The sequence below is a fragment of the Salmo trutta genome, chromosome 27 (genome assembly GCF_901001165.1).
Source record: "Salmo trutta chromosome 27, fSalTru1.1, whole genome shotgun sequence".
NCBI lineage: Eukaryota > Metazoa > Chordata > Actinopteri > Salmoniformes > Salmonidae > Salmo > Salmo trutta.
The window spans coordinates 12596875-12741053 of NC_042983.1; the positions used below are offsets into that span (position 1 = coordinate 12596875).

The 144179-nt window shown below is 41.7% G+C and overlaps 2 protein-coding genes across 4 annotated transcripts; one reads left to right on the forward strand and one right to left on the reverse strand.

Annotated features, from left to right (window-relative positions):
• Positions 1-28881: 28881 nt before the first annotated feature.
• LOC115164324 (polypeptide N-acetylgalactosaminyltransferase 9) lies at positions 28882-119199 on the forward strand. The gene is made up of 11 exons (XM_029716693.1): positions 28882-30080; positions 45172-45355; positions 52570-52736; positions 57174-57348; positions 67985-68182; positions 71855-71972; positions 97825-98010; positions 100384-100521; positions 106073-106168; positions 117114-117281; positions 117702-119199. The coding sequence occupies exons 1-11, from the start codon at positions 29840-29842 to the stop codon at positions 117846-117848; spliced, it is 1818 nt and encodes a 605-aa protein (XP_029572553.1). The 5' UTR covers positions 28882-29839; the 3' UTR covers positions 117849-119199.
• Positions 73052-79099, reverse strand: LOC115164325 (uncharacterized). 3 transcript variants are annotated; one of them, XM_029716695.1, is made up of 5 exons: positions 78911-79099; positions 77451-77726; positions 75503-77035; positions 75193-75396; positions 73052-75043 (listed from the first exon to the last, which is right to left on the reverse strand). In XM_029716695.1, the coding sequence occupies exons 3-5, from the start codon at positions 75672-75674 to the stop codon at positions 74601-74603; spliced, it is 819 nt and encodes a 272-aa protein (XP_029572555.1). In that variant the 5' UTR covers positions 75675-77035; positions 77451-77726; positions 78911-79099; the 3' UTR covers positions 73052-74600. The 3 variants fall into 3 exon arrangements, with proteins under 3 accessions (XP_029572555.1, XP_029572554.1, XP_029572556.1); XM_029716694.1 differs by having other exon boundaries at positions 78808-78933; XM_029716696.1 differs by lacking the exon at positions 78911-79099 and adding an exon at positions 78808-78902 and having other exon boundaries at positions 77451-77723.
• Positions 119200-144179: the final 24980 nt, after the last annotated feature.

Here is a 144179-nt window from a genome sequence, read left to right on the forward strand (position 1 = left end):
AGAAGAGAAAAGATGCTATGCAGTTGCTGGTGAAAATGAAACACTATAAAAATGGAACTATACAGTAGTGATGTACTGTACTAGCATGAACACTGGGTTTGCTGAATGCAAGCCAAACATATCCTACATGACCACTAGGAAGTAATACCATATATGTTACAGCAGGCCTATATCAATATGTCAGTATCCCATACCACACAGTGGTTGCTATAGGTCACATTATAATGTACTTACATTTATATTTGTCTTTCACCCAGAACCGCTGAATAGAATGCTATTTCACACCGGCACCTTGCAGTAAAGCACATTTATTGAAAAGCAAATGTTCCGTAGGACAGAACTGTGCTTCAAGACGAGAATCACTTTGGTGAAATGAGGCCTTGACTGACCTGTCACACTAGTTTTTTAAAAATGGGGCCTGTCTTGCCAAATAGTGTCCCCCGACCAAATAGAGTCCCCCTCTACGTCACAATGGGATTCGATGAGTTTTAGCTTCTGTTGCTAGGGCTGTTGCTAGAACTTGCAAAATTCTTACCGGATTACATAATGAACCAAAGCGTCTGTTGCTATGCTGGTTGCTTGGCTCTATTTCACCTCATAGCGGTGTCATAAGGAAGGAGGATGCGGGCAGTTCTAGTTCTATTTCACCGCATTAACACTTGCTCAGTCCGTGCAAAATTATTACCTCAGATTTGCTCTCCAAGGTCGGTGTTTTTGAAAGTGACAACCTGCTGACTGCCTGCTGCTTCAAAGGACCGAAATGACTGGAAAGAGAACACTCTTTCTTTACCATATATTTGTCTTTATATAAGTAAATATTGTTAAATAGGAATAAATCATTTAAGCTGTTTTTAGATTGACGTTGCTAGCTACTGTACTTATTTACGTCAGCCTGCCTAGCAGTGGTGTAAAGTAAGTAAAAATACTTAAGTACTACTTAAGTTGTTTTTTGGGGTATCTGTACTTTACTTTACTATTTATTTTTTGACTATTTTTACTTTGACTTCACTACATTCCTAAAAAAAATAGTGCATTTTCCCTGACAACCAAAAGTACTCGTTACACGTTGAATGCTTAGCAGGGCAGGAAAATGGTCAAATTCACACACTTATCAAGAGAACACGTGGGCATCCCTACTGCCTCTGGCCTGGCGGACTCTCTAAACACAAATTAATATTTTGAAAAGCCCTTGGCTATCCATATATTTTTAAATCAAGAAAATGGTGCCGTCTTTGCTTAATATAAGGAATTTTAAGGGATTCATATTTTAGCAGTTACATTTACTTTTGATACTTAAGAATATTTTAAACGAAATACTTTTAGACTTTTACTCAAGTAGTATTTTACTGGCTGATTTTCACTTTTACTTGACTAACTTTCTATTAAGGTATCAATACTTTTACTCAAGTATAACAGCTGGGTACTTTTTCCTCCACTACTGCCTAGTCAGCTAGCCTATCCAACTAGCTAGCCAGACAGTTTTATTTAGCTAACGTTAGCTAGCTAGCTACTGTAACTGTTATTGTAGCTTTCTGTTTGCACTTCAATGGTATCCCTCGAGGAGATTTTCTTTTATCTTTCCAACCAGGCGAAGTACTATGAAGACACCACTGATCTCGACAAGAGGTGCAACATTCAGAGAAATTCACAATTCAGGGTAACGTTGAGCAGTTAACTTCTATTAGATAACTGGACGGATTTGGCTATGTACAACCATTTTTCAACAACCATTTTCCATCTAGCTAGTTGCTAGCTATATATATAGTTCAGTGGAGGCTGCTGAGGGGAGGATGGCTCATAATAATTTCTGGAATGGAGTAAATGGAATGGTTTCCATGTGGTTGATACCATTCAATTGACTCCATTCCAAACATAATTATGAGCCGTCCTCCCCTCAGCAGCCTTCACTGATATAGTTATATGTCTGTCATATTGAGGTGTCTAACTATAAGTTAAACCTGATCAATCAAATGGATAGGTATAAGCAATTATGGCAATTCCAAATGCCCTTAACTAGGTGTATTCACTAGACAGACACGGGGGGTGAAAGGGAGAGAGAGGTGGGAAGACAGATGGAGAGAGGGACACAGAGAGAGAAAGACAGCAGTGCAAATGTATTTTGACTTGAATATTTCAACAACTCTTCTCTTCCAACTTGTTAGGCAATTATATCTACCTACGGGGGAAGGATGGCCAGCCACACAGTAGAGTGATTTTTAGAGGAGAAGGAGGCCGTGCTGACCGAGATGCATGCTGGCCATAAGTACATACAGTATCTCCCATTTCTAACACTGCACTAATACATGACATTTTGTTCCTGTTCTCCAGGAGCTAGGGGTTCTGCCCAACACCCAGACGTGTCCTCCATTAGCAACCGCCCTCCAACTTTTCATATCATCATCTACAGCTACTGTTGTTGTCAAGATCTGCTAAGAATGTTTTTTTTCTCTGTCATACTGGGCACATAATATGTGAGATACACAGATTAACTAAAAACACTAGCTCTGCAAACACCCTGGACTTTGCAGTCTCCCTCTTCAAGTACCCCTTCTGAGACTGGCTGCCTGTTAAGAACAAGTGATAGGCAGAACCTCCCACCCACAAAGCACCCACCTCCTCTATACTCCACACGCCAGAATTCAGTATTTTAGTCTATGATTGCCATGTGGGTGTACAAAAATCTGTCAAAATAAATGAATGACACAACTGTGCCAAAAACTATCAACGTTGATGTATTAAAATCTTAAATATTGGCAGGTTGGTTTTCGCAGCTGTTTCACAAGGTGTTCATTATTGTAAGTTGTACGGTATCCTTTGATGGTATTTATTTGATATATCCTAGGACCAACAATAGATGCATATATATATTCAACCACAAGGGTGTACCGATGAGCTATGCAAGATAGAAAAAAGAATCATAATAGAGGGGCAGGTTCAAATAAAAACATGACAGCCAGACAAGCCAGTGTATGAATCAAATGGATTTGCATATGAATGGAGTGGAAATTAGCTGACTTTGTGACCTGTAAGGTAAATAACTTTGATGTGTCAAGCAGATTAGACATTCTTTTACATTTCCCGAAACGCAAAGTTTAAGACATGGATATCATGTACTGTTAACAAGGTACCGAAAAGTAGTTTGAATTGATGTTTTCATTTTATTAGCTTAACAAAATTGGTTTAAATAGCGAAACTGTCGCAGAAATCATCCTTGTTTGCATAGAGATGATGAAAAGAACGTCATTTAGGCTGTAATGATGAAAATTTGAATCATTAGGTAATCACACCGTTGATATAGCAACGGTCACTAATAGTTGATCAAATCCCATTGAGACCCAGTGGGGGACATTATTTGTCATGACAGGCCCGATTGTATTTGTCAAGGATGTCTCTACATGTCAGGCCTGTTGTCTTTCATATGGAGGGGATGGAGAGAAGTGTGTGTGTGTGTACGTGTGTGTACGTGTGCGCTCATGCGAGCAGTCGTGTTACTGCATTCAAGTGTTTGCGTGCGTTCACTGCCAGACCCCTCCCTGTTGAGAATGAAATGATTGGTCATGTCCAAAGTGTCTCTGTCACCTTAGTCTCACAACAGATATGACTTACCAATTCACACCATCCATACGCCTCTGGTGTTAACATGGCCCTTACAATTATGGAGAATGTAGCATAATGTGTGAAATGCATGTCTGTCATTGTTATGAGAGAGTCTGTCAAAAATAACAAATTGTTTTCGAAAACAGACATACTGAACAACCGTATAGGGCTTTTATACCAGCAATGGGAAATTATAGATCATAATGTGTGGGGTGGTAATTGAGTGAAAGGTGAAGATACTATGAACCAACATGAATCGTTTGCTTCATAGGGAAATATTTGGAGAAAAATAATGTTCTAGTGTACGTATTGATTGGATATGCCTCGATATTCCATTTCCTGCACTCTCTATGATTACCTCTGTGATTTATGGTGATTTAGGTCAGTGCTACACTCCCCTAGTATTGCACTGGAGGGTCTGAGTATTTCATTCTGACAGGAATACAAAATAATTCCATTCAGATAAGGGAAACAAATATCATGAAATGACACACACAGCGAAAGCACTCAAGAGTAAAATAAGTGTCTGGCCTTGCTGGTGTTTCTCCCCCTCCATCTCTCTCAATTAAGTTCAATTCTAAGGACTTTATTGGCATAGGAAACATATGTTTACGTTGCCAAAGCAGGTGAAATAGGTTAAATAAACAATCATAGAAACAGTGAACATTACAATCACAAAAGTTTCAAAAGAATAGAGACATTTCAAATGTTATATTATTGGATACCAATAAATATAGATTGTATTTAAAATGGTGTTTGTACTTCACTGGTTGCCCTTTTCACGTGGCAACAGCTCACAAATCTTGCTGCTGTTTCACCTAATAGATATGAGAGTTTATCAAAATTGGATTGGTTTTCAAATTCGTTTTGGGTCGTTGTAATCTGAGGGAAATATGTGTCTCTAATATGGTCATACATTTGTCAGGAGGTCAAGAAGTGCAGCTCAGTTTCCACCTAATTTTGTGGGCAGTGTGCACATAGCATGTCTTCCCTTGAGAGCCAGGTCTACATATGGTTGCCTCTCTCAATTGCAAGGCTATGCTCACGGAGTGTATGCATAGTCAAAAGCTTTCCTTCAGTTTGGGTCAGTCACAGTGGTCAGGTATTCTGCCACTGTGTACTCTGTTTAGGGCCAAATAGCATTCCACTTTGTTCTGTTTTTTTGGTTAATTCTTTCAAATGTGTCAAGTAATTATATTTTTGTTTTCTCATGACTTGGTTGGGTCTAATTGTGTTGCTGTCCTGGGGCTCTGTGGGGTCTGTGTTTGTGAACAGAGCCCCAGGACCAGCTTGCTGAAGGGGCTCTTCTCTTGATTAATCTCTCTGTAGGTGATGGCTTTGTTATGGAAGGTTTGGGAATCACCTCATTTTAGGTGGTGGTAGAATTTAACAGCTCTTTTCTGGATTTGGATAATTAACGGTACTATCCTAATTCTGTTTTTGCAGAATTCTGAATGTAGAGTCCCGATTTGGTGTTTGTCCCAATTTGTGAATTCTTGTTTGGTGAGTGGACCCCAGGGCAATGGGTTCTATAACTGATTCAAAGTATTTTTAGCCAGATCCTAATAGGGATGTCAAATTTTGTGTTCCTTTTGAAGACGTAAAAGGCCCCTCTTGCCTCTCAGATTGGTCACAGCTTCGTGGAAGTTATCTGTAGTGCTGATGTTTAGGCCGAGGTAGGTATAGTTTTTTGTGTACTCTAGGGCAACAGTGTCTAGATGGAATATGTATTTGTGGTCCTGGCAACTGGCCTCTTTTGGAACGCCATTATTTTTGTCTTACTGAGATTCACTGTCAGGGCCCAGGTCTGACGGTATCTGTGCAAAAGATCTAGGTGCTTCTGTAGGCCCTCCCTGGTTGGAGACAGAAACACCAGATCATCAGCAAACAGTAGACATTTGACTTCTGTTTCTAGTAGGGTGAGGCCGGGTGCTGCAGACTGTTCTAGTGCCCTCGCCAATTCATTTCTATATACATCCCATACCCACCCCACGGCTCTGCGGAAATAAATATGTGTGTTTTTTGCTCATTTTAACTGCACAATTTAAGTTTGTGTACATGTATTTTATAATGGTGTATGCTCTCTCTCTCTCTCTCTCTCTCTCTGTTTCTCTTTCTCTCACTCATTCTCTCTTTCTCTCTCTTATTCCCTCCCTCCTTCTTTCTCCATCTCTCTCCCAGCGGGGTGAGACAGGGCAGTGGAGGGTCAGAGGGTGGTCTTGCTGTGCATGAGTTATGATCACACTGAGGTCCAAACAACTCCAGAAGCTACTGAGGCAGAAATAAAACTCACACGTGATGTCTGCTCACAGGGTCCCTCCCACCGCCCCCAGCCAAGCCACGTCAGGAAGTCTAGAACACTGCTCCTCACTCAATCTAATATCTCTGACTGGGAGAGGAGGGTGAGAGGGGGAAGAGACAAAAGAGATAGTGAAAAAGGGACAAGCGATAAAATAGGGGGAGAAAGATAGAGATACAGTGAGAGTGAGCAGAAGAGAGGGGACAGAGCAAAAGGAAGGACAGAGAATAGAGAAAGGGGGACTGAGAGAGATAAAGACAGACAGGAGGGGGCCACACAAAGAAAGAGGGATGTAAAAATGGTGAAAGAGAGAGAGAGCTCCAATAGAACTGTTGATGGGCTTAATATGCTTCATCTGTGACGCCTCCTACTGTGAACTAACTGTGATAGGAGGTGATACGTTAAATAAATGATGATGTTTCTGTCTTTGTAGTGGAGGAGAGGAACCACTGGACACTTCAGATCTCCGTTTACTGTCTGATGGAGAAGTCCAATGAATTACATAGTTGTAGTCATTGCGAGGGTGACACCTTGAAGAACACAATGGTCGTACTGTTTTGAAATGCTGTCGGGTGTTTATGCTGCTACCTCTTGGTCAGAGAACAGGATTGAAAAATAGATTCATATCTTAATGGAACTCAACTGGATAAAAAGGTGTTTAGTAGCATGCCACCATTGCATTATTGTGGAGGCTCAATGTCACCTTGAGGCCCAGAGACCAAATGGGCTCTCTTCCATAGCGACCATCCCTTTAAAGATCTGTGGGAACCTACAACCTCTGCTCTGTTGGAAAATCATCAAATATAATCCCTAATGCCACCGAACGATTGCATCTGTGGCAACGATTGTTGTTGTAGAAGGTATGCCTAACATGTACCTTGTAAGACCCATTATTTTAGAAAAGGTGATGAATCTTTTACGATTACTATAAATTAATGCAGTTAAACTGTGGTTATAGTCTGCTGTAATAGTGCTATAAATTGTGAGTGAGTTAGAGAGAGCGAGAGAGAGCCTCTGGCCTAGTGAGTGAGCCACTGACGAGAGATGAGATGAGAGAGGCTCCTGAGAAACACAGCTGTAAGGAAGCAGCACATCTGTTCTGCAGCAAAGGGTCTCATGTGCCAATGACTATAGTCATTATACATTGCATATTATCCCAGGGAAACAACCACAGTGGCGGCTGCTGTGAATGCCTGTGCCTTAGGGGACCACTCAGAGCCTAAGTTTATGTTGTTGTCGTTATTGTTGGAAATCAATAGGCTTCCATGGATGTTGAGCGCATCCCAAATGGCACCCTATTCCCTATATTGTGCTCTACTTTTGACCAGAGCCCTTTGGGCATTGTCACTATTTAGGGCATAGGGTGTCATTTGGGATGAAGTCGTTGTTGTTTTCCTGTACTGTAAAAAAATATATATACTGCTCAAAAAAATAAAGGGAACACCTAAACAACACATCCTAGATCTGAAAGAAAGAAATAATCTTATTAAATACTTTTTTCTTTACATAGTTGAATGTGCTGACAACAAAATCACACAAAAATAATCAATGGAAATCCAATTTATCAACCCATGATGGTGGTCTGGATTTGGAGTCACACTCAAAATTAAAGTGGAAAACCACACTACAGGCTGATCCAACTTTGATGTAATGTCCTTAAAACAAGTCAAAATGAGTCTCAGTAGTGTGTGTGGCCTCCACGTGCCTGTATGACCTCCCTACAACGCCTGGGCATGCTCCTGATGAGGTGGCGGATGGTCTCCTGAGGGATCTCCTCCCAGACCTGGACTAGAGCATCCGCCAACTCCTGGACAGTCTGTGGTGCAACGTGGTGTTGGTGGATGTAGCGAGACATGATGTCCCAGATGTGCTCAATTGGATTCAGGTCTGGGGAACGGGCGGGCCAGTCCATAGCATCAATGCCTTCCTCTTGCAGGAACTGCTGACACACTCCAGCCACATGAGGTCTAGCATTGTCTTGCATTAGGAGGAACCCAGGGCCAACCGCACCAGCATATGGTCTCATAAGGGGTCTGAGGATCTCATCTCGGTACCTAATGGCAGTCAGGCTACCTCTGGCGAGCACATGGAGGGCTGTGCGGCCCCCCAAAGAAATGCCACCCCACACCATGACTGACACACCGCCAAACCGGTCATGCTGGAGGATGTTGCAGGCATCAGAACGTTCGCCGCGGTGTCTCCAGACTCTGTCACGTCTGTCACGTGCTCAGTGTGAACCTGCTTTCATCTGTGAAGAGCACAGGGCGCCAGTGGCGAATTTGCCAATCTTGGTGTTCTCTGGCAAATGCCAAACGTCCTGCACGGTGTTGGGCTGTAAGCACAACCCCCACCTGTGGACGTCGGGCCCTCATACCACCCTCATGGAGTCTGTTTCTGACCGTTTGAGCAGACACATGCACATTTGTGGCCTGCTGGAGGTCATTTTGCAGGGCTCTGGCAGTGCTTCTCCTGCTCCTCCTTGCACAAAGGCGGAGGTAGCGGTCCTGCAGCTGGGTTGTTGCCCTCCTACGGCCTCCTCCACGTCTACTGATGTACTGGCCTGTCTCCTGGTAGCGCCTCCATGCTCTGGACACTACGCTGACAGACACAGGAAACCTTCTTGCCACAGCTCGCATTGATGTGCCATCCTGGATGAGCTGCACTACCTGAGCCACTTGTGTGGGTTGTAGACTCCGTCTCATGCTACCACTAGAGTTAAAGCACCGCCAGCATTCAAAAGTGACCAAAACATCAGCCAGGAAGCATAGGAACTGAGAAGTGGTCTGTGGTCCCCACCTGCAGAACCACTCCTTTATTGGGGGTGTCTTGCTAATTGCCTATAATTTCCACCTGTTGTTTATTCCATTTACACAACAGCATGTGAAATTTATTGTCAATCGGTGTTGCTTCCTAAGTGGACAGTTTGATTTCACAAAAGTGTGATTGACTTGGAGTTACATTGTGTTGTTTAAGTGTTCCCTTTATTTTTTTGAGCAGTGTATGATTCAGTGTACAATTATAAGGTAACCAGCTGCAATAGGATTCTGAGTTTGCAAAAAATTTGGCCATATACCTGAAAATCAAATTTCAAACATTTATTTATAAAGCCCTTCTTACATCAGCTAATGTCACAAAGTTGTGCAGAAACCCAGCCTAAAACCCCAAACAGCAAGCAATGCAGGTGTAGAAGCACGCTGGCTAGGAAAAACTCACTAGAAAGGCCGGAACCTAGGAAGAAACCTAGAGAGGAACCAGGCTATGAGGGGCGGCCAGTCCTCTTCTGGCTGTGCTGGGTGGAGATTATAACAGAACATGGCCAAGATGTTCAAATGTTCATAGATGACCAGCAGGGTCAAATAATAATAATCACAGTGGTTGTAGAGGGTGTAACAGGTCAGCACCTCAGGAGTAGATGTCAGTTGGCTTTTCATAGCCGATCATTCAGAGTATCCCTACCGCTCCTGTAGTCTCTAGAGAGTTGAAAACAGCAGGTCTGGGACAAGGTAGCACGTCCGGTGAACAGGTCAGGGTTCCATAGTCGACGGCAGAACAGTTGAAACTGGAGCAGCAGCACGACCAGGTGGACTGAGGACAGCAAGGAGTCATCAGGTCAGGTAGTCATACATTTTCAAGTTAAATTGTATGTTCACTCAACTTAGAATTTTAGGTTGAGTGAACGTATAGGTAACTGCCAAAATAAAGGAAACACCAACATTAAGTGTCTTAATAAGGGGTTGGGCCACCACGAGCCAGAACTGCTTCAGTGCAACTTGGCATAGATTCTACAAATGTCTGGAATTCTATTGGAGGGATGCGACACCATTCTTCAACGAGTAATTCCATAATTTGATATTTTGTTGATAGCGGTGGAACACACTGTCTCAGGCTCCGCTCCAGAATCTCCCATAAGTGTTCAATTGGGTTGAGCTCTGGTGACTGAGACTGCCATGGGATATGATTTACAATGTTTTCATGCTCATCAAACCATTCAGTGACCACTCGTGCCCTGTGGATGGGGGCATTGTTACCCTATGGGGGCATAGCCATGGTAGCCCCCCAAAAATGGCCTGCCCAGCATGTATACATGACCCTAAGCATGATGGGATGTTAATTGCTTAAATAACTGTGGAAGCACATGCTTTCAATATACTTTGTATCCCTCAATTACTCAAGCTCTTCCATTATTTTGGCAGTTACCTGTATAATTCAACTTAAGAATTGATTCTACCTTACTTGCATATTTCCCAGTGTGAAATGTAACAATTTATGACAAAACACTCTTTAGGGCCTAGTTACACCCACGTCAAGCCTGCACGTCACATTATTCTGGCTTACAAAGTGATGTGTCATTCCTAATGGATTTCAGCCAGAGTGAGGATATCCAACAATTGGAACTTAGACTCACCTACAACCTGCATTGAGAATAACTGCCAGGGTATAGAAGACTGATATTGCTGTCTACCTAAATCATATAAACTGGAACAGCCATTTCAGTAACAGGATACGGATGTCCAATAGTCTAATAGATTGGATTAGTTTAGAAAAATGTATGTTATTTATGTTTGTGTAGCATAACATTAATCAACTAATCTAATGTACATGCAAAAACACAGGTATTGAAACCAACAATTTTGAAAATCAACCTGTAATAGAGCATGCTGGGAAATATGATAATAATGGGCGTGGTTTTGAGTGGTTTTAAGCAAACGTACAGCTCTCTTCGAGCAGATTTTGTTGATTCAACATACAACTGTAAGGCAACCAGCTGCATAGGATTGTGAGAGTGCTCAACATTTCAATCAAATCAAATTTAATTTGTCAGATGCTTGGAAAACAACAGGTGTAGACTAACTGTGAAATGCTTACTTATGGGCCCTTCCCAACAATGCAGAGAGAAAAATAGAAACGCAATAGAAAGATAATAATTCAAGGAATAAATACACAGTGGGTAACGATAACTTGTCTTTATACACGGGGTACCAGTACTGAGTCAATGTGCAAGGGTACGAGGTAATTGAGGTAGATATGTACATAGGTAGGAATAAAGTGACTGATAGTCAAAGTAGGAATAAAGTTGGAATAAAGTGACTGATAGTTAATAAATCGTAGCAGCAGCGTATGTGACGAGTCAAAAGAGTTGGTGCAAGGGGGGTCAATGCAGATAGTCTGTGTAGCTATTTAGTTAACTATTTAGCAGTCTTATGGCTTGCGGGTAGAAACTGTTCAGGGTCTTGTTGGTTCCAGACTTGGTGCATCGGTTCCGCTTGCATGCAGTAGCAGTGAGAACAGTCTATGACTAGGATGGCTGGAGCAAAATGAATGATGGTGTTGGAGTCGTGCGTGGCCACACAGTCATGGGTGAACAGGGAGTACAGGAGGGGACTATGCACGCACCCCTGAGGGGCCCCTGTGTTGAGGGTCAGCATGGCGGATGTGTTGTTGTCTACCCTTACCACCTTGGGCATAGTATATAGCTGAACCAAAATATAGTGTTACCTTCCAAAGGCAAACATTAATTTATAATTTGACTGAACAAGTTTTTATACATTTAGCTCACTGTGAGCAAAGTTTGTTCAGTGAACATTAGATGCATTTCTTGTCCTTCTGAAGTCCATCCAACTCACAGGATAACGCTGCTTAAGCAATTGTTTAAGTTGGCTTTTTTACAGTGTGAGTGTTAGACTGTTGTGCCGTGGGGGGATCCATTACTAGCTTACAGTTCCAGAACCACCAGTTCCAAGACCATCATCTCATCGTTCTGAGTCTGTAACAACAGAGAAGTAGGGGCCATATACTAACAATAAAAACACTGTTGATTTGGATTGAACAGCTGCACTCTTAAGTAGTGTAAATCGCTAACTGATTAGCGGGCCCATGTGGGGCTTGCCAGGCCAGGCTTGAACATATGGAGAGCAGAACAGATCTTGCCAAGGTACCACTCACTCTCTGTTGTCTGAGAGTGTCTCTTTCCTGGAAAGGTATTCTCATTGCCAGGGGTGTACCCGTCACCTTGTTCTAGCTAATACAGTCTCTGTAACTACGGATCACCAGGCAACGGTGTGGACAGCAGATAAACACTGTCAGAATGTTTTCATGTGATAACAGCAAATTGGAATGGCAGGGAACATGTTGTTTTTTTCCTGGGCTCCACTGCGAATATCCATTTGCATGAAATGAATATGTGAATGGGGAAGAAAATGGCTGAGCACTCAAGTTAAACTAATTAGCAAGCCCAGCAGGGGCATTTGTTCCACAGCTATCAAGGAATTCTGCGCTGAGCTTTTCATAATGCATTCAATTCCAACACTCCCAGTCTCTATTTGGTTGGATAAAAAGCATTTAAGTACTAGAGATGGGGAGAAAAAGCAATGCTTGAAGTAATATGTTAAAAGTGGTTGTTACATTTTAGAGGAGCCTTGCTTGTTTGTTTTTTATTTTGTCTAAGAGGACACGTAATTCAGATGTCACTAACTGGGTGTTAATGGAGTTTTTCAAAACTGCCAAAATTGAATTACTGTACAGTACTTTGTTATGGTTGTTGCTTTAATTTTTGTCAATGGTGCTTTAATTCTCTGTAATTAATTTTTAAATAGTGGAATACTCAAACTAGGGCTGCACAACATGGCATGTTCTTAACTCCATTACACAGCCCTAACTTAAATTAAATTATTACTCAGTTATGACTTGCAAATATGAATGCTTTCCTTTATCATGTCTTTGTAGCATGTAAAAGGAGAACAACGTAAACTCCCTGAACCACCCAGGACCTTACTGTTTTAGCATAGTACTGTTTAGATGCAGAAGGGAAATTCCATGGTAACGGCATTAAGCTGAGACTCCGATTTTTCACTTTAAATGTGCACAGTAAATGAATAAATACATTTACTGGAAAAACTGCAGATGCAAAGATTTGGTAACAGAATTATGGTAAAATCTCTGTCAGTTTTATTCTGTTACCAAACATTGCATGTGCACAGTTATTCCTGTAAATGTGTTTTTGTAAAATGTTCAGTGGAAATTGTTAAAGGTTGTCCTTGTGCATAGAGTTCTATGGTTTGTAAAACTTTTAAATCAATTGTTTTTGTTTGGTATGCATTTTAAAGTAAATAATTGTCTCAACTAAATTACTCTATCACGGAATAATCCAGAACTACCATTAGCTGAGTCAGTCCTTCGATTGGTTTCTCTTTCTATTCTCTCTGTATCATTGAGACTTGTAAATGCACTTAAAATGGGAATTGTCTTCCCGAGCAATTCTCTAATGCGTAATTTCTAAGAACCCTTAGCTGTGTGTTATTCACAATATACCCATGGGCTCTCATGCCTTATTGCTTACTTAACTAACCACACTGTCACGTCCTGACCATAGTAAGTTGTTATTTTCTATGGTAGAGTAGGTCAGGGCGTGACCAGGGGGTGTTTGTCCATTTTTGTATTTCTATGTTTACTTTCTAGTTTTGTATTTCTAGGTTGGGTTTTGTTTGGCATGACCTCCAATTAGAGGCAGCCAGTTGTCATTGTCTCTATTTAAGTTGATGTTTGTCCCACTTGTGTTTTGTGGGTGATTATATTTTGTGAGTATGTTTGGTCCTCCTGTGTCACGGTTTGTTGTTTTGTTCCTTCAGTTTATTTTGTATCGCATTAAGTTTCACTGTCCAATAAATATGTTAAATACGTTTTACTTCAGTGACAAACAATGTCATAGTGAAATTATCCAAATTGTTAAAAGACCAGGAGATACACAAGTTAATCCAAAATTGATGAGCGGCTGACTCTCAACTTTCCAATACTATTGTCTTCCAGACAGTCGTAGCACAGGTTACAATATTCAGTATGATTGATCCCAGACTGAGCCTTTCTAATAGTAATGTCTCTCCTCTGCAGAAGTGTCAACAGCTCAGTATACTGTCCATGTCCCAAATGGCACCCTATTCCCTATGAAGTGCACTACTTTTTACAAGTTAAAAATGTTCACTCTACATGGGTGTCTGGTTACTTAAGTATTCCGGTAAGGTGAATGACTTTGGAGCAGCACATCCATTTTGTAGAAAATCTAGCAATGTTTATTGCACACAAAACATAAATCTAACCTGCCACTGGAAATACCATAGTGGAATTTTTATTTTATTTCTTTGTATTTAACTTTTATTTAACTAGGCAAGTCAGTTAAGAACAAATTCTTATTTACAATGACGGCCTAGGAAAAGGCTAAAAAGGCCTCCTGCGGGGACGGGGGCTGGGATAATAAAAAAAAAAGCAAATACAAATGTAGGACAAAACACACATTATGACAAGAGAGACAACACAACGCTACATAAAGAGAGACCTATGACAACAACATAGCAAGGCAGCAGCAAATAACAAAACGGCATGGTAGCAACACAACATGGTAGCAGCACAACGTGGTAGAAGCACAAAACATGGTACAAACATTATTGGGCACAGACAACAGCACAAAGGTCAAGAAGGTAGAGACAACAATACATCACGCGAAGCAGCCAGAACTGTCAGTAAGAGTGTCCGTGATTGAGTCTTTGAATGAAGAGATTGAGATAAAACTGTCCCGTTTGAGTGTTTGTTGCAGCTCGTTCCAGTCGCTAGCTGCAGCGAACTGAAAAGTGGAGCGACCCAGGGATGTGTGTGCTTTGGGGACCTTTAACAGAATGTGACTGGCAGAACTGGTGTTGTACGTGGAGGATGAGGGCTGCAGTAGATATCTCAGATAGGGGGCAGTGAGGCCTAAGAGGGTTTTATAAATAAGCATTAACCAGTGGGTCTTGCTACGGGTATACAGAGATGACCAGTTTACAGAGGGGTATAGAGTGCAGTGATGTGTTCTGTAAGGAGAATTAGTGGCAAAACGTATGGCCGAATGGGAAAGAAAATCTAGCCGCTCGAGAGCACCCCTACCTGCCGATCTATAAATTATGTCTCCCTAATCTAGCATGGGTAGGATAGTCATCTGAATCAGGGTTAGCTTGGCAGCTGGGGTGAAAGAGGAGCGATTACGATAGAGGAAACCGAGATTGAATTTTGTGATGATATACAATGCCCTTCATCCAATGAGAGAAAAGAAAACAACATTGCATGTACTATATTTGTGATAAGGTCTAATTCTCCCTATCATGCTTTTGTATTTACATTATGTAATCAGTTAATCAATGTTGCTCCAGCCACCAAGACATAACAGGTTCCATGAAAAAAAGTTAATCTGCTTAAAAGAGACTCTAGGTTGTCACAGTGATAAAAAGCTGGGTAAATGCAATTGGATGAAATGAGTTGAGACAGTTAATACGAGAGCGGCTTGGCTGATGAAATGGATTCATTGTGACGGCTGCAGATAATAAGCTTTACTCAATCAGCATGAGAGTGCATCCAACTGCCATTTCAGTTGCTGCTACCTTGCAATTCTGATTGAATAGAGCCCTTTGTGTCTATTGGGGACACATGCTGTCAGGGAGAACAGCACTGTATTGTAGTGTTATCAAAAGAGACCGCTATAGAGCTGGGTTAGAAAATCTCAATCTGTTACAATGAGAAAAATGAACAATTTAATGTGAAAGAAATCCTTCAACATAGGGGCTTCAAATACAAATGATTGTTATTATTGCGCAACACACATCCAATCCATTGAAAAGTACAATTGTAATTTTCAATGAAAATGAATGGCTTGATAAACATACGGTAAACATCCTTGACCATATATATAGTAAGCACGTCCTCATTTCCCCATGTGAGTCCTGGTCCATGGTCATCAATATCAACAATCCTTCAACAAATCACTTAACTGACCCAGGATCGTTATTTTGTCATGATGATCTTGATCGCCATTTAGCTGTGTTGGCACTGAAATGTTTTTTGGGATCGTCATAGGTCCTTTTAACAGGAGGATTTCAGATAACTGGCTTTTCTCACAAATTACAATTTGATGCTGCACTCTATGAAATCAGGATGTGCATATGGTAGCCTGCTTAATAGTAGTTATCTTTTATGTTGTACACAAGCCGCTACAGATAATTTTTTTATGACCACATATGGTAATTGATTGGTTGGCACTGTCACAATCTTATTACTTACCGTGCTAATTTTTTTTTTATCATGTTCATGTTACTAGAAAGGTTTTCTGCAATTCTCATTTCAATCCATATCCATTCACTTTATTGAAAAAAATCAGTCGAACTCTCTCCAATGACTGTCAATGCGAAATCTTTCTGCCCCAAGCTCTTGTCTAGTAGTCACTAAAAAGTAAATGAGGAATTCCTCAAACATAGCGTTGGAGGAAATGTTCATTTCAGAGACAGAGATTTCTTTTGGGGAAATATATAATGCGACTTCCACACAGCGAGGCATTTTGCTCACATGGCCAACCGAAAAAAGTCTGTACATCAAAGAATACATATCTGAACATCATGCTTTTAAAATGTTCTATTTGCTTCAGGCAGAAGGAATTTTTCCACAATCATCTTCCAAATGCTTTGGGAGTCATGAAAACATCCTTTTACACAGACAACAAATCCTTGACTGTGATGTCCTTCTGTTGTCTCATCTCAGGAGCTTTTAGGTTATTTAAGGATGTTATATGACAGCCTGAGTATGAAGTCTTATGAAGACTGGGATCCCTGTCATGTCATTCTTGATCATACAGCAATGAAAAAGCACATGGACAACTGCTGCAATATCTGCTGTCCATCCAAGAGCAGCCGACTATTCCACTGACAAACCAGCAGCCAAACTGTTACCATACAGAATTATTGTGAAATGTTACACCCAATGACATTGTGCAGTAAATGATTAAACGCCAAACATACAGTATTGGTATAGCCTATAGCTTCCATAGCGTCCACCATCAGTGCTGGTTGTTGTTAAAAAGCCTTGAATCAAGTCAAGTCGCAGCAGATGGGCGAAATGTGAAACACAAACATTTACTCTGGGAGAGTTCTCTGAATAATTACCTGTGTATGTATGTGTATGTGTGTGTGTGTGGTTTCAAATGAAACAGTTGAATAGTGGACAGATTAAAGGAATCCGTCCTCCAGCAACCATTAATCAAAGACATTCGAATTAACTTTCAATTGACTTTCTTACCCTTGGGGCTAAAATAGATGTCACACTGAAAAATGGTGTAAGCAAGCGATCTGTAATTCAAACTTGGTTAGTTTCTGTGCTCGGTCTGCTGGTAGGCCATTCAAAAATAACTTTGAAAAATGCATTATCTAAATGCCTGATGTTTATTAAATATGCCAAGTAGTTAGCATAATAGACCGTAAGCACAAGTTACTCTGTTTTTCTTGCCAATATTTGTATTTCTGCAGGCAATGGCAACACTTTACATCACATTTCTCCTATGTACCTGTATAGAAACACCATGCTTTACTTACTCTACTATAGTAATAGCATTATACATGTAAAGGGTTACTTATGTATTGACCATTGCTATCTACATCATATAGGCCCTTATATTGTATAGTATATTTTGCTACCACACTTTTTAATTCCATTACCACCTTTATATTACCATCTTCCAGACACGACAGTGTCCTCCCAGGGGGTGAGGTGGTAAAATGGGGAGCAGAGAGAGAGTTCCAGGGAGAGAGGAGTAGTATTGAGCCCCTGTAGTCCCCCCATGTGTCACCCATCCTCTCAGTCGTCCGCCCACCGGCGCCCTGCCTGTAGCCTTTTGCAACCACCAACCACCACCTGCATCAACTTCTCTCTATCTCTCTCTCTTTCTCCATCGCCACACAATTATTTTCTCTGGAATGACTGCCCACGTCTCTATCTTTAATTACAATCACACAGATGAGGGCTTTAGCAAGGGGAGAAAGAGAGACACATGCAGCTTTGATGTCGGCTGGCTCCTGTGCTGTACCTCCATTTTTTTAAATGGCTTTTAAATGGCATTAATGCTGTCTGACTAATTCCCACAGTATATGTTTGTTCTCTGTTAAGTAAAGAACACATTCTCGCTGTTGTTGAAAGTATGTTACAAAGGCTTTTGATAGGAGAAACGCGGATGTGATTTGGCCTGACACAGTGGCTCCCCAATGCAATGTTCCAAATGTGGATTTTAGTCTGGCCATCTGGGCTGCTCTGATTTGTGGTGCCAATTCTCACTTTTGGTGGATTGATCTGGATGCATGCACTAGGTTATGCATATATACACTCAGTAGCCTTGTTATTAGGTACACCCATCTAGTACCGGGTCGGCCCCCCTTTGCCTCCAGAACAGCCTGAATTCTTCAGGGAATGGAAACGTTGCTCAATTGGTATCAAGGGACCTAACCGCCACAAGGCTGTACCGTTGACACAAGGCAGGATGGGGCAATGGATTCATGCTGCTTACGCCAAATCCTGACTCTGCCATAAGCATGACACAACAGGAACTGGAATTTGTCGGACCAGGCAATGTTTCTCTACTCCTCAATTGTCGAGTGTTGGTGATTGCGTGCCCTCTGCAGCAGCTTCTTCTTGTTTTTAGCTGATAGGAGTGGAACCCGGTGTGGTCGTCTGCTGCAATAGTCCATCTGCGACAAGGACCGGCTAGTTGTGCGTTCCGAGATGCCGTTTTGCACACCACTGTTGTACTGCGCTGTTATTTGCCTGTTTGTGGCCCGCCTGTTAGCATGCACGATTCTTGCCGTTCTCCTTTGACCCCTTTTGTTTGTCACACCATTCTCTGGAAAACCCGAGACGATGTCATGCGTGAAAAGCCCAGGATGCCAGCCGTTTCTGAGATACTGGAACCGGCGCACCTGGCACCGATGATCATGCCACGCTCAAAGTTACTTAGGCCACTCGTTGTGCCCATTCTAATGTTCAATCAAACAGCAACTGAATGCCTCGATGCCTGTCTGCCTGCTTTATTTAGCAAGCCACGGCCATAGAGTACGACCTTTCTTCACACAGGAAGCAGCAAAGGTCCTAATCCGGGCACTTGCCCTCTCACGTCTGGACTACTGCAACTCTCTGTTGGCTGGGCTCCCCGCTTGTGCCATCAAACCCCTGCAACTTACCCAGATGCTGCAACCACACCTGGTGTTCAACCTTCCCAAGTTCTCCCATGTCACTCCGCTCCTCCACACAATCCACTGGCTTCCAGTCAAAAGCTCTCATCCACAACAAGGCCATGGTGCTTGCCTATGGAGCAGCAAGAGGGAAATGCCCCTCCCTACTTTCAGGCTATGCTCAAACCCTACTCCCCAACCCGGGCACTCCGTTCTACCACCGCTGATCTCTTGGCCGTCTCACCCCTACGGTGGGTAGGCTCCCGCTCAGCCCAGTCAAAGCTCTTCTGGGTCCCTGGACCCCAATGGTGGAACGAGCTTCTCCCTGACGCTAGGACAGCAGAGTCTCTGCCCATATTCCGAACATGTTTGTCTTTTCCTACGGGCACTGACTTTGCTGGAAAAATGTACTTACTACGACTGTGAAATGTGGTTGTCTCACCTATCCATCTTACCAAGCTAAATGACTCAAATGTAGAGACCTTAGCCACAAATACACACTCGCCCTCACACACACACACACACACACACACATGCACACACACACACACACACACACACACACACACTGTACAGTAGACCCACATGTGGAATGCACACAGTACATGTGGATGTTCATTCCAGCAGCCTGTCCAGGATGACTACAGTAAATTGTTAACCATAAGAAATAATGATCTTTCTATTTTCGCATTCAGCTAGTAAATCATAAACCATAAGCTTTGGGAACGTTCACTGTCTCCAGCGACAAACCTACAGAGACCCAATCAATCTGCATACATACAGGAACAGAGCTGGATCGTCAGTATAGAATAATGATTAGTGTGCACACAGGGATTTAAAACAACAATCTGTCTGGCATAATGATGAGGTAATATGGATAGTCCATTTATCTTTGATTAGATTTTTGATGCAGTGATTCATTCCCTTGGCCAGCTGTTTCATTATTATTTCTAATTACCTGGACCGATCTCCTATCAACGCTCGCTACACTGGCGAAACGTAATTGCTTCTGCCATAAATCAAGAAACATTTCAGGGGAGTCTGAAGTGTTCCCACCCTAGTCAAATGGAAAAAGTCAGGTTTATGCTTGTATTGAATTGTATTGATAAACCCCATAATTTCAGTTTGACATCATGTCCATACCCTTGAGCAGCTGCCCGTACAACCATCTCAGCTCAAGGCCAATGTGTTGTGTTGTTGTCAAACAGACAACCTCCCTCAAGAGTGTCTGTTTGGTCGAACTTAGAAAAAAACGATTTGCATCTGATACCAGAGTGGTTAAGAATGATGAATTATGGGTAGCAAGAGACTAGTGTATGAAGCTCAGGAAGCACATTGTCTCTTAATGAGGCTTGTTGCTAATAAACACTCCGTCCCGTCGGCCGGCTCAGCTGCCTCCTTTCAGTGAGACTGCATTAGTCTGGGAAAAACAAAAGCACCATCAATCCATTTCAAACTTAATAGTCCACTGGGTTATTAATATTGTAATTGACGTTAAAGCATTAGGCAAATCAACGGTCCCAGTTGTACTGCATGAGAAGTGGCTTGGGCGAATCAAAATGAGCCAAGTTAAGGCAGATAGATCTAGGTCTTAGTTGTTAGCCTGAGGTCAAAGTGATAATGTATGAACTTAGTACTGGCAGACTCTCAGGACAGGCACCACTGTACAGGAAGGTATGTTTAAAGGAGACACAGTTTGTGCCTGTATACGTGTACATCTGAGAAAAGCACAGTAATTAACTCTGCATCCACTACCAGTTATTGTAATCCCAGACACACATTGGTTGATTTTTTCTGGTTTGTGTTAGTTGCTTTCATATACTGTACTCTGAAATGTAAACCTGTTGTGTTGGCACTTTATTTAGCAGTTCAGAAATGATCATGTATTGACATGATGAAATGGTAATTACACAGTAATAACCCTTGAATTCTTTGGTTGCAAAAAACATTAACCATAAGCTAAAAGCAAAGTTAGCCACAACTTTGTCTAATAGGTAAGGAAAAGTTACATCAAAACCGTCATTACAAGTGGACAAAAGGCTGAACAGTGAAACCTCCTTTAACACCTCCTACCTGCTAAAGTAGTGCAATAAACTCTACATTTGGCCGTTGTCATCTGTTTCCTGGGAGTGGGTGTCTATTTGCACTCTGTCTGCTGTTTCCTTTGGTCTGGACATTTCTACAGTAGACTCACACCGTGGATGTCCATGATCGGTCTGACCTCTGGGTATTCTTGCATAATAGCATCTCTTCTGACTGCAGTACATCTCTAAAGGATTCAGCAGACTATGTTTGTGTCCCAAATGACACCATTTCCTCTATATAGTGTGCTACTTTTGATCAGGCCCCATGGGGCTCTAGTCAAAGGTAGTGCACTATGTAGGTAATAGGGTGCCATTTGGGATGCAGTCAATGGCTGACTCCTGTGAACCACATGCGGACGGAGAGAGGCTTCAGAGGATGAGAACATTCTGCGCACTCATCTTAAAGCATCCGTTCAAGGTTGGGGAAACAAGTTGTGCAGACTAAATGGCTCACAGGAGTTTTCCTGACTAGGTGACTGACTAGTTGCATGAAAAACTGCAGGCCCGTATTGGACATTTCTACTTACAAGTTCTTAACATTGTAGGATATTGTATATATGGGGTACATTTCTTTAGCATACTGATACATGGGACACATGCTCAATTACAGCGTATTAAAACATTTCAAATGTCAATTTGATTTGGGGCCCAACATGGACAATGAGGCTCAGTAGCCTCTCCTCTCCATCATGTCACTTTCATAGGTTTGATAGAGACGTGCAGAGACACTGTGAGGTGGATGAGTAAGGTGTGTCTGGCAGCCTCCAAGGCTAATACGGCTAAAAGGCCTCAGAGCTAGTTTATGTCTGGCTAAGCTGTCTTGGGCTGCGTGTTGAATACACAAAACAGGAACCGGTCACATAGAAAGTTTAGGAGAGGAGGGGAAAGAAGGGGGAAGAATGAAGGTAGCACAATAATATACTATATTTATGTAAATTAGGTATTTCTGGTTTTCTATTTTTAATACATTTGGTAAAATTTCTAAAAACCTGTTTTCGCTTTGTCATTATGGGGTATTGTGTGTAGATTGCAGCAGCAGCAGTGATATTGGTATCATAATCGTAGTCATAATAGTAGTAGTAGTAATACTAATATTAATAGTATGAACAGCAGTGGACCAGTGGGATCTTGAATGATTCCCCAAGCCTGTCTGTTTCAGCAGCAGACTTCTCTCTCCACAAACTAAATCAGCATATTTTGTAATGTGATTCATATTCAGCAGGAAACCTCATTAAGTTCTGCAGATAAAGCCAATTATTTCAAATCTACTTGTCATGCAGAGCACGATATCTAAAGGGATAGATACATGTGTATGAAGAACAACCGAGGAGCCAACATGTTACCTAATGTGTTACCTACTCGGAGCCTAGCAGGATAGACCATGGCCTATCATCATACAGTTGTGAAGTTCAATAGAGCAATGTATTGGATTCTTGTTCATTAACATTGAATGTTAAACAGTCCATATGTCTTGTTTTATCTCATAAATTGAAAATGCATTATTCAGAATGGTTTCAACTAGAAGGGCTTCAATTAAGTAAAACATCTGCTTGCTTTAGGGGGAAAGGCTGTATGTACAAAGGATGTTGTCATTCTTGATTTGGAGATTGAAGAAAGTAATGGTGGGACTAATGAGGACCCGTATCAGTTCGATGTGTTTTGGGGGTGTTACCAATGGGGGTAACAGCATTAAAATGCCATTACCAATGAGGGAAAGTTTGAGAAAGATCTCCCTGATAAGTCTAAAGCTGGAAACCAAGCTGTCCTGATAAAGCACTAGAACCACAGTGGTAAAATGAAGAATGTGTAACAACAGTTGTCATGGAGAGAAGACCAAGGCGCAGCAGGTATGTGAATATTCATATTTAATTTCAAATAAGGAGTAAAGCATCCACTTAACAAAAACAATAAAGGTGACAACAGCAACAGTTCTGCAGGCTATGAAACGCAGTGCAAAAACAACCACCCACAACCCCAAAGAAAAACACACACACCTATATAGGACTTCGAATCAAAGGCAACTCAACACACCTGCCTTCAATTGGAAGTCCCAAATCAACAATCAAACATTCACATACACAAAAACTGTCACGTCCTGACCCCACTACCCCCTCTACTGGTCAGGACGTGACAGAATGCTAGTTCTTGAAGGCCTTGGTGTCAGACTAGTTTCCTGAAGAAAAACATGGATTGGTCAAAAGAAAAGGTCTGCTGGGACTATCAACCTCTATCTGTAAAACGTTTATCTTAAAATGTCTCAAGAAATGTACTCTAGTGCGAGAAAATATTTATAAGCCTTGAGCTCTCCGTACCCCCTACCATTCAATAAACGTTTTACAGTTATAGCCCAATTCTAATTGTATTGGAAAGTCAAACAAATCAAAGAGCATAAATCTGCACTTGGCTCCTCTGAGGAGAAAGGCCAGGGATGAAAATGTTTTGGAAGGCCTTTTTCTGGGTTACTCTAATCAAGAGAAAGTACACAGGGACTGGCTCTGTTGACTGTAATTTACTAGAATCGTGATTTATTTGGAACCACTGATCAGGCAGCAGTTGGTCCCTGGCAGGCAGGGTACACAGTGGTGAGCATAGATAAGAGCTTCAACTGGCAATTGGGTAGATGGATCTTCCCTTCTGAGGACTGGGGGACTGATTTCTTGGAGGATTGTGATCTTGAAATAGGAAACATTTTAGCCATTGAAGTCAGAGGCTGGAAATCAAGGAATTTGTCTGGAAATATTATTTAAAAAATTATAAGAAAGGAAAGAAAATAGAACACTCTTTTATATGCTATTATCAAGGGTATTAAAACCTTACAGTATTTATAGTGCCTTATGAAAGTATGCATACCTCTTGACTTATTCCACATGTTGTTGTGTTACAGCCTGAATTCAGAATGGATTTTGTAACCCATCTACACACAATAGATACCCCATAATGAGACAAAGTAAAAAAAATGTTTTGAATTCATTGCAAATTTATTGAAAATCAAAAACAGAAATATCTCATTTACATAAGTATTCACAACTCTGAGTCATTACATGTTAGAATCACCTTTGGCAGCGATTACAGCTGTGAGTCTTTCTGGGTAAGTCTCTGAGAGCTTTGCACATCGGGATTGCACAACATTTACCCATTATATTTTTCAAAATTATTCAAGCTCGGTCAAATTGGTTGTTGATCATAGCTAGACAAACCTTTTCAAGTGTTGAGAAATATTTTCAAGCAGATTTAAGTCAAAACTGTAACTCAGCCACTCAGAAACGTACACTGTCTTCTTTGTAAGCAACTCCAGTGTAGATTTGGCCTTATGTTTTAGGTTATTATCCTGCTGGAAGGTGAATTCATCTCCCATTGTCTTGTGGAAAGAAAACTGAATCAGGTTTTCCTTTAGGATTTTGCCTGTTCTTAGCGCCATTCCTTTTATTTTTATCCCCCAAAACTTCAGTCCTTGCCAATGACAAGCATACCCATTACATGATGCAGCCACCACCATGCACTCTTAGAAAAAAATGGTTCCAAAAGGCTTATTTGGCTGTCCCCATAGGATAAACTCTTTTAGGTTTCATGTAGAACACTGTGTAAAAGGTTCTACATGGAACTCAAAAGACTTATACAGTTTAAGTCGGACGTTTACATACACTTAGTTTGGAGTCATTAAAACTTGTTTTTCAACCACTCCACAAATGTCTTGTTAACAAACTATAGTTTTGGCAAGTCGGTTTGGACATCTGCTTTGTGCATGACACAAGTAATAATTCCAAAAATGGTTTACTGACAGATTATTTAACTTATAATTCACTATATCACAATTCCAGTGGGTCAGAAGTTTACATACACTAAGTTGACTGTGCCTTTAAACAGTTGGAAAATTCCAGAAAATTATGTCATGGCTTTAGAAGCTTCTGATAGGCTAATTGACATAATTTGAGTCAATTGGAGGTGTACCTGTGGATATATTTCAAGGCCTACCTTCAAACTCAGTGCCTCTGCTTGACATCATGGGAAAATCCAAAGAAATCAGACAAGACCTCAGAAAATAAATTGTAGACCTCCACAAGTCTGTTTCATCCTTGGGAGCAATTTCCAAACGCCTGAAGGTACCACGTTCATCTATACAAACAATAGTACGCAATAGTACATATAAACACCATGGGACCACGCAGCCGTTATACCGCTCAGGAAGGAGACGCGTTCTGTCTCCTAGAGATTAGCGTACTTTGGTGCGAAAACTGCAAATCAATCCCAGAACAACAGCAAAGGACCTTGTGAAGATGCTGGAGATAACAGGTACAAAAGTATCTATATCCACAGTAAAATGAGTCCTATATCGACATAACCTGAAAGGCCGCTCAGCAAGGAAGAAGCTACTGCTCCAAAACCGCCATAAAAAAAACAGACTATGGTTTGCAACTGCACACGAGGACAAAGATTGTACTTTTTGTAGAAATGTCCTCTGGGCTGATGAAACAAAAATAGAACTGTTTGGCCATAATGACCATCGTTATGTTTGGAGGAAAAGGGGGGAGGCTTGCAAGCCGAAGAACACCATCCCAACCGTGAAGCACGGGAGGGCAGCATCATGTTGTGGGGCTGCTTTGCTTCAGGAGGGACTGGTGCACTTCACAAAATAGATGACATCATGAGAAGGATAGTTATGTGGATATATTGAAGCAACATCTCAAGACATCAGTCAGGAAGTTAAAGCTTGGTCGCAAATGGGTCTTCCAAATGGACAATGACCCCAAGCATACTTCCAAAGTTGTGGCAAAATGGCTTAAGGACAACAAATTCAAGGTATTGGAGTGGCCATCACAAAGCCCTGACCTTAATCCTATAGAAAATGTGGGCAGAACTGAAAAAGTGTGTGCAAGCAAGGAGGCCTACAAACCTGACTCAATTACACCAGCTCTGTCAGGAGGAATGGGCCAAAATTCACCCAACTTATTGTGGGGTGCTTGTGGAAGGCTACCCGAAATGTTTGACCCAAGTTAAACAATTAAATGGCAATGCTACCAAATACTAATTGAGTGTATGTAAACTTCTGACCCACTGGGAATGTGATGAAGGAAATAAAATCTGAAATAAATCATTCTCTGTACTATCTACTGCTTTTCTCTACATTTCACATTCTTACATTAAAGTGGTGATCGTAACTGTCCCAAGACAGGGAATTCTTACTTGGATTAAATGTCAGGAATTGTGAAAAACTGAGTTTAAATGTATTTGGCTAAGATGCATGTAAACTTCCGACTTCAACTGTACCTGGAACCAAAAGGGATTATTCAAAGGGTTCTCCTATGGGGACACCCAAAGAACCCTTTTTGGTTCTAGATGGCACCTTTTTTTCTAAGAGTGTGTTTGAAAATATGAAGAGGATTTGCCCCAAACATAACACTTTGTATTCAGGACTAATGTGACATAGGATAAGACCCAGATGCAGACACGGGAGGCAGACAGTTCAAATCTCAGAAAACAGGGGGCAGGTAAACGGCAGGTCCAGGGCAGGCAGAGGTCGGTTATCCAAGACAGCGTCAATAAGGGACAGAATGGCAGGCAGGTTCAGGGCAGGCAGAATGGTCAGAACCGGGAGGACTAGATAATAGAAACTAGAAATACTGGACAACAGGAGAACACGCTGGTAAGACTTGACAAGACAAACTGGCAACAGACCAACAGAAAATGCAGGTGTAAGTACAGGTGCAGGTGGGAGACACCTGGTGGGGGTGGAGACAAGCACAAGACAGGTGAAACAGATCAGGGTGTGACAAGGACAAAAAGTTTATTTATTTTCCAGATTTTTTTGCAGTATTACTTTAGTTCAATGGTCACCAACCTTTTCTGAGTCAAGATCACTTTCTGAGTCAAAATGCAAGCTGAGATCAACCACTCAGATTTTTTTTAAACATGACTTAAAAAACGTAGAATAAACGATTATGACAAAGACACTCTTCTCAGATTCATGCGCAGGCGCAAAAAATGAAGTGATGACGTGTCAACTTGTAAGCTTTCTAATTCGGTCTGTATTCATCACAGATGCTTCAAACAACTTTCTAAAGATCGTTGACATCTAGTGGAAGCAGTAGGAGTTGCGAACTGAATCCTTTCTCACTGTGGTATCTTTAAAACAATGACACTAAATAGTACAGGCACAAAATTCTCATTTTTTTTATCTATTTTTCACAGGTTTTTGCCTGCTATATGAGTTTTGTTATACTTACAGACACCATTCAAACTGTTTTAGAAAATTCAGAGTGTTTTCTATCCGAATGTGTTAATAATATGCATATCCTAGCTTCTGAGCTGGTGTAGGAGGCAGTTAAAAATGGGCACATATTTTTTCCAAAATTCTCAATACTGCCCCCGTGGCCCGTAGAGGTTAAACCTGTGTTTTCTGTTTGTCTGTGCCGGTTCGTCTTGTTTGTTCAAGTCAACCAGCGGTTTCTCAGCTCCTGTTTTTCCCCAGTTTCTCTCTTTTTCTCATCCTCCTGGTTTTGACCCTTGTCTGTCCTGACTCTTAGTCCGTCTGCATGACCACTCTGCCTCACCCCGAGCCTGCCTGCCGTCCTGTACCTTTGCCCCTACTCTGGATTATTGACCTCTGTCTGACCTAATCCTGGCCTGCCTACTTCAACACAGTCTGCACTTGGGCCTTACCTGAAACCTGATAGGTGAAGTTGATACACGTTTTTACGTCGTAGGCTACTTACACCTGTGATACCTGTTTGCATTTTGTGTAGCCTAACTACATTAAGATATCTCTAAAGAGGTTGACTTGAAATCAATCAGCAATCAATTAAGTCATATACCAACAATAATTGATAAACCATTTTCTGGCTGTTGTTCTGAAGGGGAGATGGAAAATGTATAGGTTATGGTATCTCAATCAACCTGACTATTTTGTGTGATTTATTCTGTTGGTATTAGGATAATACAATCAATCTTGCCAGGTCAAACGTGTTTTAATTCATTTGATATTAATTTGACCCTCTAGCATTGTCCTTACAGGGTTATTTTTTATAGCTTCCTGAGACCTAGCAAAAATAAGTTTGGGAATGATATATTTTTTATATCACAGAAGTCTTTGGGGTGAAAACAATATGTTTCAAAGACACTGTAGTGGCCATTAGGACTTGGTTGATATTAAATATGAAACATTTTACAATACAGTAAATGGTCACAGTAAGTAAAAAATATAGTTAAAATGTGTATGCAAAATGTATATGTAAAATGTATGCATATGTAGCAAAAAAGTAGTAATAAAAACTGAAAGATACTTGTCCTCCATGGGGGGGTTAATAATAGTGTATATATATATATATATATATATATATATATATATATATATATATATATATATAGTTAACGTATCCTAATGTACATTACAGATAACATGTATTAATAAGCTCTTATTTAGCTCTTATTTAATGTGAAACACACTATTACACTGCTCTGAAAACCCACCAAACTATTCCTGAGATATTTGCCTATTAGAAACAAGTGTGGTAATAGTTGTGATGCTAGCCGTTTTGAAGAACCAGGGAAAAAAATGTATCAAGGTGATAAAAGCCTCTCAAAGGTACAACACAGTGGCATGTAAAGGCCTTAGAGATATGGACCAAAAACTAATGTCCACTAGAAAGGACAAAAATTAGGAGCACATGTCCTCTGGAATGTGTTGGCTGACTGGACATAACTACAAATGCTGCAATGGGAAAAACAGTAGCTATGATACTTACAAGCTCATCAACTCGAGGTACAATAGTCAATACACATATTGGACATAGCCTAGGGTTGCAAAATATATTTTCTAATGACAGATTATTGTTATTAAGTGGCCGGATACAGTGCACCGTAAGAATTCCAAGAAAATAGATTTTTATATTCATGTTTATTTTATCCCTGAGACAGTTCGTGAATATTCATGACTGTGCCGCTAAACGTCACAACGCAGTAGCGCTTTCCCTGCGCTCTTCCTCTGAGAGACGTCTGAACGGAGAGAGGGTGGGATGCAAGACAGCATGCGAGAGCTGGCAACAGAGAATGGTTGGCTCGATCACCATGCAGAGAGGCAGTGCGAGCATCGGAACCGTTTGACAGCATTTGAGGACAAACCCGTTCTGAACTTTTGTCACCACCTCAACGTTCTATTGCGACCAATGATGGATTGATGGAAGAAACTCACTGCATAATTGAGGGAGGCATGTGCACATTTCGAGACACATCCGAATCTATTTCAGGATCAGGACGAATCCTGTGACCACAACGCCTTTGAGAGAGGAAATGTCAAAGCAGTGATATCGAATGCTGCTTCGCAAATACGGTATTATGCACTGTTATGGATGGACGAGCTGATGTTGTCCTTGTGACTGAGATTTGACGACTTTCCACATTACAGTGCACGTAGATATGTTTTTCTACAGTACATATGATCTCCTATTTAAGACTATGGTTTGTGTCTGACGTAATGTATTTATAGTGGACACCACAGAAGACATATTTCTCTCCACCAGCAGTGAGTCTGTAAAGGTATAGGGGTACTGCGTTGATCTAAAGAGAAAACATTGTTTTGTCCAGCATGCTTGTCAACCTTCAACTTCTTCAGTACAGCATCAGGATACACAGTCTGGGAGACCATAAGCTTGAACAGTAGTAGCCCCACACCAGCCCAAGACAAGCGTGCCGCCGGGATCTCAGTGGTGCTGAAAAGACAGCTCCTCGTTTCAGGACTCCCAAAGTTGACTTCCACTGAAAGCGTCTGCTTTTCACTGCTACAGAGCCGAGAGTTAGCTAAATACTCCAAATGGATTATTATTTGGCTTGACGGCGTAAGCCCGACTGTTCTCTTAGGTTACATGGCTGTGGCACGCAAAATAAAAACTTTGCTCACGGTTAACATTTTTGTTTTTGTGGGGATCATATTGTTCTCAGTGTACTGCAGAATACAAGACCGTTCTGAGGAACTCATTCAGATCGGCAGGATATCAGACCAGAGACTGAGAACCAGGAATGGAAAAGTGTCCAACTTAGTGGACAGGCAGTCTATACTTCAGAGGCTGGAGCGGCTCGAGGACGTTGTCTACAACCAATTAAACGGTATGGAGTATACTAAACAACATTCAGTATAGTCTTTACTCAATTATGAGATATTTTTTTAATTGTCAGTATTAATTGTGGAATCATATCTCTATAGTTATGTACATCCTGAGTTACTGTCATTTTACTACAGAGCAACTATAAACAGCCTATGTATGTTACATTGGACTTGATCAGACAATGGTCAATAAGATAATATGCAAATGGTATATCAGCCATTCAGATGGTGTCAGTCAGTATGGTACAGTTATTTTGTGCAGCGTGAGTCATCCTGTAATGGATGGTGGCTCTCCATGGTGTTGCCAACTAGTGAATATATTTTACTCAAGTAGAATCAATGCTACAGTTCGTAATATGTTCACTTAACTTGGCATGATCCCTATCAATAACTGAAATCAACGACCTCAGCCAATAGTTTTATATTATTCCCATAGGGGAAAACAACACTGCCTTTGGCTACTGAGTTCTGCTTTTCTCATTCCCTTGGCCCCAATACAATAATCTTGATAGGCTGTCTGAAATCTAAAATACATTCCAAAAAATGGTTCTTTATCAAATTAAAAAAACTGCTTTATTTCATTATGTTGGCATTAGTCATTGAAATGTATTGTAGGAGATTTGGTCTGCCTGGCGAAACAGCATCCTTTAAATCGTGTTCAAAACAACTCAGTGTGTTCCATGGTCCTACTCGCTCATGGAACATGAGAGCGCCATAGACTGAAAAGTCCGACATTTCATTTGAGATGTCCTTTTAACCCTTGTAGAGAATATTGAGTATGCATCACCATGTAGCATTTTATACAGTCAATTCCCCAAATGCAGTAAGAATCAGCCATATGTTATCAATAGTATATACAAATCCTATGATAAGCAGCCTGTGCCATTATTGATTTGTTTGAAGTAGCGAATCATTCCCTCAATCTCCCTATTCAGTCGACGTCAACAAAACTCAGCTTCAAGGTGAAAATGTTAACATAAAATAATTTCCATAGAGGCAGGCTCTTAAAAGACAAGTTGTGTACTCACTGTATCAAATCACCAGAGTGGTATTTGGCCTTGGTGCCCAGCAAAAGGCCTATTAATGCTGGAACTATAGTATTATGAACAGGATTTTGGTGAAAGTGTTTGTGAAGTCAGTTTATTCCCTTTCTCAAAAGTTGTCAAGGCCTTTGGAGCAAAGCCAGGAGGCACTGCCTCACCAAATATATGGTGCCTCCTCTCATTCAGGGGGCTTTATCTAGTGTAAGGGGCCGGGGAGCCACCATGTATTTAGGGCAGCAGGTAGCCTAGCAGATAAAGCACTGGGCCAGTAACCAAAAGGTTGCTGGTTCGAATACCTGAGCCGACAAAGTGAAAACTCTGCCGATGTGCCCTTGAGCAAGGCACTTAAGCTTAATTTGCTCCAGAGGCGCTGAACTACTATGGCTAACTGTAAAAATAACATTTCACTGCACCTATCTGGTGTGTGACAATAAAAACATTGTTATTCCCAAACATTTTTTTAACCTGCACCTATCTGGACATTTCACTGAACCTATCTGGTGTGTGACAATAAAAACATTGTTATTTAAAACATTTTTTTAATGTATTTTCCCTGAAGTGTACAGAGTCAGACACAGTCTGGTAGAATCCTTCCTTCCTGTCACCAACCCCTCCATGTTTAGCATCCAACTATTTATTGACACACTTAATCATACATTTATATCCCGATTTATTACCCGATATGTAAATGGAGCACAGACCACTAATTGTATTCTATTGCAATTGGGATTGGCTGTACAGAGTGAGAACCTTGCGTGCCAATAACTATTACCATGTCCAGCAGCGATTTGAAGTAATTGCCCATTTTTCAGTTGTTTATTGTCCAACAGTGACATGCCAATGGATTAAGACAAGGCCCAATTAGATTTAGAGGACATTTAAAATGCCCAATCTTCTTCTATTACATGGCTTTGCAAAGTGATGCAGCTCCTGTGCATTGTGCAAGAATTTGTTCCAGTACTGCTCAGTCAGTGATTTGGACAATGTGCCCTCATTTTGTATTTAACTCTGTGTGATATTGGTTAATGTGTGGGTTTAAATATTCCATAGATTTGTGAACCAGTCAGTTTGGTTGCAAAGGCCGCTTCACTGGCATCCCAATTGGCACTCTACTTCCTATAGTTGGCACCCTACTTCCTATACTTCCTATAGTGCACTACTTTTGACAAGGACCCATAGGGCAAGTAGTAGTGCACTATACAGGATAGGGCATAGGGTGACATTTGGGATGCAACCACTGTATCTAATATTATCTAATGTCATCTAACACTATCTAATATTTCAATGAGGTCATTCCTCACCAAAACAACAGTGAAGTGCGTTATCAGCAACTCTTTCAGTATGGAAATAACTGACAAGAGGGTTATCAGAATCTCTCCTCTGCTGAAGAGGCACTATCCTCTGCTGGATAAGCGTCTATCTGGGTTTAAGCTTCTGGTTAACAGGCTTATAGGACAGTGTTGTGACCTAAACAGTGCACACAAAATGCCAAATCTCTACTTACTATCAGTGCAACTTTAGATTAACAGATAGATCCTCTCTGATCGGTGTATTCATGTTTTGGGCCAGAAGTATATTTGTTTATCAATAATCATCAATAAATACAGTGCCTTTGGAAAGTATTCAGACCCTTTGACCTTTTCCACATTTTGTTATGTTACAGCCTTATTCTAAAATTGATTAAATAGTTTTTTTCCCTCATCAATCTACACCCAATACCCCAGAATGACAAAGCAAATAACAGGTTTTTATAAATGTTTGCAAAGGTATACAAAAAAAAAATATATCACATTTACATACTGCAAGGATTCAGACCCTTTATTCAGTACTTTGTTGAAGCACCTTTGGCAGCGATTATAGCCTCGAGTCTTCTTGGGTAGGACGCTACAAGCTTGGCACACCTGTATTTGGGGAGTTTCACCCATTGCTCTCTGCAGATCCTCTCAAGCTCTGTCAGGTTGGATGGTGAGTGTTGCTGCACAGCTATTTTAGTTTCAACATCAGTTGCATTCAGATGTCACAGCCTCCAACCCAATGCTGTCCTAAAACAGACAGGCTGAGCTGAGCAGGGCTGAATGTTTGTCATCAGTGATGCAGGTCACTCCTTGTTTCATCCTGTGTTAGTGGAGGTGATGAGATGGCATGGACGTTCTATCTGCAGCACTAGATATGACTCATATCTATAATGCCCAATTGAAGAGTTTCATTTCAAAACGCTATATATACATTTTCTGAAACATTGGTAACTTAGATTTAGGTTTTACACAGTCAAATGTATCAAATAACTATATTACTAATTAAGAAATTTACAAATGATACATTTATGACGTCAATATTAAAAAACTTCAATACAGTAAAATGAGATCTGTATGTAAAACATTTACATTTGACATTTTAGTCACTTAGCAGATGCTCTTATCCAGAGCGACTTACAATAAGTGCATTCATTTTAAGATAGCTAGGTGAGACAGTCAAATATACAGGATACGGACATTCCATTTCAACTGAACAATGCATATATACTGTTTTGCAAAAAAATCGATTAATAAAAAAATCGGAGAACTGTATTATTTTACACCCCCATGAAAGTACCAATATGCAATCATTTCTAATGAAAAATCACAAATGTGAAAAATTGGTGGATATAGCATTTGGGAAATAAACCCTTCGATTATGCTGCAGAGTGTCACGACTTCCGCCGAAGTCAGTTCCTCTCCTTGTTCGGGCGGCGCTCGGCGGTCGACATCGCCGGTCTTCTAGCCATCGCCGATCCACTTTTCATTTTCCATTTGTTTTGTTTCCCACACACCTAGTTTTCATTTCCCAATTACTGGTCATGTATTTAACCCTCTGTTTCCCCCATGTCTTTGTGTGTGATTGTTTATTGTTCAGGTCGGTATGTTTCCGGCTGTTTTTTTCGGGTGCTGTTTTCACCCGTGTTTTGTGGCAACTGTTATTGTTCGCACATTGGTATTGTTACTTGTGCTATTTCTTAAGTAAAGTGCATTGTTCACTCATCTCTGCTCTACTGCGCCTGACTTCATGCACCAACTACACCCACCGCCAGACAGAATCACACACCAAGAAACGTCATGGAGTCAGCAAGAGCAGGTACCCCTGTTATTGGGGTCGAGGAGCGCGTCCAGGAGCAAGCGGCGATGCTCCATCATCTCGGCGCCACCATGGACCGCGTCCTACAGACTATGGATCGCTGAGAGAAAGGGAGAGAAAGGGAGGTCCTCCACCGCCTCCGCCAGCTCAACCAAGGTCTCCACTACTCGCCCCTCTTTCACCCAGTCCCAGTGGGATTCATCTTGCCCTCCCTCGGGAGTATGATGGGACGGCTGCACAATGTCAGGGTTTCCTATTACAGCTGGAGCTCTACCTAGCAACCGTCCACCCGGCGCCTTCGGACCGAGAGAGGGTGTCCGCCCTCGCCTCAGGGAGAGCCCTGGAGTGGGCCAACGCCATGTGGGGAGAAGGATATGCGGCGCTGGACCACTTTGGAGATTTCACCCGCCGCTTCCGGGCAGTCTTCGACCACCCGCCTGAGCGGCGGATGAACGTCTCGTAAATCTAAGGAAGGGGACGAGGAGCGCCCAGGAGGTCGCTCTGGACTTCAGGACCCTGGCCGCTGGCGTGGGATGGGATGGAACGACAGGGCCCTGATCGACCACTATCGTTGCAGTTTGCGCGAGGACGTCCGTCGGGAGTTGGTTGCAGGGACACCACCCTCACTTTCGACCAGCTGGTGGACCTGTCCATTCGGTTGGATAACCTGCTGGCTACCCGCGGACATCCAGATCAGGGTCTGTCGGTTCCATCCCCGAGCACCACCTCTCCAACGCCCATGGAGCTGGGTGGTGCTGCGCTTAGGAAGACCGGAGGAGGTTCCGTTTCATGCACCATCTGTGGCCGCAGAGGGCACACTGCCGGTCGGTGCTGGGGAGGTTCCTCTGGGAGTCGAGGCAGCAGGCATGGCACTCTCGCGTCACCCCAGGTGAGCCAGCACCATGCTCACCCAGAGCTCTCTGTTGCCCACATGTTTTTGAACATTACTTTTCCTGAGTTTTCCCCGCATTTCCAGTATAAGGCACTCGTCGATTCAGGCGCAGCTGGGAATTTCATTGACAGATCATTTGCCCATAAATTAGGGATCCCCATTGTTCCAGTGGATATGCCCTTCCCAGTTCACGCCCTAGACAGTCGACCATTAGGGTCTGGGTTGATTAGGGAGGTCACCGCGCCCCTGGGCATGGTGACGCAGGAGGGTCATAAGGAGACAATCAGTCTCTTCCTTATTGATTCTCCTGCGTTTCCCATGGTGCTAGGGGGGTCCTGTACGTTTGCAGTGGTCGGCTAAGGCGGACAGGGCTTTTGGTCACCTAAGGGCTCTGTTTACCTCGGCTCCCGTGCTGGCCCATCCGGATCCTTCTTTGGCGTTCATAGTGGAGGTGGACGCGTCCGAGGCTGGGATAGGAGCCGTGCTCTCTCAGTGCTCGGGCACGCCACCGAAGCTCCGCCCCTGTACTTTCTTCTCGAAGAAGCTCAGCCCGGCGGAGCGGAACTATGATGTGGGGGACCGGGAGTTGTTGGCTGTGGTGAAAGCCTTGAAGGCGTGGAGACATTGGCTTGAGGGGGCTAAACACCCTTTTCTCATCTGGACTGACCACCGCAACCTGGAGTACATCCGGGCAGCGAGGAGACTGAATCCTCGTCAGGCAAGGTGGGCCATGTTTTTTACCCATTTTGTGTTTACCCTGTCCTACAGACCAGGTTCCCAAAATGTGAAGGCAGACGCACTGTTCCGGCTGTATGACACAGAGGAGCGGCTCATGGATCATACTCCCATACTCCCGGTCTCCTGCCTGGTAGTGCTGGTCGTGTGGGAGCTGGACGCGGACATTGAGCAGGCGTTACGTACAGAGCCCGCTCCCCTCCAGTGTCCAGCTGGGCGTCAGTATGTTCCGTCTGCTGTCCGCGACCGGCTGATCTATTGGGCCCACACGTCACCCTCCTCTGGTCATCCTGGTATCGGTCGGACGGTGCTCTGTCTTAGTGGGAAGTACTGGTGGCCCACTTTGGCTAAGGACGTGAGGGTTCAGTGCAAGGCTCTTAGGCACCTGCCCAGAGGTAAGTTACAACCCTTACCCATTCCACAACGGCTGTGGTCGCACCTGTCGGTGGATTTCCTGACCGATCTTCCTCCCTCACAGGGTAACACCACGATCCTGGTCGTTGTGGATTGTTTTTCTAGGTCCTGTCATCTCCTCCCTTTGTCCGGTCTCCCTACGGCCCTACAGACTGCGGAGGCCTTGTTTACACACGTCTTCCGGCACTACGGGGTGCCTGAGGATATAGTGTCTGATTGGGGTCCCAGTTCACGTCGAGGGTCTGCAGGGCGTTCATGAAACGTCTGGGGGTCTCGGTCAGCCTTACCTCGGGTTTTCACCCCGAGAGTAACGGGCAGGGGGAGAGAGTGAACCAGGATGTGGGTAGGTTTCTGAAGTCTCATTGCCAGGACCAGCTGGGGGAGTGGGCGGCGTTCGTGCACGGGGCAGAGATGGCCCAGAACTCGCTCCGCCACTCCTCTACTAACCTCTCCCCCTTCCAGTGCGTACTGGGGTACCAGCTGGTTCTGGCGCCTTGGCATCAGAGCCAGATCGAGGCTCCTGCGGTGGACGACTGGTTCAGGCGCGCAGAGGAGACATGGGACGCCGCTCATGTTCACCTTTAGCGGGCCGTGATGCGCCAGAAATCCAGCGCAAACCGTCACCGCAGTGAGGCCCCGGTGTTCGCACCTGGAACCTGCCCCTCCGCCTGCCCTGCCAGAAGCTGGGTCCACGGTTTGTGGGGCCATTTAAAGTCCTGAGGAGACTGAACGAGGTATGCTACAGGTTACAGCTTCCCCCCGATTACCGTATTAACCCCTCGTTCCATGTGTCTCTCCTCAGGCCGGTGGTGGCTGGTCCGCTCCAGGAGTCTGAGGTGCGGGAGGTTCCTCCGCCCCCTCTGGACATCGAGGGGGCCCCGGCGTATTCATTTCGATCTATACTGGACTCGTTCCGGTGGAGGACGTGTTGGACCCTTCAATGCTGTGGGAGTTCTACCGTCTCTGTCCGGATCGCCCTGCGCCTCGCCCGGGTCATCCCCGAGGCCGGCGTCAGCGCGCTGCTGGAGCCGCGCGTCAAGGGGGGGTACTGTCATGACTTCCGCCGAAGTCGGTTCCTCTCCTTGTTTGGGCGGCGCTCGGCGGTCGACGTCGCCGGTCTTCTAGCCATCGCCAATTCACTTTTCATTTTCCATTTGTTTTGTCTTTGTTTCCCACACACCTAGTTTTCATTTCCCAATTACTGGTCATGTATTTAACCCTCTGTTTCCCCCATGTCTTTGTGTGTGATTGTTTATTGTTCAGGTCGGTACGTTTCCGGCTGGTTTTTTCCGGGTGCTGTTTTCACCCGTGTTTTGTGGCAACCGTTATTGTTCGCACATTGGTATTGTTACTTGTGCTATTTCTTAAGTAAAGTGCATTGTTCACTCATCTCTGCTCTCCTGCGCCTGACTTCATGCACCAGCTACACCCACCGCCTGACAGAGAGCAATTTTGTTAATAAAGCCTGGAGAGTGAGAAATCCTGACAAGGAATTAGAAATGTAATTTTGTCTCATCTCCCATACCCCATACCTTAATAGTATTCATCAGTAATTCTACAGTATATTGGAGAGCCAACAGACAACTCCCCAGCAGATTGGAGTGGGGGAATGGAGCCTGTGAAGGAATTAAATATATTTTCCAGTAATGATATGTAGATATGGAATCATCTACCAAACATTTTCAGTAACAGATGATAATCATTTCATCAGTTCCAGTCTTTAGGAATCTGAATCTCTGTAATGAATTCACCGCCTCTTCTGACAATCTGCATTCTATCTACAGGATAATGACACTTTGGGAAGAGCGAGAGATTTCATATGGTGGTTATTTTGAAACTTTAATTTAATGATTCCCTACAGTCCTGATATGAATGTGTCCTTGCCCTCCTAAATGAGAGGTTAGATCCGTGTGAAAATATTTCCTTTTCATTAGGAAACTGGCGTATTACATGATTTATAGACAGATATACTGTACTAGATTATAAAGTATTTTTGCCTTATAATTGCTAAATGGTGCTATTGTGCACTTCTTCTTTTGAAACAGTTCTTTCCACTTTCAGACCTTTGCATGTGTTGCCATGCAAGCTTAAATTGTTGTGATGGCACATTGGGTCTCTAGATATCCTTCTGATCATTTCCAAATACGAGTCACTATGACCCATTGGTTTGCATTTTTTGAAAAGAGCAGAAAATCAAGACTTTATGCGTAATGCCTTTCCCGTGTTTTATGGATCGCCCACATTGTAGCTTTTAAAACCAACCACAGGGAGTTATTTTCCTCTTCTTGAACAACAGATCACTCGACCACATCCAAGACATCAATATTTATAACATCTCAGCTTCACTTTTGACATGCATAACTCCACTTTTCCTTTAAATCATTCACAAAATGGGGATGTCTTTTAGTTTGACATCTATCGAAAAAGCCGAAGTTAGACACTTTTTTAAGGTTATTGCATAATTTATCACTGTAATGACTTTAATGTATCATGTTGCGGGCGCCTCTGTAGAAATGGATTCTGAGGTGAGCGACTGAACATCAAGATAGATATGCACTTGGACATAGGGCACCTAGATTGATGTTTGATCGTAGTCAGTCTTTCTCGTCCTCATATCTGCACAGACACATCTGTCCATCTGAGTGCATAGGAACAGTACATCATCCTCCTCTGAGTCCCAAATGGCACCCTATTCCCTATATAGTGCATTACTTTTGAACAGGGCCCATAAAGCTCTGGTCAAAATTAGTGCACTATGTAGTGAACTAGGCTGTCATTTTGAATGCAAACCTTTATCTCCCAATAGCGTGCTGCAAACCTCGTAATACAGGGAATAGCACCTGTGTGTTTACGGTGGAACAACCAGATGTTTCCCTGTAATTACCTCATTGTGGGATAATTAAGGTGTTTTGCTAATGTGTAGTTTGAAGAATGAAACTAGAGGAAGTAGAGGATATTGGGTTGAGGATGTGTCAGTGATACAACATGAATCATCACAATAGGACAGGATTACACACGTCTGTAGATATGCTTGTGTTTACGCTAAAAAGCTTGAAGCTCTTTTTGGTGGCTTTGCCATAGTGAATAAGCAATGTACAGTTTTACCCCAGACACGAAAAGTCCTTTAAAAGTGCCCTATAAGTCAATCTAATAAACCTGTCGTAAGTGTCCTGGAAAAATCTTGTATACTTGATTCCCCTACCCTTCCTTCCCAGATTTATTCTACTTCATAGTCACAGAACTACATCATGGTAGGCATATTGTCTGCCTTGACTGAACAAATGAATGTTTCTGCACATTGTATACAGGTCCAACCCAATGGTACAAGCACAGTGCTGAAACACTGTGGTCAACAGTACAGTAACACGATTAGTCATAGAGGTGCACTGACATTCAGAGTTCTGGCCAAACACTGTGGTAGCTGGAGCATATGCCATTGTCGTTTTCCCCAGTAGTTTGCCCAACCTGAGTCACAATAATCTTTACTCTGAATGAGAGTCCAATATATTTCAGTGATGAATCGCACAAGCATATTACTGTTGTATTTTGTTGCCTTGTCTGGGACGTCTCTCATTGTTGTAGATAATGAGTCAACCTACTCATGGGTTTTAGTGAATGCAATCATTCGATGTTTGATTGTGTCTGGTATGTGAATTATATTGAATGGCTTGAGGCTAGTCTAATTCAATATCTCAAGTAGCTTTACACACTTAGCAATATCTACTGTACCAATTCAGAGTGGTTTGTAATAAAACCCAATTTAATTTATACATCCTTTTAGCGGACTTGTCGGTTTTCATCCAAAGCTTAACCCCTCTATTTGCACTAATACGTTGTGGCATTGTAAGGATTCCTTGCTTTGCTCCAATCAACAGAATATTCAGCCTCAAGAGAAAAAAACATGAAAAGATGAATCAGCAGCAGAGTGAGAAATTGTAGCTACAACAAATTGTTCTCTGAGGTATTATCAAAGCCCAATTGTTTTGGCAGCAGCACAACAAATGCAGCTCCAAACCAATCACCACCAAATCCCTGAGCTGGTTCTGTTTGCTGTTGCTGCTCAATAATGCGTAAAAACAACACAGGGTAAAACCAGTACTCTGGACCACACTCACATGATAAGCAGTGTTGTAGTGGTAAAAAAAATAGGAAGGTAAACTCTGATCCTCAGTCATGGTGAAAAAAGTAACGTTCCCTATACTTACAATGGATTTTTCTGCAAGGTGGGTAAACTGTCGCGCAAAATATAAAAAGGTGGGTAAACTGTATTTACCCTCCACTACATCACTGATGATGAGTAACATTGCTTTAGACGTAGAGTTGCATTGGCTTCCTGGACCACTGACTAAGCTTTAGCTTAGCGGGCTAATGTGCTCTTCTGACGTGTAAGAGACCAGGGTTCAAACCATGTCAGTCGCCCGTGGCCTATGTTAAAATACCTCTCTCCACTCTGTCAGGCAGCAGCAAATGGCAGACAGACTTCCTGGCTCAATGTGCATCCGCTCATCCTCTAATGGAATTTTCTTCAACCAGCAAGAAGAAGCGGCGAGTGACGGGAGCAAAATAACAAGGACTGCGGAAAACAAAACTGCGGGGATGTTAGGCTGTTTCCGAGTCTCACGCAGAGAGGCACTCCATATTTTACTTTCAGTTGCTTCTTAGATTGCCTCAGTGTTATGAGAGCAGCGATTGGGATTCAGACTGGGTTCATACCGCTACTGAACCCCACTCAGGGTGTCAGATGACACCACTGCGTTTCCACTGATGTGATCCCTCTCGTGAAAGGTGACAGCTTGCAACCGCCAACCGTTCAGCTCCAATGGCAAATCTCCCAGAACCTCAAAGCTCTCATCCCCAAAATGTTTTCTTTGCAATGGCTTGTGGAGAAGATCTTCATTAGTATGGCCTGTTTACTTGCTGTTTCTGTCCATCTGTTGAGAAGAGGCAACATGGTTTACCTGTGGAGATCACACTGGAAGTATGACACACAGATACAATTAAGCCCCTACAATGTCACTGTGCCGCAGGGTTTAGAATATCCAAACCAGAAACGCTATGAGACTTCATACCTACAGTCGTGGCCAAAAGTTTTGAGAATGACACAAATATTAATTTTCACAAAGTCTGCTGCCTCAGTGTCTTTAGATATTTTTGTCAGATGTTACTATGGAATACTGAAGTATAATTACAAGCATTTCATAAGTGTCAAAGGCTTTTATTGACAATTACATGAAGTTGATGCAAAGAGTCAATATTTGCAGTGTTGACCCTTCTTTTTCAAGACCTCTGCAATCCGCCCTGGCATGCTGTCAATTAACTTCTGGGCCACATCCTGACTGATGGCAGCCCATTCTTGCATAATCAATGCATGGAGTTTGTCAGAATTTGTGGGTTTTTGTTTGTCCACCCGCCTCTTGAGGATTGACCACAAATTCTCAATGGGATTAAGGTCTGGGGAGTTTCCTGGCCATGGACCCAAAATATCGACGTTTTGTTCCCCCGAGCCACTTAGTTATCACTTTTGCCTTATGGCAAGGTGCTCCATCATACTGGAAAAGGCATTGTTCGTCACCAAACTGTTCCTGGATGGTTGGGAGAAGTTGCTCTCGGAGGATGTGTTGCTACCATTCTTTATTCATGGCTATGTTCTTAGGCAAAATTGTGAGTGAGCCCACTCCCTTGGCTGAGAAGCAACCCCACACATGAATGGTCTCAGGATGCTTTACTGTTGGCATGACACAGGACTGATGGTAGCGCTCAACTTGTCTTCTCCAGACAAGCTTTTTTCCAGATGCCCCAAACAATCGGAAAGGGGATTCATCAGAGAAAATGACTTTACCCCAGTCCTCAGCAGTCCAATCCCTGTACCTTTTGCAGAATATCAGTCTATCCCTGATGTTTTTTCTGGAGAGAAGTGGCTTCTTTGCTGCCCTTCTTGACACCAGGCCACCCTCTAAAAGACTTCGCCTCACTGTGCGTGCAGATGCACTCACACCTGCCTGCTGCCATTCCTGAGCAAGCTCTGTACTGGTGGTGCCCCGATCCCGCAGCTGAATGAACTTTAGGAGACGGTCCTGGCGCTTGCTGGACTTTCTTGGGCGCCCTGAAGCCTTCTTCACAGCAATTGAACCGCTCTCCTTGAAGTTCTTGATGATCCGATAAATGGTTGATTTAGGTGCAATCTTACTGGCAGCAATATCCTTGCCTGTGAAGCCCTTTTTGTGCAAAGCAATAATGACGGCACGTGTTTCCTTGCAGATAACCATGGCTGACAGAGGAAGAACAATGATTCCAAGCACCACCCTCCCTTTGAAGCTTCCAGTTTGTTATTCGAATTCAATCAGCATGACAGAGTGATTTCCAGCCTTGTCCTCGTCAACACTCACACCTGTGTTAACGAGAGAATCACTGATATGATGTCAGCTGGTCCTTTTGTGGCAGGGCTGAAATGCAGTGGAAATGTTTTTGGGGGATTCAGTTCATTTGCATGGCAAAGAGGGACTTTGCAATTAATTCCAATTCATTTGATCACTCTTCATAACATTCTGGAGTATATGCAAATTGCCATCATACAAACTGAGGTAGCAGACTTTGTGAAAATTAATATTTGTGTCATTCTCAAAACTTTTGGCCACGACTGTATAGTAGACAAGGTGCATCAGAGTCTCCGTACTTAAACAGATAAGGTGAAAGGTAAAAAAAAGAAAGAGCCAGGAATATAAATACAAACCAAAACTATCATTAAGAGCCAGACTTTGAAGTCGGTCTGGAAAGTTTAACAGCAAAATATCACTGTCTGTGATTAAAGACTGAAAACTTCCAAGAGCATTCACTTGATGAGTTAAATAAAGGTTAAATAAAAATAAAATAAAAAATGAGACTGCTGAGATCTCGGAAAATCTAATTTCTGATAACCCATTGTACCCTTCATTTCTGATAACCCTTTCCCCTTTAAAAATGTCACAGACAGGGGAAATGTGTTATAGTCTGCTAAATGCATTGTACTATGTCATTCTATTTTTGACGACTTTACTTTTACTCCATTACATTCCTAAAGAAAATAGTGTACATTTTCCCTGACACTCAAAAATACTTACCAGGACAGGATAATGGTCCAATTCACTCACTTATCAAGAGAACATCCCTGGTCATCCCTACTGCCTCTGATCTGGAGTACTCACTAAACACACATGCTTTGTTTGTAAATGATGTCTGTGTGTTGTAGTGTGCCCCTGGCCATCTGTAAAAAAATCTGTCTGATGTGCTTATTATAAGCAATTTGAAATGCTTTATACTATTAAGGTATCTTTACTTTTACTCAAGTATGATAATTGGGTACTTTTTCCACCACTGGTTACAATAGTGGGAGACTTAACTGACAGATTTATTTCTGATGTGTGATCCACCACAGACGTCACAGATGTCATTAAAATGACATGGAAACGATGTTGATTCAACCTGTGTGCCCAGTGGGAAGACTTAAAATCCCTTAGTGAACGGCCATCAATGTGTAGTTGAAAAGCTATATTTGTTTGTTGATAGATTTTGTATTTACAGAGCTGACCCCTTCCTCTGCAGGGAATTATAACAGTCTAGAGAACTGCTATAGTGGCCAATAGTATCTGTAAACCTGTCAGTCCCAATCAGTTTCAGTCTAATTCTAATTAGGTTATAAGGAAAGTGTATCTAATGTGCTTCTCCAAATGAGGAGAATTCCAACAGTGATTTTAGACCTGATATCCTGTAAAATGATCAGTACCAGGGAAATGTAGACTGAGTGTACAAAACATTAAGAACACCTGCTCTTTCCATGACATAGACTGACCAGGTGAATGATATTATCCCTTAGTGATGTCACTTGTTAAATCCACTTCAATCAGTGTAGATCAAAGGGAAGAGACAGGTTAAAGATTTTGTTTAAGCCTTGAGACAATGCCCATTTACCCTCTGAGTGGCACACATACACAATCCATGTGTATGTGTGCCATGGATTGTGTATGTGTGCCATTCAGATGGTAAATGGGCAAGACAATGTATTTAAGTGCTTTTGAACAGGGTATGGTAGTAGGTGCCAGGTGCATCTGTTTGTGTCAAGATCTGCAACACTCCTGGGTTTTCACATTCAATATTTTACTAGCCAAGTCAGTTAAGAACAAATTCTTATTTTCAATGACATATTTTTACCTTGTCAGCTCGGGGATTCGATCTTGTAACCTTTCGGTTACTAGTCCAACGCTCTAACCACTAGGCTACCTGCCGCCTCAATAGTTTACTGTGTGTATCAAGAACGGTCCACCACCCAAAGGACATCCAGCCAACTTGAAACAACTGTGGGAAGCATTGGAGTCAACATGGGCCAGCATCCCTGTGGAATGCTTTCGCCCCCTTTTTGATTCCTTGCCCTGACGAATTGAGGGCAAAGGGTGGGGTGCAACTCAATATTAGGAAGGTGTTCTTAATGTTTTGTACACTCAGTGTACATATCTCCAATGCAATGCTTGTGCCATAGAAGTAGAATGCAGACGTTATACTGTATATGTCTCTCTATGTCTTGAACCACTGCCTTTTCTCTGCTGCTCGCTCTACTCTGTCATCTTGAGAAATCCACGTCCAGGCTGGTATTTTCAGCACCTTTAAAGACAGATAGTGTAATGATGCACTCCCCATGATTCTCACAGCCCATGAATGTCAATCTCCTGTCCCTCTGTATGGCCTCTCCTCTCACCTACCAATCTCTGTCTCTTTTTTTTTGTCTGTCCGTCTCACTCTCTGTGTCTGTGTGTGTGTGTGTGTGTGTGTGTGTGTGTGTGTGTGTGTGTGTGTGCGTGTCGGTGTGTGTGCATGTCTGTGTGTGTGTGCATGTCTGTGTGTTTGCATGTCTGTGTGTTTGTCCTCTAGGGCTGGCGAAGCCCATGGGGCTGGTGGAGGGGCCTGGGGGTCTGGGCCAGGGAGGAGCAGCTGCCACTCTGGGGGACGACAGCCATGTTGACGGGGAGGGGAAGTACGAGGAGTACGGCTACAACGCCCAGCTCAGTGACCGCATATCCCTAGACCGTAGCATCCCAGACTACAGACCCAAAAAGTAGGTTTGACTTTATTTATTTATTAATTTAGTATCTTTTATTATATTTATTTGTGCAAAAGAAAGTAACATTGTCTGTAGGTAATAGAAGAGCCAACTGAATTGAGGTAAACAGTGAGAACCCCAAAATGGGTTTTTAGATTTGTCTTGTCTCCGTACAGTAGCTAGGCCAGGGCAGCTGCATAAGACATGAGTATTCCTTACATGGAAAGACATTGTCCCAGACAGCCAGAGAAGATGTTGATAGCGGGGCGGCAGGCTAGTTAATAATGCAATAAAAGAGAGAGTCCAGCAGTATTTCTTATGAAAGAGACCGTGGAGACCCCAGTAGGAATATTAATGGCCTTTTAGAAAATGAATCTTATATTTAGAATGTGGGACTACATCTGTGATACAATGACTGTGAGCGAATAATAAGGCATGCCACTGGTGTTCAGATCAGCCCGTGTCAGAGAACAAAAACAGACAGACAGAGAGAGACATCCAGAGACTTCTTTGGGCTTTGCTGTGGATAACAATTCATTTCATCCACATCCGCTTTGTAATCCCCTTTCTTTCATGCTGGAAAATCAACGAGAGGAGAGAGCGAGCAAGGGAAAGAGTGAAAAGACGGGTTACTAATTAATAACCAGCTGAAAACTGCTTGGTGGAAAAGAGGATTTGAGGAAATGATTCTTTATGAGGAGGATAATGTCTACAGGAAGTCAGTGATGGCGGTTTGATAATGTCTACAGGAAGTCAGTGTTAACGGTTTGATAATTTCTACAGGAAGACAGTGTTGACGGTTTGATAATGTCTACAGGAAGTCAGTGTTGATGGTTTGATCATGTCTCACTGGAAGTCAGTGTTAACGGTTTGATCATGTCTAAAGGAAGTCAGTGTTGACGGTTTGATCATGTGTACAGGGAGTCCGTGTTAACGGTTTGATCATGTGTACAGGGAGTCCGTGTTGACGGTTTGATCATGTTTACAGGAAGTCAGTGTTGAGGGTTTGATCATATGTACAGGGAGTCCGTGTTGACGGTTTGATCACGTCTACAGGAAGTCAGTGTTAACGGTTTGATCATGTGTACAGGGAGTCCGTGTTAACGGTTTGATCATGTGTACAGGGAGTCCGTGTTGACGGTTTGATCATGTTTACAGGAAGTCAGTGTTGAGGGTTTGATCATATGTACAGGGAGTTCGTGTTGACGGTTTGATCACGTCTACAGGAAGTCAGTGTTAACGGTTTGATCATGTTTACAGGAAGTCAGTGCTGAGGGTTTCATCATGTGTACAGGAAGTCAGTGTTGACAGTTTGATCATGTCTACAGGAAGTCAGTGTTGACGGTTTGTCTAGACCGTTTACTTCCATGTATTGTTTACTCCCTCGTGATAGATAATCGTACCGCCAGTCCTGTGTTTGACACTAATGTAAGGGGCAGCTGTATGTTATGTATACCCTGTGGAAATAATAATGATTCATGCAGTTCTATGCTGTGTGTGTGTGTGTGTGTGTGTGTGTGTGTGTGTGTGTGTGTGTGTGTGTGTGTGTGTGTGTGTGTGTGTGTGTGAGAGAGAGACGTGTGTGCCTCTATTTCAACACAATTGTTCACGCCATTAACAAACGTGCAGCAAGATATGCCCTTTCTTTAGATGTAAACAGGTCATTCCAGAGGGTGAAAACCTTCCCCAAAGCAAAGCAGTTCATAGCAACCATAGACACACTATTTGATGAAGATACAGTGGGCTCCCTATGCATAAAGGAAATCAATATGTTTAAGCTTAACATATCCGTGTCTTACTTACTGCGTGTCTTACTTACTGCGTGTCTTACTTACTGCGTGTCTTACTTACTGCGTATTATTGCACCATGGCTGGAAGGAAATAAACATTGTCCCTGCACATTGTCCCTGCACTTGGAACGACCTTGTTTGGGTAATTCATTTGACATAGGTAGCAAGATGTCTACTGATTGGAACAAGACAAGGACTTTGATTGTAATCAAAACATGGGTCCTTGGTGCAGGAAAGGGATAGGGGTGCATTGCATGCACCATGTGGGTGCATTGCATTACATGTTGGACTGGTTTGGCTATGCAGAAACACACAAGACACACCTTCAATATACTGATACCATTTCCACACTACTGAGCTGAGCCAAGCCAATCTGTACCGAATTGGCCTGCTTATGCGTCCCCTTGGTTTCTGAAACATTTCCTGAAAGGACAATGTGAAAAGAAAATACCTTAGCCAGCAAAGTATAGGATTGGGGTCTGTAGGATAGTGTGGAAAGGGTAACACAAGACACCTCTGGTCAAATGCCATAATTGCACAGGAGTCATGGAGCGGGGGAGGGGGGGGCAGGATTATTGAATGATCTCTACATCCACACTCCTCATCACCTCTGTCTCTGTATTACACTGTCTTTCTCCTTTTGTAGGGTTTTAAGACCTACCGCCGATCTATTCATTCTAATTACAGCCCACTATCAGCTCATGGTCAAATCAGGACATGTCAAGACGGACCATTTCCCTAAACTCTTTTATCCCCATTCCCCATTCCCCAACCAGTGGTCTGAGCTTTATGTTGCCAATCCTTCCAGCGGTGACATTTTCCAACATTGATCCAGAGGAAGTTAACTTGAGGCTTTATTATCCCATCCAGGAACTGATGTCACACCACACCATGTTGCCCATCCTTGGGTTGCCTGTAGCACAATGCTGCAATACTATGTCTTAGATAAGGGATGGGCCAATAAGAATGATGCACTAGCTAGCACCTGAGGTTCACAGAGGGCAGAAGAGAATAGCATCTGAATGAGAAAGAAAATGAAAGACACTTCTAGCCTATACCTCACAGTCAATGTGAAAATGCAATTTCCATGCTGTTAGCTCTCTGTTGCTCTCTAGTTTCCCTAGTTTGGCTCTTTTAGCCCCTGATGAGAAGTTGTACAATATTTTCTATTTCAATTCATCTATATCATCTGTAATCACTTGTAGCAAGACATGTCACAATATTGCTCCTATATTCATTGAGATCAAGCAATGCAACAGATGTTGAGGTTGGTTCCCCATAGACTTCCCCATAGACGTATCTGGGACTTGGAGAACTAGACTATAAAGCAGGAAGGTCACGCGGCTGGGCGCTACCTAATTTCTTAAGCCTCTGATACCCTGGAATGGGATCGCAAGGTCACCGCAGCGGCCATTTGTAAGTAAAAGGCTTTCAGCTGGAATGTTTCTCCCACAAAAGCTGAGTTTATCTCCTCAACAGGGCAGCGAAATGACAAGGCAAACTAATGTCTTTTTGAGAACAATCTTTTCTATAGGGGTAGAGTTGCTTTCATTTCCTGTGCAGCACAGGTTATCTCAGGTTAATGTGAAATTTCAAAGCGAGTAACATGGCTGTGAAAAGCAGACGGGCCGGCCAGCCAGCGTCGCAGGCCGAGGAGGGAGTGTGATGGGAATAAGTCTTAATCTGGCGCTCTGTTTCTGTCACAGATCGTTCTAGGTTGAATTATGAGAGCTTGCCAGTGAGCTTAGTTCCATTACAAACAGATGAGTCGATCGCTCATACTGATATGGACCTACAAACCTCCTCGTTCTAGCAGACAGGCACAAATTTAAGGTTGAGCAATGTCCTAAATTCAATTCAGTAACTAGGGCATTGGAACTACAATATCACTTAACAACCTCGATACTGAATTTGCCCATAGACATAACTCAGCTGAAGTGATCTGGTGCCTTTCCCCGGCCCCTTCTGGCTTTTATTCTTATGGTAACCATATTCATACACATACTAGCCATGACAAATTAAACTAAGCCCAAATAAAACATACATCATTAGATTTGGCATGGTTGTCAGCTTGTGGCTGTCCCCCACTAAAGGAAAACTATTGCACAAAGATTCACTTGTATTCACTGCCAGATATGGCTTCGTGTTTACGTATAATGCATGTATGGCTGATTGAAAGAGGCAGTGGAACAGCTGTGAAAGAGAACAAACTTGCTGAGAGAAAGGAATCCTTTTGGAAGGATTTCAGGAATACACTGAAAAGCTTATCAATCAAAACAGTCCTATTTGCTATTATTGAGGGGAAACATGGAACTTTCTGTATAGAAGCAAAAACAAACCTAGGAAACGTATATAAACTGATATGTAAACCAATTCCGATTTTCAATCAAATCTTTTCCTGACAGAATAAAATAGAAATTTACTGTAACTGAAATAATTGTATAGAACTTCACTTTGAACTTGAATAGGGTAATATACTGCAAATAATACATTAACAGTATGACCCATTTAGACAAAATAATGTACAGTACAGCTTCAGTTCTTTTGTAGCTCGGTCTTGGAGCGTTGAAGGAGAGAAGGATTGTTTCCCCCTTTCAGTCCTGAGAGCGGAGGCTGTAGGATTGTGATTTTGTTGTTAGTGAGGAGCAAAGATATGAGTGATCTTGCATAAGTTATGAACCTAAGTGCTCCATGATACACTATGGCCAGCACCCAAAAGGTACTGGCGGAAGCTTGCATGTAAATAGTGTCACCATAGTCCAACACACAAAAAAATGTCCCTTGCACAAGTTCCTTTCTAACTGACATAGAAAAACCTGATTTGTTCCTAAAATAAAAACCTAATTTCAGATTCTTTGCCAAGTTTTTAAATGTGCTGTTTAAAATTGAGCTTTTCATTTAACCAGATGCCATTTAACCATTTAACAAGAGGCACAGGAGTAAACAATTGTGTCATCAGCATACAGGTGGAGTTTAAACATTTCTACCAACATCCTTTGTGTACAGTTTAAAAAGGACAGGCCCTAAAATGGACCATGTATAACACCCTTACAGTCTCTCCTCTCCATGTCATTGTACATTTCGCTCCTGTCATTTCCTATTGCTGTGAGGTGAGAAACAGTTAGTGCAGGCCAAACACACACGCACACACACATCATTGGTTTATGCAGAACTGACTGACTGCACTATTCTCAAGTTTAGGTAGGTAGAGAGGACAGGACGCAGAGCAACGCTGGGTTCCATCTGATGCGCAGGCACACACACACACACACACACACACACACACACACATACACACACACACACACACACACACACACACACACACACACACACACACACACACACACACACACACACACACACACTTACACTCACACACACACAGGGTCAACGATTCTACCCCCAAGACATGCTAACATCCCCTGTTGTTGGTATTGGTGAGAGGTTAGCATGTCTTAGGGGTATGATCTTTCACCCTCTGTAACTTTCTCACTCATCATTATCCACGGTTCATTCACAATTATTCTTAATCATGGTAGCATCCACATTAATGTAGAAGTGTTTAGAAACATATCCTATTCTTATTTACAATAAAAGTGACTCCAAATCACACAATACCTTATTTACCATTAATTTCTATAGGGCACAAAATAATATGAAACGCAACCGAAACTAACTGCAAATGCATCCAACAAGTTTGTCACAAGCTTGATGTGGTCATTGTGTAGTAGGAATATGGGACGAAATACTAAACTTTTGTGGGGGAAATTATGGAAACAATAGGGAAAACAGTGCCACTGTCTGCCCCACGGCCGTTGTTTTTGTTTTGTTCATGAAGCAGAGCTGGGGATCCTCGTGCATCGTGGTAAAAAACATTGCAGCACTTATGCTGCTGTTCTATTACGCATAATGTCTGAGGGAAAAAACTGTGGTCGTTTGTAGTAAAGTCTTTGTTGTTTGTAATATTGCAAATGGACTGTGGCAATTTCACCATTAAGGATTACAGCTTTAAATGACTCATCTTGTTTGTGCCCTCTGCTCTCATCTACTCAGAGCCAAGTCGATTTAAGTTTTGAATTAATTTGTTGTGTTGACGTTTTGCCACCACCGCCTCATAAAACATGCATTTCAACCATAAGTGAAAACATTGTTGAAAATATAAACACATCTTATTGTGACTAGTACTTAATTAACACCTAATTGTGGTGCAATATGATTACACCAAAACAACTGAAGATTAAATAACACCCCACGTCAATTGAACGCCTATTCCACGTCGGCTCAACGTAATTTCATAGAAATGATGTGGAAACAACGTTGATTCAACCAGTGTGTGCCCAGTGGGACAGCAGTTGAAATATAATTAGGATGCTGGTGGGGGATGGTTTACAAGATGTTCGTGTGTGCTGGTTGTTGCCATAGGAATTTGTTTCAGTATGACCAGCTTTACCTTTAGATGCCTGCAAAGCCTTATGCTACTGTGAAAGCCCTTGGGAAACGCAAAGGGAGGAGTCAAAAAGACTGTGATGAACTGCATATAAAAATATACAAAATCTAAATGCTACTGTATGGTGCCTGTTTACGTGCTTGTGTACTACTACTGTGGGCGTGTGCTATTCATTCCATTAACTGGGTCATTGAAAACGACAACATGAAATTGGATTGCAATCACAAGAATCACTGCTCCACAGCTCCAGTTACCATGCGTTGGTGTGAGAGGCCTAATCAGTGGCAGCAAGAGCGTTTTCTCCAGTTGAGATCCTGGGCTGTAGAGAGAGAGTTGTGGGAGATGGAGGGAGGAGGGATAGGGAGAGACACAGAGAGAGAGAGAGTGTTGGCTCTGGAGACTGGAGAGCGAGAGAGGGAAGCCAGAGAGAGAGAGATAGAGAGAGAGGGAGGAAAGCCCTAGCCCATCGGTGTTGGTGTCATTCCCAGCCCTGTTCTCTACACCTCATCTGCCTCTCACCTCCAGCTTATAGATCTAGCTAGCCAGGAAGGGGCTGCATCTTTCATTTACAGCCAGGCTGCAGCTTTCCCTTGCCACAAGCCTCACATTAAAGAGTGTTCCTATTTCCCCTTCTTTGCTTTGTCAGATAAAAAATTGGGACCGTGGTATGCTTTGAGGGGAATCGACTTAAAACACTATTAATTCACTGAGTATAGAAACATGTATGAAGACTTGTGTAGGTATGCTCAGTGAATGAATAGTGTTTTATGTTTGAATGTTCTGAACATTCATTGTAGAAGGCAGAAGATATTTAAATGCTAATATTTTTGCATTTCAATATCTTCTTCCTTTTACAATGAACGTTCAGAACTTTCAAACAAGACTTGGTTTATTCAAATGAAAGAGGGCAGCTCACTTTTACCGGTTCACTGGCCAAATCCTGAATTGTGTTCCATAATTATAAAACCGTATGATTTGTTTCAATACAGGTGCAAGCAGTTGACTTACCCAGAGGACCTCCCTCAGATCTCAGTGGTTTTCATCTTTGTGAACGAGGCCTTGTCAGTCATCTTGCGGTCCGTCCACAGCGTGGTCAACCACACCCCTGCACACCTTCTCAAGGAGATCATCCTGGTGGACGACAACAGCGACAGTGGTAAGACATCTAGTTCAGATGCTTTTTTAGTATAACCATCTAACTGTTCATTCCCTGTGACTGTACTCAATCAAATGATCAATCAAGTGAATTTATAAAGCCCTTGTTACATTTGTCACAGTGCTGCTACTGTTACCTGACCTAGTGTTTTGTTTCCCATATCTCATTCGAATAACCACAATCTCTGTATTACTTACTGCATTACTGAATTTTTTGTGTGGCTAATTGCTCCACAAACATTACCACTGCTATTCATTTTTGTCTCTTTAAAAGTGGAGGGTGGAGTCACAAACAAAGGATTGCATCTGTTTGTGTGTGGGAAAAGTGCCAAAGGAGTTAATTCCCTTATAAAAGAAATAAACAGCCGTGATTGAATAAGTCAAGTTACACAAAATACATTTCTAACTTAAGTGTGATTCTCTCTTTCTCTCTCTCTCCCTCTCTCTTTCTCTCTCTCTCCCTCTCTCTTTCTCTCTCTCTTTCTCTCTCTCTCTCCCTCTCTCTTTCGCTCTCTCTCCGTCTCTCTGTCTCTCTCTGTGTGTGTTGGTTGTGTGTGTGTGCAGAGAAGAGAATGAACGAGGGCAAAGTAGAGAGGAATGGAGAACCCTTGGGGGTGTGCTCTTAAACACTGTTAGTGAGTTTAAAAATATCCAGAAAAAAGAGAGGCCTCTACCCTCTGTTGAACTGATGTGCAGTGCACAGCCTTCATTGTGATTTGGTTGACATGGGGCTTTGGTTGCTTCTACACACCTGCATGGCCCGTGGCAGCTGGCCCCGCTCAGCCACGACTCCCAAAATCCTGCCTGTTTCAGAGAGGGACAATGAACTAGATTCCAACTGACACTTGGCCCTCCATCACTTGGCATGGAGCTGGATTTAAGACCCAGTTTCCCCCCGGCAGGCGTAGAGAGGAGGCACAAATAACATACTGAAAGAGGACCAAGTAAGAGTCAACATTGGCACCTGCCCACTCTCCATGTAGAGGCTCTTAAATAGGCATCCATTTAAACCAAACAAAGTAGGCACAAATGGCAGCCGTGGCAAAATACCAAACCAAGTACTCCCCCTATCCATCTACCCCAATATTTACTGGTTGTGATTGGTGATGATAATTTCTGCAGATGTTTAAGCTGTTCTCTCCAGTGACAGACTATTAATATGCAGGCTAGGCTACTTGACCTTTTCTTGCTGGCTATGCCTGTCACCTCTCATTTGACCACGGCTCTGAGAAATGACTAGAGGTAAGGCACAGAGGCTCACTTGGTGCATAATGAATCACATACAGGGAACATCCCACTGGGCACAAACTGGTTGAATCAACGTTGTTTCCACGTCATTTTAATGACATTGCGTTGAACCAACTTGGAATAGACGTTGAATTGTCTGTGCCCAGTGGGATGTTTGCCTTGTCTTTATGACATATCCTTTAGCTGGGACAGAGAGTGACATTTATTGGGCTGCTCCTTTGCCTTAGTGAGCGCCGAGTGTGCGGGGAACTAAATGCTTGTTCTACCTGATGAAGTTTAGCTTGCTGTGTATATCATACAGTAACAGTCCCAAACACTCATTCATTGTTGCAGCTTAAATATTATCAGAAGGACAATGTTTAATAGGCCTTCTGGAATTTAAACTCCAAATATAGCAAGTAAATTAATAACTTAATGGTTCATATAATGGAAATAGCATCCCAGCTGGCACATTTGGTTCCATGGAAGTTGTGGGAACGTACGTTTTTGGTTTCCCATTGGTTCTGGGAACGAAGCGTTAAGTTTCCTGAATGGTAAAACTTAATGGTTTGTTTAATGTACTGAGAACAGAAGGGCAAATTTCACCTGTTCTGGGAACGTTTATTTTTAGATTGCAGGGAGGTTATGAGAACGTTTTACTATGGTTCCCTGAAAGTTTTCCTGGGAGATTCTATTAATGTTCTTAGAACTGAAATGATTAATGTTCTGAGAACATGTTTCAATAAGACTTTTAATAACACTGTAAGCTTAGTTTGGGTTAATTGTTTTGAACTCCAAGCACAGATAGGACACATGGAAATTCATTTGCTTAGGCATTAATCATGCAACATTTCTTGGTGAGATTCTGTTCTCTATCCATGGAATTAGTCCACCCAGGATGGAGCTAGAATGCCATGTTTTTTTAAACTCCTATAAAGGTACTGATTTTAGTCTATTCAAACAGACCCCATTTTAAAGGAAACAAGCACTCATTATTAACATGAGTTGTGGCCAGTTAGTGCGCGCGGCCAACACACCTGAACCCACTTAACAAGATAGAAGATGGAGAAAGTTTGGTTGACGCTGCGAACAGAATGTGTATGTTTCTCAATAAAACGTTTTTGCTAGCTGGGCATCCTGCACCATTCCCAGAATCGAGTGTTTTGTTTGTATGCAAAATAAGCGTAGGACAATCACACTCTCACCAAGCTCTAGGAAACATATGGTTCTCAGAACGCTATGTGCTAGCTGGGATCTGTTGAACTGAAGCGAAATTGAGTACAGCTCATAACGTGACATGAGAGCTGAATCCAAATACAAGTGGATTGCAGTTGATCATCAAGACAAGAAATATGACCAATCTCACCTCTCTCTCTCTCTGTCAGTGGTATAGGCTATAAAAGTTATGTAATATATGACGTAACCCGCTGCCAATTAGCCTTAATCAACATGGCTACACACTGGCCTTTGATCTCTGGTGACCACACAGGAAGCATTTGGCAATAGGCATAGTCTAGAAGTAATACATGAAAATAAACCACTTGATATATGCAGATGAAAATGTGTAAGCCTTTAGACTGATCAAATAAAACCAATTCATGTGAGAAAAATCTATCAGACACAGCAGAAGGCCTCTCACAATCTGACCATTTCACCCTGAAATCCTTTGGCTCCCTGTATGGTGAAATATGTATTCATTCCATATTCACAGTATGATGGATAGTTATTTATTCTTTGCTGTTTTGCACCGTCGATCCCTTTAAAACATAGTCCATGGTCCATAATTCTCCAGTGCCACGGATGCAATCCACATTCTATTTGTTTGCTGGGCACCAGAGGGGATCCTGTAACGTTTCTCCCCCCAGCAGAACAGCCATGCAATTATTGCACTTTTTGTTGGGTTTCATAATCTTTTAGCTGCATCAGTGGTGCCGCAGTTTTCACACAGCTCACAAGCCATTCTAGCAAACTTAAATATAGACAAACAGAAAACAAAAGCCCAGGAAAAAACTTCAACTAGGGTGTAGAGGTCAGGTCACAGTCGTCTATCGCTACGGCCCAGAGTTTGTGGTCAGATCACATAATCAGGGGAAAACATTTGGCTCTACTCATTGGTTGTCCGTTAGGGTCATATTGTAGTCAAAGGTTACTTAAAGGCGCAATCAGCAGCTGCTACATACATGTTTGGACTTATAAATGAATGATATGTACCCATTCTTGAAGAATATAACTTATAATATAAATGCCACATGAGCTTTGTTCAGCTGTCGTACCCCATCAGAACCCAAATATCAACTTGTTTTACCCCAATGTTTGTGAACAAACACTATGTAGCCTCAACACATGGTTCAAACAATAATGTTTATAACTATAAACTATAATGTTTATATCATGGTTGGTCAATCCTTGCATAGCTCCATAGCTCTGCCTATGAATTTGAGAGTGATTACATTTCTCCAGCCGCATCCCCTCAGCTTTTTTACCAAACCAGGGGTGCCGAGGCAGCTTTGTAAATGTTCTACTGATGATTGCCACTTTAATGATAGGCAGGCCAGCTTTACCCATTCTGACAAAAAGTACTGAACACACCTCCAATGACAGCACCTCCTCTATCCAACTGAGACCTACAGATTAGACCAGGTGTTCTTTCAGAGGTTGATTTATGTACAAAGCAGGCGTGAGCTCCAGGCATCAGCTCCAGGCATCAGATCCATTATGAAGCTTTGCTCGCCTTTATTATTCTCTCTCTCCCATAGAAGGTAGAGCACTCAGCAACCTGGGGGGAGAACCTCAAACACTCACCAATCCTCCAAAAACATTACGTGGGCTCAGTCAGTCAGTCGGGCCATTTGTGGAACTGCTTGTTTACCTCACAGACTTTATTTACAGGTAAGACAGCGACACGGAACGAAAGCCAGGCTCATCCCTTGGAGTAGAGTGAAGGGAGAAGGAGAGAATGTTTTTACAGTACAGAAATAATAAAGTAATCTGTGTTGTGCTGGGTCGCTCTAGTTCTACTTCTACGTAACTCCTGATGCTGAGCTCTGTTGTGTTCTTCTTGGGGCAATTCATTACCCCATTTTTATTCAGACAAACAATGCTAATTGATTGCTGTATACCAGATTCAAACAACACTTTCTGCAAAAAAAGCCAATACTTTCAGTGTTTCTGTTTTACAATAAAACTGATTCTCTTTTTCTTGTCTCTCCAGTGGAGCTGAAGTTCAACCTGGACCAGTATGTAAACAAGCGTTACCCAGGCCTGGTAAAGATCGTCCGCAACAGTAAGAGGGAGGGCCTGATCCGAGCCAGGATACACGGCTGGAACGCTGCGACAGCCCCGGTCGTAGGCTTCTTTGATGCCCATGTAGAGTTCAACACCGCCTGGTAAGAACTGCGCTTCATCTTCGTTCACTCTTCATTCTCCTTTTCCCTCTTGGTGTTCATGTTAGAGTGCAACGGTTGTAATCCTACATAATCATCAATGAAATATGAGGGTCGCTCCTTTAAGCATTTTGATTAAGCGTCAGCTAAACAGTGCTTACGCTACGAGGAATTATTACTGAGGCAGCACATTCAGGGAATGTGACCTTCATTTTGAAAGAGTTAGAACAGTTAATGAGCTTTTCCTCATCACTCCTGAACTGTGACCAATGGCCAATAGAAAATACACTGTTTGGGTTTCAATGATGGCACGGTACTGTGCTGTGCTGTCCTGTAAGTCGCTGACGTTTTAACGGTGGTGGCAGAATAAAATAATAGAGAACAGCTCAAATGTTGTGTTTGCCACACTGTTCCCACCCTCCACAGGCCTTAGACTTTAGTCTTATAAGCATGATGGGGGTCTCAACCCAATGTCTGGCTGACAGTCATGCTTACCACCAAACATGTCACTCAAGCGCATTGTAATTGGCACCTAATTTGAGCCTGTCATCCTGTCAGGCTTTTTAAGACTGAGTGTGTGTGGTGTGTTCCTGGGGAAGCTAGGGGAAGCTAAGGGAAGCTGTGGGGAGGCTGGGACCGAAGGTTTGGGTAATAAATTGTTTCTCTGCCTCCCTGGTTGTAGCTCAGGTACTTCACCTAACAAGATACTGCCATTGCTTCATAACTCAAACATCAGGAAGAGAAGACAGATGCCAAATATTTGCCAAATATATTTACTTATCACTTCAATAAAAGTGTGGTTAAATATCTTGTTCAAGACTGTTGAACGCCATCATTTGTAATGAATAGGGCCTAGAGTTTCCCTGGACCAGGAAAATCTAGGGCCTGGAGTAAGGTCACAAGTGAGGTCACATGGTCATAAAAACTCCTTGTCCCCTCCTCCCTAGTTATGAGTAAACGACTATGTGATTCCTACATTTGACTATAATAAATCAACATACAGCATTAAAGGTAAAAAGGCTCAATGCCCTCTGTGAGTTTAGTCTAGTCCTCCTCCGGAGGATCTCATGTACCTTGATCCTGGACCAGGAGGGCTTTTAGTTTACTGTGATCTGATCCGCTATACATTCATCACCGACCGCCGACCTTTCGACTTCTGGGCGGAGGAGAATCTCATGTACCTTGATCCTTCACCAGGAGGGCTTTTAGGCTACTGTGATCTGATCCACTATACGTTCATCACCGCCGACCTTTCAACTTCTGGGTGGAGGAGAATCTCATGTACCTTTATCCTGGACCAGGAGGGCTTTTAGTGGGAACTTAATGGCCACACCAAACCCAGCTGTCTCTGCCAGCCAGCCAGCTACATGGGGGAGTCGGTTGGTTGGTTTCATCAGGAGTTGAGTGAGTGATGATAATTGATTCCCTGGTGGTTCCCTCATCTGTTTCCCCATCTGCTCCTGAAAAAAATGGATGCGCTTTTCCGTCCCCTCACCACCCTTTCAACTCCACAGGAACCACCCTCATTGTTTCTGGTGTTCGCTCTCTTTTTTACATGGAGGGATCAGTCTGAATATCTTTTGATTTAGTTCACCTGCTGCCTTCGTGACTCACACACACACTTCACGTTTCACTTTTTTTTATAGTGTGGCTTCTTTGTTTGGTACAGCAGCCGTTCATTTGTTTTACATGAGTCTACATTATACACTGCTCAAAAAAATAAAGGGAACACTAAAATAACACATCCTAAATCTGAATGAATGAAATAATCTTATTAAATACTTTTTTCTTTACATAGTTGAATGTGCTGACAACAAAATCACACAAAAATAATCCATGAAAATCCAATTTATCAACCCATGGATGTCTGGATTTGGAGTCACACTCAAAATTAAAGTGGAAAACCACACTACAGGCTGATCCAACTTTGATGTAATGTCCTTAAAACAAGTCAAAATGAGTCTCATTAGTGTGTGTGGCCTCCACGTGCCTGTATGACCTCCCTACAACGCCTGGGCATGCTCCTGATGAGGTGGCAGATGGTCTCCTGAGGGATCTCCTCCCAGACCTGGACTAAAGCATCCACCAACTCCTGGACAGTCTGTGGTGCAACATGGCGTTGGTGGATGGAGCGAGACATGATGTCCCAGATGTGCTCAATTGGATTCAGGTCTGGGGAACCGGCGGGCCAGTCCATAGCATCAATGCCTTCCTCTTGCAGGAACTGCGGACACACTCCAGCCACATGAGGTCTAGCATTGTCTTGCATTAGGAGGAACTCAGGGCCAACCGCACCAGCATATGGGGGGTCTGAGGACAAGGGGTCCTCACAAGGGGTCTGAGGATCTCATCTCGGTACCTAATGGCAGTCAGGCTACCTCTGGCGAGCACATGGAGGGCTGTGCGGCCCCCCAAAGAAATGCCACCCCACACCATGACTGACCCACCGCCAAACCGGTCATGCTGGAGGATGTTGCAGGCAGCAGAACGTTCTCCACGGCGTGTCCAGACTGTCACGTCTGTCACATGTGCTCAGTGTGAACCTGCTTTCATCTGTGAAGAGCACAGGGCGCCAGTGGCAAATTTGCCAATCTTGGTGTTCTCTGGCAAATGCCAAACGTCCTGCACGGTGTTGGGCTGTAAGCACAACCCCCACCTGTGGACGTCGGGCCCTCATACCACCCTCGTGGAGTCTGTTTCTGACCGTTTGAGCAGACACATGCACATTTGTGGCCTGCTGGAGGTCATTTTGCAGGGCTCTGGCAGTGCTCCTCCTGCTCCTCCTTGCACAAAGGCGGAGGTAGCGGTCCTGCTGCTGGGTTGTTGCCCTCCTACGGCCTCCTCCACGTCTCCTGATGTACTGGCCTGTCTCCTGGTAGCGCCTCCATGCTCTGGACACTACGCTGATAGACACAGCAAACCTTCTTGCCACAGCTCGCATTGATGTGCCATCCTGGATGAGCTGCACTACCTGAGCCACTTGTGTGGGTTGTAGACTCCGTCTCATGCTACCACTAGAGTGAAAGCACCGCCAGCATTCAAAAGTGACCAAAACATCAGCCAGGAACTGAGAAGTGGTCTGTGGTCACCACCTGCAGAACCACTCCTTTATTGGGGGTGTCTTGCTAATTGCCTATAATTTCCACCAGTTGTCTATTCCATTTGCACAACAGCATGTGAAATGTATTGTCAATCAGTGTTGCTTCCTAAGTGGACAGTTTGATTTCACAGAAGTGTGATTGACTTGGAGTTACATTGTGTTGTTTAAGTGTTCCCTTTATTTTTTTGAGCAGTATATTTGTACATCAGCTTATGAAATGTACAACTGTGCCCTTGGATTCGACTTATTCTCTCAAAGAATCCATAGTATGTAGAAAAAGGAATGATATAGATGAGATGAAAAACATCCGGCACTACATCACTCTAGGAAACATGTTTTGGTTACTCCTTGGCATCCGACCGCAAGGCGCTAAAGAGGGTACGGCGTAAGGGCCAGTACATCACTGGGGCCGAGCTCCTCGCCATCCAGGAACTCTATACCAGGCGGTGTCAGAGGAAGGCCCTAAACATTGTCAAAGAGTCCAGGCATAAACTGTTCTCTCTGCTACCGCACAGCAAGCGGTACCGATGCACCGAGTCTGGAATCAACAGGACCCTGAACAGCTTCTACCCCCAAGCTAAATAGTTAGTCCGGGTAGCTATTTGGTTAACTATTTAACTATCTGCATTGACCTTTTGCACTAACTACTGTTTATTATCTATCCTGTTGCCTAGTCACTTTATTCCTACCTATATGTACATATCTACCTCAATTACCTCATACCCCTGCATATCGACTCGGTATTGGTACCCCGTGTATATAGCCAAGTTATCGTTACTCATTGTGTATTCATTATCACTTTTATTATTACATGTCAATACTTTTCTATTATTTCTCTATTTTCTTTCTCTCTACATTGTTGGGAAGGGCCCGTAAGTAAGCATATCACGTTTAGTCTATACCTGTTGTTTACGAAGCATGTGCCAAATAGAATTTGATTGAAATTGATTTGTGTTGCATACAGCACATTTTTGGCTCTTCAACTGTGAGTGTGCTTCTGTGTTTGCACAGAGCTGAGTATATAGATTTCAGTGTGAATAGCAAAAAAATATGACACGTGTTGAATGTACAGTATGTGGTGTATTGTGCTGCGAGCCCTTATTCAAATACTAGAAGAAACCTTAGATGTGTCCATTCGTTGCAATCACAAGCCCCTCTATTCATCATCATATGAATATGCATTATGGCACATACATAAGTGATAAGTGAGATGGATTGTTCCCCTGCTTTTTGTCATGAGGCATAGTGAATAACCTTGTTAGAGCTAGTAATGCATGCAGGCATCCAGTTTTCTGAGCCAAGTGAACGTGCTGGCACTCTGAAGCCAAGAAACTATCCAGTTGATATTGTTTACCCTTAGTATAGAATTGATTATACACATACGGAATTCTAGGATAGTTTGATATAATTGCATCATAAATGTACTTCGACACTTTCAATTTCCTTGAACCCATGTTGGTTTATTAAGTATGAATAGTTCACGTTTCAATAGTTTTCACTGTTGGAATGGATGGAACATATTTACATTCATCCATTCCGAGGCGAACGTTCTAATTCCGCTAACCTCCATTTTTCTGTAAATACAATTAATGTGGTGGAAATACGACAGGGTTGTAATGAGCATCCGTGCCTCTTGAACTCTGAGCTCACAGGGGGAGCAGCTTCAGATAAATGTATATTTATTTGGTTTTTGAATTCTGCACTGTTGCAATCAGGTTATTAATGATTCATTATTAGTCCATGCGAGCGGTGTATGTGTGTGGGGAAGATTAAAGGCTGTGGGTGTTGGATGTAGGCTGCATGGCTGTAATGAAATGCACAGGTCACAACCCCACACTTTGATGGTTCTGTGATGCTACACCTTGTGATCCCACCGTTTCCCAGGATTCAGATTGAGGTCAGAGAATCGAAAATAGGAAAAATAAGAGTGTCACGTCCTGACCATAGAGAGCTCTTATTTCTATGGTAGAGTAGGTCAGGGCGTGACTGGGGGGGTTTATCTAGTTTATTTATTTGTATGTTGTTTGGTTTTAGTTTCTGTTTTTCTATGTTGGGGTTTTTGGATGATCCCCAATTAGAGGCAGCTGGTCATCGTTGTCTCTAATTGGGGATCATATTTAAGTAGTTGTTTTTCCCACCTGTGTTTGTGGGAGATTATTTTGAGTTAGTGCATGTTGCACCTCTGTCGTCACGGTTTGTTGTTTTGTTTATTGTATGTCTTGCATAATTTCACATATTAATAAAGATGTGGAACGATACGCACGCTGCGCCTTGGTCTCCTTCCTACGACGAACGTGACAAAGAGAGACTGTTCCAACCTCTTTCAAGGACCTCTCAATTGGTTTGGATTGTGTGCTTTGCATTCGTTGTTCAGAAAATTGAAATATATATGAACAAGATTCAGTGAGGTGCTTTTCTTGGATACATTTGTGAACTAAACACTTGATTTCCAAAAAAGGTTAAAAAAAAGGGTAGATAAGATCTCATAGACCTTATACTGAGTAGTTCATTTTTTCGTTGTGCAAAACAGTTTAAAAATCAGACATATTTTGACACTTGTGGTCTCTTCTCAAAGCTTGTATCTCTTTTAGTGGATATAATGAGCTCAGTCTGCTTGCTGTGCAAGTGTGCTAAAATTATTATTTTTAATTTAACAGTACTGAGCTTTAGAAACCCTGTGGCCTTTTTTTCACAGCTAAATTGAAACATGCATTACCTTTTTTCTTGCTCTGACTGACTGGTCTTGGTTCAGTGTTTATCCGTCTTGAAAGGAGGAAGATGGTGTAACGCTTAAACAGTGAGTGCTTCACAAACCACATACTAGGCAGGCATCCAAAAATACAGAATAGACAGAGATTTATGCTGCTAATACTACAGTATTATCAGCTTTTATCCCCAAGCATATATACCTACCAGGTCAACTGAAAATGATCAAAGTAATATCAAGACATAAAAGCTAAAGGTAGATAGTATTGCAAGCTCCTAAGCTCTATAATGATATTGCCAAAACCTTATTCAGTGGACCTGATACTGTAACTTTAAATTCAGTGTGAATAATGATCCCTACAGATGTAGAATCTTAATTTGAGACAGTTTGCTAAAGCAGGAAAATACTGTAGTGCTGCAGCAACAGGAAATGTGAATTATTATTTGTATTATAATTAATGCACATTTTTATAGGGGTTGATACATTTTTCGTAACAGAAAATCAAGTCTGAAATTTCAAAGTGGAAATTACAAACTTCAAAAGCATTTTTAAACCTCAAATACATGAAAGGTTTTTAATTTCCTGCATTGCATGAAAGTTCTCCTGCAACAGGGTGATCAATTTAAGGTCCTACATCTGTACATTTCATTCAGAACAGTCATTTTTACAGGAGTAGTATTGCCTAATATGAATATTTTTGCTACAGATTCATGCATTATCTATCCAAAACAGCCCTGAAGACAACTGTGTGACTGGATAGTCCAAGATCTGTGCACAGTGTGCAGTCTTAATGTGCAAGAACATGGCTGGAGGCGATGAAAGGCTTCTCACATGCAGACACTACACACACTACACACACACACACACACACACACACACACACACACACACACACACACACACACACACACACACACACACACACACACACACACACACACACACACACACACACACACACTCACACTCACACTCACACTCACACTCACACTCTCTCTCTCTCTCTCTCTCTCTCTCTCTCACTCACACACACACACACACACACTCACTCTCTCTCTCTCTCTCACACTCACACACACACACACACACACACACACACACGCTCACACACACACACAAATGTGCGTGCACACACACACGCTCACACACATTCTCTCTCTCTCACACACACACAAACAAATGTGCATGCACACACATGCTCACATCTACTGCGCTCATAAAAGCTACAGTAGGTCACAATGAAATCCCCTCGACTTTCTACATGGGCAACTCACATGTTCTGGTGCATTAACCTGTAAACGAATTATAACAGATCCTGTTTTAGGCGCTCAGCACCTGCAGTTCTGTGGCTGCATGGTTGTGAATGAAGCTAGATTCCATTATCTGATAAATCTGTGTTTGAGAAACTTTCCCAATTCAAGATGTGTCACACAGGAATTCCATTAATCTTGAAGAATGGAGCCGTAATCTCAGCGGCCTGCGTTCTGGGCTCTGTGCAGAGGACAAAGGTAGGACAGATAGGGAGAGGAGCCATCCTCAGAAGATGGCATGTAGACTTAAGTACACACAGATTGAAATCAGGGCATTTTTATCCTGCCATATAATGTTGCTCAACCCCAGGCAGGCGTGCTTGCTTAGGTCAGGAAAATAAGTGTTGATCGCAATATTAGACATCTTCCATTGGTTTTGAGTGGGTTAAAAACACGCAGGGCTGTTTATTGTTTTGCAAGTAGACATCAAGTAAACAACTCACAAAATGTTCCATTTATACAAAATGTCTGTACATGTATATGTTGAAAAAGGCTTGAGACCAGACCAGGTAGTAATAAAATGAGAGAAGCTCCAGAAAAACAATGAGACCTGTTGCGACAATGTATTTGAACAAGATTACATGAGGCATCACTGAGGGAAAAAAACACTACTTGAATATGAAACCAAATTGAATCTGGACCGATGTGGGTGAATAACCGTCACGGAGCTGGTGCATATGAAATGATAGGAGAAGAAGAGGTGGGAAATGAAAAACCTCATCAGTCAAACCTGATCCCTCATTGTTTCTGAGGTACCTGGAGAGGTAGCTAGTGTTGAGCACGCTGCTAGCTAGCGCTGGGCTGCTACTGTACTGTCGAGGGACAGGTGAAGATGAATGACTGATGGAGTGTACTGGAGAAGATGGGGGTTCTGAGTTCTCAAGGTTAGAGAATGCATACAGGATCCACCAAAAGCAAGGTCTCAGCATGTGGTAGATACAGTGGGGGGAAAAAGTATTTGATCCCTTGCTGATTTTGTACATTTGCCCACTGGCAAAGAAATGATCAGTCTATAATTTTAATGGTACGTTTATTTGAACAGTGAGAGACAGAATAACAACAAAAATATTGAGAAAACCGTGTAAAAACAACTACGTTAGAGTGTGCTCCTAACCACAGCTTGTTACCTGTATAAAAGACACCTGTCCACAGAAGCAATCAGTCAATCAGATTCCAAAGTCTCCACCATGGCCAAGACCAAAGAGCTCTCCAAGGATGTCAGGGACAAGATTGTAGACCTACACAAGGCTGGAATGGGCTACAAGACCATCGCCAAGCAGCTTGGTGAGAAGGTGACAACATTTGGTGCGATTATTCGCAAATGGAAGAAACACAAAAGAACTGTCAATATCCCTCGGCCTGGGGCTCCATGCAAGATCTCACCTTGTGGAGTTGCAATGATCATGAGAACGGTGAGGAATCAGCCCAGAACTACACGGGAGGATCTTGTCAATGATCTCAAGGCAGCTAGGACCATAGTCACCAAGAAAACAATTGGTAACACACTACGCCGTGAAGGACTGAAATCCTGCAGCGCCCGCAAGGTCCCCCTGCTCAAGAATACATATACATGCCCGTCTGAAGTTTGCCCATGAACATCTGAATGATTCAGAGGACAACTGGTGAAAGTGTTGTGGTCAGATGAGACCAAAATGGAGCTCTTTGGCATCAACTCAACTTGCCGTGTTTGGAGGAGGAGGAATGCTGCCTATGACCCCAAGAACACCATCTCCACCGTCAAACATGGAGGTGGAAACATTATGCTTTGGGGGTGTTTTTCTGCTAAGGGGACAGGACAACTTCACCACATCATTTGATGTCTGATCTCTGTGATTGCCAACAAGGGTTTTGCCACCAAGTACTAAGTCATGTTTTGCAGAGGGGTCAAATAATTATTTCCCTCATTAAAATGCAAATCAATTTATAACATTTTAGACATGCGTTTTTCTGGATTTTTTTGTTGTTATTCTGTCTCTCACTGTTCATATAAACCTACTATTAAAATTATAGACTGATCATTTCTTTGTAAGTGGGCAAACGTACAAAATCAGCAGGGGATCAAATACTTTTTTCCCCCACTGTATACTCTATTCATCCTTGCCTATCCATGTTAGGCCCTTGGCAATATGATGCTTACAGAAGGTTGTTGAGGGAAGTAAAACTTTGCCTACTCATTCTAAGTAGAATTAACGCCATATAATATTTATTTGCTGGCTGAGAAATAACATATTGGCCATAGATATCTCAAAGATAACCTGGGGATTAGGGCTATACAAACATCCTAGCGTTTAATGAATCTAAATACAGTCATTTTCAATCCAAGTGTTCAGTGACAATAATTTAGCGTTGCAATATTTTTTAGCACCTTTCAATTATTACGTTTTATTACTTCATCATTCAAGTTTGACTGTTCAAAGCACATACGGTAAATCATGTTTGTCAGAAAATGTAGCTCATTAACACATTTCTTTACCTGGACAATGACCAACTTTCTAACAGCAGATGGGGAAGTCGACCCCTCTCCCACGCATACTTTTATCCTTTCCATTACACCTTAAAGTAAGTAGAGGCCCAGGTCTCTCATATGCCAATCTTTCCGAATGAGATGGGAAGGTTTTTACAATCACGCCGCTCTTATTAAATGATTGCTTTTACTTAGTAGTGCATCTGTCAGTCATTTTTACCGGAAACCCACTTATAGCTCCATTTGGATCCATTCCCCTGCACTCTTTCCACTACCCTGATGTGATAAAGAATACTTCTGCTTTTGGAAGATAAATGGGTTTGGCTTTTAAAGAAATAGAGAGAAAGGGGAGGAAGAGAGAGAGAGAGAGAGAAGGGGATAGAGAAAGAGTTTAAGAAAATATGGTGAGAGCGATAGAGGATGAGAATGGAGGGAGATGAGGGAGAGGGTATTCTAAAGAGTTACGGTAATTATGGATCATAATTGCAGCCTGTCAGATTGAAAATTGTGCGAAATGCAGCTTCTAGGTATGAGTAGTTGCTCTAAAGCTGTACTGAAGCAAACCTAACATTAGACAGATGATCAAAGTACATGTATAGCCAGGGCTAACAGTATGGCAAATGAATTGACAGAGACCCTTATTCCCCTTCCATCTACCCAAAGGTATCAGCATGCATGCCATAGGCCAAGGGAGTAGGAAATGAAGGGAACAAACACATAACTCTGTAGCCAGCCACTTCAATGACACCAAGGGTGCTGCACACAGTTTGATGTACTCTGACACCGAACGTGCCAAGCAAAACACCCTAGAGTAAGCCACTGTTGAAGACTTTGACAGGCTTTTAGAAAAAGTATTTTATTGAGAATCCCTGGCAACCCTGTACATGAGAAATAAAGATCTCGAGGGAGCCAACACTGCTTTTTTTATTGCTGGCCATATGTATTACATTTATTTATCTGCAGTGTTTTAAAGGGATGTTGATGGATGATTGTTTGATGGTTGTGACAGTGTCACAGTACAATAGCTCAACCCTGATGTCTCTCTTCTCTTATCAAAGGGCGGAGCCTATCCTGACCAGAGTGAAGGAGGACCATACCCGGATCATCCTCCCGGCCATCGACAACATCAAGTTCAACACGTTCGAGGTGCAGCAGTACGCCAACGCGGCCCACGGCTACAACTGGGGCCTGTGGTGCATGTACATTATCCCCCCTCAGGAGTGGCTGGACAAGGGCGATGAGACAGCCCCCATCAGGTAACACACCTCACCATAGTTGAGCACCCCCTCCATTTTGACGAGGAAACCTTGATATTGGGTCATTAGTGTAATTTCATACAGTGAGCACTGTACGTGACTTTAGTCTACGGTGTTCATTGGTGCTGTATAGTATGGAATAAATGTTGTCACTGTAATCATAGAGTTGATTATTATTACAGTAAATATTCACCTAGAAGCCTCAAGTAAATCATGTTTTATGTATTTTTTTATATGTTCAGCATTATTATTATGACATATTTCCTAAATTACACAGAAATAGTCATATATTTCTCCGGACCTGTGTTTGGCTGGGGCAAGGTCATGGCAACACACACAAATCAGGTCATAAAATAGTTGTAATGAATTATTCATATAGCCCCTAATGCTGTGTCTGAAGACTGGAGGTGACTGCTGAGCCATGTGCTATGGGCCATTTGTCTTCTGGTTGAGACATTAAAACATAATTTAGCTTATGATTATAATTTAACACAATGTCAGAAGCCAACCAACAGAGACAGAAGAAACAATATGAGACTTCTCCTCTGAGGAAAATTTCAACCAGACTGTTCTGACATCATGGCTATGCCACTTTGCTGATCACTATTTGAATGACAACCGAACCATGCTTTGCCAGTTAGAGACAGAAATGTTAAGCGCTGGAAATAATGTTAAGCAGGACTCTGTTAACTGGTGTTACTGTTGCCCCTGAGATAGATTAAATGGACATACAGGAGAACAAGCATGAAAAACTTTTCTTAATAAATATTGTAAGAGGATTCATTTTCATATGGACTACAGTAACCTAATTGTTTCTGTTGTGAGATATTTTATGAAGTTCATGAGATGCAGACATTTTTGTCAAAAACAGCAGTGGAATGACTGCAAACATTGCAGGTGCTATTTGCAGTCCTGTTATTGACACTCCACGCCTCAAGAGGTGTGTTGGCTGTGTTGATCCCTATTGGAAATCATTCCTGTACTTGTTTCCTAAATCTCTCTGCCCATCAACAATACATGGAGTGTAGGCCAATGGCTATTCAGAGCTGAGGTGTTTGGGCATCCAAAAATATATCCACAACAGTACCTTCAGAAAGTATTCATACTCCTTGACTTATTCCACATGTTGTTGTGTTACAGCCTGAATTCAAAATGAATTAAATCGTTTTTTCTTCTCACCCATTTACTCACAATACTCCATAATGACAAAGTGAAAACATGTTTTTAGAAATGTTTGGAAATGTATCAAAAATGAAATACAGAAATATAATTTACATACAGTAAGTATTCACACCCCTGAGTCATTACATGTTATAATCACCTCTGGCAACGATTACAGCTGTGAGTTTTTCTGGGTACGTCTCTAAGAGCTTTGTACAGCTTGATTGTGCAACATTTGCAACATATTCTTTTTAAAGCTTTGTCAAGTTGGTTTTGATCATTGCTAGACAGCCCTTTTTTAAGTGTTGCCAATTTAGGTCAAAACTGTAACAAGACCAATCAAAATATGAGCTAACGTAGGCTAACGAGGTTGTAACAAGAAAATGTCCCAAGTCTGTAACTGTTTTAAAGTCACCATTGGTGAAATTCCTGAGCGAATTCCTTCCTCTCCGTCAACGCCTGTATCTTTGTAGTGACTGGGTGTATTGATACACCATCCAAAGTGTAATGAATAACTTTATCATGCTCAAAGGGATATTAAATGTTTTTTTATTTTTACCCATGTACCAATAGGTGCCGTTATTTGTGAGGCATTGGAAAACCTCCCTGGACTTTGTGGTTGAATCTGTGTTTGACATTCACTGCTTGACTGAGGGACCTTACAGATAATTGTATGTGTGGGGTACAGAGATGAGGTTGTCATTCAAAAATCACGATAAACACTATTATTGGACACAAAGAGTCCGTGCAACGTATTATGTGACTATGGACATTTTTACTCCAGAAATGATTTATGCTTGCCATAACGAAGGGGTTGAATACTTATTAACTCAAGACATTTCAGCTTTTCATGTTTTATTAACTAGTTACACGTTCTTTAAACATAATCCCTCTTTGACATTATGGGGTATTGTGTGTAGGCCAGTAACAATACATCTCAATGTAATCCATTTTAAATTCAGGCTGTAACACAACAAAATGTGGAAAAAGTAAAGGGGTGTGAATACTTTCTGAAGGCACTGTAATAGCAAAAACGTTGCTTTTATAAACTTTGACTGACTGCAAAACATTTAGAGCAGTGATTGCGCAGATGTTGGTTTGTGTGTGTGTGTGTGTGTGTGTGTGTGTGTGTGTGTTTGTGTCTTTCTTCCTTACCCCACATAATCATTCCATAAAGCACACTCCATGCAGATTATTTTGGGAAGACAAAACTACTGCAATTATAGTCTAAACACGACTATATGCAAATAAATATAAACATACACAGCATCCTTGATATCCTTAAACAACCTCCTTTTGAATATTAACACAGTGTCAATTAATCATTATAGAGTTCCCTCTTCATCCTTCCTCTCTAATAACCTCCTCCCGATAACATACAGTAGGGCCAGTCGTACAGAATTGCACTCTCCACTGTGCATGTTAATGTATGACGTACTAGGCTCCATGCTGCAGTAGACTACAGCTACCCACTGATCAGATTGAAAATAAGCTTTTTGACTCTGTCATCGCACATCATGGACTGCTATATTTTTATATTACATTTTTATGAGGTCTATGTCATAGAGGACTAAATGCAATGGCTAAAGCCAGTAAAAGCAAGCCTGGGGTGACAGTGGCCCGGAAATAAAAACAACTTTAGAGACCTAGAGAGAGCAGGCTGGAGTGGAGAGGAGAGCGGCCCATCCTATCCTCCTCGGGTGGCTCTCTCATGGAGGTTTGTGTGTGTGTCTGACAGTCTATATTTACCAGAGGACCTTGTATCCATCATAGCTTCCCTCTCATACATCCCTAAAGCAATGTTCCTTTTTTTAACCTTTATTTAACTAGGCACGTCAGTTAAGAACAAAATCTTATTTTCAATGACAGCCTAGGAACAGAGGGTTAACTGCCTTGTCAGAACAACAGATTTTTATCTTGTCAGCTCGGGGATTCGATCTTGCATCCTTTCGGTTACTAGTCCAACACTCTGACCACTAGGCTACCTGCCACCCCTCTTCCTTGAAGAGCTTTATAGACCCAGTTCTATTGTATTATGGAGATGTCTTTGGAAGTTGGTCCTCTTGATGTTTTAGCACAGACACTTATGGAAAAATGCATATCTAAAAGATATACCAAACGCTGAGCCTGTGGTATTTTCACAGAATGTCTGGGTGCACTTGTACCTCACATGTAGATGTACAATTAAGAGAGAAGAATGGTGTTCTCCGTTTTGTAAAATGCATTGTTACTCAGGGGTTTTCCCAGGTTAATCATGCATAGATTATTGTGTTAAATTAAATCAAATCAAGTAAATAGTGTATCGGCCTGCAGTGTAGCCCAGGGTGCAAACAGCCTGGTGTGCAGTGATTATTAACATTATTATGAATCCAGTTTTTTTTAGTAAAGGGTCTACTCAACAGAGTGCACTGTGGGTGTACTAAAGGTTAGTCACTGAGGCTGATCAAGACAGTGACAGGGGAATGAACACTGTTTTTAAAAGCCTCTCTCCATCTCTGTCTTTTCATCTAGGACACCAGCTATGATCGGCTGCTCCTTTGTGGTGGACAGAGAATACTTTGGCCAGATCGGCCTCCTCGATCCTGGCATGGAAGTCTATGGAGGCGAGAACATTGAGCTTGGCATGCGCGTGAGTACAACACTGATTCATTCTGCTTATTGAATACATCCACATTCTTTTGATAGACTCAAATGGACACATTTATTTTTGAGAAGTTACAACATGAAGGTACAAAATCATAATCACACAAAAAAGTTGTTAAAAGTGCCATTGGAAGTTGAGGTTGTTAATAAGCCTATTCAGTTAAAGCGAGTGGGATTGGAAAGGAAAGACTAGTGTGCTGAAACATAATACCAGTAATTACAAATCCAATATTAGGTACAGCGCCGGCTCACTTGGAAAGTCCTGTTGAAATGATTTATTATGCTTATATTCCCTTCTTTGGAATGGCTCACGATTAAGTTTCCTTATGTTTTGTAGAATAAGGGTAGTAGCTTAAGATACAATACCCAAAGGCGTCAACTGAAAGATGTCAGAAATATGTTTCTCAGACGGGAGGGAAAATCCTTAATGCAAATATTCAGTCAACCCTATGGCTTTAAAGTTCTATACTGAAAATGTAAATCTCTTTTCAGCTGCTTTTGAGTTGAATTTAACGCTTCATGTGAGCGGAGGCTTGGTTGAAGAATTGGTCGCGTTTAAATTCAGAAAATGTTTCTCCTCAGCCAAGTGGAACCACTCTGAATCTAAACTCACTCTGGGCTTATTGGAATGAGACGTGCTTGAAAAAGTATCCTTCATTAATGTCATCACATCCAGTTTAAAATCTTCAGATTGCTTGAACGGTGCTTCAGAAGGGTTTCTGCAGCCTTTGAAAATGCACTTCAGAGGCAAGAGGATAGATCTTGGTGGGTTTATTGATAACTCAACCCCTCTGAGGAACCTGGACGGAATATTATAGTAGCTGATGACCGTCTCAAAGTCCTCATCATTCTAAATGGACTAGCATGACATTCTCATCAATAGAAAGGTTTTCCCGCTGAATAATAAGAGACATTCAGACAACAAGTAAATGTTTGTTCACTGGTAACAAACCTGAAACAGTCACATTCTTCACTGAGCCTAATAGTAATTTCAATGTTGAGTATGCCACCCCCGAATTTCAGTCTTCAAGGTTAAACTCTGTTTTGTTATTCACCGGACCTGCCTTTATGCAGCAAACCATGCCACTGAGTGGTCGGTTCGAAAGGTAGGAGATTGATTCAGATACGGCCACTAAATAGAGTGTTATAAGAAACCCACTGGAGTGTGTGTTTTATACTGATGTACTCCACTTTGTCATTCTGCTCCATTGAATGACTTGCATCAGGTCTGACATTTGCACAATGCTTATATAAAGTAATTGCACTCTCCTTGATTCATGCAATAATAACACCAATGTCACAAATGTCGTAACATAAGTCTCTCTTTGTCTTTCACCATAATGCCTATGCAAATACTAGCACCCTTTCTTCTCTAGTTCTGTCATTGTGAGGAAAATGAAACGCATATACCTGTATAAGAACGGCTGAATAACAAATCAACTTTGATTCACCGCAATACTGTATTGTACAGCCTCTAATGGAATGGAGATTGGCTTCTCTGTTGCATAGAGCAATTGTCTCTGAGGCCATCTCATTGATTGATAGAGAGTGAGAGAGAGAAGATCCTGGGTTCACAGGCCACAGTGGTCTTCTGTGTGGTAGTGGAGATCTTGGGGTAAGCAGTAGCTGAATAAAACAAAGTCATTGGAGGGAATCAAGATCAGAAGTGTATGATCTTATTGAATTTTGTCAATATACGGTATCAGTGGCGGTCAGTGATGTTTAAGATGAGGGAGGACAATTTTGTTTTTGATGAGCTTGGCCTTACTTCTATTACAGCATATTGGATGACTGTCATTCATATTCCATTCACCCAGTTCAATGTAACATCGATAGGTTTAGGCTACTACATGATACTATAATTTTCCATATACCCTTCATGAGGGTGCTACAACCTAGCCTATGAATGAAAGTTGTATACAGAACTAAAATATATACAGTACCAGTCAAAAGTTTGGACACACCAGTGAAGAGGAGTGGGACAACATTCCACAATCAACAGCCTGATCAACTTTATACGAAGGAGATGTGTCTTGCTGCATGAGGCAAAGGGTGGTCACACCAGATACAGTTTTTTTTTTTTACCCACACCCTTATCTTTTTTTAGGTATCTGTGACCAACAGAAGCATATCGGTATTCTCAGTCATGTGAAATCCATAGATTATGGCCTAATGAATTTATTTTAATTTACTGATTTCCTTATATGAACTGTAACTCAGTAAAATCTTTTAAATTATTGCATGTTGCATTAGATTTTTGGTCAGTATAGATGCACAGGTCAAGAGAAAAATGTGAGTAATCAAGGGGTAACTGATTCATTTAATAACACGCAACACCTGTTGAATATGACGGGTGTCAGTAAATTGTTGCAAGCCGCACAGTTACAGTCAACGCAGTAGATAACATGAAAGCAGCCTAACCAGCTCTGCTAGGGCGAATAAAATGGGTAGAGTGAGGTGTTCTCTCATTAGTAAGCTAGCCAACTTCAGTCAGTTAGCTTGGGTGCTTGACTGCTGTTGTGAGGTCAGAACGCTAGCTCGGATCAAACCTACTCTTTGGCCAGAGCGTCCAGTGTGTGTTCTAAACGCTCCGGGGTTCGAAACGCTCTGAATTTTACAAACGGACAATCTGACAACGCTCTGAATTTACAAACGCCCAAGAGCGCACTCTGAGCAGACTCTGGCATTCCAGAGTGAATTTACAAACACAGCCAAGGTGACAGACAGTGACGAGACTGATTGATGGACTGGCGAGCACAGGTGTGGAGGACAGAGGCCCAAGTGGTGGAGTAGCACGTACAGGAGTGGAAGATAGGGGACTGACTGATGCAGCTGTAGACCAGATGTTGGTAGAGGGGGTGGGAATAGGACGAAAGGTGCCAACAAGAGGCAGGGCTGTCTCCAGCACTGGAACTGTCAGGTCCTGAAATTCCACAAGCTCCACAAAGCCCTCATCATCCTCCCCTTGGACATCAGGATCACCTGTCTCCAGTTCCTCAATGGCAGCCTCGTAATCCTGCAGCACCAAACCAGTCTGATTGAAGAGGTACCCCAAACCTATTTCCTCCCATAAAGAAAAAAAATATGAGAATACACCAGACTGAGAATGGAATTATTCTATAATAACATTTCACAAAGAGAAATGTGTTGCTGTTTTTATTAAATATAAAAGCCGCATTATTACATAAAAATCATATTGCCATTACCAGTGTATTTGCGTGGAACAGTGTAAGTAACCATAATCTTTACAAGCATCTCCTCCCCGAGGGTGTTGGCAGCATGACGAAGGATAACACTGTAGGAGTGTGGCTCCTTCCTGTCACTTGTAGCTGCAACAGCATGGTCCTGATTCCACCGTGCCAATCCATCAACCAGGTACGTCTGATAGAAGGTATCACTGGCTAGGGTACCTGAAATATAAATTCATAAGGTTGGTACATTCAAATACAACCACCAGTTCAAACAGAGACAACAGTAATTGTACATTAGAAGTGAATTTTTTGATTGTGTTTTTACCTGGGAGGGATCGGTTCCGGTGAAGAGGGAAGCATTCTAGTGATGTGGAACTTCTGGCACATCTGTATGTGGGCAGGGGAAGTCCTCCCTTGATGCTGATGCCAGTCTGGATATATAACTGGGCACCCTCTGGGTCTTGCAGGCAGGCCACATGCTTGATCTGTGTCCTCATTCCTGCAGGAGTTAATCACAGGCACACCCAAGGAGTCACACCCCTTCTCACCATCAAAGCCATTGATGAGCTCAGTGATCAGAGCTTGGGTTTCCTCTGTGCCACGTGTGGTTCTTCGGCAGTGCAGGGCCAGCTCACTCCAGTGATGTTACGCATGACATCATCATCTAATGGACCCATGAGCTTTGCCTCCAGCTCTTCTCGTTTTGCATCCTTCAGTGCTTTTAGGTCATCCTGGTCGTACTGGAAAATGCACTGGCTGAGACGATTCATGAATGTTGCATACAGCTGGTGGGAGTCGGTGTTGCAACAAACTGCCATGCGCCTCATGAAGTGCCACATGTGCAGCTTTATCTTCAGCTGTGGCCAGGCAGCGAACATCTTCTGAATGTGGCTTGCCCCGCAACAGTCCCTGTCCACATACAGGACGGAAGGTGTTGTGACACCAGCATCCACATACATTTTGATGAGGCCATCGACCATAGGGCCCAGTCCTTTTGCCCTCACTGGCTGTGAGCACGGACATGAGGGCTTGTCCATGCTCATTTCCCACATTAGTGACCCACACAGCAGTTTTGGCACTGTGGCTTGCCAGCTTCTTTACCACCTTCTTGGTTGAGTCGATCTTGAGGACTGTGCCAAACTGGGAGGTAATGCTGGCCTTGACCTCATCCAGTCGGTGCAGGACATCCTGGGCGTATACCTGCATTAGCCAGCGATACTTGGGCACAGATGTCATGTCGGGGGGGGGGGGGTGCTTGCAGTTAGTCAGGTAAGGGGTAAGGGATAGTCCTTTGCAGCCAGGACTGCATTGTTCCTCCACCTTCTTTTGTATATGGCTGCTGCTGTTCCCCAGACCTCTGTCTCATCAGATGAACTACCTTGATGTCAGACGAGTTTAGCTGTCAAAATGCAGGGAAACTGCTTTCCCAGCTGGAAATATGTTGTGGTTCCAACTGATGACCTTCCTACTGCACTTGCACTTGGGACATTCAAGTTATTCTGCTGCCAGATAGTAAGATCCGTCCACATCCACAACCTGCCTGATCTTCTGGTGGAGTCCTGATGAGGTCAACTCCCCCCTCTCACAGTCAGAAATGTGGGCAATGCAGCTTCACCTGCCAGAGCTTCCTGGGCATCCAGAGCAGCAGAGGATGGGCAAAGTACCTCTCCATCACCGGTGCTGAGCTGCAGATGAAGGGTGGTGGAGGGGGGGTCCCACCACATTTTGTCAACCCTGTCAAAGTCCATCTCTGGAATCCCATTCCCCGACCACCTGAACAATGCCTTGGACACCCACTTATGGTCCACATCAGGCAAAGTGCGTTGCCAATCTTTGGGAAGGCATACTACGTCTCTCCCTGAAATCAAAAGAAGACAACATCCCAACACAATAAATAATGTATTGATGATAAATTCCCCAAGGACAGGTCCTCATATCACATGAGACATACTGTGTAGGCCTGGTACATCATTTAAAATGTAAGTCACCACTATAAATACACCACACAAATACGTAGAATGAGCCTTAAAGAGGCTGAGCAGTGAGTACTATATGTAATAACGCGGCACGTCTGACTCCTGTGACTCAAGCTGCTCTGCTGCCATAAGGAGCTCACCATCATCAAGCTCAGAGGCTGGAAGGGCTGAAAAGTAGAACTATTCAATAAATTAGATCAATAGATTAAACAACATTGTTTTACTTATCTATTATCTCTATAAACTAAAATAAACATCATTTTGATATAATTTATATTAACATAATATAGAGCTTACTAGGCTGAACCTTCCGAGGAGACATGAGCTTCCTTATTGTGCTGTCGAGATTCTGTCGAGATTCTGCTCCTTATAAAGGCCAAACTGCATCTCATGCTGACCCAGCAAAGGTGCCCTGCTTGTTGGGTTGCCACCTCTGATTCCACCACTTTGTCTGGAGACACAGCCTTGCTCCACACTCTTTTAGTAGTTTTTGTCCTGTAAATCCTGGAATCCTTACTGTCCGTTAAGACATGGCTTCCATTTGGCAGTTTTCTGAACCCGGCTCCATGTCTGCTGTGAAAATAAAGGGGAAAGTTTGTATTTAATAAGCATAAATGATATACATTTTAATCACAGTGAGCAGACCGGGTTAACAGATGGAACAATAAAATTAAGTATATAAACTCTAGCTACTTATGCTGTCTTTAGCTACTTGCTAAAGGACATTTCTACCACAAACAGACACACCAGCATAAGCAAGAGCATAGGATATCGCTCGTGCCTTTTGATTCATAATTAACATGATGACCCTAGCCTATTTGATATGAAGACAGTGTCTGCCCTATAGCTATGTCTAGTCCAATTAGCTAAATTAATTAAAAGAGAAAAGGGAGAGGGTTTGATGATGCTGAGTTGAGTGACAAAAACACAACTATTAGCTATAAAATCACACTTTGTTTAGATAGCTAGCTACGGTAATAAGCAAATAATACCTCCAGTTTGGAAATAGTGGGGTTAACAGACTATTTTGAGGGTGGGTATAATTTGTGGAACGTTCCAACAGGAATCTGTTCCAAAAACGTCGTAAAGTACAATGTTGCCAACAAACAACGCATACAAGTAGCACGATCAATTCACCTAGCTAACTAGCTGCCGAATAGGCATCAAGTCACCACGTAGCTTATTCTTAATGCTTGTCCATAGGCTACCAGAGTGAGGACAGACATTTTACGGAATAAACGTGGTAAGTTAAAAACTTAATGAAATACCCCACTCCCTACCCGGTATCTTATTCGGCCGCTATACAACTTCGTATGCGTTGTTTGTTGACAACCTTGTTATTTACATATTCCTGTTGGAAGGTTCAACAAATTATACCCACCCCTATTTTGATGGTCAGAGTCATCGGACGTTAAGCTAGCTAACGTTACTTTACTTCGATAACCTGTGTCAGTGTCAAAACACCAGTTTACTAACGCGTTAGATAGCGTTACAGTAGCTACACTGTAAATCTTGTTAACCGTGCTAACATATTACTGAAGCCTAATACACTGATCTTACCTGCTAGATATTCCGATCGATTATGATTAATACAAACAACAATAAATTGTAGCTAACGTTACTTCAAAAAAGAAAGACAACTCGCCAAAATTACCTGAGAGGAAATATATTTTTCCATGGTCCTCTTGTAGCGTTTAAAGTTCCCGCCATAGCTAACGTTACTTCAGAAAAGAAAGATAACTCCCGAACAAAATTACCTGAGAGGAAATGTACTTTTCCATGGTCCTCTTCTAGAGTTTAAAGGGCCTGCCATAGCTATAACCTCATTGGTTCATTCTTGGTTACTTCTTGGTTGCACTGGTGTCTCGGATTGGTTGGCGAGTTCAATTTTTCTTGGTTGTAGACGGCGATATGAGTGGTTGTCGCAACCAGAAATTTCCTCGACTCACGGTTGTGCGCCAAGCGTATCTAGGGTGTACTCGTTAGTCCAACAGTTGCAAACGTGAGTTTCTTTTGGACAAATGCCGGCATGTTTATCCCCGTTTCGTTCCGTTAGCTACCATTTAAGAAACGTTTTTAAACAGAATCGGCGGAATGAATACACCACTGATCACACTGAAACACAATGCACTTTCATAGCTGTCACATAACATACAAATGTGTTTGTTGTGTAATTCCTTCTCGCATCTATGCGCTCTCCTCATTTCACCGTTTCCCTTCCCTTGGGGATTTCAGTGCACAACACATCAGCTGTCTGTGACTATGCGAAAAAAAAAACTCCCCAAGCTAACAGCTACACACAGCCTACAACGTTGTCACCATATTAGCTAATGACATTAGTAACGTCATGGTCAACATAGCTACTAGAACTAATGCGTTAGTAACCCGTTACAGTATACAGTTAAGCAAGCAGTTTAGCAGTTACACCGTGGGCATCGGTGGCAATATATATATAAAAAAATAAAAAATTGACCTTGACTTGAAAGAGTTCCAGTGTTGGATAGCCATAGCCAGCAGGGTTGGGGAGTAATGGATTACATGTAATTCGTTACATGTTAGGGATGACATTTTTTGTTTGTTTAACTGTAATCATGTTACAGCAAAAATATTGTAATCAGATTACAGATACTTTTGAAAAGGTAGATGATTACTTCGAGGAAAACGTTTTAATTCAGAAGTTTGTTATTGTTTCATCTATGGATTTAAAGAGCTGCATATTATCAAGACATCAAAGTGTCACCAACGAAAAGGTGAACAATAGGCCTATAGCAAATGCAGCATATGGCAATCATTTTTCACATGTAAATATCACTTTTCAGTAGTGCTCAGTGCATGCCATTCCATGAGCACAGCATGTATTTTTCAACTCGAATCAATGAGCCCAATCAGTCCTCCATGACCACAAATTCATCAACAACAGAGTAGGGCTGGCTAATAAATCCTTCGTTTTGGGATTATGCTCAGGTAAAACAATTTGGCTAATCTATACTTCCATATTTCCAAGTCCTATTCTTGAAGATCAAAGGGTATAATATTTATTGGAATGTCTGAAATTCTGATAGACTTTGGTTTTTAATGTAAAGATATAATTGAATCATATTATTATATTTAGTAGAAAGCGATGGGTTACAAGAAGCCTACATAACCAACCCATAAAGTAAAACGTAACATCCCATATATGGCCAGCTATGAAGATTTTAACATTGATTTATCCTGCAATAGATGTCGCTGGTGACATTAATATATTCATTATAGTTTTATCTAAAGAGGAACACTTTTTTTATGTTTCACTATTTTTATTTTTATGAAATTCACTGAGGAGGCTCCTCCCCTGAGGAGCCTCCACTGTAAGGTTTAGAGATGTATTTACACTACAGGGAATAAGAGGGGCTTTCATGGAATTGTGGGAGAAATCATGAAGAGGAAGATATATAGACCATAGATGTTAAAGTAAATGTTTCTGCTGTTTCTTGATATCATAGTTTTACCATTTATCCCAGTACTGTATGTGTACAAAATAGTTAATTTAGTCATGATATTTGATGATGTTGATTATCGATGCCAGTGCAGCTCTTCCAAAATATTAGTATTAAAGTAGTTTATTTTTGCTGCAGTTCACTGTGACTTATAAATAAGTCTAATTTGAAACCCATACCCTGGTATCAGAGATGTAAACATTGCTTACCATGAAGCTGAGTTTGCAAAAATAAAAAAATATCAAGAAGGAATAGAAATGATGAATTCTGCCAGAGGTGTCAATACACATTTATTGCATCATGCATTTTCCATCTCTCACTTATTATTTGCTGATACAGCATCTCATGAGACCAAAACACTGCCCTTCATTTTCAAGTCCCCTCAGGAATATGTAGCTACAGTATACATACATACTGTATATATATATATATATATATATACAGGAAGTTTACATACACTCAGGTTGGAGTCATTAAAACTCATTTTTCAACCACTCCACACATTTCTTGTTAACAAACTATAGTTTTGGCAAGTCGGTTAGGACATCTACTTTGTGCATGACACAAGTCATTTTTCCAACAATTCTTTACAGACAGATTATTTCACTTATAATTCACTGTATCACAATTCCAGTGGGTCAGAAGTTTACATACACTAGGTTGACTGTGCCCTTAAACAGCTTGGAAAATTCCAGAAAATGATGTCATGGCTTTAGAAGCTTCTGATAGGCGAATTGACATCATTTGAGTCAATTGGAGGTGTACCTGTGGATGTATTTCAAAGCCTACCTTCAAACTCAGTGCCTCTTTGCTTGACATCATGGGAAAATCTAAAGAAATCAGCCAAGACCTCAGAAAAAAAATTATAGACCTCCACAAGTCAGGTTCATACTTGGGAGCAATTTACAAATGCCTGAAGGTACCACGTTCATCTGTACAAATAATAATACATAAGTATAAACACCATGGGACCACGCAGCCGTCATACCGCTCAGAAAGGAGACGTGTTCTGTCTCCTAGAGATGAACATACTTTGGTGCGAAAAGTGCAAATCAATACCAGAAGAACAGCAAAGGACTTTGTGAAGATGCTGGAGGAAACGGGTACAAAAGTATCTATATCCACAGTAAAACAAGTCCTATATTGACATAACCTGGCCGCTCAGCAAGAAAGAAGCCACTGCTCCAAAACCGCCATAAAAAAGCCAGACTACGGTTTGCAACTGCACATGGGGACAAAGATCGTACTTTTTGGAGAAATGTCCTCTGGTCTGATGAAACAAAAATAGAACTGTTTGGACATAATGACCATCGTTATGTTTGGAGAAACAAGGGAGAGGCTTGCAAGCAGAAGAACACCATCCCAACTGTGAAGCACTGGGGTGGCAGCATCATGTTGTGTGGGTGCTTTGCTGCAGGAGGGACTGGTGCACTTCACAAAATAGATGGCATCATGAGGCAGGAACATTTTGTGGATATATTGAAGGAACATCTCAAGACATCAGTCAGGAAGTTAAAGCTTGGTCGCAAATGGGTCTTCCAAATGGACAATGACCCCAAGCATACTTCCAAAGTTGTGGCAAAATGGCTTAAGGACAACAAAGTCAAGGTATTGGAGTGGCCATCACATAGCCCTGACCTCAATCCCATAGAAATTTTGTGGGCAGAACTGAAAAAGTGTGTGCGAGCAAGGAGACCTAGAAACCTGACTCAGTTACACCAGCTCTGTCAGGAGGAATGGGCCAAAATTCACCCAACTTATTGTGGGAAGATTGTGGAAGGCTACCCGAAATGTTTGACCCAAGTTAAACAATTTAAAGGCAATGCTACCAAATACTAATTGAGTGTATGTAAACTTCTGACCCAGTGGGAATGTGATGAAAGAAATAAATGCTGAATTAAATAATTCTTTCTACTATTATTCTGACATTTCACCTTCTTAAAATAAAGTGGTGATCCTAACTGACCTAAGACAGTGAATTTTTACTTGGATTAAATGTCGGGAATTGTGGAAAACTTTGTTTAAATGTATTTGGCTAAGGTGTATGTAAACTTCTGACTTCAACTTTATATATATCTAGGGGTCAGGGTGACATTACACTTGATGGTGTCTTCTTGAAAGTATTTGTAAAGTGTTTTTATCTCAACTCATCTGTGAGTGATCGCACCACAGCACTTTTCCTGGGATATTCAAATGAACTCAACCAACCAAAGATTCTTTCTTTATTTTTATTTTTTTATTTTTACATGTATTTAACAAAAGAAAGTTGTAATAATTAGTTTTCTGAAAGCCCATCTACTGTATCCACACAGGCTCTGGTTCATCCTTGGCATATGGTCATAATCTCGCTTCTGTTTGATGGGGAATTAACTTAATTAAAACTCCAGAAACATCAACACAAAGTAGAAGAACGGGAGAGGGTGATTGATTGCTCAACTCAGTTGGGTCCTCTCCTGCTCAAAAGATAAGATACACTCTTGCCTCTTCACTTTCCGGGTTTATTGTTCTGCCAGATAGTTTCAGGTACTTAAGTGTAGACAAAGGAACCCACACAGGACATGGACATCATTTCAGCTAAACCTAGAGTATGGCAAAGTTACATCATTTGTACACAATTTTTTAAACTCTAAAATGCAATTTGGAGAACAGCAAAAACAAGCAAATTTGACTCCAGCCATCATCACCTTGTTGCTGTAGCTTCATTCACCTGAGTCAATAGGGGACTTAACATTCTATAAACACACCCAGTCAGCACTCGGGAGGCCGGTGTCCCTCCAGAGTAGGGCACCCGCAATAGGTTGCTTTGTCAAGTGGCAGCCGTGCTCCTGTCGTTTTCCTACACAGCCTACCCACCCCTCACCCGTCCTTCTCCCGGCCGGCGACACTACAGCTGCAAGTCAGGGTCAAGCCAGTGGTGTGCCTACTCCCTTTCGACACTTAATTTTATACATTGTTAGGGTGGAGCCAGCCAGCCATACAAACAGCCTTACCTTCCACTCCCCAGTGGTGGAAAAAGTACCCAATTGTCATTGAGTAAAAGTAAAGATACATAGAATGTAGTTAAGTGTAAAAGTAAATGTAATTGCTAAAATATTCTTAAATATCAAAAGTAAATAATTTCACATTCCTTGGATTAAGCAAACCAGACAGCATGATTTTCTTGTTTTTTAATATACTTAAGTATCAAAGTAAATAATTTCACATTCCTTAGATTAAGCTAACCAGACAGCACAATTGTATTGTTTTATTATTTTACAGATAGCCAGGGACACAGTCCAACACTCAGACATAATTTACAAATGAAGCATCTGTGTTTAATGAGTCTGCCAGATCAGAGGCAGTAAGGCTGACCAGGGATGTTTTCTTGATAAGCGTGTGAATTGGAAACATTTTCTGTCCTGCTAAGCATTCGAAATGTAACGAGTACTTTTGGAGTAAAAAGTACATTATTTACTTTAGGAATTTAGTGGAATAAAAGTAAAAGTTGTAAAAAAATATCACTAGTAAAGTAAAGTACAGATACCAGAGAAAACTACTTAAGAGGTACTTTAAAGTATTTTACCTTAAGTACTTTACACCATTGCCTCTCCCAGGTGTTTGCATCATCCTAGCCCTTTAATCCCGCTAAACTGTATTTGCCTTTTAATGGGGATTGGAATGATTTTAGCCTATTTAAAATGGTACTGCCATACCCTGGGATACCCAATTGACACAGCTGCCCTTAATTAAGACTGCCTTATTTTCTACAGGTGAACATATTGGAGTGAGATTGTGTCTTGAAACTTCCGCCACTTCTGTAGTTAAAAAACAGACAAAGATCGGTACATTACTGAACCTGGGTAATGCTAAAGCTTTTAAGTAAAACACTCACTGCTTGGAAGTGGTGTGTTTAGATGCTGTGGCTAGTTTGTGGCCACTGTGCCTCAAACAACAATTGTTTGTTCTTCTTACAACTAAATGCTCCTTTTATGCCTGGGAGACCAACTCTCTGCCAAATAAAGAACCATGCTCACAAGGATCTAAATGGAACCTGTATGGTGCTATAGATGGGTTGGTTGTTTAGCAAGAAAACATATGTGTGCGCAACTATGGGGCAAAACAGATGGGGTGGGCTTAGATTGTTGACCACATCTAAACTATATTTCATCTCCAATGTTTATTGAAAACATAAATACATTTGCACAATGAGTACTTGTTGTCTCTCAAATACATCATTACAGATGTTGGTTACCTAGCTAGCAATTTCTTTTGCCATATTGGAATTGACATGAAATCAGTCAAAACACCTGAAAACAAGACATGGTATCAAGATCAAGATGAAACTAGCTGAAACGAGTCACTTACAATTCCCCACATGGCAGTTTATTGTCATTGTTGGTAGCTACAGTATCTGGCCATCCAGAATCACAACAACTCACAGACTTCTGCCCCATTGAAGCGTGCACATCGCTTTCGTGACCGTGTCAGCTAACCCATCTATAAAGAACCCTTTCCTAAGGTTCTATAAATAACCTTAAAAAAAGATTCTATATAGCACCAAAACAGGGTTCTGCTATGGTTGCAACCTTTTGGGGGGCTATAGAGAACCATTTTTATGGTTCTTTATAGAACCTTCACATCTGAAATGTTCTTTATAGATCCTTTCGAAGAACCATACAGGGTTTTTCATTCCGGTCAGCCATTTGATATGGTTGATTATTGCATCAGTGAACAATTATCGCAAGGCCAGTCTTTCACGAAACACAATCATTAGCCATAGCCATATATAATATGTAATGTCATAACACAAGACATTAGATAAACTGGAAAGACACTCTCCCTCACAGTTGCACAAAAAGAGCTGTGTGCAAACCACGCCCCCAAATTTTCAAACGAGCCACCTCCCCTAAATTTCAATCGTCCCAAAAAGAAAGCAAAGAACTCTTTTGTGAACTGTAAAGAACCATTGAAGAGCTCAATGGTTCCACATAGAACCATCTCCCTTCCCAAAGAAACCTTGATGAGCCATCATTTTTTTTAGTGTGTAACTACAGTTCATGCTGACCACAGAATTAACTAGTGTTATATCTCTATGATGTTGACAGAGCCATCACCATGCAGTAGATACTGGGAGGTATGTACAAAATCATTATATCCGAAGAGGAGAGGGCATCTCTCTCTAGTGGTGTTTGCTTTACTTTCCTCCTTATCCTCACATCCATAGCAAAGAGAGAGTCACCTTGAAAAGGTCAGCCGTGTCTTTATGAGCCAACATTAAGCCTCGGCCATCTGTGGTCACCAGCCATTCCAGTTCCATCCGCGGCTAGCTAAAATCACCCTCATGCCCACGTCCACCAGGCAGCAAATGACAAAGCGGCTGACCATATGTGGGCCCACTGAAACAAATAGACCATTTAAAAAAAAAATTGGACTGATTTGAGCCACTACATGAGGGAATTTGACTATTAGGCTACAGTCTGAAGGCAGACATGAAGAGTCATGGGAGAAGATGGAGATAGATGATGAGAAATATATACATTTGTGTGAGAGATCAGTACAACAGGAGACCTGGCCTGTGTCGTATATCGACTACAAATATACTGTATCTCTCATGTGGATTTCTTCCTATCCTTTCTGCGCCTCCTCTGGCTCATCGCCCCATTACATGAATGATTAATTCTCAGAGAACACAGTTCTTTAACTGGGAAGACGTGGGAGGAAAGATCTGTTTTTCATCAATAGGAACAGTGCAATGGTAACAATGGGTAGACCATTTCATATTGATCAAGTATTTGTCTTTTTCAAGACATACATTATTTAGAGGGCCTGAATCAATCTGCTGGGGCTTAATGGACTGAGAGGTATTTACTCTAGGCTTCGTTACAGTAGGTTTTATCTCACTACCTCACCACTAGTCATAGGAGGGAGGACACAGAGGAGGGAGGACACAGAGGAGGGAGGACACAGAGGAGGGAGGACACAGAGGAGGGAGGACACAGAGGAGGGAGGACACAGAGGAGAATAGGAACAACAGGGATATAGACCTTTCTTAAAATATCATATAGGAACTATTTTAATGCTCCATTCATTCAATGGTTTGAGTTTACAATGTGGCTATCCTAGTTGTATAACTTAATATTGAAGTAAATAAGTATAAATAGATCGAGAGTATATTTTTATAACGTTATTTGTGTGTTTTCTCATCAGAAATGATTGCTTATGGGTACCTTCATGTGTATGTTAAATATTACTGTTCTCAGATCTTTAATTCGTAGATTTTAGATGTGTATGAAAACTTTTTTTGTTTGTTGCTCAACGCTATACAGGCCAATCCATTGTTTAGCTAGAAAGGAATGTTTGTATCCTGTATATTTGACTGTGATATGTGGTTGTCTTACCTAGCTATCTTAAGATTAATACATTTACTGTAAGTTGCTCGAGATAAGAGCATCAGCTAAGTGATTAAACTACTAAAATGTCAAATGTAAATGTTTTACATATATATCTCATATTACTGTATTGAATTATTTAAAAAAAAACATTTTGTGTCTGTGCCCACAGATAATTGGACTGGGTTTATATTGTTTTATAAGGTATAGTGCTGACCCAGAAATCTGCCACTAAATGCTTATACAGGTCACGTTTTGAAAAGCAAAATTATTCCTAACAACAGCCCATCCAGCTTATTTTCAAGTATTTGAAATCCCTGAATGCCTTTTGGAGATTGACAAGGTTATGTGGGTTTCAATACATATTGTAGCGCTCGACAGCCAGACAGAGAGTTTTCCTATTCAGGGCCACAGGGAGTAGCAATTAGGCAGAACTTGTCAGCGCACTTATTATCTACATGAGCCATAAACTTCATTATAGGCCTCTTTCAAGTGTGACTGCTCTTGCACCTATCTTTAAACACACATTGACGAGGCAATTAAGATCCTTTAAGACATATTGTTCATTTCATAACCCTCTGTTTTCAGAGCCTGTTATGCAAAAAGAAAAAGTGAAGCTAATTAACCATCCAACTCTGTCTGAAGTCGCCATACTTACTTAAATAAACTTTGAAATGCACAGACTTGAAATTGGATCATCCTTCTCATTATAGAAAACATGTTTTTAATTTGTTAGTTTAATTGGAGGGTGTTTGATGGTGTTAGATGTGTTTGACAAGATGGAAATGATTTTGACAGCTAATCTACTGTAACACAAAAAAACACTTAAGTAGTGAGGAATGCACTGGTATGTCAGACAAACTCACTACCATTAAGGGGACTGCCGATGAGAAAGCAGGGGATTCAATTGCTTTGCATGTTTTGACAGTAGAGTTGAAAGCGCTGCATCACATCACTGAGACATCCTGATTTGAACTCTACATTTTGGGTATGAGAGAGAGAGAGAGAGAGACCTTCAGTTCATTCTGCTTGAAACATCACTCATCTCATTGGACATCCCATTGGGAGGGGCGGGAGAGACTTTGCATTGCGACACATTATGATGCTGCTGCCTGGTATTCTAGTCATTCTTAACAGCTTAGAGACAATGGTCCGACTAGTTCTGAATGTGTTAACTATGGTGTTGCACGCATGTAACATGGATGCTGACAAAAACACCAGTTGAGGGATGTAGGCCCAATGATATGTGCTCAAACCAAGGTTTACCACTCATTATTTATTAGTATGGCCTGTTATAGAGGAAATGTTAAGTATTCTACTATTCAAGCTAAAGCTTTGAGGGAAAGATGTTATGCTATCATGCCTTTTTTGTTCTTCATATCCACATACGGAATCAATTGATGTATTTGGGATTTGCATGGAGGCGTGATTACATCAGTGGTGTGAATGCTATAGATGTCCACACTACACGGTGGGGGTTCTCAAATCGAATTCATCTTTGATGTCACACTGTACATCACAACAACTTACAAAAAACAGATGTGAGGAATATTTCTTTCACTTTATAAAGCCAAACAACTTCATGGGAGAATATATCACTTTGTGGTCAGGATTTCCTGCTATGTCTTTGAAATGGGCAAATCAGATATTACATTAAAAGGAAGAGAGCTCTCCTGGGTACAGAGACTAGGAGCCAGTGAGAAACATTTCAATTAAGAACAGAGACAGAGACAAATTCCTAAGACACAACTAAACACACACACACACACACACACACACACACACACACACACACACACACACACACACACCTCAAGTGGTAAAACAAGCCCACAAATGCAAGTACTGTATGTCTTTCTTATTTTTCATTGTGAATATTTTCATTCTGTGTTGTAGTGTTAATCTCTGTAAGGGCTCCGGTGGTAAAACTGTTAAAGGAATTCACCTGGCTTTGTTTAAAAGGGATAAGATATCCCAATCCCTTTAATCCTCCCTCATCCATTGGTTGCTTCGCTCTAACTTGACACAAAATTGATCCCAGAATTGCAGCTCCGTGGCAGAAATGGAAATGAGGACCTTTAGGGCAGTCAGTGTGTCTTCCTCCCAACTATGGGTCACGAGACACTGGTGGCTGGTCCCCTTGTGTCATGTGATAGAGCAGGGTTATTGCATTCAATTCCCAGGACCACCCATACGTAAAAATGTATGCTTGCATAAGTCGCTTTGGATAAAAGCATCTGCTAAATGGCATATACTATTATACTATAAGTAGTATATAGAAGTAAAACTGAGTTAAAGCTCATTTATTTGACAGGTCACAAGAATATTCAAAAGATTGTAGGCATTGTAGACTGTATATCACAAGACAAAAACGTTTTTTAAGAGCCGCGGTCTTTGAGAAGCTTGACTATTACCAGAACTTTGATTATGCTAATTGGATACATTTACAGTATATAAGAGTGGGGAGAGGTGAATATATTTTTGAATGTATCAAGTGCTATAACTCAGAAATGTCAATTATGTGTTTTGTGTGATTGTCAATGGGAGAAAACCATTAGCTAACCTAAGGTATAGATTTTCATAACCGTATGGCTGATGGCAAACCTCCCTGTATGTACACATACAGTGCCTTTGGAAAGTATTCAGACCCCTTCTTTTTCCCCATTTTGTTGTTACAGCCTTATTCTAAAATTGATCAAAGTGTTTTTTCCCCCTAATCAATCTACACACAATACCCCATAATGACAATTTATATAAAAGTTTTTTGAAATATCACATTTACATAAGTATTTAGACCCTTTACTCAGTACTTTGTTGAAGCACCTTTGGCAGCGATTACAGCATGGAGTCTTCTTGGGTATGGCTTGTATTTGGGGAGTTTCTCCAATTCTTCTCTGCAGATCCTCTCACGCTCTGTCAGGTTGGATGGGGAGTGTTGCTGCACAGCTATTTTCAAGTCTCTCCGGAGATGTTCGATCGGGTTCAAGTCCGGGCTCTGGCTGGTCCACTCAAGGACATTCAAAGACTTGTCACGAAGCCACTCCTGAGTTGTCTTGGCTGTGTGTTTAGGGTCATTGTCCTGTTGGAAGGTGAACCTTCGCCCCAGTCTGAGGTCCTGAGCGCTCTGTAGCAGGTTTTCATCAAGGATCTCTCTGTACTTTGCTCCGTTCATCTTTCCCTCGATCCTGACTAGTAACCCAGTCCCTGCAGCTGAAAAACATCCCAAAAGCATGATGCTGCCACCACCATGCTTCACCGTAGGGATGGTGCCAGATTTCCTCCATGCGTGACGCTTGGCATTCAGGTCAAAGAGTTCAATCTTGCTTTCATCAGACCAGAGAATCTTGTTTCTAATGGTCTGAGTGTCTTTAGGTGCCTTTTGGCAAACTTCAAGGGGGCTGTCATGTGCCTTTTACTGAGGAGTGGCTTCCATCTTGCCACTCTACCATAAAGGCCTGATTGGTTGAGTGCTGCGTAGATGGTTGTCCTTCTGGAAGATTCTCCCATCTCCACAGAGGAACACTAGAGCTCTGTCAGAATGACCATCGGGTTCTTGTTCACCTCCCTGACCAAGGCCCTTCTCCCCCGATTGCTCAGTTTGGCCGGGAGGCCAGCTCTAGGAAGAGTCTTGGTGGTTCCGAACTTCTTCCATTTATGAATGATGGAGGCCACTGTTTTCTTGCAGGCCTTCAATGCTGTAGAAATATTTTGGTACCCTTCCCCAGATCTGTGCCTTGACACAAATCCTGTCTCAAAGCTCTACGGACAATTCCTTCGATCACATGGCTTGGTTTTTGCTCTGACATGAACTGTCAACTGTGGGACCTAATATAGACAGGTGTGTGCCTTTCCAAATCATGTCCAATCAATTGAATTTACCACAGGTGGACTCCAATCCAGTTGTAAAAACATCTCAAGGATGATCAAAGGAAACAGGAGGCATCTGAGCTCAATTTCAAGTCTCATGGCAAAGGGTCTGAATACTTATGTAAATAAGGTATGTTTGATTAGATTTTTATTACATTTAAAAATTAAAAATAAAACTGTTTTCACTTTGTCATTATGGGGTATTGTGTGTAGATTGCTGAGGATTTAAAAAAATATTTAATCAATTTTAGTATAAGGCTGTTACGTAACAAAATGTGGAAAAAGTCAAGGGGTCTGAATACTTTTTGAAGGCACTGTACATCTATATACGATTACCAATCTCAAAAGGTGTACAATTTGCAGAACAAGGGCATTTTACAATACATTTAGAGTTGACTGTCTGTGAAATAGTTATGGAAAATGTATGTTTTTCGTTTGGCAAATGCCCTCCAATCCCCACAGTTTTCTGAATAACAGACATACATAACATGGAGTTTATAGTAACCAGAGGTCCGCTGGGGTCATGCCAGGGTCCATTGTCCTTAGCTTAGTCAGCCATGCTTACAATATGACCAATAAATATTGGAGCTTAACTCTGTGACCCTCCAGGAGGCTCCTACTGTCACTGGAAGGAACCGACTCGGCACAGTAGTTACACCCCATTGCATTTGTTTTACTCAAATACTTTACTCAACTCGTAAGTTGAACTCAAAATCAATGAAAAGTCATTATTACTTATGTTTGTGGTACTGACTCAAAACTAAATGTCACATCAACAAAAGAAATTCAACATAACTTTGCAAGCCAGCATAATGTGACTTGCAGGTAGGGTTTTCCAGGTTTTCCAGAAATCTCGGTTGGAAGATTCCTGGAAATCGGGGAATTTTGGATAAAGTTACCAGAATTTTGCAACCCAACTTGCAGGCCTGTTGTGGCCTTTAAACCATGAGTTTCAGGCCACTGAAGGAGGGTAATGTACTGAACATGAGGCGAGACAGAGAGCCGGTTTCAAGCGCAGGGCGCAGCAGGTGTTTATTGCAAAGGACCACAGGAGGAGGCAGGTAGCTGGGTCCAGGGGCAGGCAGAAGGTCATACACAGGGGGTCCAAAAGGGCAACAGTACAGGCAGGGAAAAGGCTAGTAACGTAGTCCGGGAGATCAGGCAATAGGTAGATAACAGGAAATCCAATAGGCTAAAGTACAGGCAGGGAATAGGCAAAAGGCGTCATTAGTGAGGCAGGCAAAAAGGCATCATACACAGGAGGAGTAAATCACGGGAAACCCAGCACTCTGAAAGACGTGTCACAAAATAAAAAAAATACCTCACAGTGATGGGGTGCAAAGAACTGAACTAAATAATGTGTGATAATGACATACAGGTGTGTGAACAGGTGACTACAGGTGATTGGGATCTGGAGAGTGAGCTGCGTTCAGGGGATCTAGGTGTTTGAGAGTATGAGCTGGAAAGTGAGCTGCATTCAGGGGATCTACGTGTTTGAGGGTGTGAGTTGGAAGCAGATGTTACAGGTTAAGCTAGGCCTCAAAATAAGGCCTTATGTTTTGTCATAAAGAGTTTAATTAGAATTATATTATTTGTGTTACTGGACAATTTTCCAAGCGGTCTGTCAAATCAGACAGCTACAAAGCAAGATGAGGCAGAAAATGAATTCTGCAGGACTTCAGGAAACCTTATGATGATCTCCGACTAAGTCCCATTGCTGGGAGTTCCAACCTTGTCTCCTCTCCTTGTCTCCTTTTCTTTCCTTGTCTCCTTACTTCATGACTTCTGGTAGATTAGAGGGATTAGATGCAGACTCTGCGTAGCAGTGTTCATGAAAGAAAGTACATTGGAAAAGAAAGTTTGAAGAACACTAATGTAAGAGATCCTCTGAGTAACAGAACCTTTTATAGACCTTAGATTCTCCAATATGTTGGGTTAGTAGCGAATCTGTGTAATGGTGCGTAATGGTGCTGTTTCCAATTCTGTTTACTGCTGTTAATAATTTCTATGGTTTTTACAGTTGATGTTTCCTACATCCCTCTAGGGCTTAGCTTACCCAAATGGTCCTGTGCCAATTAACTAACGCCACACAGCGGCAATTATATTAGCAATTAAATTACCTCTACATCAAAGTAAACAGTCTCCTATGTTAGGTGATGCCTCGTAATGATCTCTCTCCTGCGTTTAAAGAGGAATTTATGCATATCAGACTTCACTATATATTCCTATGAAACCATAGTAAGATACTTAAAGATGTTTGTTTCCTAATCTATTTAGAGGTGAAAAGGTAATGTGTGTATGATACTTCTGTGTTGGTCACCAACTTGCCCTGGTGCATGGCTGTTGACTCCCATGATGCCATATGAATCAACAACCATATATCAGGGCAAGTCTCCAATTAAACTTAATATATTTGAGATAATTGTTGTTTTACTGTGGTAGTGAGAAGTTTGATTACTGCTTATAGAAAACACTTTTTAACGTGACTTGACAGGCCAGATGATTCACATACAGATCAATTATTGTCTATTTGAAGAGATCACCCGCAAGCTGCGCTGGCGATGCTCTCTCAGCATGGCATAAATGTGTTTTCCACTCAGCCCTGGTGCAATCATCACATCATCATTACGCCTTTGTGTCCAGGGAAAAAAAGGCATTTGGTCTGATTTGTTTAGCTAATGCCCTGGCTGAGACCTCCGAAGATACTAGAGAGTGGCAGCAGCGTCATAAGACATCCTGGAACAGACGTGACATACATGAGAAGCCTGCGGTCTGCTCCTTCCTCTGCCTGGTACTGGCCTGCTGCACACCACCTGTTCTCTCTCTGATTGACTAACACTCACTCTCTATCTCTTACGCTGCAAAGGTCACGTTATCACTGATGATTTTGTGTGTTTTAAAAAAGGAACTGACCTGACTCTCCTCAGACTCCATGTTTTGTGATGTCTGTTAGCTATTTATTTCCCAAACCTACCCTGTCATTGAGGATTTGTCTGGTCTGATCTGATTAGGCTTTTTCAATGTCATTTAGGCTGATTACAAGAATAGACAGAAAGGACAATCTTAGATAAACGCACTGTTAAAACCGTACGTCCCAAATGGACGCACAAACACAAACGCACACTCACAGACACACACTTTTACACGGATCCTTCGCTGCTGCTACCCTGTTCCTTATTTTACTCTTATTATTATCTATACTGATGCCTAGTCACTTTACCCTGCCTTCATGTACAGTACATATCTACCTCAAATATCTCGTACCTCTGCACATTGATCTGGTACGTGTCCTCCCTGCATAGGCTATAGCTTCATTCTTGTGTATTTAATTGTATTCCTCTTGTGTTACTATTTTATTTTTAAACTCTGCATCGTCGGGAAGGGCTTGTGAGCAAACATTTCACAGTAAAGTCCACACCATTTGTAATAGGTGCATGTGACAAATAGAACTGGATTTGATTTGATACACCCACTTTGACACACTTGATTCTCCCATAAGTAAACAAGCATTACCTGTGCAGATCCATCTCTGCAATCACCCAATGCTATCCTACACAGTTTAAAAAGAACACATTGAAAATGTCCTGACTGTAATAGAGGCCTAGCTAGGAGTTTCTTGCTGAAGCTGATAGGCACCACAGAGGGTTATGATTTATGTACAGACTAAAGCTACAGCGTTTATCTGGCAAATCCCTGTTTACGATCCAGCTATTACTCTGGTGTGCACATTGACTGAGAATGGAGGTGATTGAAGTGATTGTGTTAGCTGTGTTGTTGGCTAGCTCCTGACGAGTGAACACATTTTCTATTCCAGGCAAAATTACAACTCATTAGCTCACTGTTATGGATGTATCCAAATAAATGTCACTAGAAAACAGCTTAAACAAATGCAAATGCAGCTACTTTGCTGTTATTCTGGCTGCACTTTTTGACGTGACTGTAAGTTAGCCATAGTTGGCTAGCTAGCAAGCAAAAGATACGAACGTTGCCAGCCAGTTTGTCAATGGAACATTTATAACAAACGACTGGTCATTTATAACAAACGACGCGTCCATAGAAACAGAGCAAAAAGAACGAACTACTGGCTCGCGTCTCTGGCAACCGAACCGATAGAACGAAAAACCAGCCGGCTTGGGTAGCAACCCTAGATTTGTGTCGGGACTATATCTTGTGGAAGGATGAAATAATATGAATAAATTCATCAAAATAAAGTCTTTGATGAAAATATGTCAATTATTATTTGAATATGTTGGTAATAGTGTAATTCCACTGCATGTTCATCAGTTAAGTGCTTGTGCTTTAGTAGAGGCAGGATTGAAGATGAGCCTGTGTTTGTTTGATTAGGTCTTTGTTATTTGAAACCTAACCATTGATCAGTAAAACAATAAGTCATCTATTAGTGAATGCAATGTCATCCACAGACACACAATGAATGCAAGTCGTTTGTATGTTGTCGCCATGAAGGTGCTTATGTGTCAAGTAATGGTAATAGCGCTGATTGATTTATTAGTCCAGTGTCACTCCACACTTCACTGCTGTTTAATCTAAGAGAGGGTTTACAACCAATCTGGGTCATTATGGAGGTAGATTGAGTCAAAGGCAACCATTGAGGGTGTGAGATGGAGGAGGGCAAAGGCCTTCACAGCTAGGGTATGGATCAGAAAACAAATGTAGTAATGTTATGCCTTTATTAACATTCAATTAAACACTCACCCACATAAACACGCTTGAGTGGTACTGTACAGTACATGCAAATGATGGTAACAGTGACTTGATTAATATTTGATGTATTTAATTTTCATGAATATGGCACACCGTACCATATGGCTTGGGGGCTTAGCGGCTCCAACATCTTTCCTCAATGAATTTCACAGACCGGCAAGAATTTATTTGGTTTATTTGAATACTTGATTTGACTTCTCCTTTTGTTAGCACTCAGCACAGCATGCTCTATTTGTATAGTGCTTGTAATACAATCGCTCAAATACCTCTGCGTTATGTGCGGTGAAGTACAAGAAGTTCCAACACAAACTGCGAGGGAAAAGATGGAGGAGTATATGCTCTGCATAGCAGCAGTTTTTTTGGGGTCATACACTTAACAAAGGGATGTTTTCCAATGCAAGCATTGTTTTTAGTGTCAGTGGAAGGCCCAAGTAAATGCAATGGGTTTCATTTATGCAGCCCTGTCCAACAAAAAGGGTGGAGAACAAACTTTTTCCGCAATGTATCCTGACTAGGGATCCATCAATCAATGGAATCTGAGCAATGACATTTCTCCTACTGACTCAATTCCCTCTGCTCTGCCTCATGCCCACACTCACTCAGTGGACCAACATGTGTCATTGCATGCAGTTTGGTATGAAACCCTCTTACGTTTCACATAAAGTAGGAGCACAGTGGAATCCATGCTAACACAAAATATGAAACATTAGTGGTACACCTACAGTAAGTCACTACAATGTCAAGTATTCCTTACTACCCCCTCCAAAACAATGGTGATGTCACTGCTAGTCTAAATTTAGTTTTTTTTTACCTTAGGGTGGTGACTCATTAGTATGTAATTAAAAAACGTATTAGTATTTCGGTGCTATAAATTCGACTGGTGGAGGTCCTGGTTTCTTCAGGGTATTTCTCTGCGCCATGCAGGCAGTTATCTGTGTCCTCTTATGCTGAGCATGAGGTAAATGTTGGGTTCAGTGGAATGTTAATGGTTTGGAACATCTGTTCTGCATTGTGAAGATTGTCATTAAGAGACTCTCGGAGTGCTGGTGGCTCTGCAGTTTAAAAGACAGGAGGACTACATTACCATATGCTGTCCTCTCTATCTTTCTGCTCTGGTGTTGGAAATGTTCTCGTTTAAGTTCTCTCTCCCTCTTTACTTTGACTTTCCTTTATATGCTGTCATTTTGTGTCTGGGCAAGTGTTATCCTCATAACAGGTATGAAGGTAAGACCCAGATGCAGACAACGTCGAATTAACAATGGTTTAATAATCCAACAGACGCAGGCAATAGACAGATCAAGGCAGGCTGGGGTCAGTAAACCAGAGGTGGGGCAACGGTACCGGACAGCAGGCAGGCTCAGGGTCAGGGTAGGCAGTGGTCAATAATCCAGAGGTGGGGCAAAGGTACAGGTCGGCAGGCAGGCTCAGGGTCAGGCAGAGTGGTCAGGCAGGCAGGCGGGCTCATTTTCAGGACAGGCAAGGGTCAAAACCAGGAGGGCGAGAAAAAGAGAGACTGGGAAAAACAGGAGCTGGGGCAAAAACGCTGGTTGACTTGCCAGTTCATCTTGTTTGTCAACAGAAGAACAGAGAACACAGGTATAAATACACAGGGGATAATGGGGAAGATGGGCGACACCTGGAGTGGGGTGGAGACAATCACAAAGACAGGTGAAACAGATCAGGGTGTGACACCTTAGGTTGGAATTGTTTTCCAATAACCTGGAAGAATTCATTCTGGTAGTCGTTGCTGATGATGCAGCCACTATTTTCCTTCCTTGAGTATTGAGTCGGTCACAGTTGAGTGTCACTGCATTTTTCAGGCCCGTAGTCAGTCAATACTTTTTGCAGTGATGAACGTTTTTCTCCAGGATTACATGCTTTTACCACCCATTTTTATGTATTACCACTTTTTAACAGACAGACACTATTCAGCCACAATCCAGTGCCAGGGTTACTGTGTGTCACAGGAAACTCTCTAGGGACACTCATATTTATGGGCCATTCCCATACAGAGCCATTTATCAGGCCTGTTTTCACCCTCTTCAGCAGAAAAGAATGGCCTGTGGAACCTAATTGCTGCATCAAGCAAACGCCCTCCTCCGTAAAAAGATAAACAAGGAGGCAGCTATAACAGCTAGCAGGAAATCTTGCAGATACAGATGTTTTCTCTGTCTGAACTACTAAACACTCCTCTAGACTAGGCTTGACTCTGTCTTCTCTCTGCTGTCTCCTCTCTAGGTGTGGCAGTGCGGCGGGAGCATGGAGGTGCTGCCCTGCGCCAGAGTGGCGCACATCGAGCGGACAAAGAAGCCGTACAACAATGACATTGACTACTATGCCAAGAGGAACGCCCTGCGGGCCGCCGAGGTCTGGATGGACGAGTACAAGTCCCACGTCTACATGGCCTGGAACATCCCCATGAATGTGAGCGTAGCCATAGTCTGACAGTGCCGGACCTATGGAGAACATACGGCCAAGGTCAAGGCTAGTGTGATGATAGAAATAGAATGACATTCTGTGAAAAGAAAGGGCTTATTTCTATTGATGATATAAATAGAATGACATTCTATGACAAAACAGGGCTTATTTCTATTGAGTGTAATGGAGGTGGTTCGGTGAACCAAGCTCATGAGTAACCTTGCCTAAGACCTGAAGACTTGTGTTAGCTAATACCTAAGCTTTAGCTCAGCAGGGTAACACAGTATTATGGCGCACAGGAGACCGAGTTCGAACACAGATGGTCACATGAGTCTGTCTGCTCCTTTACTTATCCATCCATCCATCCATCCTCACCACTTGTTCATTCAGACCAGCATCCTGATCTGTGCCGGCAGGGCCGCTCTAGAGAGACTATGCCTCAATGGAAATTCAGAATTCAGATTTCATCCCACTCAACCTTCAGAGCAGCTCAGTGAAATCTGAATGACGACGTCTGGCTCTGAGTGGTGGAGCTGAGAGCTGAAACCAAATGAATGAGGGGGCCTTTCATTTAATCAGAGTCCGCTTTCATATACATCAGTTTAGACATAATTGCTTTCAAGAGCCATTGAAATGGGCTTAGAAAATAATAATTTTCAATAATAAATTTAAAAAAGAGCTTAATGGAGAACACTAATTTATGTACTGCAAATTATCTGTGTGTCACAATGCTTTATTAAAACACAGCCTGGTAGAAATTGTATGTTTTTCAAAACATTATTGTCAGTAGAAACAAGCTTTGGATTGTGTTTCAACTCAAACAAGGCCTCCTACACAGGAGCACATTAAGGTAACAATCCTAGGGAGGCCAATGCCTCTGTAAACGTGGCAGAAAGCTAGGGAGAAGACGGGACAGGTACAATGGATGCATGCAGGAGGAGCAGCCTACTGATTGAAGGCCTCCGACAGTAACTAAGACAGCACCCTATAGACAAACTAGCTCATCGCATAACATTCTTTATGTAATTACAATCACAGTGGCATGGTGCTTTTACCTCTCTGTCCCATGGCACAGAAGTTATTGCATGTACTGTACAAAACGTTATGTTATAACTAATCCATCTCCCATTCCCTTCAAATCAAATCAAATGTATTTATATAGCCCTTCGTATATCAGCTGAAATCTCAAAGTGCTGTACAGAAACCCAGCCTAAAACCCCAAACAGCAAGCAATGCATGTGAAAGAGGCACGGTGGCTAGGAAAAACTCCCTAGGAAAAACTCCCTAGAAAGGCCAAAAACCTAGGAAGAAACCGAGAGAGGAACCAGGCTATGAGGGGTGGCCAGTCCTCTTCTGGCTGTGCCGGGTGGATATTATAACAGAACATGGTCAAGATGTTAAAATGTTCATAAATGACCAGCATGGTCAAATAATAATAATCATTGTAGTTGTCGAGGGTGCAACAAGCACGTCCGGTGAACAGGTCAGGGTTCCGTAGCCGCAGGCAGAACAGTTGAAACTGGAGCAGCAGCATGGCCAGGTGGACTGGGGACAGCAAGGAGTCATCATGCCAGGTAGTCCCGAGGCATGGTCCTAGGGCTCAGGTCCTCCGAGAGAAAGAAAGAAAGAGAGAAAGAGAGAATTAGAGAGAGCATATTTAAATTCACACAGGACACCGGATAAGACAAGAGAATACTCCAGATGAAACAGACTGACCCTAGCCTTCACCACACACACAGAATAATGGGTTATTGGCTACTCTGCTAGGAGGGCAGGGTCTGTGATTCACTGTGGTTACCACCATCAGGTAGTCCAAATAACGTCTCCCAAACGGAATGCATCTGTTAGCCTAATGTTATAGCTAGTTAGAAAGACGGAGGACAATGCCATTATTCTCAGATATTAAAATATGGTTGGTACCCGTGGAAAAGGGAGATTTCTAAAGTCACTGTGCCTCTTAATGAGGCAGTGTATGTCTGCTGCAGAGGCCAGGGCACAGTGCAGAGCTCAGAGCAAAGCAGTTATTAAGCAGCCACCTCCCTGCACAACACCGGCCGGCACGGCAGGGCCGTGAGGACTCATAATTAAGGAGCTGATTAGAATTTGCACAGCATACATGTCTAATGAAAGAACAATGAGGGTCCCACATGACAGGCCACCATTCATCCATCTCTAAACCAAATCCACTATTCCTCTCTCAGGTTCTCTCTTTTCTTTTCCTTTTTTCTACCCTTCCTCCCTCCAGCAGTCTTTCCAGGCCTCCATTTTTCTATTCAAAACCACAACAAGTGTAGTCACATGTTGCTTAGCTAAGTAGATAATAAGTAATAGCCTCCTGGATAAATGTTAAATGTGATTTATTTTCCTGTTTGCTACCAGAACCCTGGGGTTGACTATGGGGACGTGTCTGAGCGGGTGGCCCTGAGGAAGAGGCTGCAGTGTCGGAGCTTCCGCTGGTACCTGGAGAATGTCTACCCAGAGATGCGCATCTACAACAACACCATCACATATGGGGAGGTGAGACATTCACTGTTCACTATCAACGATAGCGATACAAAAACAAAGCATGTTTTGAGTGGAATACCTATACTGTATGTAGTGGAATACCTGATTACATTTTCACTATCAATGACACAATAAAAAAAACGACAAAATATTTGAGTGGAATAGCTGCAGCCTACTGTGTGTTTGAAGACACGTTCTACAAATAATACACATTTCAAGTTAGTTAATTTGCAAACCCACAAATTCTTGAAATCTTCCCTTCAGTCTTTTGTTGAATTATTTGGCATGCACTTGTCTCTTGCAGTGATTGCAGGGTGTGCTTTGTTTTTTGCTCTCTATTTGCATATGAGCTTCAATATAAGAAGCAGTGTTTTCTTTAATGTCACATACAGTACTACGCGAGTTATGTTTACATAATGTATACTCAATCAATCTACCATTGACATTGTATTTCACCGCTTCTGCACTTCTGCAAGATTACACGTTGAAGGGAAAATACATTCATTTACAGGGAGTCATCGAAAGGTAAAGGTATCATGTTTCCACAGAAACGCTGCGCAGCTACAAAATTTGATGCAATTTCGACGTAATGAGTTTTAATTACACACTTATTAGCTTTCGATGCCGACTTGATTGTTTGGGCTCGGCTGCACAACCCTGCACAGCGGAAAAGATTATGACAGGATGAGAAATTGAGCTCAAGAAGTCAGACAGCCAATTCAGAATCATTGTAAAATAAAAAGACTTTTACTTATTGATTTCGACATCAGAGTCGGGGGAGAAAATCAATAAGCTTTTCAAGTATATGGTCGGCATATATCAGAATTAAAATAGCCCGTAACTTCATCAAGCAGCACAATGTTGGTGGCCCTGGCCCCATGAATGCTGCTAGCCCTGCTTCTTGAAAATGGATTCAAGTCTTGGAACAGTTACCTTGTGTTGCCATACCGCAGCAGCTGAACCACAGCTGAACCACAGCTGCACTGACCAGACCAGTGGCCCAGTACATCACTGGGACCATGCTCCCATCCATCCAGGACATCTACTCGAAAACGGTGCCTGAGGAAGGCCCGCAGCATCACCAAGGACCCCACACACCCCAGCCACGAGCTGTTCACTCCCTTACCGTCGAGCAGACGTTATCGGACCGTTATCGGATACCAAAAGGCTTTGAGACATTTTATATCTACAAGCCATCAGACTGCTGAACACTTGAACTGGATTGACCACCAGCTCAGACATACACACACACACACACACACACACACACACACACACACACACACACACACACACACACACACACACACACACACACACACACACACACACACACACACACACACACACACACACACACATAAACATTCATGCAACACACACATCACAACTGCTGCTACCAGTTTCTTACTATGATTTGTAAATACTGCACAATTTAAACAATTGCCCTCCCAATCCCCCCTTCCCCAAAACGTGTCAATATTGGACTATAAATTCTGCCTTCCTGTATTATACTTATGCTAAAATGTTTATTCTGTTCTACTGAGCCATTTACTTTATGTTCATATTGTAATCTTTTATTATTTCTTATTGTTGTTGCATTGTCGAGAAGGAAACTGCAAGTAAGCGTTTGGTTGGACGGTGTATACCATGTGTATCGAATACATACGACTCTTAAAACTTAACTTTTACCAGACAACACAACATGATAGATATCTTCATGTAACAGTATTGTTTCTGTCCCACTCCTCACCACAACCTGGGCTTGAACCAAGGATCCTCTGAATACATCAGCAACTGCTGCCTACGAAGCATTGTTAGCTATCGCTCCACAAAAGCTGCAGCCCTTGCAAAGCAAGGGAAACAACTAGTTCAAGGTCTCAGAGAGAGTGGTCACTGATTAAAACGCTATTAGCACGCACTGCAAACTATCTAGCCATTTCACACCGGTTACATTCACAAGGTGGAAATAAAGTGATACACATTCAATCACATAGTCTTAAAAGCACACTAATCCACACTACCATCTGGACCAGGAGTCTAGGAGATTAGAGAGGTTTATTTTGATTACATGATCTTAGATTAAGCCTATCAGTCCCGAGACCCCAGCTAAAAATCGGCTTTTCATATATCTGACATTAATTTATCTGCATGTTCAGCCCTTATATTTAGCCTCACTATGAAGTGAGGCAAAATATAATTACAACACAAAACAACACAAAACATTTATTAATTTATTAATTTATTTTATATTTAACTTTTGTTTAACTAGGCAAGTCAGTTAAGAACAAATTCTTATTTACAATGACGGCCTACCCCGGGCCAAATCTGGACAACGCTGGGACAATTGTGCTCCACCCTGTGGGACTCCCAATCACGGCCGGATGTGATACTGCGCAACTTGGGAGCATTCATGAATTTTATTGACAGATGTCAATAAAAAGAAATAAGGTCTGCCAAAGCAAAAACCTGATAAAAATGAATTTGTTTGCTCACTGGGAAATGAATATACAACTATTCAGTGACAACTGTGTGGAGTTTGGAGTTTGTGACAGCAACTATGTGAGCTTATTAGAGTATTATAGACACTATGTCCTGGAATTTCCAATGATCTTCTATGTAGAAGAACCCCTTACCTTCTAATGCTTGTCATAGACATGTCACATGTGCGTATTCATGAGTTTCAGCTTTTAATAGATAGCTTTTACTAGCTCAAACTATTAAGACTCTACATATGTTTTTGTAAAAAGACCCGACTCCGGGTCCCTTCTGGTTCCGCCCTTGTCTCACAAACACAGAATAATGGTTGGTACGGTATCTACGGATGCAGAAGAAATAGACAAATACAATGGCCCAGAACAAATCCCAGAAGTCTGTAACTGTTTTAAAGGGGTCCAAAACATCCCGGTGTTACGGTGAGACTCATTGGGTTAAAATGGAATCTCTCATCACTGTAGTGTTTACATTCTTACTTTATGAGATGTGAGATGATGATGAAATGCCGTTTCCTATTACTAATATTTACAAAAATATATATTTTACAGTATATTCTGGACAAGAGGTTCTAAAAATGATAGAAAATAGGTTTGATAAGACTGTTATAACAACAGTTTTGTGTTTATACCATTAATTCCCTTCTGAAAATAATAAATGCAAACTTTGCATAGACACATGCACTGAGTACATCTTTCCCTGAATCTAAGCGTAGCCTGATTTCCATCTTCATGTGTGTATATCTGTGTTGTTTGGTGTGTTGCAGGTCAGGAACCGTAAAGTGTTTTTTGTTTGGTGTGTTGCAGTTCAGGAACAGTAAAGTATCTGTCATGTTTGGTGTGTTGCAGGCCAGGAACAGTAAAGTGTGTATGTTGTTTTGTGTGTTGAAGGTCAGAAACCGTAAAGTATCTGTGTTGTTTTTTACGTTGCAGGTCAAGAACAGTACATTATATATTTTTTGGTGTGTTGCAGGTCAGGAACAGTAAAGTATATTTTGTTTGGTGTGTTGCAGGTTAGCACCAGTAAAGTGACTGTGTTGTTTGGTGTGTTGCAGGTCAGGAACAGTAAAGTGTATGTGTTGTTTTATGTGTTACAGGTCAGGAAAAGTACAGTATCTGTTGTTTGGTGTGTTGCAGGTTAGCACCAGTAAAGCAACTGTGCTGTTTGGTGTGTTACAGGTCAGGAACAGTAAAGTATCTGTTGTTTGTTATGTTGCAGGTCAGGAACATTAAAGTGTATGTGTTCTTTGGACTGTTGCAAGTCAAGAACAGTAAATGATCTGTTGTTTGGTGTGTTGCAGGTCAGGAACAGTATGTTGTTTGGTGTGTTGCAGGTCAGGAACTGTATGTTGTTTGGTGTATTGCAGGTCAGGAACAGTATGCTGTTTGGTGTGTTGCAGGTCAGGAACAGTATGTTTGGTGTGTTACACATCAGGAACGGTACAGTTTATGTGTTGTTCGTTATGTTGCTGTTCAGGAACATTACAGTGTATGTGTTCTTTGTTCTGTTGTAGGTCAAGAAGAGTAAAATATCTGTTGTTTGGTGTGATGCAAGTCAGGAACAGTATGTTGTTTGGTGTATTTCAGGTCAAGAACAGTATTTTGTTTGTTGTGTTGCAGGTCAGGAGCAGTAAAGTGTCTGTGTTATTTGGTGTGTTGCAGGTCAGGAACATTAAAGTATCTGTTTGGTGTGTTGCAGGTCAGGAACAGTAAAGTGTCTGTTTTTTGGTGTGATGCAGGTCAGGACCAGAAAAGTATGTGTTGTTTGTTATGTTGCAGGACAGGAACATTAAAGTGTCTGTATTCTTTGGTCTGTTGCAGGTCAAGAACAGTAAATTATCTGTTGTTTGGTGTTTTGCAAGTCAGGAATAGTATGTTGTTTGGTGTGTTGCAAGTCAGGAATAGTAAAGTGCCCGTGTTATTTGGTGTGTTGCAGGTCAGGAACAGTAAAGTATCTGTTTGGTGTGTTGCAGGGTAGGAACAGTAAAGTATCTGTTTTTTGGTGTGTTGCAGGTCAGGAACAGTAAAGTATCTGTTTGGTGTGTTGCAGGTCAGGAACAGTAAAGTATCTGTTTTTTGGTGTGTTGCAGGTCAGGAACAGTAAAGTATCTGTTTGGTGTGTTGCAGGTCAGGAATAGTGAAGTGCCCGTGTTATTTGGTGTGTTGCAGGTCAGGAACAGTAAAGTATCTGTTGTTTGGTGTGTTGCTGGTCAGGAACAGTAAAGTTAAGGTGTTCTTTAGTTTGTTGCAGATAAGGAACAGTAAAGTATCTGTTGTTTGGTGTGTTACAGGTGAGGATCGGTAAGGTTTATGTGTTGTTTGGTATGTTACAGGTCAGGATCAGAAAGGTTTATGTGTTGTTTGGTTTGTTGCAGGTAAGGAACAGTAAAGAATCTGTTTTTTTGGTGTGTTACAGGTAAGGATGAGTAAGGTTTATGTGTTGTTTGGTGTGTTGCAGGTCAGGAACAATAATGCTTATGTGTTGTTTGGCGTTTTGCAGGTCAGGAACAGTAAAGTGTCTATTGTTTGGTGTGTTGCAGGTCAGGAACAGTAAAGTGTCTGTTGTTTCATCTTTTGCAGGTTAGGAGCAGGTAATAGTCTGTTGTTTGGTGTGTTGCAGGTCAGGATCAGCGAAGTATCTGTTGTTTGTTAAGTTGTTGGTCAGGAACAGTAATGTGTAGGTTGTTTGGTGTGTTGCAGGGGAGGAACAGTAAAGGTACTGTGTTGTTTTGTGTGTTGTAAGTCAGGAACAGTAAAGTGTCTATTGTTAGGTGTGTTTCAGGTCATGCACAGTAAAGTGTCTGTGTTGTTTGGTGTGTTGCAGGTCAGGAACAGTAACGTGTCTGTGTTGTTTGGTGTATTGCAGGCCAGGAACAGTAAAATGTCTGTTGTTTTGTGTGCTGCAGGTCAGGAAGAGAAAAGTATATGCGATGTTTGGTGTGTTGCATGTCAGGAACAGTAAAGTGTCTGTTGTTTAGTGTGATGCAGGTCATGAACAGTACATTTTAGGTGCTGTTTTTGTGTTGCAGTTTAGGAACTATAAAGTGTCTGTGTTGTTTGGTGTGTTGCAGGTCAGGAACAGTAAGGCCAGTGGCTACTGTCTGGACCAGGGATCAGAGGACGATGACAAAGCCATTCTCTACCCCTGCCACGGGATGTCCTCACAGGTTAGCAGATTTCACTCTCTTTTGTATATTTACAAATAATATAAAGTCTCTGTTTACATTTTCGGGTTGGTTGAACATGAAGGTACCTTCTTTCTCCACTAAATAATTTAAGCATTATTGTTACAGTATGCAGTGTATGACACTTATCTCAATATTGACAGCCAAGCAAAATCTACAAATCACATTTCATTTTGGGGAAAAAAGCTCAGAATTGTGAATATATTTACAATATAATGAACAAAAATATAAACGCAACATATAAAATGTTGATCCCGTGTTTCATGAGCTGAAATAAAAGATCCCAGAAATGTTCCATATGCACAAAAAGCTTATTTCTCTCAAATTTTGTGGACAAAATTGTTTACATCCCTGTTAGTGAGCATTTCTCCTTTGCTAAGATAATCCATCCACCTGACAGGTGTGGCATATCAAGAAGCTGATTAAAAAGCATGATCATTACACTGGGGACAATATAACGCCAGTTTTGTCACACAACACAATGCTACAGATGTCTCAAGTTTTGAGGGAGAGCGCAATTGGCATGCTGACTGCAGCAATGTCCACCAGAGCAGTTGCCAGAGAATGTAATGTTAATTGCTTTACCATAAGCTGCTTCCAATGTGGTTTTAGAGTATTTGGCAGTATGTCCAAATGGCCTCACAACTGCAAACCACATGTAACCATGCCAGCACAGGACCTCTACATCCAGGTTATTCACCTGCAGGATCATCTGAGACCAACCACCTGGACAGCTGATGATACTGAGAAGTATTTCTGTCTGTAATATGGCCCTTTTGTGGGGATAAAATCATTTCGGATTGGCGGGGCCTGGATGGGCCTGGCTCCCAAGTGGGTGGGCCTATGCCCTCCCAGGACCACCCATGGCTGTGCCCTTGCCAGGTTCTTCACCTGCAGGATCATCTGAGACCAGCCACCTGGACAGCTGATGAAACTGAGGAGTATTTCTGTCTGTAATAAATACCTTTTTTGTGTGGATGAACTCATTCTGATTGGCTGGGCCTGGGTGGGCCTGGCTCCCAAGTGGGAGGGGCCTATGCCCTCCTGGGAACACCCATGGCTGCGCCCCTGCCCAGTCATGTGAAATCGATAGATTAAGGCCCAATAAAAAAAATACATATATTGACTTTGTTCCTTATATGAACTGTAACTCTGTAAAATCGTTGAAATTGTTGAATATTGGGTTTATAATTTTGTTCAGTATAATTCATAATTCGATTGATTTTTGCTTTCCCATTTGTTTATTCTAATATTTTAATCAATGGCCTCCCTGGTAGTTCCATTATAGAATATTCACTAGGTGCTGACCTGTGAGTGTGAGGGCAAAAGGGTCTTTGCAACTATTTTTGTTTGCCTGCAATCATGCAAATATTATTCATGGCTGATTTTTTTCCCCTCTGGATGCGGAGTGACATGTTTATTATCAGTCGCATGCTGAATATAAAATAGTTGCAGAGTGTTGGCTGGCTCTTTTCCCCTTCCATCCTCCGGAGAGAGCTCAGTGCGGTCCAGTAAAGCTACACTGAGTCTTTAATCCTACCCTCAGGGGAAATAAACAAATGGAAATGAATGTTATGTCATTGTATCATTAGATTACAAAGCTACTACACAGGATCCAATTCCATTTTTAGAGTCGTTTTGATTTTACTGAACTTTTCCTATTACGTATAAAAAATGTAATTGTGCAGAATAAATCTTTATTAGTCTCTCTGTTTCCCCCATGCCTCTTGTAAGGAGGTTTAAAACCAAGATGACAATGGCTCACCTTGTCCATTTGGGCTAATCCTGATATAGGGCATGGCAGAGGATGGGGATTCCAGGGCCAGGGTCGCCCCACTCAACCCACCTGGTTCATCCCAGCAGGAATACCTGAAATGTGTGGTGTACATGGAGCAGTGGACAGTGTATGTTGCTCCCTGTTCTCTGTTTGAACCATTTATGCTAAGAGGCCTTTTAAGACCCCAGCAAAGGGATCGGTAGTAGTCAGGGGATGCGTCCAAATGGCATAGGATGTCATTCTCATACAGAATAGGGTGTCATTGTGGACGCAAACAGGGTGTTTCACATCACACGCTGGTCTCCTGCTGTTGCTCAACCCCCATAGGGAGAGGAAATGTGCTGTGTTCTGTCCAGGGATTCTGTACTGTATGGTCGGCTTGCTTAGGAGAATATAACACAATAGATATCGTAGGAGAAAATCCAAAGAAAAACCAACCGGAATCTTTTTTCTTTGAGAACCCATGCTCTTACAATGGAAGGTATAGGGGCATACTGAATTCTAACTCCTAAGATGCAATTCCTATGGCTTCCACAGGGTGTCAGCAGTCTATGTTCAAGGTTTTCGGGATAGTAACTTCCAAAACAAATAAGAAATATCAATTTTAGTACAGGGACACAGTCTTGGAAATTCGTGTATGCGCGCGCAATGAAGACAGAACACAAGAGCTAAAATTGGTTTCCTATTGAACATACTTCTTTCTGTAAGAAATATTATAGTTTGATTACATTTTAGGGTAATCTGAGGAGTAAATAGAAATGTATGTTGACTTGTTGAAACAAAGTTTAGGGGTAGATTTTCAGATTCCTTTCTCTGTATGTTGAACGAGTGGATTACTCAAATCGATGGCACCAACTAAACAGACTTTTTGGGATATAAAGAAAGATTTTATCTAACAAAACGACACTACATGTTATAGCTGGGACCTTTTGGATGACAAATCAGAGGAAGATTTTCAAAAAGTAAGTGAATATTTAATCGTTATTTGTGAATGTATGAAACCTGTGCTGTTGGAAAAAATATTTTGATGTGGGGCACTGTCCTCAAACAGTCTCATGGTATGCTTTCGCTGTAATGGCTACTGTAAATCGGACAGTGCAGTTAGAGTAACAAGAATTTAAGCTTTCAACCGAGATAAGACTCTTGTATGTACCTAAATGTTTAATATCCATAGTTTTTATCATTATTTATTTGAATTGCGCCCTCCAGTTTCACAGGAAGTTGTCCCGCTAGCGGGACCCCTAGCCCTAAGGGGATTTATTTATTTCACCACTTTTTAACCTCATTTCATTATCTCCAGCACAATACCAGTGTCTACATATGTGAATACAGCACATTTCTAAGTTTTGTAAAAAAAAATATTTAAAGTTGAAAGTTCTAATCAATGTAGTGCTGAGCGATTAACTAAAATGTCAGTTACAGTTGAAGTCGGAAGTTTACATACACCTTAGCCAAATGCATTTAAACTCAGTTTTTCACAATTCCTGACATTTAATCCTAGCAAAAATGCCATGTCTTAGGTCAGTTAGGATCACCACTTTATTTTAAGAATGTGAAATGTCAGAATAATAGTAGAGAGAATGATTTAATTCAGCTTTTATTTCTTTCATCACATTCCCAGTGGGTCAGAAGTTTACATACACTCAATTAGTATTTGGTAGCATTGCCTTTACATTGTTTAACTTGGGTCAAATGTTTCAGGTAGCATTCCACAAGCTTCCCACAATAAGTTGGGTGAATTTTGGCCCATTCCTCCTGACAGAGCTGGTGTAACTGAGTCAGGTTTGTAGGCCTCCTTGCTCGCACATGCTTTTTCAGTTCTGCCCACAAACTGTTTATAGGATTGAGGTCAGGGCTATGTGATGGCCACTCCAATACCTTGACTTTGTTGTCCTTAAGCCATTTTTCCACAACTTTGGAAGTATGCTTGGGGTCATTGTCCATTTGAAAGACCCATTTGTGACCAAGCTTTAACCTGACTGATGTCTTGAGAGGTTGCTTCAATATATCCACATAATTTCCCTATCTCATGATGCCATCTATTTTGTTAAGTGCACCAGACCCTCCTGCAGCAAAGCACCCCTACAACATGATGCTGCCACCCCCGTGCTTCACAGTTGGGATGGTGTTCTTTGGCTTGCAAGCCTCCCCCTTTTTCCTCCAAACATAACAATGGTCATTATGGCCAAACAGGTCTTGGCTATTTCTTTTAATTTTCCCATGATGTCAAGCAAAGAGGCACTGAGTTTGAAGGTAGGCCTTGAAATACATCCACAGGTACACCTCCAATTGACTCAAATGATGTCAATTAGCCTATCAGAAGCTTCTAAAGCCATGGTATCATTTTCTGGAATTTTCCAAGCTGTTTAAAGGCACAGTCAACTTAGTGTATGTAAACTTCTGACCCACTGGAATTGTGATACTTACAAGTGAAATAACTTGTCTGTAAACAATTGTTGGAAAAATGACTTGTGTCATGCACAAAGTAGATGTTCTAACCGACTTGCCAAAACTATAGTTTGTTAACAATACATTTTTGGAGTGGTTGAAAACGAGTTTTAATGACTCCAACCTGAGTGTATGTAAACTTCCGACTTCAACTGTATTTTTGTTTATTAAACAACTAATTTACCAACGTCAGTTCAGTTATTTGAATTCCATTTCGTTAAGTTTTCTTCTGTGAGCGCTATGTGTAGTTTCTCTAGAGATAAATTTAGATCAAGCCCAAACTGTGCGAATTAGTAGGGAGTTGAGAGAAGAGACAGAAGAACGCACGATCGAGAGGGATATAGAGCAGTTGTTTCATGAGGTATCTCTCTACCTGAAAGTACATGATCTAAGTGATTGATAGTTGGTATTCAGCAGTCATAAAAATATATACTATTTACTTTGAAAAGGTACTGGTATAGTGTATTTGTCAGAGAGCATAGTCAGCAGCTTTATAGAAATGGGATAATGCAATTGTACAGTGGAGTACAGTACAGCAATCTCAGAGTGGCACATTGCAGAGCTGTCACTCTGTGGTAGAGCGAGGTGTGGAGGGGGGATTACCATAGCACTCTGAAATACTTCCTGCTATACAATAACACACATACATCATATTTACTATACTGTACCCCAGCCTAGTGTTAATGAGCCAATTAGTGAACTCATGATTAGCCTGACCCAAAGAGGCTCCCACCCAAACTTTACTGCGCTAAGTAATTGAGCATCAGGCTCTAATGTTTTGAGAACAGGTTGATTGTCTTGGCATAATAATTTCCTTATGGTGGCAAAGGATTTGTTATAGTCAGATTTGAATTGCGTTAGGAAATAAAGGCATCCACTCCTTAACGCTGTAAACACATCGTAACAGGGATTATATTGCTGGACTGTCTACAGTTCTCATTTCCACTACTGATGAGTCAGTTTATCACGCCAGTGGTTCAAACAGTATGGAAAAACAGCTACCACTTTGTGATACAGATAGGGCTGTGTCGGTCATGAAATTTTGTCAGACGGTAACTGTCAAGCAAATAACTGCCGGTCTCATGGTAATTGACCATAAATTAACATAAATACATTTAGCATCTCCAGGCTTCCACGCATTGCATACAAGCCAGTGATGCAGACCTTTGAAACATCTACATTTGAAAAAGTCGAATAAATAAATGTTATATAGCCTACACCATCACAATAAATACATTATTATAGGCAGGTCTAAAGAAACATAATGATATGAAGAAAATGTGGCTTATTTCAGAAGAACAGAATAGCATATTCTGAGTTGTCCTTATGTTAGGCCCAGATCTGGCTCTGCCATATGGCTGTGGGCTACACTAGTTCATTTAGCAGATAAGATTTGCTTATAATTCCTGGGGCATTATTTTATATTATTATAGGGTAAGAAGAACACAATTGAATGTAGCTGAATAAAATAGAAAGGATATTTTCCCCAAACGATTTCTGAGGGAGTGTGCACATGCAGCTGTTTTGTGTTAAGTGGTTAACAAAGTGATCATTTGAAACAGGTCCTCCTACATTGCCTTCAGAAAGTATTCACACCCCTTGAATTATTCCACATTTTGTTGTGTTACAGCCTGAATTCAAAATGGATTAAATAGATTTTTTTCTCACCCATCTAAACACAACACCCATTATGGCAAAGTGTGTTTAGAAATGTTTGCAAATTTATTGAAAATGAAATACCGAAATATCTAATTTACATAAGTATTCACTTAAGTATTCATAAGTATTCACACCCTGTTAGAATCACCTTTGGCGGTGATTACAGCTGTGAGTCTTTTCTGAATAAATCTCTAAGATCTTTGCACACCTGGGTTGTGTCGTGGAAATTTATACTGAGAGAGACTTTGTCAGGATGAAGATGAGACAATGAGGAATTGTTCTAAACTCTTCCAGGCTATCTCTATCTAGGGTCACACACACCACATCTTGTCTATGGAATGCCAGCTGTAGATATTTATCACCAAGTCATTGTCAGCTCGAGCTGTCTCTAGCAAAACCCGTTCCCTTGACCATACGCCCAGACTAACTGCAGGAAGCTAGAGTGGAAACTATCCCTTTACAGAAACACAGTATTAATAGAACAGAAATGTCTTACTGTTTGTTAAGTATTAATTGTTAGCTGTTAATATCAAACAAATCAGGTAAATACATTATTTTTCTCTCACAGTTGTACAATATTTGCACATTATACAACGAATGGGTCTAATCCTGGATGTTGATTGGTTAAAACCACATTCCAGCCGGTGTCTATTCCACAATTTACAACCGGCTAAAACTATGATGTTGAAATGCCTATTTACTCTGTTCCATCTCACTGACAAATCCACTGTTTCATCAGCCCATCCAGGCCATTTATAAACTTGATCTCCACTATAAAAAGCATCTAGACATGATCTCCCATTTCTTTTAGACTAGCATTTGGTTGTCAACAGCGGAGATTTGTATAAACCTTACTGTCTTTCTGACATTTGTACATTGTTTCAATATTGAAATTCGATCATCAGCTGTCCCATAGTAATGCACATGTCGGGAATTGGGATGAGACAGACAGGCAGACAGCTTTTCTCAGCCAGTCGAAATCAAGAATCAGAAGGCATCATTTTTATGGATATATACAAACAAATGTCAATAGAAAACATGTCAAACGAAATGAATTGTAGATAGTTTTCAGTCTTTCCAGCTTTAGTTTGAAGTGATTGTGTTAGCTGTGTTGTTGGCTAACTTAGCTTTTCTGAACAGTGTCCTGACGAGCACATTTTCTATGTCAGGTGAAATCGCGCATTATTAGCTTATTGTTATGGATGTATCCAAATAAATGTCACTAGAAAACAGCTTAAACAAATGCAAATGCAGCTACTTTTCTGTTATTCTGGCTGCGCTGTTTGATGTGACTGTAAGTTAGCCATAGTTAGCTAGCAAGCAAGGGATAAGAATGTTTCCAACCAATATGGCAATAACACATTTAGAATGAACAACTGGGTCACGTCCATAGATACATAACAATAACACTTAGTCTCGGGCCTAACAACACCCGTGGCAATATATCCACCAAACACCAACTTCTCTGGTATTATTACTTAATTATTATTTTTTAGTTCTTCAATCTCTAACAAGTTGGTTGTTGATCATTTCTAGACAGCAACTTTCAAGTCTTGCCATAGATTTTCAAGCCGATTTAAGTCAAAACTGTAACTAGGCCACACAGGAACATTCAATGTCATTTTGGTAAGCAATTCCAGTGTATATTTGGCCTTGTGTTTTAAGTTATTGTCCTACTGAAAGGTGAATTTGTCTCCCAGTGTCTGTTGGAAAGCAAACTGAACCAGGTTTTCCTCTAGGATTTTGCCTGTGCTTAGCTCTGTTCTGTTTCCTTTTATCCTAAAAAAAAAACTTTGTCCTTGCCGATGACAAAGATACCCATAACATTATGCAGCCATCAACCATAATTGAAAAATTTGAAGAGTGGTACTCAGTGATGTGTTGTGTTGGATTTGCCTCAAACATAACACTTTATATTCAGGACATACTGTAAAGTTATTTTCTTTGCCACATTCTTTGCAGTTTTACTTTAGTGCCTTATTCCAAACATGATGCATGTTTTAGAATATTTGTATTTTGTACAGGCTTCCTTCTTTTCACTGTCATTTAGGTTAGTATTGTGGAGTAACTACAATGTTGTTGATCCATCCTTAGTTTTCTCCTATCACAGCCATTAAACTCTGTAACTGTTTTAAAGTCACCATTGGCCTCATGGTGAAATTCCTGAGCGGTTTCCTTCCTCTGTGGCAACTGAGTTAGGAATGACACCTATATCTTTGTAATGACTGGATGTATTGATACACCATCCAAAGTGTAATTAATAACTTCACCATGCTCAAAGGGATATTCATTGTCTGCTTTTAATTTTTTTTTTACCCATGTACTGTGCCGATAGGTGCCCTTCTTTGCTAGCCATTGGAAAACCTCCCTGGTCTTTGTATTTGAAATTCACTGCTCGACTGAGGGACCTTACAGATAATTGTTTGCGGGGTACAGAGATGAGGTAGTCATTCAAAAATAATGTTAAACACTATTATTGCACACAGAGTGAATCCATGCAACTTATTATGTGAGTTGTTAAGTGTATTTTTACTCCTGATTTTATTTAGGCTGACAATAACAAATGGGTTAATGGGTTAAATACTTATTGACTCAAGACATTTCAGCATTTCATGTTTTATTCATTTGTAAAAATGTCTAAAAACATAATTCCACTTTGACATTATGGGGTATTGTGTGTAGACCAGTGACACAAAATGTTAATTGAATCAATTTTAAATTCAGACTGTAACACAACATGTGAAAAAAGTCAAAAGGTGTTCATACTTTCTGAAGGCACTGTATGCTTAATTTATAACTGTATGAGTGATTTATGCAACTTTAGAATCTATTAGAAATCAAAACATATAGGCTAAGGTTTGTATCATAACTAAAGCTGCATGATGCGACTCTGATGATGATTTGAAAAAAGTTGCATGAAACGTATGTGCTCTAGCCTACTAATTAGCCTACTAATGTAAGTGTGGAAATTTGTTTTATTTAGAATGGCCCACAAAAAAAGCATAGCCTGCACTCGAATAGTGAATGGAGGAAAAGCGGTTATATTTTTTAATATGCCGGGTAGGTTACACCGGTTGTAAAGCGGATTAATGTGCTTCATTTTAAGAATTGAACAATAAATATACTGTATCACAAGAAAACTGGGATCCTCTTTTAAATAGTGGCAAGTCAAAACTGTTTTCACACGCGATTGCACATTGACTGGGTTTATAAAATACATATTTCTGCACGTGCTGGGCATCATTCACAAGTGATAATATTCTCACCCATCAGACTATTTTCAATGTAATGTTGTCTTTACATGTACTTAATAATAAACGTGTGAAATTAGTTTTGATTTACTGTAGAATGGGCCATTATTATGCAACTGTCAGAACAGGAGCAGGGGGGAAATAGACATGCACTTGAATAACTAATGGAGGACACTTTTCCCGCTGTTCATTTTCATGCCAGCCAGGTAGGCTACTCCGGTTGTAAAGTGAAGCAATATGCTTAATAGGCTATTAGTAGGCCTAGCTTATAGAAAGCTGATGGGATCCTCCTCTTTTTAATAGAGGCCATCAAAACTCTGTTTTCTCACGCAATTGCATAGCATAGGCAATATATGTTGGGCTCATAGGAACACATTTCATTCCATGCATCAACCAGCTATGAGGAGCAGGCTCTCGCTGCTCAACCGGTGATCCTATTCCGCTCAGTCTCTTAATGCCAGGGCTCTGATTAAGTTTTTGATTTGATTTTCGAACCATTTGCATTGATGTCAGAGTGATTAGAGGGACAATAGAGTACCAATAGAGTACCAGGCCATTAGCGACTAGCCATTAGCAAGTTTGGTATGCTACTAATGACCATCAGCGGCATCAACGTGCACTTTTGGAGAAGCCTAGGGGGTCTCAACTGTCAGGTGGAGTTTGACTGGTCATGATTCGTGACTGCCGGTGTGTTGGCAATATTGTCACTTTAACATCCCAAGACACAGAAAAATATGGATAGAGTTTAACTTCAAGGATCAACTTTACTGCTCCAGGATCTACATTGTACACTTCTTTTCAGCATGCAAAAGATTTGAAAATATGGTATTTGAAATACATTCCCTTGGTATTTCAATAGAAATAGTGAAAAGGCAATCAGCCACAGGACTTTCACCAGACCCAAGGTAGTAAAAGCTGAAAAGTCTGGACAAGTAAGTGATGAACCCATTCCACATTTTTCATGTGTTCCAAATTGGTGTCTCTTTATCTGCAGCACTCTGTGCAGCACTCTGCACAATGAGCACTCTGTCACCTTCAGCCAGAGCTCCAGTACAGCCACTGTCCCCACATGAGCTGGCTTGTATATTGTTTATCCAGCTCTGAGTATTTGGTTTAAGGGAGTGGTAACAGAAAATATCAGCCTGCAGCAGCAGCCATTCAGTCAGCTGCAAGGCTCACATAATGTCCATCTACGCCGGGTCGTCAACAATATGGGTTCAAAAGCATTCCGTTATATTGATCGACCCCGACCTCCTCTTGTTTTGGTTCATATAGTTACCTCCGTTACAACATCCCCTTTTACCTGGATGACTGTGGAACAATGGGGAAGAGCAGAATATTGCGATGTTGGGCTGTATTGAAGACCCACCTATCTTTATCTTCTCATTTCTGTGAAAGGATCAGTGTAATGAATAATGGATGCTATTTCTACTGTATCCTTAAGTAACAGATACGACACACAGACACACACACTTTCTAGTACTGGATTGAATGACCAGGGATTATGTCTGGTTGAAAAAATCTTTAGCATTAATAAACTATGCCTCTGTTTGTATTATAATGTCCTAGGACAGTAACATAGATAATAGACTTAGCAGCTCCATAAATATCTTAAGTTTGCATACAGCTAATGAATTTGCTCACTGAATTAGAGTTGGATGGTGAAAATACTTTGTGGTGCACTACTTACCAATTTTATTTGCAGCATTTACTCAAATGTACAGCATTTTGGATCCATGTTTCTTTTTGTTATAATCAAATGAACTGCCTGATGTTCATCTCTGTTTTTCAGCTTGCCCGTTACTCAACAGAGGGCCTGCTGCAGTTAGGACCCCTAGGGTCAACCACCTTCCTGCCCAATACAAAATGTCTCGTTGACGACGGAAGAGGGCGCACGCCCAGCTTGAAAAAATGTGACTCTGTTTCGCGGGTTTCGCAGAGGCTGTGGGATTTTACACAGGTAAAAACAAAACACAAATGGATTCAAATACAATAATTGATCAATGTTTCTGGAAGAGCCTCTGGCTTCTTCAAATTAACTGAGTCATGTATTGCATACATATTGAGGAAAATAAATTGTTCTCTATAATAGTATGAGCTATGTGTTAAATGTGAGATTAAATGTTGTTGCTGCTGATAAAGGTCCCTCCATTGTAGAAGAGTATGTCAAATCCCACGTCCATTCAGTGCATTTGCATTCACAACTGTCACATGACCGAGTGTGCCTGTATGGAGCGGGTAATAGTAACACTATTTGAACATAATACCTACCATCAGGAATATAGAGAGTGATTTGATGTTACACAAAGTTGTTTGGAACAATGTGTTCTATTTCAATATCAGTGTTTTTGATAGGATCCTTTCGCGTCTTGTTTTGCAGAATGGTCCAATCATCAGCAGGGACACTGGACGGTGCCTGGAGGTGGAGATGTCCAAAGATGCCAACTTTGGCCTTCGACTGGTGGTGCAGAGGTGTTCTGGTCAAAAGTGGATGATACGGAACTGGATAAAGCATCCGAGGCATTGAGACAAGACATTACCTCTGAGAAAATTATATAATTTCAGTCTTGGAAGACAAACCCATGGACAGACAGTCAGAGAGCATTTCATATGAGATAGCTATAGGCCCTGGGATTGATCAGATGAGTTCACAGTGTGTGGATTATTCTATGGACTGTGTGCACTGAGCTTTCCCCTTAGAGCAAAAAGCTTTCAACTGCTGAATCTTCAGAAGAATATGATCAATATACAGTATGTGTTCAGCTGAGCTGGGGGTCAAATGTTGAGACCATACCATAAGCTTACAGCGAGCTATACAGTACTGTTTGAAATACTCTACATTTCTTACAGAACATGTACAAAATAATAATAAGACACTTGAATGAAACTCCCAATGTGGTTCAACACTGACAATGACAAGAATTGTGTTTTTGATATAAAGCCAATCCCAGGAATCTTTGCAGATGAGGTTGGAGCGAGTCATTTTGTTGATTCGACTGAGCAGATCAAAAGATGAAATTGCTTATCAGTCGCCATATCAATCTGTAATTACTTCAGGCTGTCATTTGGATAATTGCTTTGGACATTTCACAATCCTGATAAGAGATTTTTTTTATACGACTCAAAAAGCTGTTCATCTTCCTGATGAACTTATAAGAATGCAAAGCAACTACTGTTCTCACAAATACAAAAGGATATTATTTTGTATTTTTCTTTTGACTGTATTGCTTGCCACTTATTATCAGAGCAATAGCGTGCCTTTTTACATCCTTATGCTTCATCTGACCAGGGAATGTCAATTCCACAAGCATGTACAAATTATGTTAAAGTAATTAATATATAAACCAATGTAAAGATGTCTAAATAATAGTAATATATTGTAAAATAGAAATTGGTATCAGTCCTCCAAAAAAAGTTAGGATAATAAAATGTTTTCATTAACTGCATTAATAAAAAAAATGCTATATTTTAAACCATTGTGTACAGAGCCAGGCAGTGTACATATTGGAACATTTCAAGATTTCTAAAGATTTTCCTTACCCACAATGCTGTTCACTGCATGTTACATGGAAGCCAGGGCCTATTTTTACAGATGTAAAGCCAGATGCGGGTGCTTGTTTGACTTTGACAGCGTAAGCCCACTTACCTGCCTTTGTTGTGTTTCCACTTACAGCCTCCTACTGGATTCTGGCCTCGCAACTCTCTAATCGTTAAAACCCACCCACAGAATAACAGGTCTTCACAAAGATCTGAAAGCGTTCCAATTTATTACGCTCAGCAAGAAACTCTTTTCCCACTGTATTTTCTGATGCCCGGCCAAAAAGTGAACAACTTTGAAGATAAATAACTCTCTAAACCTTTTTTGGTGCCTCTCATATTTTGTCTCTCATTTATTTATACTGAATGGTCAAAATGTAGGTGCAAAGGGGATTGTGATTGCTATGTCACATGTGCCCATAACATTTTCTTTACAAAGGGATGATATTTTGAAAGCTGATGAATGTTACTTGCAAGAAATGTCATTGAATGTCATCTAGTGGATTAGCATTAAACGGTCGAATATGAGACAATAGCTATTGTGCACCTCCTAGCGGAGACCAAAGCGGTTCGTCGGACAGGGTATACATTACACGTTTCATTCTCGCTCACGTGCCGTGCAGACAGATAGTGTGACAGTGAGTGATGAGCAGGGTGGCAGAGGGGTGGTAGAAAGGGGAGCGATGTGGGGGCGAGATGTGCAGGTGGACAAGGACACATAGCTCTCATGGGAAGGGGACCTGGTAGTTTCTCATTGTCATGCTGACAATAGTATTTTTATGCCTGGATCCCAGCCAACAGGGAGAGGTGACTTCATTATTCAGACAGACGAAGGGAGCACTCTCTGACAAATGAAGGGAGAAGGGTGAGTCACACAGAATCTCATAGGACCCATTGCGAAATACAGTCAGTCACACTGCTGTGAGATTCTGTGAGACTTGGTTTGGGAACATTGAAAACTATTGGCCTATAAACTGTGTTGCGTTGTCTGATCACATATATATGTAGGCAGCTTGTTACTGCAATCAGATAATTATTCTACAGAAACATTGATGGCTATTACTGGGATGTACAAGAAAGAGGAGAGCACTGAAGCATACAGTTTAATGAGGGTTCAAAATAAACATAAGCCCACTGTAGGCTGTAGATATAGGATACTTTGAAGATATGTAAAATAAAATATCCCATTGGTCTACAATTGAAAGCACCAAAACATTCATTGTAATCCATCTATGATCTATTCTGTTGAATCTTAACTCGTAATTAATTCAGAATAATAGTTCAGTTCAAGAAACACCCTGTGCAATTCCTGACTATTTGTCAGGGGTAACTTTATGGTGAATTTGAATAAGTCGCGTCTAGTGTATTATTAATGTTAATGTTTATGAGCTCCCTGAGATAAAATTATAATTTCCCCATCCAATATTTATTGTACCGTCTCATTCTGGCCTAACCAAAATGCATATAATTCTGGGCACCAAATCACTAAAAGTAAATACATTAATAAATGGGCAGCACATTAAAACATTTTAGCTTTTTGAAATAAACTGAATTCTATCCTGAAATTTGTGTAATGACTTAAAATGTGCATAGCTACAGTATATACAGTTGAAGTCGAAAGTTTACATACACTTAGGTTGGAGTCATTAAAACTCGTTATTCAACCACTCCACAAATTTCTTGTTAACAAACTATAGTTTTGGCAAGTCGGTTAGAACATCTACTTTGTGCATGACGCAAGTCATTTTTCCAACAATTGTTTACAGGCAGATTATTTCACTTATAATTCACTGTATCACAATTCCAGTGGGTCAGAAGTTTACATACACTAAGTTGACTGTGCCTTTAAACAGCTTGGAAAATTCCAGAAAATGATGTCATGGCTTTAAAAGCTTCTGATAGGCTAATTGACATCATTTGAGAGTACCTGCGGATGTATTTCAAGGCCTACCTTCAAACTCAGTGCCTCTTTGCTTGACATCATGGGAAAATCCAAAGAAATCAGCCAAGACCTCAGAAAAAAATGGTAGACCTCCACAAGTCTGTTTCATCCTTGGGAGCAATTTCCAAACGCCTGAAGGTACCTCGTTCATCTATACAAACAATAGTACGCAATAGTACATATAAACACCATGGGACCACGCAGCTGTCATACCGCTCAGGAAGGAGATGTGTTCTGTCTCCTAGAGATGAACGTACTTTGGTGCAAAAAGTGTAAACCAATCCCAGAACAATAGCAAAGGACCTTGTGAAGATCCTGCAGGAAACAGGTACAAAAGTATCTATATCCACAGTAAAACGAGTCCTATATCGACATAACCTGAAAGGCCGCTCAGCAAGGAAGAAGCCACTGCTCCAAAACCACCATAAAAAAGCCAGACTACGGTTTGCAACTGCACATGGGGACAAAGATCTTACTTTTTGGAGAAATGTCCTCTGGTTTGATGAAACAAAAATAGAACTGTTTGGCCATAATGACCATCGTTATGTTAGGAGGAAAAAGGGGGAGGCTTGCAAGCCGAAGAACATCATCCCAACCGTGAAGCACGGGCTGGCAGCATCATGTTGTGTGGGTGCTTTGCTGCAGGAGGGACTGGTGCACTTAACAAAATAGATGGCATCATGAGGGAGGAAAATTATGTGGATAAATTGAAGCAACCTCTCAAGACATCAGTCAGGAAGTTAAAGCTTGGTCGCAAATGGGTCTTCCAAATGGACAATGACCCCAAGCATACTTCCAGAATTGTGGAAAAATGGCTTAAGGACAACAAAGTCAAAGTATTGGAGTGGCCATCACAAAGCCCTGACCTCAATACTATGGAACATTTGTGGGCAGAACTGAAGAAGCGTGTGCGAGCAAGGAGGCCTAGAAACCTGACTCAGTTACACCAGCTCTATCAGGAGGAATGGGCCAAAATTCACCCAACTTATTGTGGGGAACTTGTGGAAGGCTACCCGAAACGTTTGACCCAAATTAAACAATTTAAAGGCAATGCTACCAAATATCAAATCAATTCAAAGTGCGCCGAATTCAACAGGTGTAGACCTTACAGTGAAATGCCTAATTGCAGGCTCTAACCAACAGTGCAAAAAAGGTATTATGTGAACAATAGGTAAGTAAAGAAATAAAACAACAGTAAAAAGACAGTGAAAAATAACAGCAGCGAGGCTACATACAGGCACCGGTTGGTCGGGCTGATTGAGGTAGTATGTACATGTAGATATGGTTAAAGTGACTATGCATGTATGATAAACAGAGTGTAGCAGCAGCGTAAAAGAGGCTTTGGGGGGGGGGGCGGCGGCACACAATGTAAATAGTCTGGGTAGACATTTGATTACCTGTTCAGGAATCTTATGGCTTGGGGGTAAAAACTGTTGAGAAGCCTTTTTGTCCTATACTTGGCACTCCGGTACCGCTTGCCATGAGGAAGTAGAGAGAACAGTCTATGACTGGGGTGGCTGGGGTCTTTGACAATTTTTAGGGCCTTCCTCTGACACCGCCTGGTGTAGAGGTCCTGGATGGCAGGCAGCTTAGCCCCAGTGATGTACTAGGCCGTACGCACTACCCTCTGTAGTGCCTTGCGGTCGGAGGCTGAGCAATTGCCGTACCAGGCAGTGATGCAACCAGTCAGGATGCTCTCAATGTTGCAGCTGTAGAACCTTTTGAGGATCTGAGGACCCATAACAAATCTTTTTAGTTTCCTGAGGGGGAATAGGCTTTGTCGTGCCCTCTCCTCAACAGTCTTGGGGTGTCGGCACCATTCTAGTTTGTTGGTGATGTGGACACCAAGGAACTTGAAGCTCTCAACCTGCTCCACTACTGCCCCGTCGATGAGAATGGGGGTGTGCTCGGTCCTCCTTTTCCTGTAGTCCACAATCATCTCCTTAGTCTTGGTTACGTTGAGGGATAGGTCGTTATTCTGGCACCACCCGGCCAGGTCTCTGACCTCCTCCCTGTAGGCTGTCTCGTCATTGTCGGTGATCAGACCTACCACTGTTGTGTCATCAGCAAACTTAATGATGGTGTTGGAGTCGTGTCTGGCCATGCAGTCGTGGGTGAACAGGGAGTACAGGAGTGGACTGAGCACGCACCCCTGGGGGGGCTCCAGTGTTGAAGATCAACGTAGCAGATGTGTTGCTACCTACCCTCACCACCTGGGGGCGGCCCGTCAGGAAGTCCAAGATCCAGTTGCAGAGGGAGGTGTTTAGTCCCAGGATCCTTAGCTTAGTGATGAGCTTTGAGGGTACTATGGTGTTGAATGCTGAGCTGTAGTCAATGACTAGCTTTCTCACATAGGTGTTCCTTTTGTCCAGGTGGGAAAGGGCAGTGTGGAGTGCAATAGAGATTGCATCATCTGTGGATCTGTTGGTTCGGTATGCAAATTGGAGTGGGTCTAGGATTTCTGGGATAATGATGTTGATGTGAGCCCTTACCAGCCTTTCAAAACACTTCATGGCTACGGACGTGAGTGCTACGGGTCTGTAGCCATTTAGGCAGGTTGCCTTCATGTTCTTGGGCACAGGGACTATGGTGGTCTGCTTGAAACATGTTGGTATTACAGACTCAATCAGGGACATGTTGAAAATGTCAGTGAAGACACCTGCCAGTTGGTCAGCACATGCCCGGAGCACACATCCTGGTAATCCGTCTGGCCCCGCGGCCTTGTGAATGTTGACCTGTTTAAAGGTCTTACTCACGTCGGCTACTGAGAGTGTGATCACACAGTCGTCCGGAACAGCTGATACTCTCATGCATGCCTCAGTGGTGCTTGCAACGAAGCGAGCATAGAAGTGATTTAGCTCGTCTGGTAGGCTCGTGTCACTGGGCAGCTCGCGGCTATGCTTCCCTTTGTAGTCTGTAATAGTTTGCAAGCCCTGGCACATAAGACAAGCGCTGGAGCTGGTGTAGTACGATTCAATCTTAACCCTGTATTGATGCTTTGCCTGTTTGATGGTTCGTTGGAGGGCATAGCTGGATTTCTTATAAGCTTCCGGGTTAGAGTCCCGCACCTTGAAAGCGGCAGCTCTACCCTTTAGCTCAGTGTGAATGTTGCCTGTAATCCATGGCTTCTGGTTGGGGTATGTACGTACAGTCACTGTGGGGACGACGTCCTCAATGCACTCATTGATCAAGCCAGTAACTGATGTGATGTACTCCTCAATGCCATCGGAAGAATCCCGGAACATGTTCCAGTCTGTGATAGCAAAACAGTCCTGATTGAGTGTAAATACTAATTCAGTGTATGTAAACTTCTGACCCACTGGGAATGCGATGAAAGAAATAAAAGCTGGAATAAATCACGCTCTACTATTATTCTGACATTTCACATTCTTAAAATAAAGTGGTGATCCTAACTGACCTAAAACAAGGACATTTTACTAGGATTAAATGTTAGGAATTGTGAAAAACTGAGTTTAAATGTATAATGTTTAAATTCATAAACTTCCAACTTCAACTGTACATGTAGTATAGAACACATTTTTGTTTTCCTTTTACCAATCACTGGAAGAGAGAACGTACTTTCTTAAACTTCTCCAGCATGAGATAATGTACAATACTGTCAGCAGTCATCAACTACATAGATGTTTTTGTCAGTAAGCTACTATAGCTACATCCTTAACAATGCCCAAACGTTGCTAGCATTCAACTGACATCACAATTTTATCCCAAGAGAAGAAAATAGGCATGTCAGATATGGATGGTAGAGCCTCAGACTTTACAGAAAACAACAAAGTCGCAAATGTTATGTTGAAAGAACACTTGGCTCCTAACTTCATAATTGAGTAGTGACTTGCTGATGTGTTTGATAGTGATCACTGGAGTCTGTGACTGTTTTGGGTAAATTGAGAATTGAGACGATGCGCACTTGCATCCTAACTGCTACTTGCCAATATAAAGAAATGTGAAACTCATTTGCGAGTATCTTGTGTCCCACCGCAACATGTTTTGGTACATGACTCACTATGAAACACTGCCAGACAGACTCAATCTCCGGTAATAGATAGTGAGAAAGTTGTTAAAACAAAACGGCACAGAAGCACTTTGCCACTCGGCAGTGACTGATTTAGCTAACATGGCCTGCTGATTTAGCTAATATGGCCTGACTGCTCAATGTGCCTGCTAGCTATTAGCTAGCTTCACTGACATACACAGAGATGGAACTACACTGGACAAAAATAAAAACTTTGATGGCCACTGGCTTGCTGGAGATGTGTGCTCTTCACAGATGAATTACGGTTTCAACTGTTCCTGGCAGACGTGTGGGTGAGCGGTTTGGTCAACCACACATCCCCCACGGTGGGGGTGAGATTATGGCATGGGCAGGCATAAACTATGGAGAATGAACACAATGGCATTTTATTGATGGCAATTTGTATGCACAGAGATACCGTGACAAGATCCTGAGGCCAATTGTTGTGCCATTCATCCACCGCCATCACCTCTTGTTTCAGCATGATTTGTAACAGTATTTTTTATTGGAGTTTCACAATTTTCACCCATATTAAGAGATACAACAACAAAGACAAGGCAAAAGAAACAGCACTCGCTTACACATATCCGTATGTATGCACGCACGTACACACACGCCGTTTCCCTCTCCCCGCTTCTCTCACCCCATCCCCCCCATTGCATCCCTCAATACATACATTTTAAACAAACATAAACAGAAAAAAAATAACAATAAAGACATAATAAATAAATAAAATGCTCAGTTTAAACCAAGAAGTTGAGTTCCTCACACGGACCGTACAGTGTAATTCTGGAATACATCGATCACCATTCTAAGAGAATCCTTGCAGCATAATAGCTAATACTTCAGGTTCTAGGTAATTTAGGTAAGGTTCCCATACTTTGTAGAACTGATCTGTCTTAGAGTGCAATGTACATGTCAGATATTCCAGCGGGACCCATTCAAATAGTATCTTATGCCAATCTTTAATAGAGGGAACCTTATCACTAATCCACTGTAAAAGTATGTTTTTTCTCGCTGCGAAGGTGAGGATGTTGTAAAGCCTCCTCTTACCCACAGAAGTTACATGCCTACTAGGGAGACCTAACAGTAGAGAAACTGGGTCCAATTCTAGATCGACCCCTAGGATCTTTTCAATCTCTTGCAGAACACCAGACCAGTATCTTTGTATTTTGGGACATGACCATAAACAATGTGTTAGGGTGCCTGTATCAGTTTTACATTTGAGACACTGAGGAGAGGAGGAAGCGGGGCTAAATGCATGTCTGCGATTTGGGGATATATGCAATCTGTGTATTATTCTTAATTGAATTGCTCTAGTACGATTACATATAGATATTGTTTTTGCATATTTCCAAATGTCCTCCCACATCTCTTCGTCAATGGTAACAGACAGTTCTTTCTCCCACACTTGTTTCACTCTCTGTGTGTCAACAGCGGAAAAGGACCTTAAAGCATCATAAAACAGACTTACAGACACTTTCCTTTGTGGGGAAAAAAGCATTCTTTCAATGACAGACATATCAGGGTTACCAATTAAGGTGGTGCTCTTCAGAATATAGTGTCTTACTTGTAGGAAACGGAAAAAGTCCTGCTTTGGGAGTTTATATTTCTCGACCATCTGCTCAAATGACAATAAAATCTTATCCGCAAATAAGTCATTTAGTCTGCGTATGCCCTTATTAAGCCAAACGTTAAAGCCAGCATCCAGCAATCCTGGGACAAAATCTGGGTTGTTGAGAATTGGGGTAAGAGCAGAGGTTAGTTTGGACCTTCCCAGGAAACGTTGAACTGACCTCCATACTTTGAGTGTGTTAAGTGTAATGGGGTTGTTACAGCGATCTTTTACAGACTTGAAACTTGTGAGAAACAAAAGGTCCTGTAAAGGGTAGTTTGAAAGAGAAGTCTCAATGTCTAACCAAATAGAGGAGTCATCATTTGTGATCCAGTCTGAGATATAACATAGGTGGGCACACCACTGATAGAGCCTGATATTGGGTAGATCCAAGCCACCCATAGAATTTGGCAGCTGCAATATTGCCATCTTAAGTCTTGGCTTGCGTTTACTCCATATAAAGGAACTTAGCCATCCATTTACATCCTTTATTACCTTATTGGAGAGTAATACTGGGATCATTTGGATTGGGTAAAGTAGCCTAGGTAAAATGTTCATTTTCAAGAGGGATATTCTACCCAACCATGAAATCGGAAGAGAGTTCCAGCGCTCCAGATCCTGTCTTATTGTGTCAAACAAGGGAACAAAATTGGCTTTGTACATTTGTTGGAATTTAGGAGTTACAAATATACCCAGATACGTAAAACCTGAGGGAGACCATTTAAAAGGGAAGGGGGGAGAAGTGTTAGGTACAGAGTGAAGGTTACCAAGTGGCATAGCCTCTGATTTAGTTAGGTTAATCTTGTAGCCTGAGAATTCGCTGAATAACTCAATAGTGTTAATCAGAGATGTGATTGAAGTCTCGGGATTAGAAATAAATATCAGGACATCATCAGCATACAAGCTTATTTTATGGTGAACATCACCAATGAGCAGCCCCTGTATAGCAGGCGTTACCCTGATGGCCTCGGCCAGTGGTTCCATAACAAGTGCAAATAGGAGGGGGGACAGAGGACAGCCCTGTCTGGTACCTCTGTGTATAGAGAAGCTATTTGACCGTAGTCCATTAGTAAGGACAGCAGCCTGAGGATCATCATATAAAACTTTCACCCATTTTATAAAGTTGTCCCCCAGACCAAATTTATTTAGAGCAAAGAATAGGTAAGACCACTCCACACGATCAAATGCTTTCTCAGCATCTAGGGAGAGCACAAGACCATCCATAGCACTTTGTTGGTAGACTTCAATTACATTAAGGAGCCGTCTGACATTGTTACATGACCTACGTCCCTTAATGAAGCCAGTTTGGTCTCCTTTCACAATTAGTGGCAGTGAGTCCTCTAATCTTGAGGCTAGGATTTTAGAAAGCAATTTTCTATCCACATTCAGAAGGGAAATTGGTCTGTACGAGGAACAAGACTCCGGACATTTTCCCTTTTTGAGAATAAGTGATATGTTGGCTTCTCGCAGCGTTTGGGGGAGCTGGTCATTTGAAAATGAGTGGTTAAACATATCACGCAATGGCTCAAGGATCAGGCCATGGAACTCTTTATAGAACTCACTACAAAACCCGTCCGGTCCTGGGGCCTTACCATTTTGCAGATTCTTAATTGCGGACATTATCTCTTCCTCAGTAATAGGGGCATTAAGGAGAGACTTCTGTTCTTCGGAGATAGTAGGGAGCTCAATCTTAGAAAAGAAGTTCTCCATTAACTTGGGTGCGTCATTTGGCAGTTCTGAGGCGTAAAGATTTGCATAAAATGTCTTAAATGAGTCATTTATCAATTTATTTTCATATAAATGATTACCATCAGAATCAGTAATAGCCGCAATTGACTGTGAGTCAGCTCTCTTTTTAGCTAGGTACGCCAAGTACTTTCCTGGCTTATCGCCATGTTCATATAGCTTTTGCTTGACAAATCTCATTTTCTTTTCAGCGTCCTGTGTTAGGAGGGAGTCCAGCGTTGATCTAATGACTGCTATTTCCTTTAATAGGGCAGGAGTGGGAGTTTTAATGTAGTCCTTCTCTTTAGTTCCCAATTCACCCTCTAGTGTTTTTTGCTTTTCACGCTTTTTCCGCCTCTTAGTGGCTGTGTATGACATAATCAGACCCCTGGCGTACGCCTTACAGGTTTCCCAAAGGAGTGAGGGGTTATCTGTTGATTGAGAGTTAATAGAGAAAAATGCTTTAAACTCTGTAATAAAATATGATGTGAATGTATGGTCTTTAAGAATGGTTGTATTCAACCTCCAATGTCTTGACTGATTGAATGCCCCGTTGAGTTTTATTTCCAGGATCACCTCCGCATGATCAGATATGACTATGCTTCCTATCCTAGCGGATAAAACAGACTGCAGCGACGTCCTGGGCATAAAAAAGTAATCTATTCTAGTCTGACATCCATGTGGTGCAGAGAAAAAAGTGAACTCTCTGTTGGAGGGATGAAAAGCTCTCCAAACATCAGCATACCCCAGATCATCACAAATGGCTGTAAGTGACTTAGCTTGCGGAGAGAGCGAGGCTATACCACTGGGAAGCTTATCAATAAGGGGGTTCAACAAACAATTAAAATCCCCTCCGACCACTGCAGTGTCTGAGTTTAATTCTGAAAAGTCTAGAAATACCTTAGTGAGGAAGTCAGGGGGGTGGGCAGGGGGGGAAGTAAATATTCATTATGGAAATGCTCTGCCCTTGTAAAGTACCATTAATTATAACAAAGCGACCCAATTTATCTTTCACACACTTCAAGACCTTAAGTGGCAGGTTCTTTTTCACAAGAATTGCTACACCTCTACTTCTGGATGTAAATGATGAAAAATACACTTGACCAAACCCCCCTTGTTGTAATTTCAGATGCTCCTTATCATTCAAATGGGTTTCTTGTAACAGGGCAATATCAATATTTTCTTTTTTCAAAAAGGATAGTATCTTCTTCCTTTTAATGGGGTTATGGCTCCCTCTAATGTTCCATGTACATACACGTAGTCTGTTACCTGCCATTGCGCTTTGACCATTCAATATCCAGACTGAATCTTACTGTAAAAATGGGGTGGTACCTTTTTCCATGTGTTGAACTCTCCTCTATCTCACTGAGCGTAAACAAACGATATGAACCCTGAACTTGAACTATACAAAACCCAAAAAATAAACATGTAAAAATCCAAAAGGGGGTTTTCCCACTAGCTAACATGCAGGGGATTTCAACTTTCCAATGTAGACTCTTAAGTCCGCATTGCCACTCAATAGCCTCATTCTTTTAGATATGTGGAAATTAAAATCAATAGAAGAAGATTGAGGCTCTTCCACCTAAAACCAAGCCTGGGCACCAATATAGGTTCACACATATCTCAGTCTGAGCTACGGCGGCAGTTACTTTAGCAAGAAAAATAATACCGATACGAATATTACTGAACAGGAGCACATGAGAACTTACACCACTGTTTCATGATCAGATTCAAAATAAAATAAGACGTTATCCTATGCTGCGGAGGTGCAGCTTAAGGTTATTTACCCGAGAGAGTCAATAAGCGCAGCAGCCTCTTCAGATGTGTAGAGTTTTTTAGGCGATCCGTTGACCATAATCTTCAATGTGGCCGGGTACAGCAGTGCGTAGTCGATCTTCATTCTCTTGAGTCGAGCCTTCACCTCATCAAACGCTTTGCGCCTTCGTACAACCGCTGTGGAATAATCATTGAAGAATGAGACCTTTGGACCTTTACGTTGACTACCGTCAGAACCGATGTTTCTAGCCGCATCCATGACGCGCTGCTTGTCGGTAAAGTTGTGGAAGTTTATAACCACTGGTCGTGGGCGCTGATTGGGACCGGGTATCGGTGCTTGAGAGCGATGTGCTCTGTCTAGCTTCACACGACCAGCCTTAGTGTCCATTTGTAGGTAGCCAGGGATCCATTCCTCAAAAAATTTTACTGAACGTGTCCCTTCAGAATTTTCCGGGAGTCCCACAACACGGATATTGCATCTGCGTCCTCGATTATCCAAGTCGTCAATGTGCTCCGCCATTTCGCGCACCTGCTTCTCAAGTGCTTTTATCTTAGTGTCCATGGATGTAGTTGAAGTTTCCACAGTAGCAATTCTTCCTTCCGCCTCATCAACACGTTTGACAACCCTCTGTAGTTCAGCTGAATGGCCTGCTATTGCTTCCAGGACCGTTCTTATCTTAATATCGATCACTTTAGTAATGTTATCTGTCATCCTTTGAATCACCAGGTCCATTGTGCCTGGATCCGCAATGTTGTTAGATTCGCTAACGTCAGCTAGCTCCTCCTGCACCTCTACAGGGATGACGGTTTTGGTCGACTTCTTAGTAGCTCTGTTGGGCATGTTGTCTGAGATTTTTGAGAAATAGTCACCAAGACTCATTGTAGGGTAACTTATTAAGCCAATTCTACCACTTTTTCAAGCTAGGAGATTAATGTAAGGATATAAATTTACGAATACCGCGTGAGCTCGCTGAAACACCGTGTTCTCTCTACGGCGCCATTTTGTTCCCCGTTTCAGCATGATAATGCATGGCCCCATGTCACAAGGATCTGTACACAACTCCTGGAAGCTTAAAATGTTCCAGTTCTTCAATGGCCTGCATACTCACCAGACATGTCACCCATTGAGCATGTTTGAGATGCTCTGGGTTGATGTGTACGACAGCGTGTTCAAGTATCTGCCAATATCCAGTCACTTTGTACAGCCATTGAAAAAGAGTGGGACAACCTTCCACAGGCCACAATCAACAGCCTGATCAACTCTATGCGAAGGAGAGGAGTCGTGCTGCATGAGGCAAATGGTGATCACACCAGATATCGACTGGTTTTCTGATCCTACATTTTTTTAAGGTATCTGTGACCAAGAGATTCATATCTGTATTCCCAGTAATTTGAAATCAATAGATTAGGGCCTAATGAATTTATATCAATTGACTGATTTCCTTGTATGAACTGTAACTCAGTAAAATCTTTGAAATTGTTGCATGCTGACTTTCGATTTTTGATCGGAACAGATAGTGATTTTAGGCACTGATTAACAGCATGTACCTTGTGCTGTATTTATGAAAGTTTGACATCTTGTTGAAGTTGTAAACATGTTCTCAGAAATCAGTCTGGAATGGAGCAACAGATGACTCGATACTGCAGTGCACTACTTGTTTTAATGCATTTTATTTACTGGAGAAATATTGCACCAAACACCTTAGCTAGATGTAAAATTGTACGACTAAGACTTCCTTGACCAAAAAAAATCTAAATTAATTACAGATTTCTTGATTTATCTAATTCTGACTATTTAGAGGGGGAAATGTTGCTACCGTGACTCAAGAGGGACAAACAACTATAACTGCCAAGGTACGATATAGCGAACATGACACACCCACATCAAACCATACCCCCAAGACCAAAATCTGTTTTTTTCTTAACGAGCAGCAGAAAAACACGTCTGTAAGTGGTGCATTCAGCCCCCCTAGTATGCTGAGTGCCAAGCAGAGACACATCAGGTCCCATTTTTGCAGTCTTTGGAAGACTCGACCCGAGGATCAAACTCGCAACCTTTCAAACTCACAAAGCCACTGAGTTGGGCATACTCTATAAGAATGGTACAAAACACTGCCAAATTATGCCATCCATGTCAGGCAGATCTTTAGCATGAACAACTGTACTGTAGCAGGCAGGTCAACTGGCAATGGCATAAAGATGGAGCCATGTAATTGAATTGTTACAGACAACCCCTGTACTGCACTGCCTGTCCATTGGCACTCCTCCAATTCTCTAATAATACAGCTGAATGAAATCAATCTCCCCTAGCAGTGATGTGGTAATGTGACGTGCATTATTTTATGTGTGCAGAGGGCTAAGTAGAATAAAGTACTGCAGTAGAGTGGACACAGTTGAACAGGTGATCTGTGCTGATCTGTTCAATGTCTCTTAAACCTTAGCAACGCACTGGACATTTGTGTTTGTGTGTGTGTGTGTGTGTGTGTGTGAGTGCGTGTGAGCGTGCATGCATGAATGATTGATTGTCTTTTTATTTCCGTCAATGGGAGTTACATTTGCTATTTCAAGTCTCTCTAACAAAGTTAATTTCATTAGTTTGCAGAACTTTGGTTCAGAACGCTCGTCAACTAAAAGTACTCAACAGTCTTACTTTGAGCCAAACATCCCTTGATTTTTCCTGAAAGTCACTAAAGAGTCGTGCTGAAAATACAATACGCCTCTGCAGCCTGTCTGATAAAGTACCAGCACTTATCATTGATGGAGGCTGGACCCTTCAGTGTTCACTTAAAACCAAAGGAAGTGACTTTCGCAGCAAAACAAAAAAGAAGTGACTTTCCCTACACAAAGACAAGTGGTGTTACTTTATTTGAAGGGTACCTACAGTATATGAGTACTTTATAACACATTCATAACAGTGGGTCAGTGTTTTATAAATGCTAATGTCAACTGCCAGTTGTTGTCCACTCTGATCCACAGAAAATAATATTGTTTATTGAACATAACTACAGAAAAGTCAGTTGTTTTCAATAAAGAAACAGAACTGCAGATCCCATTCTCACTCAGACCACAGTCTTCAGTGAGCAGTATGTGCTGAAGTTTCCAGAATATGCTTTGCTGTGGGAGCACATTCCCTTATAAGCATTTTAATGTGTCAATCTTACCTCAATTAACACTTACATTAGCATTGGTGCTGCACTTACTACAACTTGTAGGCTCTCCTCCAATATCCATACCAGCCAGAGCCACTTACAAAGTAAAGGACGTCATAATGGCACCGACAGTTCATATGTAACTGTTAATATGTTCTCTGCACAAAATGTCATAGCAGATGACTATGGGCATTTTTTAAATTTAACTAGGCAAGTCAGTTAAGAACAAATTCTTATTTACAATGACGGCCTAGACCAGCCAAACCCGGACGACGCTGGGCCAATTGCGCGCTGCCCGATGGGACTCCCAATCACAGCCAGTTGTGATACAGCCTGGATTCAAACCAGGGTGTCTGTAATGACGCCTCAAGCACTGAGACGCAGTGCCTTAGACCGCTGCGCCACTCGGTAACGAGATACACTGAAGGTACACTGAACAAAATATAAACACAATATGTAAAGTGCTGGTCCCATGTAAAGAGCTGAAATTAAAGATAAGAGACATTTTCCAGATGCACAAAAAGCGTTTTTTTCTCTACTTTTGTGTACAATTTGTTTTACATCCCTGTTAGTGAGCATTTATCCTTTGCCAAGATAATCCATCCACCTGACAGGTGTGGCATATCAAGAAGCTGATTAAACAGCATGATCATTACACAGGTGCACCTTGTGGTGGGCACAATAAAAGGACACTAAAATGTGCAGTTCTGTCACACAACACAATGCTACAGATGTGTTATGTTTAGAGGGACCTTGCAGTTATCATGCTGCCCCATGGTGGTGGTGGAGTTATGGTATGGGCAGGCGTAAGCTACGGACAATGAAAAAAATTGCATTTGATCAATGGACATTTTTAGGCACAGAGATACCGTGACAAGATCCTGAGGCCTATTGTCGTACCATTCATCCGCCGTCATCACCTCATGTTTCAGCATGATAATGCATGGCCCCATGTCGCAAGGATCTGTACACAATTCCTGGAAGCTGAAAATGTCCCAGTTCTTCCATGGCCTGCAAACTCACCAGACATGTCACCCATTGAGCCTGTTTGGGATGCTCTGGATCGATGAGTACAACAACGTGTTCCAGTTCCTGCCAATATCCAGCAACTCCGCACAGCCATTGAAGAGGAGTGCGACAACATTCCAGAGGTCACAATCAACAGCCTGATCAATTTTATGTGAAGGAGATGTGTCGTGCTGCATGAGGCAAATGGTGGTCACACCAGAAACTGACTGGTTTTTGGATCCATGCCCCTACCTTTTTTTAAGGTATCTGTGACCAATAGATGCATATAATCTCAGAAAAAAAAGTAACGTCCCTTTTTCAGGACCCTGTCTTTCAAAGATAATTCGTAAAAATCCAAATAACTTCACAGATCTTCATTGTAAAGGGTTTAAACACTGTTTCCCATGCTTATTCAATGAACCATAAGCAATTAATGAACATGCACCTGTGGAACAGTCGTTAAGACACTAACAGTTTACAGATGGTAGGCAATTAAGGTCACAGTTATGAAAACTTAGGACACTAAAGAGGCCTTTCTACAGACTCTGAAAAACACCAAAAGAAAGATGCCCAGGGTCCCTGCTCATCTGCGTGAACGTGCCTTAGTCATGCTGCAAAGAGGCAGGATGAGGACTGCAGATGTGGCCAGGGCAATAAATTGCAATGTCTGTACTGTGAGACACCTAAGACAGCGCTACAGGGAGACAGGATGGACAACTGATGGCTAACCACGCAGTGGCAAACCACGTGTAACAACACCTGCACAGGATCGGTACATCCAAACATCACACCTGCGGGACAGGTACAGGATGGCAACAACAACTGCCCGAGTAACACCAGGAACGCACAATCCCTCCATCAGTGCTCAGACTGTCTACAATAGGCTGAGAGAGGCTGGACTGAGAGCTTGTAGGCCTGTTGTAGGCCTGTTGTAAGGCAGGTCCTCACCAGACATCACCGGCAACAACGTCGCCTATGGGCACAAACCCACCGTCGCTGGACCAGACAGGACTGGCAAAAAGTGCTCTTCACTGACAAGTCACGGTTTTGTCTCACCAGGGGTGATGGTCGGATTTGTGTTTATCGTCGAAGGAATGAGTGTTACACCGAGGCCTGTACTCTGGAACGGGATCGATTTGGAGGTGGAGGGTCCATCTTGGTCTGGGGCGGTGTGTCACAGCATCATCGTACAGAGTTTGTTGTCATTGCAAGCAATCTCAACGCTGTGCGTTACAGGGAAAACATCCTCCTCCCTCATGTGGTACCCTTCCTGCGGTACCCTTCCTGCAGGCTCACCCTGACATGACCCTCCAGCATGACAATGTCACCAGCCATACTGCTTGTTCTGTGAGTGATCTCCTGTAAGACAGGAATGTTTTGCCACGGCCAGCGACGAGGCCGGATCTCAATCCCATTGAGCACTTCTGGGACCTGTTGGGTTGGAACGTGAGGGCTAGGGCCATTCCCTCCAGAAATGTCCGGGATCTTGCAGGTGCCTTGGTGGAAGAGTGGGGTAACATCTCATAGCAAGAACGGGCAAATCTGGTGCAGTCCATGAGGAGGAGATTCACAGCAGTACTCTTTAGGGATAGGGGCAGCATTGGGAAGTTTGGATGAAAAGCGTGCCCAGAGTAAACTGCCTGTTACTCAGTCCCAGAAGCTAGAATATGCATATAATTAGTAGATTTGGATAGGAAACACTCTTAAGTTTCTAACTGTTTGAATGATGTCTGTGAGTATAGCGGAACTCATATGGCAGGCGAAAACCTGAGAAAAATCCAACCAGGAAGTGGGAAATCTGAGGTTTGTAGTTTTTCAAGTGATTGCCTATCCAAAATACAGTGTAAATGGGGTCATATTGCACTTCCTAAGGCTTCCACTAGATGTCACCAGTCTTTAGAACATTGTTTCAGGCTTCTACTGTGAAGGGGCAGAGAATAAGAGCTATTTGAATCAGGGGTCTGGCAGAATACCATGAGCTAAGTCTCGCGCGCGGCTGTTTGCGCGAGCTGCGTTCCCTTTCATTTCTAAAGACAAAGGAATTGTCCGGTTGGAATATTATTGAAGATTTATGATAAAAACATCCTAAAGACTGATTCTATACATCGTTTGACATGTTTCTACAAACTGTAATGGAACTTTTTTTACTTTTCATCTGGACTTAGTGCCTGCGCCTTGTGCATTTGGATGAACTGAACTGAACGCGCAAACAAAAAGGAGGTATTTGGACATAAAGATGAACTTTATCGAACAAAAAAAACATTTATTGTGGAACTGGGATTTCTGAGAGTGCATTCCGATGAAGATTATCAAAGGTAAGTAAATATTTATAACGCTATTTCTGACTTTTACTGACTCCACAACATGGCGGGTATCTGTATGGCTTGTTTTGGTGGTGAGTGCTGTACTCAGATTATTGCATGGTGTGCTTTTGCCGTAAAGCTTTTTTGAAATCTGACACAGTGGTTGCATTAAGGAGAAGTTTATCTTTAATACTATGCATAACACTTGTATCTCTCATCAAAGTTTATGATGAGTATTTCTGTAAATTGATGTGGCTCTCTGCAAATTCGCCGGATGTTTTCGAGGCACAATATTACTGACCAATACGCGCCAATGTAAACTGAGATTTTTGTATATAAACATGAACTTTATCGAACAAAACACACAGTACATGTAATGTGTAACATGAAGTCCTATGAGTGCCATCTGATGAAGATCATCAAAGGTTAGTGATTCATTTTATCTCTATTTCTGCTTTTTGTCACTCCTCTCTTTGGCTGGAAAATGGCTGTATGTTTTTTTTGTGACTAGGCGCTGACCTTACATAATCGTATGGTGTGCTTTCGCTGTAAAGCCTTTTTGAAATCTGACACGATGGCTAGATTAACAAGAAGTTAAGCTTTAATTTGGTGTATTGCACTTGTGAATATATGAAAGTTAAATATTTCAAATAAATTTTTTTGAATTTCGCGCTCTGCCATTTCACTGGATATTGTCGAAGGATTCCGCTAGCCATAACAGGTTTTAATGCAGCGGGTGGCCACACCAGATACTGACTGTTACTTTGTTCAGGGACACATTATTCAATTTCTGTTCGTCACATGTCTGTGGAACTTGTTCAGTTTATGTCTCAATTGTTATGTTCATACAAATACAAATACACATGTTATGTTTTCTGAAAATAAACGCAGTTGCTGAGTTTATGTATTCTAAGTCATGTGAAATCCACAGATTAGGGCCTAATGAATTTATTTTAATTGACTGATTTCCTTATATTAACTGTAACAGTAAAATATTTGAAATTGTTGAATGTTGCGTTTAGATATTTGTTCAGTGTAGTTTGTCAAATTATGAAAAGTATGTGGACACCCCTTCAAATGAGTGAATTTGGCTATTTCAGCCACACCTGTTGCTGACAGGTGTAAAAAAAAAATCGAGCACATAGACATGCAGTCTCCATAGACAAACATTGGCATTAGAATGGCCCTTTCTGAAGAGCTCAGTGAGTTTCAACTTGGCACCGTCATAGGATGCCACCTTTCCAAAAAGTCAGTCGGTCAAATGTATGCCCTGCTAGAGCTGCCCCGGTCAACTGTAAGTGCTGTTATTGTGAAGTGGAAACGTCTCGGAGCAACAGCTCAGCCGCAAAGTGGTAGGTTACAGAGAACTCGACCGCCGAGTGGTGCAGTGCGTAACGCGTAAAAATCGTCTGTCCTCGGTTGCAACACTCATTACCGAGTTCCAAACTGCTTCTGGAAGCAACATCAGCACAATAACTGTTCGTTGGGAGCTTCACAAAATGGGTTTCCATGGCCGAGCAGCCACACACAAGCCTAAGATCACCATGCGCAATGCCAAGCGTCAGCTGGAGTGGTATAAAATTGGACATTGGGTTTGGTAGATGCCAGGAGAACGCTGCCTGCCCGAATGCATAGTGCCAACTGTAAAGTTTGGTGGAGGAGGAATAATGGTCGTGGTTCGGGCTAGGCCTCTTCGTTCCAGTGAAGGGAAATCTTAACGCTACGTTATACAATGACATTCTAGATGACTCTGTGCTTCCAACTTTGTGGCAACAGTTTGGGAAAGGCCCTTTCCTGTTTCAGTATGACAGTGCTCCTCTGCACAAAACAAGGTCCGTATAGAAATGGTTTAGATCGGTGTGTAAAAACTTGACTGGCCTGCACAGAGCCCTGACCTCAACTCCATTGAACACCTTTGGGATGAATTGGAATGCCGACTGCGTGCCAGGCCTAATTGCCCAACATCAGTGCCCGACCTCACTAATGCTCTTGAGGCTGAATGGAAGCAAGTCTCCGCAGCAATGTTCCAACATCTCGTGGAAAGCCTTCCCAGAAGAGTGGAGGCTGTTATAGCTGCAAAGGGGGGACCAACTCCATATTAATGGCAATGTTTTTGGAAGGAGATGTTAGACGAGCAGGTGTCCACATACTTTTGGTTATGTGGTGTATGATTTTACAGAAATAGATACAGAAAGCAGAGCAGACAAAGCTGTCGTAAGGTGTAGACCAAAACACAGCGGGAAAATGTATACTCATCTTCTTTTATTTAGTGAAGAAGGAAAACACAAACAACGTATACAAAAACAAACGAACTGGACAGTCTTGTCAGGTACACAGCTAAACAAGAAACAATCTCCCACAAAATCCCATGCCAAACACATACCTATTTATAGGACCTTCAATCAGAGGCAACGATAGACAGCTGCCTCCAACTGAAGGCCCCAACACCAATTAACTAAACATAGAAATACAAACGACTAGACTGAACATAGAACCAAACTAACATAGAACAATAACCCAAAAACCCCAGAATACATCAATCAAATACCCCTCTACATACACAACTACCCCGAACCATATAAACCAAATACCCCCTCTACATGAACACATACACAAACACACCCTGAACCACATAAAACAAATACCCCCTGCCACGTCCTGACCAAACTATAAGAACAAATAACCCCTTCACTGGTCAGGATGTGACAAAAGCTCCTTGTCTTAAGAGCAAATGTCAATCCACTCCAGGACACTCTAAGCTTTGTTTAAATGCCAGTCAGAGATTAGGCTGGCATGGTTCCCTAACTAAATTAGGGAACCAGTTTCAACAGATGTGGCTCATATTAGGATGAGGAGAGAGCAGACTTTGATTTGTATAGTTTTTCTGAAAATGAACCATTTCTTGTTTTCTCAAAACATTTCTGAACAACTATTGTTTGAATGTCTTTGTAAAATAACTTGACTGCTTCTTGGCTCTACTAAAAATATATTTGCTACCTGGATTTGGGCATAATCTAAGAATATTTTCCCTAACACAAGCCTTTATTCTATTGTACTATGGCTTTCAAACTGGTATCATGCTGCCAATGAATGTTAGCTATAAAACCAAAGACATTAATTTTACGTCAGTCACTCATTTCTCTTCCTTTTTTATTGTTATTGTTGTAGTGTCAATTGGACCAAGGGTGCCACTTATAGTCTATTTTCATTTGCAATAATGATACCCGCCTTGACTTGAGGACACAATGTACTCTCCACGGCCGTGTGAATGCAAATTATTCTCGCTTTATCTCATTCAATAATCGACCATGTCTGTTCAAATCTATGCATAACCCCACGCCCTTGATTTAGTTTGTAGAAGGGAAATTTGCACAGCACACAAGTGACAAGGTCAGCAATTATACATACTCCTGTCTCTGTAATGACATGAGTCCACAGACATTTTCAAAGAGAACAAGGAGTTCCACTTTAGTGTGGAAGGAATGCTAGCCTTCTACTACTACTAGGAGACAGAGAAGAGGGCTAGTATCCTCAAGGTCTTTCCTGGGGAGAGGGAGGGAGAGAGTTTTTCTTGCTCTTAGATAACCTCTGTAATCAGCCCGATGAGAAGTGTGATGTGATAAAATACATCACCGCAGCTTCTCTCGGATGGAAAATCAACATTTAATCACCATTTCTGTGCTGCACCAGGAAGATGATTATCATTAGGGGAAAGTAGCCCATTGTTTAAAAAGGGACTATGTGGACTAATGCATACCAATGTATTATACTCAGGAAACCAATGGATTATACTCAGGAAGCACACAGGTAATTGGAAGGATGTAATAACACAAAGCACAGTCTGTCCATATAATCAAAACAGATTTTTCAGGTGTAACATTACCCATGTAATTTATTTTTGTCTGAACAGTGTCTACAAAAAGGTAAGAAATTATTAGCCCAATCAAATCATCAGCAAGCCATATGTGATGATATAAATTGTCATGTATCATTAACATGTAGATGTGTTGTGCTGAATGTCTCACTGCATGGAACTCATCATTTCAGTTACAGTTATTTTCAAATGTGCCTTATATTGTAGCCTATGAACAGCATGCTACCCCTTCGCTATAAGCTGTCCCATAATTGAAAAATAGCACTGTTTATCATTGTTCACCTTGTGCCCACTCTAGCATCCATGTCATATCGCTGTAATCTGAAATGACACATGCCGTATTTTGCTTTTACATAACAACAATGCATTATTATTGGAAGGAGCCTGCTTCCTGCAGTACATTTCCTTGTCTCCTCATTTGAAAAGGGCAAATCTAAGTTTGGAGGAGAAATAATGAAATATTAATAATATTGTGGCATGCCACTGTCCTGGTTTACATTTAATGAAAGTTTCACCAACCTCAGACAATATTGCACAACATTTCTTTGTTCTCTCATTCTTAGATTAAGAGGCAATGGGTGTGTACCAAATGGCAAGCTATTATCTATTTAGTCCATTACTTTTGACCAGAACCCTATGAACCTATGGGCCCTGGTCAAAAGTTGTGCACTATACAGTATAGGCAATAATAGGGTGCCATTTGGGACGCAATCAATGTATTCCAGTTCCACTCAGAGTGTAAAATGGCACATCGATTCAGATCAGAGTATATTTTACAGGTTGGTCTGTGATTACTCTGCCTTCCTCTCTTTTCCATCTTGCCAAAGACTTCTCAATAACATGCAAGGTGCTGTGTCTATATTGTGAGATGGGACGTCATTTATTTAGGCATTTCCCAAACTAAACTTTAAGTCTCCTTGACTTATAGGTCCAGTGCATTGAAAAATGTAATTTTTCTATGTTTTATATATATTTCCACACTATGCAGTTGGAATAATACTGTGAAATTGTGCTAATTGTGATAATGCCCTTTTAGTTGTAAGAACTGTTTAAAAAGACCACCTGAAATTTCAGCCTGTTTTAGTGGGATGCAATTTTGGCCTGCATGGTCACATCACCAAGAGGTACATTAGTTAATAGACCAATAAGGTCGCCAGGTCGCAATTGTAAATGAGAACTTGTTCTCAACTTGCCTACCTGGTTAAATAAAGGTGAAATAAATAAAATAAAAATAAGAAAGAGAGTGTAAGAGGTGCGTAACTGGCTGCAGGGAAGTCAGGCGCAGGAGAGCAGAACTGGGTACCATCCGGAGCAGTTTAATAAAGCAACACAAACTGCACCCAGAACAACAAAACACGGGTTGAAATAACCCATAGCAAACCAGTCAGAAGTGCACAAAACACTTTACAACAAACAATTCCACACACAGACATCGGGGGAACAGTGGGTGATATGCACGTCAAGTAATGAGTGAATGTAAACCAGGTGAGCGGGAAAACAAGACAAAACAATTGGAAAATGAAAGGTGGATCGGCGATGGCTAGAAGACCGGTGACGTCGACCGCTGAACACCGCCCGAACAAGGAGAGGAACCGACATCGGCGGAAGTCATGACAGAGAGTTCCAAACCTCTCTGCCAATAACTGCTAATTTTCAGTTTTCCCCTTCCCCACTCAGACCACTCCCAGACAGTCCTAGCAAAATTCTTGCTTGAGAAATAGCTCTTTGCTATTTTTGTTTCTATTTGACAATTTTTATTGAAAACTTTAAGGTACTTAATTGTTACCCAGAAATGATTTGATATTGCGATCAAACCGACTGCATTGGACCCAATTTTCTCATAGTTGTTTTCTGTTTATAGTTTCTACTGTTAGGTGCTGGTACTGTTTCCCCCCTGCCTGAATGATTAAAATCACCATGCATTTCCCTTCATTAATAGAAGGATGTAGCAGGGCCTGTTGTGACTTCACATCAGGGCTAGGAGTCTAACTTGTCCCTAAGAACAATTAATCAAAACTATGCCATTTTGCCCATGTAGTAAATACAATATTTTTGAAACTAATTGTATGCACTGGGGCTGGTAATTAATTGTGTTTTGTCAGAGGAGTGTGTACAACAACAGTGTTCTAATTTGGGATACTCAGGAACGGTCATTAATCTTTCCAGCATATTGTATATCTAGAGTACCTTTGTTGTTTTTTATTCACTCACCCTGTATATGCCACATATTGTTTTTGTATTATCTTTATTTATTTATTTTCTGGCAGAGTTACCTCAGGTTTCTAAGGGAAAATAAACAGGCCATCTTATCCCCAGTGCATCATTCAGAACATCAGAGCTTGTGAATTATGAAAGAGGTGGTATAGCTGCAGTCGATTTAACCCTACAGTATGTGTGGTGAGTAACTAGGACAGTGAAATGATTCTGAAACATAAGTACTGTTAAATCATATGGTAACCAACAACAAGATTCAACTTGAGTACAAGTAAATAAGGTCCGGTTATTCTCCATGTCATACTGATAAACATTACTCAGAGTCAGTCCTTTTAAGTTACAAAGAGACAATAGTTGTCTTACCAGCTTTGTTTCACAGTGTTTGATCCACAATCGTTCTGAGACAGTTTGGGACCCCCAGGGTCTGACAAGAGTCAGTGTTGTCGTGATGCCCGGGAGATAGAACATCGGCCACGGTCTCTCAGATCAGAGCCGAGGGATCCCTCCTGCTTGCCTTGCCAGGCAGTCAAACATCCCCACTCACCAGCCAGAAGGCACAATGTGTGCAGGGTGTTAGAAAATACAGGGGAATTTCACTGCTACTTCTCACAAGGGAGTTCTTTACTCCAATGACCAATGATGATGAGACCAAGACACTTTGCTCTTTGGAGGGAATGTGTGACTTCGTTCTTTACACCCGACTGGGAGATTGAATAGCCATTATCAGACTTATTCCAGTGATTGAACTTCACCGACAGTACACCCACAATACAAATGCCCAAACAATACAAAAGGGAATAATACAAAAACAATATTACATTTGAATCAATTTCCGTATTGTAAAAATGTCAAATCTTAAACAGGTTAAGCATCCCTCCATTGTCAAGGTTGAGCAATAATTCTCACAAGACTGCTTCCACTGTCTGATAACATATTGGAAATGTCGTTCATTACATGGCTAGGAAAAAATAAATCTGCCATAAAAAGCATGTAAGCCACTGTGTTATGAAATAGAAATGTATTTGCCTCAGTATTACTATCATAACAAGTAAATGTTTGTTTGGCATCAAAACGAAAACCAGATTCCCTGTCTCGATTGACATATATTGTACAGTATGTGTGTGTATCCTCTCTACCACACCTAATTTCTATGTCTCTTACAGGTACAGTAGGAATGAATAGGGACAGTATATGGATGTATATATAACATCATTACATTATCTTGACAGTAGAAACATTTGCATACCTTGGGCTACTCTTCACTCTCAATTTCCTGTCACATATCCAAAAACAAGGAACATGGAGGATGCATTTAGGCTGGTGCAGGAAATGAAGAGGAGGAGGAAGAGGAGAGGATAAATGGATGAAGATAAGCTGACACCGCTGCAGGGCTCCTATCCCTGGCTGTCAGGATAGATCCCACTCTATTCTCTCAGTCTCAATGCAAAAGAAAAGCACAGGAGGTCAAACTTAGCTCTGGCAATCAACTGGAAACCCTCTCTGTATTGGCACAATATGAGACAAATCCCCAGTAACCGTATATTATATTACATATTACTGACAACAGAACAAATTGATAATTCTTAAAGTTTTTGGTTACATTATGTTTCAATCTGGGGAATCTTGCTTAAAACATAGAAAGATTTGTTGATAAAGTTCAGAGGACACTGTTTAATTTTCCATTT

Bases quoted from the DNA above. Each gene is read 5' to 3' on its own strand.
- LOC115164324 (XM_029716693.1), top strand. From the start codon at position 29,840: ATGGCTGTGGCACGCAAAATAAAAACTTTGCTCACGGTTAACATTTTT. The intron at 30,081-45,171 runs GTATGGAGTATA...TTTGTCCTCTAG, and splicing joins TGTCTACAACCAATTAAACG to GGCTGGCGAAGCCCATGGGG. The intron at 71,973-97,824 runs GTGAGTACAACA...TCTCCTCTCTAG, and splicing joins ACATTGAGCTTGGCATGCGC to GTGTGGCAGTGCGGCGGGAG.
- LOC115164325 (XM_029716695.1), bottom strand. From the start codon at position 75,674: ATGAGGACACAGATCAAGCATGTGGCCTGCCTGCAAGACCCAGAGGGT. The intron at 75,397-75,502 runs GTAAAAACACAA...TTTATATTTCAG, and splicing joins CCGGAACCGATCCCTCCCAG to GTACCCTAGCCAGTGATACC. The intron at 75,044-75,192 runs GTAATGGCAATA...GGGAGGAAATAG, and splicing joins TGTTCCACGCAAATACACTG to GTTTGGGGTACCTCTTCAAT.